The sequence below is a fragment of the Dipodomys merriami genome, unplaced genomic scaffold (genome assembly GCF_024711535.1).
Source record: "Dipodomys merriami isolate MVZ:Mamm:240054 unplaced genomic scaffold, mDipMer1.0.p SCAF_1612, whole genome shotgun sequence".
Classification (NCBI taxonomy): Eukaryota; Metazoa; Chordata; class Mammalia; order Rodentia; family Heteromyidae; genus Dipodomys; species Dipodomys merriami.
In genome coordinates, this window is record NW_027202952.1 from 1 (window position 1) to 125,386 (window position 125,386).

Below are 125,386 nucleotides of genomic sequence, written 5' to 3' on the forward strand. Positions count from 1 at the left end.
TGCATTGACTTGCAATAACATTTTATTAAAGAAAGAAAGACAGAAAGGAAGAGAGAAAGGAAGGGAGAAAGGAAGGAAAAGAAGGAAGGAAGGAAGGAAGAAAGCAAGCAAGCAAGCAAGCAAGCAAGCAAGCAAGCAAGCAAGCAAGCAAGCAAGCAAGAAAGAAAGAAAGAAAGAAAGAAAGAAAGAAAGAAAGAAAGAAAGAAAGAAAGAAAGAAAGAAAGAAAGAAAGAAAGAAAGAAAGTTTCAAATATAACAACCTTGTTACAGGCATCCTGACAGCTGTCTGTGGCTCTCCACTGCCCCCTAGTGGCCAGTGCTTTCAAGTGTCTAGAGCCTTGGTTTCTTCAGGGCTCTTTCACAAGCAGCCCAGCGGTTCCTTGTTAATGTCTTTAACAGTATTCAGGGGGACTAAAAAAAAAGTGATAGAGTCTACAACTTTGACCAGGGAGACACCACATATATTTCAAGGGCATGCTGCCACTAAGGACTATGAGATTGCTAATAAGTACTGCTGAGCTGTAAGCTTAGCTTTTGTCCATGGCCTTATGGAACCCAAAGTATTTCTGAATCCATCTCACCCACTATCAGAGAAACATGCTCTCCCCAAGATATGTGCCTATGAGGATATCTCTAAGAACTGTACACATGTGTTCCAAAATTCTTCCAAATAGACACTTCCTTTGATCCAGAAGTGATATTGCCTCTAATTATTTAACTCAGGAAATCCTTTGAGAAAGAGTATAGCTCAAGAACATCCATCGTGGTGTTTTTGTTTTTGTTTTTGTTTTAAATAGGATAACAGACATGGAGGAATTCTTTCCCTTTCCAATAAAAGGAAACTCTCATTGTGTTATGATATTTCAGTCTGAGTGATTCAAATCCACCAAATAATGAAGTACTTAATCACATGAGAAAATATCCCAGTTATGCAGTGATTAGAAAAAAAAGTGAGTTGCCTAACAACATTGTATATAATAGTACATGGGTTTCTGAACAAAGTTAGTGATTGGGGATTGGAAGGCTGTAGAAAGGGCAGGAGATGAGAGGCATGGAGGCTCATGTCTACTATGATCACTCAGGGTGGGTAGACGGATTCATCTGTCTTTGCCTGAGAGAGGATGGCCGCCATGTGTTTGAATGGTCTATGCTCTGCCTTGTCCCAGGTGAGCACATTCTCTGCACTCCTGAGCATGGTAGCTCCTTGGATCCATATGGAAGCTGAGAATTCCTCACTTACTGAGATCATTCAGCACAGGCTGGCTTCGCCAAGATCAAATTACACCATGTCTATGGGTGAATTGAACATGCAAATTAATTCTGTCTTGTGTTCAGGGGGAAATTAAAAAGAAGATCATCTGAGCTGAGAGGACACAAATGGAATCATCACTTTGGTTTACAGGGAAACAAGATGCCATCTCTGGAGAGCCCTAACTTCACCATTTGCTTTCAGTCTACTGATGCTTGATACTTCCCATCCCAGGATGAGGCTTTTGATCACAGGCCAAGCAGGTCATCTGATCACACCTCCTTTAAGAGTAAGTTCTCCCTAGAGGTTCCCAGGCCCTTCCCCACCAGTGTACAACCAGTGTGTGTATGTGTGTGTGTATGTGTGTGTGTCTGTGTGTGTCTGTGTGTATGTGAGAGAGAGAGAGAGAAAGACAGAGAGAGAGACAGAGACAGAGAGAGAGACAGAGAGAGAGACAGAGAAAGAAAGAAAGAATATGCAAGTGTCCCTCTCTATCCTCACCCCCTCAAGTCTGTAGTCAGTGCACTGGTCGGGGTATATGCCAGACCTGAGGCACAGAAGAGCCTTGTTCCTATCCTGGCTTATAGGTTGCTGAGGTCCATGCCCCAGCAGAAGCAGGTGGTCCGGGGGAGGAGCATGTGTCTGGGGGAGGCTTGCTGCTTCTGTTCAGTCTGTGCTTTTACCTGATTGGACGAGGCTTATCCTGCCTAGGGAGCAAAGTCTGCTTTGGAGAGTCTACAGAGTGTTAATCTCATCAAGAAACCTGGATGACAGAATGCTTGAACAAGTATTTGCATTCTCCAGGGCCTGGTCAAGTTAACCTAGCATTAGTCACCACACATGGATTATAGAATTTCCCCAGTGATATTGTGTAAGGTCCTTCTTTCCTTCCTTCCTTCCTTCCTTCCTTCCTTCCTTGCTTCCTTGCTTCCTTCCTTGCTTCCTTCCTTCCTCCCTCCCTCCCTCCCTTCCTTCCATTCCTCCTTCCATCATTCCTTCCTTCCTTGCCACTTCTGGGGTTTGAACTCAGAGTTTAGGTGTTATCCCTGTGCTTTTTTGCTTAGCACTTTACCACTTGAGCAACAGCACTGCTTCCAGCTTTTTGTTTGGTCTTGGGGCTTGAACTTTAGACCTGGGCACTGTCCCTGAGCTCTTTTGCTCATGGCTAGTGATCTACAACTTGAGCCACAACTCCACTTCCAGCTATTTTGGTGATTCATTAGACTTTCCTGTGCAGGCTGACTTTGAACACCAATACTCAGATCTCAGCCTCCTGAGTAGCTAGGGTTACAGACATGAGCCATCAGCCCCAGATTTCCACATTTCTTCCCTGAGAATATTTGTTTTGCTTTGGTTTTTGTTTTTCTTAAGGCTAATGTTCCATCACTTCAGCTACAGCTCAACACCCAGTTTTTTTTTTAATGATTCCACGGAAATAAGAGTCTCACAGCCTTTCTTGCCAAGGCTAGCTTCAAAGTCCAGCCTACTGGATGTAAAGAGTATCTCTCAGAACAAAATCAGTGAACCTGGTAGAGACGTTCTGAAAACGTGTCTTGGGTCATACAAGAGGCACCTGAGGAAAAAGAATCAGTTCAAAAAGTGTAGAGAGAAGAAAGATTCTCAGCCCCAAGATTCTGTGTGGTGGGATGAGGAGGCCAGCATAGCCAGAGCACGGGGAGATGAGGCTCTCAGGAGGAAGAGCACAGTGAAATCATGTCCTAAGGTTTGTCTTGAAGGTGTTGGAATGAGGTTCAAGTCATGTGATCAGACTTCATGGCCTGACCATCACTAGTGACTTGTCTTAGAAATAAGACTCACATGTATCAACACTGCTTTTCAATTGCCTTCAATTCTCCAGGAGATCCTGTATACCATATTTCCCCTCCCCTTTACTCAGTTTCTTTTCTGGGTAGATCTTTTTAAAATAAATTCCTATCTGTAGAGGAAGCCTGAGTGCTAGTCATATGAAAAGCAAATAGACGCTCACGATTGACCACTGAAATATTTTTTTTCAGTTATAAGTGAATTCCTTAGAAATTTTATTATAAATAAATTCCTCATTCAGGGCACATCTGGCTTTAGAAGAAATCCCAGGATAACAGCTCCATTAGGATGATGGTCTGCCTCTTAGCAGACCATCACTCAACTATTTAATAATCAGCCAAATAGATATTAGATAGTTGATTTAATTCTTTTTTCCAAAAGAGCCAATAAAGCTATTTCATTTTTTGCCATTTATTTTCCATTTAAATCTACAGGATGGAGGAGGTGGTAAAGATGAGAAAGTAAGTTTGCTGAAAGATTCTTATAATTTGGATTGACTCAGCTGAGTGGAATGTAGAGATTTTTATTATTGTTAATTTGCTTTATTATTCTTTTAGAGGTGATGTACAGAGGGGTTACAATTACCTGAATCAGGTAATGAGAACATTGCCTATCTTTTTTTCTTTCTTGTTTTTTTTGGGGGTCCGGTTGTGGGGCTTGAACTCTGGGCCTGGGCACTGTCCTTCAGCTCTTCAGCTCAAGGCTAGCGCTCTACCACTTGAGCCACAGCGCAACTTCTGGTTTCTTTCTTTTTGCTTATGTGTTGCTGAGGAATCAAACCCAGGTCTTCATGCATACAATGCAAGCACTCTACCACTGAGCCACCTTCCCAGCCCCAGAACATTGCCTTTCATACAGTGTCTTCTGTTCCCTTTTTCTCTCCCAGGCCCTCCCTCTCATCTCCATCTGTGAATTGTATAGTTCACTTTCATCCGTGTCCAGTGAGTTCTATGGCTGCACTTTTCACCCCTTTTCTCTTGAATTTTGTACCCTCCCCCAACACTTACGAAGTTGTACACTTGAATCCACCATACATAAGATAAAGAATATAGAATCATCCATAATTAAAAACAAAAAATCCTTTTTTTCCAAGTCTTAGAGTTTGTTTCATTATGTATATTATTTTATATAAATATGGAAAGGCACTTATGCATTGTGCCTTTGAGTTTCTCTCCTAAGAGTAGCGTCTTTTGTTCTCCCTGTATGTGCGTCTCTAGAATCCTGTATAATTTGTCATATTCCAGTACATTTTAGGTCTAACTTCAGCATATCAGAGAGAACATGCAACTGTGTGTTGACTTACCTTACTTAACATGATTTGCTCTAGATCCAAAAGACACCTGCACACCTATGTTCATTGCAGAGCTATTCACAGTGGCCAAAATATGGAAACAGCCCAGCTTCCCCACATTAAATGAGTAGATCAAAAAAAAAAACCCAATTGTACTTACACACAATGAAATTTTAAACAGGCCTTAGGAATTTCGAGATTTTTCTGTATGGCCCAGCCCTGGTAAAGAACCATCTGGATCTTGTGATAATAAACCTGTCCTCCATTTGTGGTAGCTTTTAGGCTAAAAAAGGACCAATGTTTACCATTTATAATCCATTGTAGGCAAATATTTTTGTTTGTTTTCTTGATCTCAAATTGAAAAGCCAAGTACTGATTATTTGGTGGTCCCATAAACAGATGGCCTTCCTTGTACTAGTGAATCTTTTGGTGTTTGTTTGCTGTGATTTACCATGGCTCACAGGCCAAGACATCTCTCTCTGGCTTTGCTCCTTTAATAGGGACTATGCGTTGCTCTGAGCAGGACTTCTATAACTCTATATGAATCTGTTTCGAAGAGAAAGATCAAACATTTGCTTGTATATATTTGACACTTTGTAATATTTTATTATATAACTATATATACATATGTATGCATATAATTTATACATAGTAGATTAAATATGTCTGTATACATATATATGTATATATGTGTGTGTATGTATGGTGTATGTGTGCTCATAATAGGACTTAAACTCAAGGGCTATGTGCTTTCTTTTTTCTTTTTTGTTCAAGGCTGGCACTATTCCAATTGAGCCACAGCTCCACTTTTAGCTTTTTGGTTCTTAGTTGGAGATAAGAGCCTCATGGTCTATTCTACTTGGTCTAGCTTGGAACTATGATCCTCATCTTTCAGGCTCTTAAATAGCTAGGTTTAAAGGCATGAACCACTAGCAGCAGTCCTATTATATTTGAATTGAAATATAAATGTAAAGAACAAACACTTGTAGTATTTTCAAATCAGTATTTTTTCTTTTCTTTTTTTAAAATTTTATTTTTTATTGTGAAAATATCGTACCCACGGTATAACCCCTGCTTTCACTGTATTTGATGTTGGTATAATTGGTGGAAGGGAAGGGCAAAAACAAATCGTTTAACTAGGGATACAGGTGGACCCATTGCAACAATGAGATGTACAAGTATCTTTTCATTTACACTAAAACACACTGCTTTTCAAATTGATTTGTTCTGTTATTCCAACTCACTTACCAAGGAAGGAAAGGAAATGGAAAAGGAAACATTGAATACCAATGAACCTCTGAATATACCAAGGCTCAGGCCTGCTAGCTATTATTTCTTTGCTAGGAAATATAACAGGATATAGTCTACAGGTAAAGCAGGAGAACAAGCTCTCCACTGAGGCTGCAGAAAGGCTGATGAGGATGGGGCAAACAACTTTATCTAGGAAGTTTTAAAAAGTGTTGGATGTGGTAGGCTGACTCTGGTGGATGTGTAGTCAATGTTAGAGGACATCCATTGTAAAAGGCCATATAGAGATGAGGAGGATAACTGAAGGTGAATATGTGGTTAGAGAGGCTTGCTTTCTTGAATATAGATGTTTATAGAGTAGGTTTTATACTGTTGAAAATGAGACAGTTAAGGAAGGGATGCTTATTTAATGTTTTAGTTCCAGGAATTGGAAATATTTAACATTATCTTTGAAAATTGATAGTGAGATAAGTGCATTTACAATTTCAATTCCAACATATAGTCTTTCCCAATAAGTGGTTGTTCATTCTGAATCAGTTTAGAAATGAACCACCATAATATATTTGAACACACAAAAATAATGACCTAACAACTTGCCATGCATGGAATTAAAAAATATGTAACAAGGCTCATGTCTGAAATCCCAGCTGCTCAGGAGGCTGAGATCTGAGGATAGCTGTTTGAAGCCAGCCCAGACAGAAAAAAAATTGTGAAACTCATATTACCAATTAGCCTCCAAAAAAAAAGTAGGAGATTGATGTGTGGATCAAGTGGTAGAGTACAAGCCCTGAGTAATATGGTTCAGGGACAGCACCTGGATCCTATTTCAACCCTCCGTATTCATGCAAAACAATAAATTATGTGACTAAAGCATGTGGTGTATATTAGAGTTCTCATTTCTTATGCCATTCGTAGTATATATAACACAAAATTCAGTTTTGTACAGGTATTAATTATAGTTACTATAGTAGTATCAATTATTATAAACATATTATACATATATTACTTATAGATTACATAACATTAATGATATTATAATATATTATTCCTACATTATTAATAGTAATTATAGTAATATCAGTAAAATAGATATATGTTTTAGAAAAGGGAGTAAGTTTTCTTTGGTATAATGAGGAAGTAACAGTCACAAAAATTTTTCCTTTTAGATTATATTTGTATAATTATTTCTTTTGCATTCAAGATGCTGAATGTTAAAAGCATGTTTTCTTCATATGCACTGGTGTCATTGGCATGGAGTTGTTCTCCTAAAGCATTTACTCCAGGCAGCATAAACAGTGGAAGCTTGAATGATGGTCATTCAGGAATTTCTTTAGAAAATTAACCAATCTTGATTTGATTACTAACAAATTTGTACCCAATACCTTTTTCATTTAAAAAATATTTTCCTTCTATAGCAATTTCATTGCCATTATAGCTATAATTAGAAAAATAATGTAGATTCTTCTGTTCCTTATCTCTTAAAAGGTAATGTGACATTCACAGAACATCCTCAGATAAGCATGATGGAAAACTGGATTTGAATTCTAGGTCTGCAACTGGTCAGTCTCAAGTATTTGGGAAATTTGGTTGGCTTTGCCTGCCTAGTTCTTTAGATAGATAAATAGATTAGATAGATAGATAGATAGATAGATAGATAGATAGATAGATAGATAGATAGATAGATAGGTAGGTAGATAGATAGATAGAGCTATAGATATAATGAAGTATTTAATAAAAAGCACAGAATCTTTTCTCAAGTATGTATATTTACATTTTGAAAAAGTAATATAAAAAGGGTAGACATTATTAAATGTATTTCTTTAAAAAAACGAGTGCATGTCAGGAATAACTTCCCTTCAGCTCATATAAGAAGATGAGTAATTGTATCTTTTGTATGTTTGCCATATGGTATTGCATGAATTTTCAAAAATTCATGTGCATTTTAAATAATGGTATTTATTTCATAGTCACAAACCAAATAATTGGAGTGGATGACCCAAATGTCTTATTTCAGTTTCCTGAATCAGATTCACAAGAGTCTAAATTTCCTAGTTATGAACATTTCTCCATGCAAACTTAACAACATAGAATGGAGTGTGAAGGTAGAGCCTTTATATATATTAGAGTAACATGCACCTACACTAGTCTGCACTCATGAAACACTGATATATTACAATTGTGTTCATATCAGAAATATACTTTAGCTTAAAGTAAAATGAGATGGACTGTATACTCTCAACCAAAGAGCAATGATCACCCACTGCAATTTTTCTCAGTGGGTAAACCCTCCCATGTATTTTACTGACTTAACTTCTATTTTGTGCTTTACAATTATTGGAGAGGTCACATTATGTCTACATACAATGCTGTAGCAGCCTTAGCTGACTTTCAGTTGTACCTCCATTCTTACGATCATGGTCAGCTCTGTAGCTGTAATCACATATTTAGTGGACATTTGATCTTGTCAAACCCTGATTTAAAATCCAGCTTTCACGTCTCATTGTCACAGTGTTAAAGATATCCCTCCTGTAGATTTATTTTATCTCCTTGTATTCCAGACACTGCCTTAGATGTTAGATTTTAAAGTAGAATTTTTGTACATTTTTATTGTAAAAATACTGTACAGAGGGGTCACAGTTAAATGACCAGGGTAATGAGTACATTTCCTATGGAGCATTGTTGCCTCGTCTTTTGTTTTTTCCCCTACGATCCCTTCCCTCCCACCTCCACAGCTACTCCCTCCCTCCCCCTCACCAGTTTTAAAGTTCATTTTCAATGGAGTGTCTTATACATCTCATTGTTACAAAAGGTCAACCTATATCCCTATTTAAGCAGTTACTTAATATCATCTTATATGGTCATATATCCATAGATTTTGACCTTTTCTGCTTCTCCTAGAAAGAAGTAGAAATTTGACTTTGCATTTGATCTGTTGAGGTATAGTGATGCCTGATGAACTGCATATATATATATATATATATATATATATACATATACATATATATAAATAATGTTAATAATGTGATATTTTGACATATATTTGTTTAATTTTACAATTGAGGAAGTAAATACATATCACTTACAAAACTTTTCATGCTGGAAGTGGCACAGTAGCTCATGTGGTAGAGCACTCGCCTTGAGCAGAAGAGCTGAGGGACAGCGCCCAGGCCCAGAGTTCAAGCCCCACAACCGACAAAAAAAAAAAAAAGAAAAAAAGACTTTTCATGCACTTTCGTATTGTTTTATTTTACAATTGAGGAAGCAAATGTACATCATTTACAAAATTGCTTTCATGTACTTTGTTATTGCTTTGTTGTGAACTTCCTAAATGCCAGGCATGGCAGCACATATTCAAACTCCCATCACTTCTGTGGCTGAGACAAGGCTGGAAAGTTCCAGGCCATCTGGGACTACAGAGAAAAAAGAGAAAAAGAACCTTCCAAAGGTTTTATTACATACTTTTTACACTTAGCCATTATGACCACCATAATGGAACTCCACTTCTTCACTAAGGACTCACAGGATGACTGCTGATGATTGGTATCTTGCCAGGTGCTCATATATGTTTGTGTATCTTCTTTGATAAAGTGTGTTTCCACCGTTTGTATTGAGGAGCTCAGAATATCAGTTCTGTCCACAACTCTGGAACAGCAGAGATGAAGGGATACCTGGCCAATGAACTGAGAAATTACAGAGAGGGAAAGGAAAGAGGGACACCAGGGGACCCAAAGGCTCACCACCAGTTTTTGGTGGTCCTGCTTAACAAACTTTTTATCCAACTTAATATAGGGGTGTGGCTAAAGTTATTTGCACAAACTAGGTCATCAATCTATCTTGTGGTTACAACCACTAACATGAGGTATACTTTGTATAAATAGTGACAATTAACTCTCTTACTGTTAGGGAGCAGAAGGGAGGAATACATATTTTAGCCATAAAATATCTTGTCTCATCTCCAAGATCTTACTATTTTAGTGTCCTAACAGCTGTATCTTAAACACACTTAAGGTAGTAACTTATAGCACTATCTTGCCTTGATGATTTGACTTTTCCAGGGTACATATCTCAGCCTTCTGAGTCTTGTTTAAGATGGCTTTCTAATCTTTTATCTCTTTCCAGATCTCACTGCTCAGCTCTAGAATCCCTCACAAGTAATCTTACAGTTGTATATTTTTGGAAAGGATTTTTTTTTCTAGGATAGGCTTCACTTTTTAAACTCTTAAGATTCCCTTTCTCTCCCTGTTCCTGTATCTTCCCCTTTGTGTGTAGGTTGTGACTGTGTGTGTGGGGTGTAGTAATGAGATTTGACTCCAGCCTTGAACTCTTGGTGTTTACACTCATGCCTGATGCTATACCATGTGAGCCAATGTTCCACTAGGCCTTTGACTGATCAATGGAACATCAATGTCTCATGGATTTGGCTACCCCAGCAACCTGTGAGCCATGGTCCTCCAATCTCAGCCTCCTGGGCATTTAGGAATAGGGATGAGCCACTGGTATCCAGATCTATTGCCAAGTGGTTTTTGGTTTTGTATTGTTGTTGTTGTGTTCATCCAAAATCTGTAAGGAAAACAAATCATTTATCATCAGGACTATTCACATAAAATATGCAGTGTTGAAAGATTAATTATGTTTGTCATCCTGTATGATTTTTATCAGTTTACAGATACAGTATGTAATTTGAATTTTTGAATTCTATTGTTGGAAACAGTTGAGTCACATATATAATTTGATTGTTCTTGATTTGGTTTTATAATGTGTTGTTTCAGAACAGAGTGTATTAAGGCTTAATTTTGCACTACTGAAACAAGACTTTTATGATTATTCAATGTCTTGTAAATTATAAGTTAATCATTTCTTGGCATCATGTGAGTGCCCGGTAGTTTCCTGTAGTCTTTCCAAGTGTTTTAGGACACAATGCCAGACACTTTTCTGAAAACATTTGAATTTACTGTTCTGACAAATATGTAAGATTGTACTTTATAAATCTCCTGGGATTTTCACTGTACTTCTCTGTACTCTCCAGTGATAAATTCATGTGACAGTTATGTTGATTTTCTCCCATGTTACATTCATCATTGCATCTTGGGAACTACTAGAATGCACTCCTGTTCTTCAGTCCATTCACGCCTTGGCCTGTATCCCTCTCACAGCAGAGAGCCATAGATTGGGAATATTGGGAATATTTCCTTTGCTGTCTTTATTTTCTAGCAATATATTAATTGAATTCACTCTCTAAAGTCTAATAATGCCTTGAAAATACTGTATTTCCATGGTTTTTTTCTTGTTATTTGGCTTCAGGGAAGAATTTAGGTCAAGCAGATTGCAAACAAGTCTCAATAAATGTTATTCATTAGATAATGTTAACTTGATGGTCTGACTGCCTGCTTCCTTTTCATTGTTTATTTTTCAATGTAGCCGTTTATTGTAGAAAATATTTCTGTGCCTATTTAATATTAATTCCTACTGTATGCAGTAATTAATTTTATTTCAACATCAACTCACAGTACCCTGTGAGTTTCTTCAGGGTATTTTTTTAGGGTACTTCACATTCTTGGATATCTTTTAACCATCAATGCGTCCAATGATAAAGGCATATTGCTTAAATCACCATTTTGATCACAAAAGGAAACCATACTGCAATCTCACTATATGGCAAGCAATTTTCTGGTTTTAAATTATTTTAGATTAAAATTGCTGTTGCAAGAATGAACATTCTGTGTATAATTTTATTATATTTTCCTAATTATTTAGTGTTAGTATATGTTCCAATATAGAAGTATAAAGTTAAAGAATTACTATTACTTTGTTTAGATTAAAATTTCTAAAATGTTCAGAGGAAAATTTCTATTTATTCACAATTTTAAGTCAATAGAGTGTCCATTATGACTAATGGAGAGAGTTTAAATTTTTGTGTTCCTTAAAGGAGTTGCTGGGTAATCAAATCCAGTGATTCATGTGTCAGTCTACTGTGTGCCTATGAGCCTGACGTGGCCTGTTGTTTTATTCTCACTCAATTAGAATAAAGAAAAATTTCAGTAGGAAGAAATTACTTGGTTAGTTTATCCAATATCTCTCATACATACAGAAATAGAATTAATTCTACACTGGCTGAAAATGGTATTCTTGCATTATTTTTATTAGTAGTTGCTGTTTTTTTATAGCCTCTCCCTTCCCCCTTGAACTCCTGCCTCTATCCTATCCCCTCTCACAAGCTCAACTTGACCCACTTCCATTCAGCCCCTCTTTTGAAACCCTGTCCTGCTACACCTGAAATCCCACCCTCAATTAACCTACACCGTAGTAGCCCTGCTATAAACTTTCAAAGCTCTGTTTGCAACCAGCCTCCTTCCTCAAATCCCTGGTCTGCTACTTGGAAATCCCTCTTCCACTCCATCTACTCTTTTCTCTGCCCCAAAGAAACATATCTCCTCCCTCAATACCCAACTTGTTCTACCCAGAACTTCACTTCCATCCGGCTCCTCCCTTGAATCCCCACCCTTATTCTCTGGATGCCCTGCCCCTACCTAACCTAGTCCCTCCAAACCCACCCTTCCCTTTAAGCCTACCCTCAACCAGCCTTCTCCCTCAAGCTCCTTAGAGGCTCCAGGGAACATTTCTCCCCTTTGCCCTTCCCCCACCCCATAACTAGCCTACTCCTACAGCCCAGACAACCCTTTCAAAGCCCTTCCCTGAACTACACTCCTCCCATGAAGCCCTGTCCTGCTACATCAAAATCCATCCGCCACCCTATATTTGCCCTTGAAGCCCTGCTTTGTTTCACTAGAAGCTACTGGCACAGCCCACCTCATCCTTGGAAAGCCCGAGTACTTCACCAGATACCTCCCTACCTTTCCATCTATTCTCTGTAAGTCCTGCCATTCTCCCCCAATAATCCAACCCTCAGCTGAGCTCCTCATCCAACCCCTAGTTGGGGTTCTCTCTGGAATCCACACTCCACTCCACAGGATACCCTGCATATAATTATCCTAAACCCTTGTAGCCTTACCACCTTCTGAAAGCCCCACCTCCAACTAGCCTCATGGCTCCAAGCCCTGCCCTTCTCCACCAGAAAATCCCACCATCCTTGCTCATTCTGGAAGGCCACATTGTTCCACTGGAAACCATTCCACCAGTTGGCCTCCTTCTGGAAGGCTTACCAGGCTTGACTGGAAGCACCTGTCCATCCCTATCCCCTTCTTTGAAGGTTTGTCTTGCCCTACTGGAAACCCTGCCCACAATAGGCTTACTCCTTAGATATCCTGCCTCCTAACACTGAAGTCCCCACTCAATCTTACTCCATCTCTCCAAGTCTTGGCTGGCCTCACCGAAAACCCCACCCTAACTAGTCCTTTGGATCCTCAACGCCCTGTCCTGACAAGGCTCATTCGTCCATTGCTGCCCCCTCCTGCTCTGCCAGAAATCCTTCCATCTTACCACATGCCAGAAAGTATGGGGTTTTCCACCAGAAATGCTGTCCTTTACTAGCCCACTTCTTCATAACACTGCTTCCCTCTCAGAGCCACACCCCTCAATAAGCTTCTCCCCGTCAGCCCAGCCTTCCTCCACCAGAAAGCCTGCATTCCATCAGCCTCTTCCCTCAAATTTCCCACCCTGCTCTACGGGAAATCCCATTTTACATATCCCATGCAGGCCCACAGCGCTCCACCAGTAACCCCTCCTCTAAGTAAACTCTGTGAGAGCTTGAGGGTCCGGGAAGTCCTGCCCCATGCTGATTCCATCTTCATGCACGCCAGGCCACTTGGGGGAGAGGGGTCAAAGGGTGGCTTGGGGGACAGGCCACCAGATGTAGCAACAGGGGTTTCTGGGCAGGGGATGGAAAGAAGGAGATGCCACAAGAGACACATGAGAAGAGACATGGCTCCTGGACCAGAGCTGTGCCCAGCTCTCCTCAGGCTTGAGGAGAATCTGGGATGGCCCGAGGAAGCTGGATCAAGGAGATATCTGGGAAATCCCAGGCTGTCAGAGAAGGCTGGAGGAAGTCCGGTCAGGCAGGGAGACCTGGGGAAGCCCTAGACAGCTGAGAGGACTGCACAGAGTTGAGAGGCCTGTGAGGAGCAGGGAGGCCTGCAGAGAGCTGAGAGGCCTGTGAAATGCGGAGAGGACTACAGAGAGCCCAGAGGTTTGTGAAGAGGTGGAGAGGCCTGTGGAGAGGTAGAGAGGCTTGCAAAGTGGCCAATGGAGAGTGGAGAGGCAAGGCTTGCAAGGAGGAGGAAAAAGGAAAACAACTTGCCCCCTGGAGGTTGCAGTTGCTCCTAATTCTAGTAACCTAGGGCAGGGTTGCAGACACATTAGTAAAACACCTTTGACATCTTTAACTGTGCTTATGTGTATTTTCTCGCTCACAGGTCATTACATCTCCTCGCTTGCAGCCCCATTCTTCTCTTAGCTGGGCCTGAAAACAATATCTTCCCTGGTAATCCTGCCGTTTTCCTCTGAACATGGCTATCTCTGAACTTCCTTCCTAAAGCCTTGTCCTGTTCCACTGGAAACCCCGCCCTACAAATCCAATACTTCCTACCTCCTCCCAAATGTCTCAAAGCCCTACCCAGACTGGCCTCCACTCTCAAAACCCTGCCCTGCTCTACCACAGAGGCTGTGGCAAAGCAAGCTCCTTCCTGGAAAACTCAAGAGGGGTTGACTGGAAATCCCACACCACCTCAACCACGAAGGTCTTACCTAGTAACTGTTTTATTTCAAATGTGATTTTAAGTTGGTATACAATTCATATTACTCAACACGATAAAACAGTTTTACAAAAAGGAAACATCCAACTGTGATAGCTATTAGATGCCTTAGTCTAGTTTGGGGTTATGGTACCAGACAGATACATATTGTGTGAAGGAATTATCTTATATTGTAAAGCTTTCTTTGCAGGTATTATTAATGTTTCATAAGTGATCATTTTATTTCTAGAAAATTTATGCACATTTGTGCCCATTAACTTTAAGAATATTAGTTATTTTGGTTGAGGAAAGAGTATTAGAGTGCAAAATCTGACTTTCACCTCATCTGTTTAATGAATAATTTCAGAGTTCCATTCCATACTATGTACTGGAGTTTTAATAACAGAAGTTCTCTAAATACCAGAATGAACTTTCAGATTCTTCCTTCCACTAAGGTTCCCTTTGGGAAAAAATGAATTGGGATTATACAGCTAAAATGTTAGAAATAAAAAAGTATTATTATATAATTATATAGTTATATAATTATAACAGGTGAAGAACCACCCAATGTGTCTTTCATTTTCTAACAAAAGGAACTTAAGGATATTTAACTATAGACCTTCTGAAGGCTAAAATACAAAAATATAAGATATGCCCTGTGTATTTCTGAAAACAAAACCAAAACAAGGAAAGACAATAATGAAGCAGAAGGGAATTAGGAACGTTGTGTGTGTGTTATATAACTGGAGACTGTAAGAAATACAATGAATCAGGTAAAAATACCTTTGGTCAGAATGTCTGTTTCATTGTAAATCTTACTTTTGTTAACCTCTGACTGAATATTTGTTTCAGCAGTGATATGCCCAGGAGCTGTGTGGTTAGGCAGTTTCATCATTGCAAGATCATCAGAATGCTGGTCTCCCACACACTTTACCATACCTCCTAGATATGCAATCCTGTTGGTCCAACACTTTAAGCCAGTCCTGTGTTTTATCAAAGTATGTATGTTATTGGTTTATTTAGGCTTTATTTTTGTTTATTTAGATGTCCTCTGGTCCAGGAGGAGGCATCAATAACAGTTTGTTAGTGGTGAACACATGTATGTATCCTTGGCTGAAATCTGCTCTTGTTTTATCTAGGCTGCTCCTAGAAATAAATAATGACAATTATATCTAACATGGTATAGTGTCACTATTAACGTCTATCACATGTTGACTATATGTTTTTTATATTTCTTTTTACCACTCTCTCTCTCTTTCTCCCTTCTTCCTTCTTTCTTCCCTCCTTCCTTATCTCCTTTACTTCCTTCCTTCTTTTTTCTTTCTTTCTTTCTTCCTTCCTTCTTTCCTTCCTTATCTCCTTCACTTCTTTCCTTCTTTTTTCTTTCTTTTCTTTCTTTCTTTCTTTCTTTCTTTCTTTCTTTCTTTCTTTCTTTCTTTCTTTCTTTCTTTCTTTCTTCCTTTCTCTTTTAATTTTAATTTAGATACGTTGTTTGTTAGACAGATATTCTACAAATAAGGACACATCAACAATCTTTTTTATTTACTGACTTTGCTCATACATTATCAGTTTTGTTGATGGCAAAACAGAGACTAGGCTAAGCTCATTCTTACCTTGGTCTGCCAATTAGCTGGGATCACAGAATGCATTTCAACCTGCCTGGCTTTAGGGAGATATGGAAATCTTATTACCTCCCTTCCCAGACTGATTCTGAATTGTGATCCTCTCAAATTCTACTTCTTCAGTTAACTATGTGACCTTCAATAGCCTGCCCTCTCTATAGGTGATCCAAATGAATGGTTAAAGGCAATAATAGTCTCTTTGTGCCAGTCTTGGGGGTTGAACTCTGGGTCTAGTCAATGTCTCTAGGATCTTTTGGCTTGACACTTGATCCACAGTGACACTTCAGGTGTTTTTCTGTGATTAATTTTGGAGATAAGAGTCACACAGTCTTTCCTGCCCTTGCAGGCTTTGAACAATGATCCTGGGGTCTCTGCACCCTAAGTAACTCGGATTACAGGGGCAAACCACAGTTGCATGCCTGCAATTTGAGTTTAATCACTGGCATAAATATTAAATGTAGGGTAAGATTGAAAATATAATTACAATAGTCAAATATTTTAGAAAGTAATTTTGTTTCTCATTAGTAGCTCATCTTTACCAGAACTAAGGGATTATTTTTCTGTTTGTCATCTTGTATGTCATTTGGAAAATTAAACTTCATGTCTTCAAAGTGGGATAAAGGATTATGAATGGCCTTATGTACCAGCTCACATCTATGATCACTATCAGAAATCAGAGATCAAGAGTATCACACTTTGGACATAATCTGGACAAAAGTTTACAAGTCCCAATCTGCACAAATAAGTGAAGCATGGTGACTCATGCCATTAATCTCAGCAACACAAGAGACATAGGTAGGAGTATCATGGTCCATGCATTGTCCACACAATAAAGAGATTTTAAGATAACCTAAAAGCACAAAAGGCAAGAGGTACCAAAAGATTAGAGTTATAAACAATAAATACATGTAAAATTAAATGCATATTTAAAATCATTAATTTTAATTGGAAATTTGATTTCATACCTATTTCTCCACCATTTTTGTTATTTATGGGCCTGAATTCTAGGCCTAGGTGCTGTCCCTCAGCCCTTCAGCTCAAAGCACCTGCTCTACCACTCGAGCCACAGCGCCATTTTCTTTTTTTTTTCTGCTAATGTGCTGCTAAGGAATCGAACCCAGGGCTTCATGAATGCAAGGCAAGTACTCCACCACTGAACCACCTTCCCAGACCCTATTTCTACACCTTTTATGTCTTCATTAGTTTGCCTTTCTGCTCTTGATTTCACTTCCACATATGATTACTCGATTCCTGGTGTTTATTTTATTGGACTATAAGTTAGTTTTCCTAATAAATTATATAATTTAATTTCTAATATGAATCTATCATATTTCACTCCTTACAATTATGTGCACCAAGTTTACCCAATTGTCTATTGTATATTTATAGATTAATTCTGTCTTCCTCAGGTGAGAGAAAACACACATTCTTACTTTCTTTTGGCTTAACTTAATCTAGTTTTCACCAGGTCTTACCATTTCTTAAAATGATGCAATATCATCCTTTCTAATAGATAAGTAAAATTCCATTTTGTATATATTCCACCTTATCCTGGTTTATTTTTCAACTGAGTGAAAATGTCTAAATGTCATTTCTTGTATTTGGTGTGATCCATCTCTCAATGTAGCATTTAAATTTGCATAACTTTTGTCTTTTTGTGTTTCCATGTGTTTAATGTTTTGCTTTTTATTCTTTATGCCATTTCTGGCATTTGCGTTAAGGGACTTGCACTCTCCTTTGACATTTTGCACTCAAAGCTGGCATTCTACTACTTGAGCCAAAGTTCCGTTTCTGGATTATTGCTGGTTAATTGGAGATGAGAGTCTTATGAACTTTCTGTCCAGCCTTGCTTCACACATCAGTTCTCAGATATGCATTCAGAATATCTAGGATTATACACAAATGTCAGCCTAACCAGGGAGATTCTCTGTGTTTTACGTTATTCCTGTTGTCTTACTGATATTAAGTAAATGGCAGCAACTTGTTATTATTTCCTTAATATTGTGCATGCAAACTATTCTATAACAAAAACTGCCTTTATTCATTCCTTGGCCTGATGCCTTACATTTTTATATATGTCATTATATAAACCATTAGTTCAATATGATACATAAATCTGCTTTTTTTTCTGTCAGTTGTGGGGCTCTCTCATGGACTTTCCTGCTTGGACTGGCTTTGAATTGCGGTCCTCAAATCACAGCCTCCAACGATTATAGGTGTAAGCCACCAGTGCCTGGCTTAGAAGGACTTCTTTTTTTTTTTTTTTTAACTCTCATTTTGCTTTCTTTTTTTTTTAATTTAATTTTATTTTATTTGAGAACATACTGTACAGAGGGGTTACAATTACATGGGCAGGATAATGCATACATTTCTTACCAAGCATTGCAGCCTCCTCCTTTGTTTACCCTTCACCTCCCTTCCCAGCCACCCCCCTCCCCCCCACACAATCATACCCCCCTCCCTCCCCCACACCGACATTGTAAAGCTGGTTTTGACATGACATTTTGTACTTCTCATTGTTGCAACAGGTCCACCTGAATCCTTAAACGACTTGTTTGTCCCCATCTCCTCCACATGTTATACTGACATCAAATAAAGTGAAAGCGGGGGTTACACTGTGGGGGAGGGACATACAAAGCAACAAAGAAATAATCTTATAAATGCGTTAGAAACACATGCATGAAAGAAACGAAAACATTAAAATACATATTTAAGGGTTCATTTTCCTAACATCACATTATCTGACCTTTTCCGCTTGACTCATACCCTATACTAGATATTGCAAATAAGGGAAACCATGGGACCTATGTTTCTTTGGGCCTGGCTTACTTCACTTAATATAATTTTTTCCAAACCTTTCCATTTCCTAACAAATGGGGAAATGTCATTCCTTCTGATGGAGGCATAGAATTCCATTGTGTATATATACCACATTTTCTTGATCCATTCATCTACTGAGGGGCATCTGGGTTGGTTCCATATCTTAGCTATGGTAAATAATGCTGCAATAAACATAGTTGTGCTGGTAGCATTTTTCGCAGCCCCCAAGAAGGTGGATAACATGGCAGGAACTCCCAAATACCTCTCAGTCCTATCTCTTAAGGTTAACGGACTGAACTCTCCAATTAAGTGACATAGACTGCCTAGTTGGATTAAAAAACAAGACCCTTCTATCTGCTGCCTGCAGGAGTCACATCTTGCCCGTAAAAACAAACACATTTTCAATGTTAAAGGCTGGAACAAATCTACCAAGCAAACGGCCCTCATAAACAGGCGGGAGTTGCAATCCTAATATCAGATAAAATAGACTTCAAATTAAAATTCGTGAGAAGAGATAAAGAAGGTCAAAATAGCTTTCAAAGGACATGACCCTGTGCTCATTTCCAATCTGTATTGTATAAGCTTTTTTGTCACAAGTCACAGTTTAATCTCCAGCTTTATGACTTGCTTACAAACAAATTATGAGAAAATTTTAAACAAATGCATAAGTAAAGTTGGCCAGGCGCTAGTGGCTCACTCCTGTAATCCTAGCTACTGAGGAGGTGGAGATCTGAGGACCGTGGTTCAAAGCCAGCCCAGGCAGGAAAGGCCATGAGACATTTATCTCCAATAAACCACCAGAAAATTGGAAGTGGCACGGTGGCTCAAGTGGTAGAGCACTAGCCTTTAGATGAAGAGTGGAGGGACAGTGCCCAGGCCCAGAGTTCCAGCCCCATGACAGACAAAAAAGAAAGAGGAGGAGGGCTGGGAAGGTAGCTCAGTGGTAGAGTGGTATCCTTGCATGTATGAGGCCCTGGTTTCAATTTCTCTGCACCACATAAGCAGAAAAAGCCAGAAGTGGCACTGTGCCTCAAGTGGTAGGGTGCTAGCCTTGAGTTGAAGAGCTGAGGGACAGCACCCAGGCCCAGAGTTCAGGCCCCATGAGCGCCAAAAAAAAAAAAGTAGATAGTTGTCTCACCCCCAAGTTTACTCATTACTTACCTTCAATGATAATAAGCTTATCTTGTTTCATTTATAATATACCTCACCTACTCTTCTCCCTCCTTCCCAGTATTATTTTAGAGAAAGTATATGACCATTTTATTCATTAATACTTCAAAATATAGATGTAAAACAATATTACCAAGTGTTGTTTCTCCAGTTTTTTTTATTGCTCAGTTTTTAGATACTGTCATGTTACTCAGACTAAGTAGTGGAGTAGAAGGGTGCTTTAAGTATTTACAAGTACTCTGTTAGCAAATGGAATATTGTCCCAATTCTTTGCATTCACCAGGTAGCTGATTGACTAATTTTTACTTCATCCTACACAAAAAAGTAGAGGGCATATGGCTTCTTGAATAACACTAGTGACTATCAATAGAACAACCCTGTGTCATTTGTTTTTATCATCCCTTCAGAAAGCTATGGTGAAGGTTTTTGTTTTCCTTCTTATTCTAATGAATTGAACTTCACTAATATTTTACCTGACTAAGCCATTCTTTGTCCAGCATCCTTATGTTCATGTGACCCACGCCCCTGTCTCCCTTACTGTCTCTGTCATGTTGGGTCTTCTTTTTTTTTTTTTTTGTCTTTGGTTGGTCGTGGGTCCTGAACTCTGGGCCTGCGCACTGTCCCTCAGCTCTTCAGCTCAAGGCTAGCGCTCTACCACTTGAGCCACACCCATTTCTGGCTTTTTCTGTGTATTGGTGATGAGGAATTGAACCCATGGCCTCATGCATACAAGGGAAGCACTCTACTACCACTTAGCCACCTTCCCAGCCTTCCTGTTGGGTCTTCTTGAACCCTCCGTCAAATGCCTTGCACAGCATTAACTATTTGGTACATTTATTTTAAAACAGTAAGTTTCTTCAAAATTAACTCCATAACCCTGTCTGGAGGCCTGAATCCTATGTTTGTAAGCATAGTCTGTAAATCTACATTATAAAGGGAAATCTTTAACATTGTTTAAGCAACAGAAATCTCACAAAAAAATTCTCTATCCCTGCCTTTGTCTCTTCATCTGATAGTGCATATCTTTTAGAAGTCAGCTTCTTCAACTATTGGGTCAAACCTTCCAGAAGGAAAACTTGCAGATATTACTTTTGGGCATAATCTAAACTAATCTGCCAGTTTTGTTTAAGTAGTAGGTTCTTCCCTCTCCTGATACTGGACAAGGGTTTAGTTCACTGCCACAAAGTGGTCTGCTGAATCTGCTCTTCTCATACTTGGGACAAGTATGTGATGTTATTTCATGGTACCATATGTCTGTGGAGTGTCATGAAGTAAATTTTCTAAATGTCCTTTTCCTGGCTTTCTAGAAGAATATCACTGAGAAAGATCATAAGCAGTCCCTGCAGCTCACATTCCATTCACTGTTCACATATTTTAGGTAAGTTTGATTCTCCTCGATTATTGAATAATTCTAACCTCTGTAGTTATTTTTCTTTAATTAGTCCTTCCTTCTGTGCTTTTGGAGTAGTGCTTCTTCTACCCAGAATTTAGAGAGTTTCTTGAGTTCCTACTAGGCATGAGAATGACTAAAATAGTGATAGACTGATACTCTTCTCAAGACCTTAATCCAAGGCCCTTATAAGACAAGGTAGTATTGAACCCAGTGAAAACTTCTTCAGACCTTCAGTCTCTAATTAAATATCAAAGACAAAAACTAAAACCAAAAAAGTTTGGGGTCCTCAGTCTTCAATTACAACAACTGAAAATGCAGAGTAGTAATGTGTAGAAAGAAACATTCCAGGAAGAGAGTATATGGAGACTTACAGTCCCATCAGAAAAGCAGATGGGACTGTAGAGTTCCTTAATGGAGGCACAGACTCTTGAAAGAGGGAGGGAACTGAGCATCTGCTTACAAGTTGGACTATCTGGTCTGGATGACAGATTTAGGGCTATTTGTATAAAATGCTTTCAGAATCAGTTAACGAAGATGATGATAGGTCCTGGAGGTGTTGCATGAAGAACATTTGAAGATACAGGGATTGTTAGCCTGGATTGTTGAGTTACCAGTCATGATATCAGATATATTGAACACTGATATCAAGGTAATTTATGTGCCTGTGCTTTTGGAAGGATATATGGACAGACAGTGGCATAGTCCTAGTTGTAACTACGATTTGTCTTCCTGACCCAGACCCCTCTATTTCATAGAACTGATGCTGACACCTCTCTGTGTTCTTTATTTGAACCTGACCAGGAAAAGCCTCTTCCTACAAACAGGTGTGAGTTTGTGTCCTTTCAGTGATAAAGATCCAGGTGGCCTTATACTTATACCTGAGAAAAGTGACCTTGCTGGCATGAACATTGGTGAAGTCCTAGCTGTCATGAATACCCTCCTTTGTGTGGCTGCTCGAGAGGTACATCCTGTTTTCTTCTCCATTCTTTACCTCATGCTTCTTTAAGAGTATTTGATAAGACATTTATTGTAGGGGTTTTTTGGAGGGTGGGTGGGATTGATGGTACTGAGTTTGAAATCACTGCCTCATTCCTGCTAAGCAAGTGCTCTACCACCTGAGCTGTGCCTCCTAGCCCTTTTTACTCCTGTCATTTTGAGGATAGTGTCTCAGTTTTTGCATGGTCTGGCCTGAGATCCTCCTGGTGCTGGTCTCCAAAGTAACTATAGTGGCAAGAGGTACACCCCAAGCTATCCTTTAAGGTAAGATGTAGTGAACTTTTTTCTGAGTGTTCCTTGAACTACAGCTGCGATTATAGCATGATCTACCATACCTGGCTACAGTCTTAACTTTTTTAGTATTGTTTTTGCCATCACATCAGTTTTCTCTCATATGTCTAGACTATTCTGCCCATCTCTGTGTCCTCCTTAAAATTCTCACTACAAGATCATTGATATGTGCTGTCTTTCCAGTTCACCATATCATTCTGATCTCCATTTTTATTTCTGCCATTTTCTATAATTTCTCTTTCTCTTGTAGCACATCTAAATCCTGCATATTCTTCAATCTCTAAAAACTTCTTCAAGCTCTTACCATTCTCAGTCAAAGCCACTGGGTGAAAACTTCAGGGTTCTCACAAGTTGATAGAAACAGGAGCTCAACATGCTGGAACAAAACTGAAACCTGGCTCTTCAACTGGGCCATTCAACTCTGAAATCTCACTGACTGTCCAAGAGAGTTTCCCATAATCCCTTACCACTGGGACATCAAGTACTTGACCTTTCTTCCCTTTCTCTCATCTGTGATACAGAGGACATTGCATATACAATTAAACTTTCTAGGCCAGAGATTATTGCAGTCACTGAATTATCTTCTTGTAAAAGCAAGCATTTATGGTTATAGGGAGGGAGATAGAGTTACATTAGGAGAAAAAAAAGTAAAAATGGTCTAAATTACACCAAGTCTGAGCTTTTTGCTCATGTCTGTTAGCTCAACAATGCCTACCCAATGCCTGTTGTGTTTGAGGCCCCACGTTAGATACAGAGGATACAATGATAGAGGAACCCAAACAAATGTGTGATTACATAGTTTTGTACATAATTCAGGCTGTCAAAGGATGAGCACAGGTCTAGGGAGAGGGAATGCAACTAGGGAAAAGCATTTTGGAAAAGAATTGCTGAGCTCAGGGAAGGACTTTGAATAGGCTTAAACAAGCAAAGAGGAAGTTAGAGACATTTCAAATGGAGGGAGGTACACCTACAATGGGCCTGTGATAAATGGGAAGGAACAGGTTACTAAAAAGGGGATGATAATGGGTAGATTCTGAACACGAGGTATTCATGGTTTTATTGGCCTTAAGGTGGTAAGACCTAGTTGCACTCTCAAGATAGAAATTGTGGCTAAATTGAGCTGCAGAGTTGAGGGATAGCGCCCAGGCCGAGAGTTCAAGCCCCACAACCAGACCCAAAAAAAAGAAAGAAAGAAATTGTGGCTAAAGATTTGTAACCAGTAACGAACAGGAAGTCATGATTGGGGACTGCCTCACATCAGTCATGGGCATCTTGAGCAAATCTACAAGGAAGGTAACCAGGACAGTAGGAAGGAGTATCAGGAAGAAATTCTGGCAGAGAAAGGGAAAGAACTTAAAGAGGGCCAGAGTTTGCAGAGCCTGAGTTTCAGTGGAGGGGCTTTGCTCTCCAAGTGGTAACTGGGGAGTGATCCAATAGAGACAGTAGAATGGGACTGAAGGAAAAGCAAAGCCACAGCATGAAGGGACTATTTCAAAATGTGGTTCACATACAAAAGAATAGATATGGAGGGACAATAAGTGAAAACAACTCTCTGTAGTATCATTCTTCAGTGTGTGTTCACAGGTTCCTTGTTTTCCTTTCTAGTTATCCCTGTACAATGTGTTGGTTATTGCTTGTTTTTTTTTTTCACCTTGATAGCATACAATCTTCTGTGAAATATTTGATTTGTTTAACAATGTTTTGGAGTTTCATTCATGTGTTGTCACTTGTATTCACTGGTGTACCACAATAGTCTCTTTATGGCATACCATAATTATCTGCTTAACTTGGAGAGGCATATGGGTTGATTCTAGTTTAGAGGAATTAATTAATTACAGACAGTGCTAATATTAGCATATTTCATAGTTTTTTGTTTTGTTTTGTTTTGTTGGTTGTGGGGCTTGAACTCTGGGCTTGGGTGCTGTCCCTCAGCTCTTCAACTCAAGGCTAGCACTCTAACATGTGAGCCACAGTGCCACTTCTGGTTTTCTGGTGGTTTATTGGAGATAAGAGTCTCACAGCCTTTCCTGCCTGGGCTGGCTTTGAACCACAATTCTCAGATCTCAGCCTCCTGAGTAGGTAGGGTTATAGGTGTAAGCCACCAGCATTTGGCACTTCATAGTTCTTCTTCTTCTTCTTTTTCTTTTTTGTTGGTCGTGGGGCTTGAACTCTGGGCTTGGGCACTTTCCCTGTGATCTTCAGCTCAAGGGGAGCACTACCACTGGAGCCACAGTGCCACTGCCGCGGACCGGGTTCTGTCGGGACGACGGAGGATACCTAGGGGAGGAACCTGGAATAGGATGGGGAGATGGCAAACAGACATCTCACACACATTAGGAGTGGATGCTGAGTGCTGAGTGCGATTTAATGCAGAGGATAACAAACTTTTATAGCAAAAAGTCTCCAAAAGAAAGGGCAAAAGGTTACATAATCTTGCTGCAGGGCTTCATTCTTGGGCAGTCACCAGCTGGTTGCCTGAAAGGGCAAAAGGTTACACAACCTTGCTGCAGGGCTTCATCCTTGGGTGGTCACCAACTGGTCGCCTGATAGGCACTTGTTTCCGGCTTTACCTCTATTTTTAAGAAATACAATGGGTTTCGATGATTGTCACCAATTAACCACTACTTTTTTCTATAGAGGCCTTAACTGTCCCATTAAGATCTTTCCTGTTTCTTCTTTAATAGTAAACACCAAGGAGACTTAGATTTGGCAAGTCTCTTAGTAAATGAGGAAGTTCTTTCTCCTAAGTAGTTATCTCAGCAATTGCCATACATTCTTTCTGTTCTAGCTGAGCCTACAGCTTCTTGTAAATTTCTTACAATTCCTTCTGCTGAAGTGACTTTGTGAAACCCCCAATACTTTTATATTTGCTTATGGCTCGTCTACTAGCTTCCATAAGAGGGGTTTCAGGGTAGCACTTAACTCTGGTGAGTTAGTCATATTTTTAAGACACTCATCAGATATTGGAGTCGTCAAACACTCTTAAGAGCTTTGAATAAGGGAACGTTGACAATGAGTAAGTACAATGAGCAGTAGAAACAGTAAAAGATTAATAGGCACTCGTATGAGGAAAAGATAGGCAGAAACACATATTTTCCAGGGGTTTTGCCAGCCTTTTCCCAGGAGTAGGCCTCTTAGAAGCCCTATTCTCCGAGGTAGACTTCGGTGAAGTCACAAAACTTGGAGATAGGTTTCTGTAAAGCCCCATTCTCTGAGGTAGACTTCGGTGAAGTCCCAAAACTCAGAGATAGGTCTCGAGGCCCCTATCATGGTCTGATAGATGATTTCCCATGCTAAGCAGACTCTACTGGGGTAGGCGTGGCATGCCACTTCTGGTTTTCTGGTGATTTATTGGAGATAAGAGTCTAACGACTTTTCTGCCCAGGCTGGCTTTGAATTGCGATCTTCAGATCTCAGCCTCCTCAGTATCTAGGATTATAGGCCTGAGCCACTGATGCCCGGCTACTTATAATTCTTCTTCTTCTTCTTCTTTATTTTTTTTGTATGTCGTTCATAGGGCCTGAACTCTGGGTCTGGGTGCTGTCCCTCAGCTCTTCAGCTGTAGACTAGCACTCTACCACTTGAGTCTCAGCACTACTTCCAGATTTTTCTGCTTATGTGGTGCTGAGGAATCGAACTGAGGGCCTCAAGCATGCAAGGCAAACACTCTACCACTGATCCACCTTCCCAGTTCCAACATAATTCTTATGTGACAGACCCTATGGAGGTTAGATGCCCCTTCAGAGAAAGTCCAAAGAACAAAGATGACAAAGAGTTACAAAAAGATCATGAATTATTTTCAAGTAGGTTTTTAAAATAAAATAAAAAAGTGAGAAAATCCCATCTTCCCTTCCAACATATAGGCACAATTTTTTTTTCAGGTACACAAAAAATCAGACACAAATTGAATGGGCATTTCTAAAGTTTGGGCTCATTAGTATACAGGTTCATCTTCAACAGACATCTCTAAGCATTTTCAATGGTAGGAAGATTACAAGCTACTTGGCTACTTCTTTCATTTAGAAATTATAAATTCTGTAGTCATTTAGTCAATTCTCCTAACTTAAAATATTATGTTTTCTAAAAACATCCTCCTTATAGAGAGATTCCACACAGTGGTCCAATTTCAATCCTTTGTAAATTACGCTTTTAAAAATTAAAGGTTGGGCTGGGAATGTGGCTTTGTGCTAGAGTGCTTGCCTAGCATCCAGGAAGCCTGCCATTTGATTCCTCATTACCACATATATAGAAAAATCCAGAAATGGTGGTGTGGCTCAAGTGGTAGAGTGCTAGCCATGAGCAAAAGAAGCTGTGGGACAGTGCCCAGGTCCTGAGTTCAAGCCCCAGGACTGGCAAAAGTAAAAAATTTTTTAAAAATTAAAGGTTTCACCAGGTGCTAGATTACAGCTAATCAGATAGCTGAGATCCAAGCCAGTCTGGGCAGGAAAGAATATAATAATTTTTTTTTTTGGATCCGGTCATGGGGCCTGAACTCTGGGCCTGGGTGCTGTCCCTCAGCTCTTCAACTGAAGACTAGCGCTCTACCACTTGAGCCACAGTGCCACTCCCGGCTTTTTCCTTTTTGCTTATGTGGTACTGAGGAATTGAACCCAGGGACTCATGCATGCAAGGCAAGCGCTCTACCACTGAGCCACCTTCACAGCCCAGAATATAATAATTTTTTTATCTCCAATTAACCACATCTTTTCCCCCCACTCCCCAGAAACGCCAGAATTGGAGATGTGGTTCAAGTAATAGAGCAGTAGTAGCCTCAAGCAAAAAAGCTGAGGGACAGCACTCAGGTCTTTAGCTCATGCTCCAGAACTGCCACCAAAAGAACAAATAAATGCTTCTGTTCTTTTTAGTGATATATATTTACCATTTAAAAACAATATGTAGCTCCTAGTTCTTCAAGTACCTTGACACTGGTCTTTAGCCTGAAATTAGACATGCTTTTCCAAAAATGAAGAGCTAACATTTAGTGAGATCACTGCCCCCAGTCACACAATATCAGTGATATCACAAGCAATGCTGTTTTTGTTGTTGTTATTGTTGTTTAAACCTAATAAAGAGGTCACATGACTATAGCATAACAATTTTTGATGTTTGAATTTATATTTTCATTTTCAAATGAATTGCTCGAAAATGTGATTTTCCTATTGTCCTTCAATGATGGATTATCTTTATTTTTTCCATATTTTATTATCAATTTATGGTACATGGTAGATTTATTTTGACATGTCCATATACTCATACAATGTGGGGGCTGGGAAGGTGGCTCAGTGGTAGAGTGCTTGCGTTGCATGCATGAGGCCCTGGATTTGATTCCTCAGCACCACATAAGCAGAAAAAGCCAGATGTGGCGTTGTGGCACAAGAAGTAGAGAGCTAGCCTTGAGCTGAAGAGCTGAGGAACAGCGCCCAGGCCCAGAGTGCAGGCCCTATGACTGACAAAAACAAAACAAAATAAAACTCATGCAATGTACCTTGATCAAACTCACACCTTCTTTTCAACTCTCCCTCAACTCTGCTAGCGAGAGATTTGATTGAAGACTCAGGAGAAGGGCCCAGAGACAGAAGATTCATTACAAGAAAGAGATGAACAATAGGGTGGGCGTCTTGGGGTGCAGAAGATGTCTTGTGGAGCAAAAAGAATATTTATAGGTTCCACAAAACTGCAGAGCAATAGGGAAGTTTTCCTAACACCATTTTTCTTGGTTCAATTCTGGATTGAAAGCTCTTTCATAACTTTGCCCCATACACATAGTATTTTTTTGTTTTTGCTTTGCCAGTGACCGCTGCTTCTATAGAGATATTTCCTGCCCAAGTTCGGGGAACACCTTATTTGGACATTTCCTGTTTGTCTGTTTCTTTGTAGTGTGAGCTGATGATGCTCAGTGAGGCACCAGGGGAAGTTGGCTCTGTGCTCTTTTTTCTGTTCTGATCTGTGCAAAGTAGCCTGTTCTCCTGGTGCTATCTGCAACTGAAGAGCAAAGATCTGGAGCCAAAGATCTTACTGTGGACCTTATAGAAAAATGTGAGTATCAATACACAATCCATGAAAACAGATAATTATAACTCATGCATCAAGGATGTATATGGCTTATTTCAGTTCAGATCTATAGTTATTTCTGCTTTTGTTTTTTTTATTTGGAAGGTTTTGTTTTGTTGAGACCATATCTCACTATGTAGCTGATGAATGTCCTGAACTTGTGACTCTCTTGCCTCAGCCTCTCAAGTGCTGAAATTACAAGCCTGTGTCACCACCTTGTTCAGCTTATTTTTGTCTTTTTTTGTGCCATTTCTGGGTCTTGAACCTAGGGCCTGATTGCTGAGCTTTATTACCTAAGGCTAGTGCTCTACTTGAGCCACAGCACCCCTTCCAGGTCTTTTGCTGGTTAATTGGAGATGAGAGTCAAGTTGGCATAGAACCCCAGTCCTCATATCTCAGTCTCCTGAGTATCTAGGATTACATGCATTAGTCACCAGTGCCTAGCCTTCTTTTCTTTTTTCTTTTTTTGCGGGGGGAAGGAGGTGCCAGTACTTGAACTTAGGGCCTAGGCACTTTCCCTTAGCTTTTTTGCTCAAGATGAGGACTCTGACACTTGACACAGTTCCACTTCTGGCTTTTTGCTTGTTAGCTAGAGATAGAGTCTCATTGACTTTCCTGCCTGGGCTGCCTTCAAACTTTGATCCTCAGATCTTAGCCTGCTGAGTAGCTAGGATTACAGTTATGAGCCATTAGCACTAGTGTTTTTATTTAGAATTTGGTCATTCTACTGCCTAGTCATTCTCTTTGCAATCATACAGCACTCTTAAATGATATTATTCCATGTCACGGGAGTCTTCCATCTCTGTTAATCATCACCCAGAAAAGAAAGTATTGAGCCTTTAAAATCTATGACTTTTATAAGTCACTGAAAATATTGATACTTGTTTCCTGTAAATCGACCGAAAATTGTATGAAATCCAACAGATGGTGAGAAATTGACTGTTCACTTCTGCCAAATTTGGTCTCAGCAATTATGACAAAATGCTTAGAGTTCTGGATCAGGCCACTTAGGCCTTGGCTTTAGATCAGAACCCTTGATTCATGGACACATTGTAAACTAAAGGAAAGGGAAGGGTAAGAGCTGACTCATTTGGTCATTTTTTCTTATTTTTCCCTTTTCCTTCCCCCCTCCCTTTTCTTTTCCCCTTTTCCTTTTCCCTTCCCCTCTCCCTTTCTCTTTCACTCCTTCACAGTACTGGTATTTGAATTCAGGGCTTTGTGTTTGCTAAGCATGTATAAGTCAGCCACACCCCTTTTTTTACTTAACTTATTTTTCAAATAGAGTATTACACTTATGTCTGTGCCAGCTTGGACGGCAATTTTCCTATTTGTACTTCCCAAATATCTGGAACTACAAATATATAATCATATGTTCAGATTTTTATTGGTTGAAATGTGGTTGCTCAAGATGAGTTCTCTGAAACTTCTTGTCTAGGCTGACCTTAAACTGGAGTCCTCCCAAGTAGCTAGGACTACAGGCAGCACCACTTCTTTTTAGATAAGTTTTCACTGTGTAGCCCATACTGGCCTTGAACTTGCTGTCTACCCAGACTGCGCTTGAATTCTCAGTTCTTCCTCAGCCTTCTGTGTGCTGGGATCAGATATAACTTAGAGTGATATCTCCACTTCATTGAAAAGCAACACAAAAAATCACCTTAAACTTAACTATCACTCATACCAACTACTGAAGTTTTCACTGCTTTTCCCTTTCAGAGGTAATTAGATTGACATTGTTCATTAGGATGATGCTTAATGTTCTTGTGATCTGCTGTTCCCTTCTCCCTGTTTTGGTAGTCAGCTTCTATAGCCCTCCCTAGCTTTGCCCTTGGTAATAATGTAGTAAATGATGTTTTTACCATATAAAATATTAACTACTTTATGTTTTGATAGATATGTAACAGTTTCTGGTAAGCATGAGAGTGATTTTGGAATCCCTTTTGTCACAGTATAGTGGAAAAAACATAGTAGAAAAACTGTGTAAGGCTGGGAAGGTGGCTCAGTGGTAGAGCACTTGCTTGCATGCATGAGGCCATGGGTTCGATTACTCAGCACCACATAAGCAAAAAGAAAAAAATAGCCAGAAGTGGCGCTGTGTCTCAAGTGGTAGAGTGCTAGCCTTGAGCTGAAGAGCTGAGGGACAGAGCCCAGGCCCAGAGTTCAGGCCCCACGACCAGACTCCCCCCCCCCCAAAAAAAAGAAAAACTGTGTAATTCAGTGTTTTCCATGGCAGCTCATGAACTGGTAAGGAGAAGTGGCTATTTTCAATAACCAGGAGGGGGCTGGTGGAAATACCAGCATGTGCAGTGAATACTGAGTACTTCCTTCATCTTCCTTTAGGTCATCTTTCTCCTAGACTTCTGTTCTTTGGACATTTCACAATGTACTGTCTTGAGAGAGTTCAGTACCTTAACAGAGCTGTTGAAGAAGCTCTACAATGACCCTGAAGGAGGACTGAGCAAGGTAACTTCAGTTGGCCCTGAACCTATTTTGCTTCCTCTCTTCAGAGAGATATGACTCTACCATATAAAACCTACTGGACTACAGATATATACAAATAAGTTGCCTCTAGAAGCTTTATTGGTATTTTTACCAACAGGGATAGTAAATATCATCTTGATTTGTCATTAGCACAAGAAAGGAGGCCAAAAAGCTGTATATCCAATCATTTTATCCAATCATTTATCCAATCATTTTAGGTTATATTAAGTTACATAAAATCTATGTAAATAAAGACTGTAACTTTTGTCTAGCCAGGTGCTTGTAGCTCATACCTGTAATACTAACTACTCAGGAGTTGAGATCTGAGGATCTCAATTTGAAGCCAGTGCAGGCAGGAAAGCCTGTGAGATTCTTATTTCCAAATAACCAGTTGGGGGGGAGGGGGGCTAATGAGGAGGGGTAGGCTTGAGCTGTGGCTCAAGTGGTGGAGTGCTAGTCTTGAATGAAAAAGCTCAGGGAGAGCACCAAGACCCTGAGTTCAAGCCCCATGACAGGCACACACACACAAAAAATGAAGTCTAAAAGAGAAAATGTACATGGAAAGACAAATAAGAAGGTTTAGTATTTAAAAGAATTATCTCCCATACTTAATTTTTATTATATAAGATTTGTTCACAGTCTTTTTGAGTTTCATAACTGCCTGATGGTAATAGAAAGGGCATGTACATTTAGCAGATCTTTTTTATTTTCTCATTTTGTTTTTTGGTGTAAGACTGGAACTCAAACTTAGTACCTGTTGCTTTGGCTCATTGGGTAGTGCACTACCAACCAACTAATCCATGCCTCCAACCCTGATGTTTTTGTTGGTTGTGGGGCTTAAACTGAGCCTGGGCACTGTTCCTGAGCTTTTCAGCTCAAAGCCAGTGCTCTACCACTTGAGCCACAGCATCCAATCTTAATCGTTTTTTTTTTTTTTGCCAGTATTGGGGCTTGAATTCTGAGCCAGGGCACTATCCCTTAGCCCCTTTTTCTCAAGACTAGCATTCTACCACTTGACCTATTTCTGGCTTTTAATTACAGATAAGACTTTCCTGACAAAGCTGACTTCAAACTGCAATCCTCAGATCTCATCCTCCTGGGTAACTAGGATTAGAATCATGAGCTAAAAAGAAAACTTTATTTTTTAGAGGAAAAAAAGAGTGGTCTTAGACATGCCAAGGTCCTAAGTAAAAATGTGAGCTCTTTAAACTTTTAATTCAGTGTTTTTCTCCAGTGGAATTCATACTAATACTTATTTTTAAAAATAGTTGTGTCACTGCTAAAAGATAAAAGCATGAGTCCCTAAAGTATAATCCTAATGCACTTCTGCTAAGTGATAGATGTCTATTGATCTCTGCGTAGACAGGAAAATCAGATTAGCCTGTATAAAATTTCATCAGGGCTGTCAAAGCCTGTGATCTACAGCACTGATAGTTTATTTTGACAGTTGGTTGTGTAGTAATATCTGGAATTTTCTCTTACTCATTTGTCTGCCTAGCTGGATGTTGAGACCTGGCAGCAGGAACAGCCTGTGGTATTACATATATGGTCCAAGAAATCTGCCTATAACTATGAAAATAACTGCCATGAAGTATCTGTCTTTGTTAGCCCAAGGGCAACCTATTTTGAAGTGGAATTTGATGAGAGGTGTGAAACCAAAAAGCGCTAAGACTCACATGTTTTTTCTTCCAAGCAATAGTGGATCAAAAACAAGAGAAAGAATATAATAGAGATTATGCCTTCACAGGTATGATTATCTAGAATTTACAGACTCTAGAGGTGGGAAGACACACTGACACAAAGTTGGTACTTATAAGTGGCCTAAGGTAAGTCATATTCCCCAAACAAGGTAAATAAGTACTTCTGTAGCAATTCTTGTCCTTTTTCCAACTTTAGAGCAATAATGGTATGGTGTGTAGAAAGAGAAGGACTAGCTAGGCTCTGGTGGCTCATGGTCATATTGTTCAAAATCCTAGCTACTCAGCAGGTTGATATTTGAGGAATAAGATTTAAAGCTAGCCTAGGTAGACAAATCTAAGAGAGCCCTATCTCAACCAGCAAAAAGCCAGAGTGGAGACATGGCTTGAATGGTAGAATGACAGCCATGAGCAAAATAGCTGAAAAATACTCAAAGCTCTAAGTACAAACCTTAATACTGGCACATTTCTAGAATGTAACCACACCCATATTTCTAAGGGTTGCTTTGATACTCTACTTGTAGAAAGGAACAGTTGCAGTAGAGATTATGCAGCCTACAAAAGCTAAAAATTTAACTATCTGGCTCTTCATAAGAAATTTGCTAATACCAGTGTTGTCCAGAATAAATTAAAGAGCTGTTAATCTCTGAGTTCAGAAGGGCCAGTGGATCCAAGAGAAAGACTTAAACCATGGTGAAAGCTAGGAGCCCGGCTGACAGATCTGTTTAATATCTGGGCTGCAGCCTGCTTCAGACTGTTTACTTCTCTCTCCTATCAAGGGTCTTGGTTGAGAACAAAGAACTGAGCCAGTGATCACTGGTTGAGCAGATAGTCACTTGAGTTTTAGAAAGCTGAGCAGCAGTTTTCTACTAATTCTGCTTTCTAAATGTAGTTGTGAGTTTTGTGTTTTGGTATCATCTGTGTACATTTCTCCCTTAATCATTTTGAACTTATAGAAATGGAGACCGCTTTTAAGATTTTTTTGAGTCAAAAAGAATATACTTAACTGCTGAGTTGTTGCCTCCTTCCATCTTGTTGACCACATGACTTTTTTTTCTCTCTAGAACGTGACGTTTAAGGATGGTGCTCTTTCATTCTGACAGCAGTAATAATGAATGGGGCTACAAATTCACTGTCACTGCCTATGGCCTGCCTGATGTTGCCGTGTCTTGTGGGTTAGACTTGCAACTCCTTGTTTCTCGACTAATGGTCCGCCTTGACTCCCAGTGCATGGCACTCAACTCTGTGCATCGTAAGTTCACAGTCTTGTCCCTTCCTTTTTCATTACAACTGTGTTGAAGAGCAAGGTAGGAACTCTTTCTCATAGGTGGTCTCCATATCACGAAAGAGCAAGGTATTAATAATGTTTCTTTTTAGTTTTCTTTAAACCAAATCAAAACAGTTTACCCACTGGGCACCATTGGGAAGTTTCTTGACTCAGGCTTTGGCCCTATCACAAAGTAGGCTGTGGATGCCCTCTGTGGAGGACAATTGGGGAATTGCTGTTTATAGCAGCAGCATAGTCATTTTTAGAGATTTAAGTATACTCCAAGTAGATGGTAGAAATATAGTCATTTAATTGTTGTTTAAGTGAAATTTATGTGAACATAAATAGGTATGTGAATATATGTATTATCGTAAAATACATTAATCAACTTCGTATCATTTGTTCCAAGGGATAGATTCATAGAATAAATCTTTTGGAGTATTTTATATCTATATAATTTTTTAAACATTTTTCTGATTGTAAAATCAAATATCATTCATCCTAAATGGTCATTTTCTGTTAGGATTTTAAAAAGAGTTAGCTAAGGAAGAACAGCAGCATGTACGTGGTATTCAGGTAAGGAGTAGGTTTATTCATCATTCCAGCTGACACCAGACCATCTTGGTCCTCAACGTGGTGGGGAAAGGCCTGGGAAAGAGAGCTTGAAGAGCTGAGAAAGAGAGAGAAAAGAGCTAGAAAAGAGCTAGAAAAGAGCTAGAATAGAGACCATCTGGGAAAGGTGGGAAAGAGAGAGCGAGGAAAGAGAAGAGACCTGGGAAAGAGAAGAGAAGGAAAGAGATGAGAAAGAGCTATAAAAGAGCAGAGAAAGGTCATCTGGGCCTGAGCTAGACCTTATCTAAGTTATGGGCGGAGAAATTTGTGGCCACATCAAATTCAGATGTCACCTCAGCAGATGCAGATGTGACCTCTTCCATTTGTGCCAGTTGCCTAGATAACGCAAGTACTGGGTACAAAATTTGCTGCGAGGAGGGTGGAGTCTGCTTGCCATCTAGGAGCAGACCTTACACTTTCCAAAGCCTGTGTGTCTAATTTCCCTTAGTTTCTTTTTTAAAAAATTTTATTGTGAAAATACTGTACAGAGGAGTTAAAATTACATTGGCAAGGCAATTAGTACATTTCTTATCAAGCATTGCTGCTACCTCCTTTGTTTCCCCTTCCCATCCTTCTACCTTCCCTACCCTGCCAAAGTTGGAAAGTTCGTTTTTCAACATAAGGATTTGTCCAACTCATTGTTGTAATAGGTCCACCTATATCAGTATTTAAACGGTTTGTTTTTGCCCTTCCACTCCACAAATTATAACAACATCAAATACAATGAAAGCAGGGATTATACCGTGGGGGACAGACATACAAAGCAACAAAGAAATCATCTTATAAATATGTTAAATACAATTGCAAGAAAGAAAAAAAAACATTTGACTACTTATCTTGGGGTTCATTTCATCTAGCATCAACTTATCTGACCTTTTCTTCTTGTCTCAGACATAAACTAGTAGTTCATAAACTGACAAATAAATGTAAGGAAGCCAACAAAAAAAATCAGTTCCTCTCATCTGATGATGCCTCTACAACAATGAGGAAAGAGTTCATCCTGCTAAGGAACTATGATAGGATATCAAAAAGAGAATTCATTCTTCTAGGTCTTCCCTATTTTTTCAATGTAACTTAAATGATGTAAAACACAATATACCGCTCATCAGTTTTGCACATTTTTATATGGACTTCACCTCAGTCTACAACATTCCTTCATTATTCTGTTCCTGATATTTTTACACTACCAAGACATAAGAACATTTTCATACAATTTTTATTATAAAAAAACTGTACAGAGGTGTCACATTTATGGGAGCAAATAATGAGTACATTTCTTAACAAGCATTGTTCCCTCTTCCCACCATCCCTTCCCTCCCACCTCCACAAATACGCTCCCCTCCCCCCTCCCCCTGACTAAATTGTAAAGTTCATTTTTCAACAGAGTGTCTTGTGCATCTCATTGTTACAATGAGTTAACCTGTATCCCTATTTAACCATTTTGTATTTCCCTTCCCCTCACCAAATTAGAGAAACATATACACAGGATGTAGGTGTACCAACTTCAAATACAATGAAAACAGGGGTTATAGCGTGGGGGAGGAACATATACAGAAAGAAAAAAAAATCACATTGCACATCATAAGTACGTTAGAAACAATAACAAGAAAGAAAAAACATACTTGTGTCCCTGTCTTAGGGTTCATTTCCCTTAATATCATCTTATCTGCTCATATGCACATAGCTTTTGACTTATTCTGCTTATCTCAGACATATATTAGTTATTGAAAATAAGGGAAACCACGGGACCTATGTTTCTTTGGACTTGGCTTACTTCACTTAATAAATTTTTTTCCAAGACTTTCCAATTCCTAACAAATTGGGTGATACTATTCTTTCTGATGGAGGCATAGCATTCCATTGTTTATATACACCCACATTTTCTTGATCCATTCATCTACTGAGGGGCATCAGGGTTGGCTCTATATCAGCTATTGTAAATAATGCTGCAGTAAACATAGCTGTGCTGGTAGTTTTAGTATGGTCTTGTTTGTGATCATTCGGGTAAATGCCCATAAGTGGGATTGCTGGGTCATAGGAAAGCTTCATATGGAGTCTTTTGAAGAGCCTCCATACTGCTTTCCAAAGTGGTTGAACAAGTTTACACACCCACCAAGAATGCACTAGAGTTCCCTGTGGCCAGATACTCTCCAGCATCTGTTGTTGCAAAAATATGGAACATTTCACTAATTTGCATGTCAACCTTGCTCAGGGGCCATGCTAATCTTCTCTGTATTGTTCCAATTTTAGCGTATTTGCTGCCTAATTGAGCACAGAACATTTTTTATATATAAAGTGTAATTGATTTTCTTAAACTAGACAATTCAAAAAAAAGTAAGTTCAAAAGAATTCTTGTGAAATTTTAGAAGCATGTATTTCTTTTTTTTTTTTTGTTAGCAATACAACAAACTGTTAGTACCATGCATTTCTTACATAAGCACACATTTAAGAATAAAGTCAAGACTGGCATGTCAAAAACAAAATAATTCCAGATATTTGTTGTTCAAGAGATGTGTAGGAGGAGGAATTCAATTGTTCTATACAAGGCACCTGTCATAATGAACACTGCAGCAAGTGTTAAGGTTGTTAAAAGTTTTAAATTTTAAATGTATTTAATTTTGGGAATTTGCATATATATGCCAAAATTAGGACTGTTTGGCAGGTGATAAACTTTTCTATAAAGTATTTAAGGTTTATGGTAGCAGACATATGGTACTAATTATGTACATTTCAGAGTTTATAGAAACATTACCAATAAGAAGTTGCAAAGTCTTTGCGTAAAGAAGCAGAGTGAAGAGTTAAGACTTTGTTAACTAGATAGTTTCTGTTTAATTTTTAGGGCTTCCTTACTTTACATGTTAGTGAGGAACAAATGATGATATAAGCCATATACAAATGATGAGATGAGCCATAAAAAGTAATCTTAGTGGGTAATTTTAAAGACTACTCATAGCCTATAAAACTCTTTTTAAGGGGCTGGGAAGGTGGCTCAGTGGTAAAGCGCTTGCCTTGCATGCTTGAGACCCTGGGTTCGATTCCTCAACACCCATAAACAAAAAACAAGCTGGAAGTGGTGATGTGGCTCAAGTGGTAGAGTGCTAGCCGTGAGCTGAAGAGCTGAGGGGCAGCGCCCAGGCTCAGACTCCAGGGCCACGACCAGACCCAAAATAAAAACCAAAACAAAATCCTCTTTTTAAACATCATAATCTTAGCCAGTTTTAAATGTACAGGAATATGAGAAAGTAGTAAAATCTAATATGTAGAACACTGGTAATTGTTTGTTTTTTTATTTGATTAATCATTAATATTTAATTGTCCATTTTCTTTATTTGTTGCATTGTTTTCCTTTTTGTAATATAATACAACTTTTTATAAGTCGTCCTCAGGAGGTACTTTGAGAAGCTTACTGGGATGGCCAAAGCATTTTTTATAGGTGCATGTGAGTTTACAAAGAAGAAAATTAAGAACAAATTATTTATTAAAAAAATTATCAAGTACAGTCTGAATTAGGAGGGATGATAAAGGTCCACACCCAAAATCTTAGCCTTCGTCTGAAGCGGCGGTATTACAGAGTTGAGACCACAAAAGTGAGAGACTGTTTTTGTGTTTTTTGTTTTTGTCAGTCTTGAGGCTTGAACTCTGGGCCAGAGCGCTGTCCCTGCACTCTTCAGCTCAAGGCTGGCACGCTATCCCTTGAGCCACAGCACCACTTCTGGTTTTCTAGTGGTTTATTAGAGATAAGATTCTCACGGACTTTCCTGCCTGGGCTGGCTTTCAACCGGGATCCTCAGAACTCAGCCTCCTGCATAGCTACGGTTACAGTCCTGAGCCACTGGCACCCAGCAGTGTTTTGTTGATTTTTATTTTGTTGGTCATGGGGCTTGAACTCTGGGTCCTGGGTGCTGTCCCTCAGCTCAAGGCTAGCGGTACCATTTGAGCCTTCGTCTTTTTCTACTTCTGTAGTGCTGAGGAATCAAACCCAGGGCCCCATGCATGCAAGGCAAGCACTCTCCCATTGAGCCACCTTCCCAGCTCCAGAAAGACTGTGCTTTAAAAAATCATCTAAACAATATTTGCTTTCTGCTTTGGGTTATATAATGAAATATATGAATATCTTTTTATATTTTTGTGAATTGTCATACTTCTAAATTTATGCTAACTTGAGCCACTTTATCCTTTTCAAAGTCATGAAATATCTCTGAGAGTGTTCTTCTGGGAAGATTATATTTGCACTTATAATTTCTTCTGAGTCATTTTTATTTTTTTATTGTGAAAAAACTGTACAGAGGGATTACAATTACATGGGCAAGATAATGAGTATATTTCTTATCAAGCATTGTAGCCTCCTCCTATATTTCCCCTTCCCATCCATTCCAAGCCTCTCCCCCACCCAATCCTCCCCCCACCCCCTACCAAAGTTGCAAAGTTCGTTTTCGACATGACAACTTGTACTTCTCATTGTTGCAACGGGTCCACCTGTATCCTTATTTAAACGACTTGTTTTTCCCCTTCCCTTCCACAAATTATAACAACATCAAATACAGTGAAAGCAGGGGTTATAATGTGGGAGAGAGACATACAAAGCAACAAGGAAATAATCATATAAATGCGTTAGAAACAAATGAATGAAAGAAAAAAAAACATTTAAATACGTATCTTAGGGTTCATTTTCCTAACATCACCTTTTCTGACCTTTTCTGCTTGACTCATACATATACTAACTATTGCAAATGAGGGAAACCATGGGACCTATGTTTCTTTGGGCTTGGCTTACTTCACTTAATATAATTTTTTCGAAGTCTTTCCAGGCCCATATCAAGCATTGAAATAGAAACAGCAATAAGAGACCTTCCATCTAAGAAAAGTCCAGGACCAGATGGTTTTGCAGCGGAATTCTACAAGGCCATCAAAGCAGAGCTCACACCAATACTCCTCCAACTCTTCAATGAAATTGAAAGAGAAAGTTCACTACTGAACACATTCTATGAAGCCATCATAATCCTCATCCTAAAACCAGGCAGGGAATCATCATTTTTATTTTTTATCAAAATCATTTTATATGTTATATTGATGGGTTATCATACATCAGATACCTTCAAATGTACATGAAGAGTCTAAAGATAGCAGTATGAATATTCTCATACAGCTCTTGTTTATCTGTTATGTACTTTCAGTATTATTGTACTTCTCTCTTTCACCCTTTTTCATTCATGGTCTTTCTCTTTCAGGCTCCATGTCTGCTACTTAGAATTTCAGCTGGTCTATTATCCTTCAGGATCCACTGGTTTTGTGGGAACATGATAGGGACCAACAGTTTCCCTTGCAGTTTTTAACAATTATAAGATTGGCGTGATATTATTCTTTGCCATTCTAAATGGCAAAACAACAGATCTAGGAATTCCTTTTCACTTTTCTTCTGTTATAAATTTTATCTCATAGGAATCATTGGGATAGGTAAGATATTTTGACTTGAGACCTAAAAGTTCTTTTTCTTTTACAAAAAACCTTTGTCTTTGATTATCAGTAAGTAACTACATGTAATGAAAACAAAACTATCCTATTGTAAGCAGACCGAAGTTGTTCACGGGGATGAAAAACAAGGTAATGGGGCAAGTGAGAACAAAGGATACCCATCATAGAGCACAGCTCCTCAGAGCAGTTTAACATGTACACTTTGTGAGAATGACAATGTGCTGGGAACTATTGATTAAATCACTGAACACTGATTTATATATATGTACATGTATTTGCATATGTATATTTATTTATATATGCATATATGTATGTATATGCCCTTATATATGTACACATGTATGTTACTATACACACAAATTCACACATACATATACACATGTATACATGCACACATGGAGAAAGACACATATTTACAGCCAACACAAGTTTCACTAGTTGTTGACTATGCCTTAGATGGAATGCTTGGAACAAAATATGTTGAAAATGTATTTGTCTCCATGAGTTCTTTTACCACTCCTCTTATCTCTTACAACTGGTAGGTTTTGACAGATTCGACTTGCAAAATGCAGTACAAGTCACTTAGGAATCTCAGTAAGTAAAGAATATATGGTGTCTCCCAGCTCCCTACAGAATGCTTGCTCTTATAGACACTCTTAACAACCAAAGTAGCAGGAAAATATCCTTGTAAAGAATAAAGTTATACATCTCATTGTTGCAATAGGTCCACCTATATCCCTAGTTAAATGATTTTTTTCCCTTCCCCTCCACAAATTATACCTACATCAATACAGTGAAAGCAGGGGTTATACCGTGGGGGAGGAACATACAAAGCAACATAGAAATCATCTTATAAAAATGTTAAAAACAATTTCATGAAAGGCAAAAAAACATTTGAATACTTATCTTGGGCTTCATTCCCCTAACATCAAGTTATCTGACCTTTTCTGCTTGACTCAGACATATACTAGTTATTGCAAATAAGGAAAACCATGAGACCTATGTTTCTTTGGGCCTGGCTTACTTCACTTAATATAATTTTTTCCAAGTCTTACCATTTCCTAACAAATGGGGCAATGTCATCTTTTCTGATGGAGGCATAGAATTCCATTGTGTATATATACATTTTCTTGATCCATTAATCTATTGAGTGGCGTCTGGGTTGGTTCCATATCTTAGCTGTAGTAAATAGGGGTGCAATAAACATAGTCGTGCTGGTAGCTTTAGTATGGTCTTGTTTGTGATCATGTGGGTAAATGCTCAAAGTCAGATTTCTGGGTCATAGGGGAGCTCTATGTGGAGTCTTTTGAGGAACCTCCATACTGCTTTCCAAAGTGGTTGAACAAGTTTACACTCCCACCAACAATGTAGAAAGCTTCACTTCTGTCCACATCCCCTCCAGCATCTGTTGTTATTAGAGTTCTTTATTATAACCATTCTAACTGGGGTGAGGTGGAATTTCAATGTTGTTTTCTCGAAAAACGAACTTTACAACTTTGGTGGGTGGGGGGATGACCGGGTGTAGGGGGAAGATGGGAAAAGATGGGAAGAGGAAAGAAAGAGTAGCCAACAATGCTTGATAAGAAATGTACTCGTTATGTTGCCCATGTAATTGTAACTCCTCTGTACAGTGTTCTCACAATAAAAAAAATAAAGTTATAAGGCGCTAAATAGCATCCTTCCTTGAGCTCTTTTCCAAAAGACAGCATCAATTCCTAAGCAGATGAGTGAGTCCTCAGAAGACTGGACCTCAGACCAACATTTAACCAACCCATGTGAAAAGTCCTATGAGAGAAATGCTGACTGAGGTCTGGCTGATTTCCTGGCCAAGAAAATAAGAAAAGAAGAAAGTATTTTTAATGTATTAAAGTTTGAGAATAATTTGTAAACTGTCAATAATTGTGTAGAAAACAACTATACCAACTGACAAAAAATGATGTGCTCTTGGACTTGGTGAGTGATTTTACATGTGTCTACACAAGTAGAATCAGCATAAATCAAGCCAGTATTTCTTCATTTAAGATATGAGGAAAAGATACAGGTTGACCCATTGTAACAATGAGATGTACAAGACACTATCAAAGAGGGGGTGGAGGGATGAGTTGGGGAGGTGTGAAGAGAAGGGATGGTAGGGGCAAAACAAAGGGGAGGGTGCTCAATAAGATATATACTCATGCTGGGCGCAGGTGGCTCAGGCCTCTAATCCTAGCTACTCAGGATGCTGAGATCTGAGGATCTCGATTTAAAGCCAGACCGGGAAGGAATTCCAAGAAATTCTGGCTTTTTTCTTTTTGCTTATGTGGTGCTGAGGAATCGAACCCAGGGCCTCATGCATGCAAGGCAAGCACTCTACCACTGAGCCACCTTCCCAGCCCCTGAGAAATTCTTATCTCCAATAAACCACCCAAAGACAGGAAGTGGCACTGTAGGTCAAGTGGTAGAGTGCTAGCCTTGAGCTGAAGAGCTGAGGACAGCGTTCAGGCCCAGAGTTCAAGCCTCATGAACGACAATAGAGAAAAAAAATGAAATGTACTCATTACCTTACTTATGTAACTGTATCCCCTCCATACAGTATTTTTACAATAAAAATATATATTAAAAAGATACAATGAAAACTTCTGTACTTATAGGAAGTTGTATTTGTCACTTAATATCAGTAAGGTATTGGTTTTAGGACCACAGGCATATTAAACTTTGGATACTCTAATTCTCTACGTGAACACAGTATATTATTTACATTAGAATCTGCCCACAAACTAGTGCAGAGTAATTGCTATGAAAATTTTTACTACATTCTATGTTTGTAATGAAAAATAAAAGTATATGCACTATCAACAGATACAATTTTTTCAGATAATTTTTGTCCACATTTTGTGGATGGAATTGGGAGAGCAATTTTGAAAAGCACAAATTTCATCACCAAGACCGGTCTGCAAAACAAGGAGCTAATACAGCATCACTGAATAGTATGGAACGCCAAGGAGAAGTACTTGAATTGAGACAGTATCAGAAAGTGTAAGCACACAAGGACTTTTTAGAAATGCAGCTGCTAGATTTCTCATGGAGAGCTTTCATAACACTTTGTGAAACACAAGTCAGAACCTTACTGAAGTGTAGATAGTTTTCCCTCAAATTTCTCTCATGCTCGGTCATTATCAATCAACATATAGCTAATCATGAATAATCCTCTAATAACAAAATATTGATGGAGTATTTATATTCAGAAAACCTGGGAAGGCTAACTTTTTTCAATTAGGACAGTTGTATTCTATGATCCAGCAGAGAGGAAACTAGGTAAGCATCCATTTACAGTCTTCTGAATAATTCTGCTTCTGACAACATCAGTTATTTATCCATACCTGTGCCGGAGTGAGAGGCTTTTAAAAGACTTTAATGATTTTAAATTTAAATTTAAATGTGGAATGAAATTAGTTCCAATAGTGCATTACATTAAGATATTTAGAAACAACTGAGAAACCTAGAGATCTATAAGATTTTTTTGGAAGTGAATGGATATTGGAATTTGGTTCTTTATATTTTAAGCAATTTGCAAAAAGAATTGGCAAATAAAATTTACATTTGCAGCAGACTTGACACTTATTAAATTTTGTATTGAAAAGAGCGCAGCCTCAACAATATATTAATGCTATCCTCTTATTTATCTTTAAAGGTTTATGCTTCTGGTCTCTTAATATTAAAACAAAACTTTTTTTTTAATCTTTAGCTAGTAGTCCAAAAGGGTTTTGCTTCATCATGTCAGTGTTGAATAGAATGTATTTATGTATGTACGTATGTTGAATAGAGTGTATGTACATTTCAATGTACAATACATCTGGATCATTGTCAAACTTTCCACTTTTCTTCCTTCCCTTACGCCAACCCAACCTGTTTTCTACTTATATTCTCACATATATACTGAAGTATGCCCTGACAGGGACTCGAGCTGGTACAGCTTCTTTCCTGGCTTTGTCTTTGTTTTAGGGATTTTAGAGAAAAAAAACCCTCTAAACAAGGTTAACTCGACCTTGGCTCCAACCAGCCCATTTCTTGCAATGGAAAGAATGCCTCTATGCTCCTCTCCCCTTAACAACCTTACCCACCTTGATTGTTCAGTTAAGGACTGACCCATAAAACAGATAGGTTGTAATCTGGCTCCAGCTGGTGACACCACATGCTTTATGATAAACCCTGCCTTTTGCACATGCTTACAGTAAACTCCACCTATTAGCCAACTGTGTGTGGTCTGGTATGGCCGTACAATCCTTTGTGTGTGTTACGATCCCATTGGTCACCTGCACGTGACAAGGCTTGACCTCATGGATTTTGTCTTTAAAAACCAAAGAATGGGGGCCGCTCCAGGTTGTAGTATCAGCTTCCGAGCCTGTGCTGAGGCCCTGGCTGGTCAGTGTAGGAACCTCAATAAAGTTGATTCCTTATAAACATCTTTGTTGCAGTGGAATCTGTCACTCCAGAAGATTAGGTTGGCTTGCCAGCCCTGAGTAGGGGGTCTTCCTACTACATTTAATGAGGGCTTGTCCAGGATAGAGCTCTTAGCCACTCCAACCTGAGGGGGATTGAAGTCCCTGGCTGGTAGGACAGTGTGTGAGCACTTGGCTGTTGGAGAGAAGTTCCGAGAAAAGCCTCAAGGTAAGCGGGGTCGACCTAGGTAGAGAAGGCGCCAGAGTGAGGCCAAAAGTAGGGTGAGGCTGGACGCAGCAGAGTCCCCTATGGCTGAGGAGGTCCAGGGACGCCTCAACCCCTCAATTCTACCTGTCCTAGCAGTCCTAGTTGGACGGGAGATTGCTTAAATATTTGTCAATTATGAAACTGCCACTGACCACCTGCAAGTGGCCCCAGTTAGATCTCAGCCTCAGGCCTTGCTCAGGGGGTCTGAGCATAGGGGAGAACCTGTCAGTCTTAGGGACCACTGCTAAGGACATTTTTTCCTTGCCTGAAGATGACTGGGAATTCTTCTCCACCTTGGAATGCCCCTAGGTCAACTTTTGCAAGAATCTAAAAGAAAAATCCTCCAGAGGTGAGTGGAGGGGGGTGGGGTTAGAGTCCTCTTTTTAGTGAATGGTGGTGAGATGTTGTCCCATTCACTGAGAATTGATTTTGTTTTTGTGGCCACTTGTCTGTCTTGTTTACTTCAGTGTGTTTTCTGTTCTATGTTTTCTGAGGTAGGGAAGTTCTGGGTGAGCATGGCAGGCTCATTCAGCAGACTCTGCATTCAGCTTGCTGAGTGAGAACAGGGCAGAATTCTGGTAGGGATGTACTGGGGACCCGTTAGTCCCCAACTCAGCCTTTGGTTGTTGTCTACTTTTGTTTTAAAATTGGGACCAGTTTTAAGTGTGGATCCTTCGTTTTTGTGTTTATTTGTGTTTTTGTTATTATTTGAAGAAGAATGGCCAATAGACACATGGAGAAATGCTCTAGCCATAAAAGAAATGCAAATCAAAATAACATTGAGATACCACCTCACCCCAGTTAGAATGGCTATAATCAAGAACTCTAATAACAACTGATGCTGGAGGAGATGTGGCCAAAAGGGAACCCTACTGTATTGTTGGTGGGAGTATAAACTTGTTCAATCACTTTGGAAAATTGTATGGAGTTTCCTCAAAAGACTGCACATAGATCTCCCCTATGACCCAGAAATCCCACTTTTGGGCATTTTCCCAAATGAACACAAACAACACCATACTAAATCTACCAGCACTACTGTTTATTACAGCATTATTTACCATGGCTAAGATATGGAACCAACCCAGATGCCCCTCAGTAGATAAATGGATCAAGAAAATGTGATACACACACACACAATACACATATATGTATATATATATATATATATATATATATATATATATATATATATATACATATGTAATGGAATTCTATACCTCCATCAGAAAGAATGGCATTGCCCCATTTTTTAGGAAATGGAAAGACAAAAAAATATAATAAGTGAAGTATGCCAGACCCAAAGAAACATAGGCCTTACGGTTTCCCTAGTTATTTGCAATAACTAGTATATGTCTGGGACACGTAGAAAAGGTCAAAAGCTATATACATATTACCAGTTAAGATGACATTAAGCAAAATGAACCCCAAGATAGGGACATAAGTAATGTTTTTCTTTCTTTCTATTTTTTTCTAATATCTTTATAAGGTACCTTGTGATGTTTTTTGTTGCTTTGTATGTCCATTCCCCACTGTAGAACCCCTGTTTTCACTGTGTTTAATGCTGGTATAATTTCAGAATGGGAAGGGAAAAAACAAAATGTTTAAATAGGAATATAGGTTGACCCATTGCAACAATTAGATGTAGAAGACACTATGTTGAAATATGAACTTTACAATTTCAGCAGGGGGGTTGTGGGGTGAGATGGAGGGGAGTTGGACGAGGAGTCGTGAGTGTAGTTGTTGAAGTAGGAGGGAAAGATGGTAGGGGGAAAAAAGGAGGAGGCAACAATTATTGATAAGAAATGTACTCATTACCTTGCTCATGTAACTGTAACCCCTTTGTACAGTATTTTCACAATAAAACTTATTAAAATAATAAAAAAAGAACGGCTTTTGCAGAACTCTGCCAGGTGTTTCAATAAATCATCATTCCTCAGTTGACTGGGGACTGATGATAAACTGACTCTGGGCTCTTCTCCTTGTGATTCTCTCTTCTATTCATCTTTTCTCTCTTTTCCTCTGCTGAAGTAGCACGTGACATTCTATGTTTCATCTTTTGATTTCTGTCCTTATAAAATGATAAACATTGGATTATGCTACACCCCAATGGGCAGTATAAATCCTGGCTGTAGCTCATAAATTTGTAGTGGAGACAGACACACCAGCCAATTACACTAATGCAATGTGAGGTTTTTGTTTATTCTTGCCAAATTTTGATGTTTCTGTTTATTAAATCTTTTTCAGGTATTTAGTTGATTCTGGTATAGGTCTATTGGATTAGAAAGATATGGACCTTGCAGTTCTGAATGGTACACAGGTAGTCACAGGCCTGTGAGGGTGTTGTTCAATGTGCCTTTACACAGGGAGCTGTGTGCTAACATTCATGGACTAGGAGAGAGTGCACTTCATGTGAGAAGCATCTTGTGGACAGAAGACTCACAGCACAAGAGTGAAAGTCACTCTGGAGAGTCCATGTGCAGGTAAATTATTAGAGAACCATGGAGAAACAAGAAACCACAGCTTAGGGCTGGGAATTTGCTTTCCCAGACCCTATTCTGTGATTAATAAATGAGTCAAAGCAATTCTCACACAAGTAAGTGAAATATTTGCATAAAATTTCCAGCCAGAAGAAAGCCACAAATAACATCAAACCAAATGTGCACAAAAAATGTCCAGACAAATTGCAAGTCAAAAACTTCTTCAGCAGGTTGCAGGGCTCACATCTATAATCCTAGCTACTCAAGGGACTGAGATCTGTGGATCTTAGTTCAAAATCAACACAAGCAGGATAGTTGGTAAGACTCTTATCTCCAATAAACTACTCAGAAAAAAAAGCAGAAGTGGCACTTTGGCTTAAGTGGTAGAGTGCTAATCTTGAACAAAAAGAGCTCGGGAACAGTACCCAGACCCAGAGCTCAAGCCCCATGCCTTACAAAAAACAGAAAAGAAAAAATCCCCACAACTATTCCATTGAATTTCTCATTGAGGTGAGACACTGGAACAATGAAATACTTCGAGATTTAAACAAAGGCATGCACCTTCCAGGAGAAATGGGGATTGAACACCTACTTACCAAATGTGAGACTTGCCAGATACCATTACGAAAAATTGTGTCAAGACTTGTAAATAAATGGGCAAATACAGAATGTAAGCAAGCAGGGGAGCACAGGGGAACATGAAGATCCTGAAGCTTGCACAAAGTGAGGAATTTATACTTGTTTGCTTCCTGTCACTCTGGTGTCAGCAAGTGACAGAGGTCAGTCCATGCTGACAGAGTTGTGACTCCAGGCTTAGATCCTTCTCCAGAAAACTTTTCTTTTTGTGGGGCTTGAACTCTGGGCCTGAACACTGTCCTTCAGCTCTTCAGCTCAAGGCACAAAAACATGTACAAGAGAAGAAAGTTAGGAAGTTAGGAAGTTGGAAAGAGGGAAGGAAAACTCTCAAAAGAAGATCAATCACCTAAACAAAGGAGGAGGCTGCAATGCTTGGTAAAAAATGTATGCATTATCCTGCCCATGTAATTGTAGCCCCTCTGTACAGTATGTTCTCAAATAAAATAAAATTAAATTAAAAAAAAAAAGAAGATCAATCATACAGTACCTTAGAATGCTCATACAAAATAATTGCGGCAGAAGTGGGGAAGATCGCGACGGGGCAGTAGGGAAACGCCACAGCTCTCTCCAACCAAAAAGAGAGTTCAAGTTCCAACGCTTAATCTCCCCAAGAGACCGACAACAACAAAAAGATGAACACTCAGAGAAAAACCAGAGGTGGAGAATAACAAAAAAAGAAAGAGATGAAAAGAAGAATTTCAGAACAGAGAAAAGCAAAGACCCCTCCCCAAACCTTTACTGGCCGCGCGGCAGTGTGCCAAGCCGCCGGCCAGCCTGCCCGGCGGGGGCTGCCGGAGCCCGAGACACACAGGGGGCCACTTTCAGATCACCAGGTACCGGTTTGCAGAACAGCGGATCGCCAGGAACAGAGAGTCTCCGGGAGTCTCCACGAGGATCCCACCCCCACCCCTCACTCTCCACCGGAGCAGAGAGGCTCCATCCCACCAAAGCCGCTCGGCACCAGCAGCGCCACAAAGGGACCTGTCGGCAGACCACCTGCCCGATCGCGATCGCAACGACCTGGCGGGGCCGCCCGGGCCCCAGAGGCACCGCGAAGAAGCTGCCTGAGCATGGACACTTTTGACCCGACAGCTTCGACAGAGGCAGAGACAGAAAAGAATCACACAGAGCCACCACCACCCAACCCAGCCCGCAACCACCCCAACTGAACTCGGATTGCAACAAGAACTCACACAGAAACAACCAGCTCCAGGGTGAGTATCCCACAGGGGAAGTGTATCCCTCAAGGGAGACCAGAGCTGGAGCGAATCCCCAGACCCTGACCTAGACTCCCTACCCCAACACCCAGACCACAGGACCCACTAAAACTGGGAACTATTTGAGAGCTCCACCAGCCCATGGAGCACACTCAGCTGGCCAGGCTAGAGCAAGAGTGCCCTGGAAGGGAGCTTAAATGCCCAAGCCAGGAACAGGGCCCCTGGGTCAAGACTACCAACAGTAGAAGAAATTTGAACTGTGTCCCCCAGGCTGTATAACCTAGGTGGTATACACATCAGCACAGGCCTAACAAGTGCGCTCCAGGCTGCATAACCTAGGTGGTCTACACATCAGCACAGGCCTAATGAGCGTGCTCCAGGCTGGGGCCGGAACCAGGCCCCGGGATCCGGTGCCTGAACAACACGACCAACTCCTACCAACTGAAGTAAAAAGCTGAGCATATGCCTCAACAGAGGGGAGAAAACCAGGAAACAACACTCCCCGGGAAGCACGCCTGTGACAACAAAAGACCTTGAGGCCCAGGACAAGAGAAGCCCAAACCCCACCAAAACTCCACCCATATATCCTAGACTGGGAATTGGGCAACACAGGCTGCCAGCACCTGATAGTAAGCAGGAGGTCAGACTGTTAAGGTGGTTCAGCAATAGAGTGATAGTCTTGGATGTATGAGGCCCTGGATCTGATTCCTCAGCATCACAAAAGCAAAAAGGGTCAGAAGTGGTGCTGTGGCTCAAATGGGAGGGTGCCAGCCTTGAGCTGAAGAGCTGAGGGACAGCACCCAAACCTAGAGTTCAAGCCCACAACCAGCCCAAAACAAACAAACAAAAATGCATCAGGAGCCCATAGCAGACTCCAGTATTTGGGAGAGTGCATCTAGAGCATCTGTTCTTCACAAGAGCACCCGTAGGAGCAAACACAAGCAGTCTAGGCTGCTCAACCCTTCCAAAGGCGGGAACTGCCAGCAATCTACAGCGGAGAGCTGAGAATCCTAAGTAAGTCAGAATAGCAGCTGGAAATAGGCTCCCAACAGAACCCAGATCAGGCACAGACTCTCTCTACCAATACAGAATCAGCAACCAAGCAAAGACAGACACACCAAAACAAAATTGAAGAGCAGTCTCCTGAACCTCCATGCGAAAATCACAGAGAAATATCACAAGGTTTACCACCACCCAGGACAGCAAGCTAACCTCAAAAGCCAGCAGCCACGCAGGGGAGAGCCCCAGTGGGAGCAAAGCATGAATGGAAGACAAAAGCTACATCCAAGGGTTGCTGGAGGCAATGACTCAAGAAATAAAGCGAGAAATTGATCAGAAATTGAAAGAGCACATGGATGAACTAACAAAAGAGATACAGGGTATCAAACAAGAGATGCATGCAAAAATAGAAGCTGCACAAACCTCAGTAAGAAGTGAGATAAACGCCAAATTAGAGGTAATGCATACCTCATTGATAGGTGAGATCAGTACTCTGAGAACCAACATTGAATCCATAAAGGGATCCATTTCCTCCATGCAAACCACAATAGAATGAACAGAGTGAATGAAATGGAAGGTAGAGTGTCAGATACAGAAGACAGAATACACCAAATAGACCAAAGAGTGACAGATATGGCAAAATCACTCAAATTAAACCAAAGGGAAATTCAAGAGCAAGCAGATAATGCTAAAAAATTTAACCTTCGCATAATCAGAGTGGACAAAGGTGAGGAATCCCAGAGCAAGGGAATGCAACACCTATTTAACAAGATAATCAATGAAAATTTTCCCCACCTCAAAAACGACCATCTTAACTACATCACAAAAACTTATCGAACACCCAACAAGCAAGACCCCAGGAGAAACACTTCTAGACACATTATAGTAAAAATGATAGATCTGAATAATAAGGAAACAATCCTGCATGCAGCAAAAATGAAGAAGGAGCTATACTACAACGGGAAAAAAAATTAGAATCACTGCAGATCTCTCCACACAATGAATGCAAGAAAAGCCTGGGAAAGCACCATACGAGCCCTGAGAGCCAATAACTGCCAACCCAGACTAATATACCCGGCAAAGCTAGCATTCACATTCGATGGAGAACTGAAAATTTTAATAGCAAAGAAAAACTAAATGAATACATAAACATTAAGCCAGCATTACAAAGAATTCTAAGAGGGGGGACACAACCTGAAGAAAGCAACCAGGAACTGGGGCCTGCCCCAAACAGGCGTTACTCAAAGTCTAACGGAGCAAGCACAGGAGGAAAGGAAAGAAGAAAAACTTAGGAAAACGGAATGGCAGGGACAACAATGCATCTCTCTATACTTTCTCTTAATATAAATGGGCTGAATTCGCCAATTAAAAGAAAACGAACTGAGGACTGGATCAGAAAACAAGACCCATCCATCTGTTGCCTTCAGGAGACCCACCTCTCAGCCAAACATACAAACTCAGAGTGAAAGTGTGGAAAAGGATCTACCAATCAAATGCCCCCAGTAAGAAAGCAGGTGTAGCTATCCTGATATCTGACAAAATAAACTTTTCATTAAAATCAGTACAGAAAGACAAGGACGGACACTACATATTAATAAAGGGAACAATCCAAGAGGAGGATATAACCATCATCACCTTATATGCCCCAAATATTGGTGCACCCAGATATGTCAAAAAAATGCTCTCAAACTTACAGAATAAAATAGATCCCAATACGATAATACTAGGAGACTTTAACACACCACTCTCACCAAAGGACAGGTCTACCAACCAGAGGATTGGCAAAGAAGCTACCGAATTAAGAGAGGCCATACTCCAAGTGGAATTAACTGACATCTACCGAGTATTTCACCCTAAAACAACACAGTAAACATTCTTTTCAGCAGCTCACGGAACTTTCTCCAAAATAGACCATATCATAGTTCATGCAAGGAACTTAAGCAAATACAAAGGGATCGACATAATCCCCTGTATCCTATCTGACCACAGTGGAATCAAACTAGCTCTCAATAACAAAGCATACCACAGAAATTTCTCTAATACATGGAAATTGAACAGCACACTCCTTAACAATGCCTGGATAACAGAAGAGATCAGAGAAGAAATAAAGTATTTCCTACAACTCAATGAAAATGAAAACACCTCACAAAGAAACTTGTGGGACACAGCAAAAGCAGTCCTGAGGGGCAAATTTATTGCCCTCAGTGCCCACATCAAGAGAATGGAGACAGACCAAGTAAATAATCTCATGTTGCAATTAAAACAGCTAGAAAAACAAGAAAAAATGGGACCTAAAGCTACTAGACGAAGCCAGATAACCAAATTAAAAGCAGAGATTAACCAATTAGAAAATCAGAAAACCATAACCAAAATAAACCAAACAAAAAGCTGGTTCTTTCAAAAAATAAACAAAGTTGATGGCCCATTGGCTAGATTAATTTAAAAAAGAAGAGAGGAAACCCATATAAATAGGATTAGGGATGCCACAGGAAACATCACAACACGTACCCAAGATATCCAAACAATTCTAACAGACTACTTTCAAAAGCTATACTCTCTAAAGGAAGAAAATCGGGCGGAAATGGATGCATTTTTAGAGAAATACAAGTTGCCCAAACTGAGCAAAGAAGAAGTTAACCAATTAAATAAGCCAATATCCTATAATGAGATACAGGAAGCTATCAAAAGTCTTCCAACAAAAACAAGCCCAGGACCAGATGGATTCACAGCAGAATTCTATAAGACTTTTAAAGAAGAACTAATACCCATACTCCTCAAGCTCTTCAGAGAAACAGAGAAGGAGGGAGCTATCCCAAACTCATTCTACGAAGCCAATATCACACTCATCCCCAAACCAGGCAAAGACCCAACCAAAAAGGAGAATTACAGGCCAATCTCCTTGATGAACACAGATGCAAAGATCCTTAACAAGATTCTAGCTAACAGAATCCAGAAACACATAAAAAAATTAATTCACTATGACCAGGTAGGCTTCATCCCAGAGACACAGGGATGGTTTAACATACGTAAGTCAAGAAATGTAATCCAACATATCAACAGAGCCAAGGTCAAGAATCACATGATTATCGCCACAGATGCAGAAAAGGCCTTTGACAAAATTCAACATTCATTCATGCTAAAAGCTCTGGAGAAAATAGGAATAGAAGGAACATTTCTAAAAACAATAAAAGCCATTTATGACAGACCAATAGCCAATATTATACTTAATGGGGAAAAGCTACAACCAATTCTCCTAAAATCAGGAACAAGGCAAGGATGTCCACTGTCTCCACTCCTCTTCAATATAGTCCTAGAACCCTTAGCCAGGGCAATAAGGCAAGAAAAAGACATTAAAGGGATCCGCATAGGGAAAGAGGAAGTTAAACTATCACTTTTTGCAGACAACATGATACTATACCTCCACGATCTCAAAAACTCTATCCCCAAACTCTTAGAAACCAGAAATCACTTCGGCAAAATAGCAGGATACAAAATAAACCCACAAAAATCAGTTACCTTCTTATACACTGATAATGTACAGGAAGAGAGGGAAATAAAGGGAGCAACCCCATTCACAATAACCTCCCAAAAAATAAAATATTTAGGAATTAACCTAACCAAAGATGTAAAAGAACTATTTAATGAGAACTATAAAAAGTTAAAGAAAGAAATTGCAGAAGACACTAGGAAATGGAAAGACCTCCCATGCTCCTGGATAGGCCGACTTAATATAGTAAAGATGGTAATACTTCCAAAACTAATATACAAATTCAATGCAATTCATATTAAAATCCCAATGACGTACATCACTGAAATACAGAAAACAGTCCAAAAATTCATATGGAACAACAAAAGACCTAGAATAGCCAAAACAATTCTAGGGGATAAAGACAATATGGGAGGGCTATCCATGCCGAACTTCAAACTCTACTACAGAGCTATAATAACAAAGACAGCATGGTACTGGCACAAAAACAGACCCAAAGACCAATGGAACAGAATCGAAGATCCAGAAATAAATCCACAGGCCTACAGCCAGCTGATATTCGACAAAGGAGCCAAAGACATACAATGGAAGAAACACAGCCTCTTCAACCGCTGGTGCTGGGAAAACTGGGCAGCCACATGCAGAAATCTAAAAGTGGACCCCAACCTATCACCATGCACCAACATCAACGCAAAATGTATTAAAGACGTTAACATTAAACCTGAATCTCTGAAAGTACTGCAGGACAGAGTAGGAGAGACACTTGAACTAATAGGCACAGGAAGGAACTTCCTGAACAGAGTCGCAGGGTCACAACAAGTTGGAGAGAGACTCGACAAATGGGACTACCTTAAAATAAAAAGCTTCTGCACAGATAAAGCTGTCGCAACCAAGCTAGAAAGACAACCAACTAATTGGGAAAAAATATTTACCAGCAATATATCAGACAAGGGGTTAACATCCTGTATATACAGGGAACTCAAGAAATGAATCCCTCCCAAACCCAACAAACCAATTACTAAATGGGCAAGGGAACTAAAGAGGGACTTCTCAATTGAAGAAATAAAAATGGCAAAGAAACACATGAGGAAATGTTCATCATCCTGGTGGTGAAGGAAATGCAAATAAAGACAACCCTGAGATACCACCTTACCCCAGTCAGAATGTCCCACATCCACAAATCAGCCAACGACAAATGCTGGAGGGGATGTGGAGAACGAGGAACGCTATTGCACTGCTGGTGGGAATGTACACTTATACAACCACTTTGGAAAGCAGTCTGGAGGGTCCTTAGAAAGCTAAAGATTGACCTCCCTTATGACCCAGTCATACCACTTCTAGGCATCTACCCTGAACAACAGGAACCAATATACAAGGACACGTGCACCTCCATGTTTATTGCAGCATTGTTCGCAATAGCTAGGATATGGAAACAACCTAGATGCCCCATCACAGATGAATGGATCCAAAAATTGTGGTATCTATACACAATGGAATAATATGCAGCCATTAGAAATGACAAAATAATGGCATTTGCAGGGAAATGGATGGAGCTAGAAGGAATCATGTTGAGTGAGGTAAGCCAAAAATGAAGAGACAAACAGTACATGGTCTCCCTGATAAGTGGATGCTAAATCCAAAATGTTAGGTGATATGACAAAACTAACAGGACTTAAGAAACAAAGAACTCCCACTCATCTGGTTGAACCACTACCAAATATCCCCATGCTGCTGATCACATATATGGTATATAACATGTGAGCACCGTTATATATTACAGACTGTGATAGACAATTTGCTCCAGGAAAGTTAGAATGAACTTGTGACTTTAAATGAGCATCATTATTCCACAATACTGTGAATTTCCGGAAATTATGTAATCACTTAATCACAATCAAAAAAAAAAAAAAAAGAACCTCGGGGAAGGGAGGGAGGGAGGGGATAGTAGGGGGAAAACAATGGAGGGGGTAACAATGTTCAAGAGGAAGTGTACTAATTACCTCACTCATGTAACTGTAACCCTCTGTATAGTATCTTTACAATAAAAAAAATAAAAAAAAAGAAAAAAAATAATTGCAAAAATAGCAGGATACATCACCAAGAGCCGTAAAAAAGTCCTCTCAGTTAATAATTTATTATTCTGTAATTGCACAGATTGTGTTTTCAAATAATCCGCTTTTCAAATATAATGCAGCCACAGAGGGCCATGACTTCATTTTTTAAAGACTAAAACGTCTCATTCCTGTATAATGTCCCATTCATAAATGAGTGGAATCAAAGTCTCTAGTGCCCCTGACGATGAGGCCCTCCCTTGCCAACAACTGGGAAAAATAAATACTACAAAATTCAGTAGGAAGCCACCTTGTTTGGCCAGCTTCACTCTTCCTAGCTCTAAATTTCCCAGGATTTTCCATTTCATGAATCTCGTATTTTCTCCCATAAGCCCAGCCAAGATGGTTACACCTTCTCAATTCTCTTTGCTCACATCCTTATAAAAACAAGTCATTTAAGGATACAGGTGGACCCGTTGCAACAATGAGAAGTACAAGTTTTCATGTTGAAAACGAACTTTATAATTTTGGTGGGAGGGAGGATTGGGTGGGGGGCAGAGGGAGACTGGGAAGGGATGTGAAGGGTAAACAAAGGAGGAGGCTGCAAGGCTTGATAAGAAATGTACTCATTATCTTGCCCATGTAATTGTAACTCCTCTGTACAGTGTGTTCACAATAAAAAAAAAAAAAAGATTTTTAGCATACGTTTCCCTGAAGTATCTACATCATAGGAAATCTATGTGTGTGTTTGTGTGTGTGTGTGTGTGTGAGAGAGAGAGAGAGAGAGAGAGAGAGAGAGAGAGAGAGAGAGAGAGAGAGAGAGAGAGAGAGAGCACCATTCCAGCATTAAAAATCAGTCATAGATCCTGGGTGCCAAAGGCTCATACCTGTACTCCTAGCTAATCAGGAGGCTGAGATGTGAGGGCCACAGTAAGAAGCCAGCCCAGGCAAGCAAGTCCATGAGGCTCTCCAATAAACTACTCAGAGAAGGCCAGAAGTGGCACTATGGATTAGGTGGTAGAATGCTAGCCTTGAACACAAAGAAACTCAGGGACAGTGCCCAGGCCCTGAGTTCAAACCCCACAACTTGCAAAATATGTCATACAAAAGTCAAACAAATTCAGTAGTCATACAAATTCACTGAACACTATGTTGAAAATGAACTATACAATTTGTTGGTGAGATGGGAGAGAAAAACAGAGAAAGTAAGGGAAGGGGAGATATTGTCCAAAAAATGTATCCATTATCTGACTTATACATCTGTAACTTTTCTGTACATCACCATTATAATGATAATTTTAAAAAGGCATAGACCTAAAGATATAGAACTTATGTCTCAGTTAAATAGAATCAATAACTTCTGGCATCAATGAGAACATATAAAATCCATATTACAGTTTCACAAACTGTTTTTTTAATGGGGGAGAGCCAGACTCCTTGTAGAAATGACTAGGTCTAGGGCTGGGACAACACACACACACACACACACACACACACACACACACACACGATCTTAGCAAAATAATAGAAAACTCCAGGAAGTCAGTGGGACACAGGACCCAATATGCAGACTTGCTACTGACCAATAGACAGAATTTTCTAGTGATAAATAAAAAAGACAGCAATGTCAGGTTATAACCCACAGCATATCCAATACATAGGTAAAAATACAGAGAAATAAGTAATGGAATAGGTAAGTAATGAGGGAGAAAAACATATCTACATATAGAAGAGTCCCTCCTAGCTCTGCACCTTGAGTAGTGGGATTACAGTTATGCCCCACCACGCCAACTCCCTGGGTTCATGATACAATGGATTCTGAAAATAAGTATTGCTGTGACTTTTTTACCCAACACACAAACTCAATCAAATTGTAACAAGAATATTTGATAAATTCTAATTGAGGGCAGTGCTATAAAACCCATGACAAATATGCCTCTGAACTGTCAAAGTTACCAAAAGCAAGGAAAGTCTAGGAGACTGTCAAATAAAGAAAGCACGATGCTGAACATAATGTAGTCACCTAGATGGGTGCTGGAGTGGAAAAGAATCAAAGAAAATGTGAAGAATGGAACTTAGTTAATTAATAAAATAGGTTTTCAGCATTCTGGTTCTTCAGCCAAAGACACAGAAGCATTTTCTAACTAAAAACATTTCAAGATACTGTGATATAAATGACCAAGATGGCATGTGTGTGTGTTTTGTACTAACATCGTTAGGTGAGACAGCCCAAGAGTGCACTGTTAACTTGGAGGGAGATTCAGACACTCACCCTCTTCCAGAAAGCTTCAAAAATTATTTCTCAAGTGATTTGCCTTTGCACTTCTGTGCTTTATTACCTTTTAGTGCAAAGTACCTTTCAAAGTTTGAACATTACATTTCTTAAGAGTTTCTGCACATTGAGATATTTATTTCACCCAAAGTGAGCAAGCTAATTACTCCCTGTTCCAGCAATGCTATGGCTAGTGCAGAAACATTAATGCAGGCAACAATGTGCAGGAGACAGCAGGAAAGATTAACTGACAATCTTCAGTTGGAACAACAAACATGTTTGCATATACATCTATAAATATGCATATATAATGACATGTATGTGAAAACACAGGAATATATAACCAAACCACAATCATGGTGATGCATTCACTCACATGGTATGTATGTGAGCATAATAATAATTTATACACACAAACGCATATAAATACTGACACACAACCATGTATGAACCATGAATGAGCCACACATATACAAATTCATACTCACACACAATGTATACATAGTCCTATGGGTCATGTGTGCATCACTTGTGTCATGTAGGTCTGAAACAGACAAGCCTTGAGGATACTTTGTCAATGTACTAAGCTTGAGTTACTGTATGATTTCACTCACATATGGTAACTAGCATTGAAAAATTCTTAGAAAGTGAAATGGTAACTGTCAAGGGCTGGGGAAAGGGCAGGAGGTATCATTATTTAGTGAATTTTGATTTTCTGTTTAGGGGTAGAGGAGAAGATGGGAAGGGAGGAGAGAGGGAGAAGAAGAAAAAGAAGGGAACAGTAAAGAAAGGGAGCGGAAGGAAGAGAAAGAAAAGGTCAGGGCAGCACAGGGCAGGGGAGGGAAGGGAAGCAGAAAGCCAACATCTGGGAAGTCCACTGGCGCGGATCCCTAGCCTTTCTTCATGGAACATACCAAGTTCCAGACTCCAGAGGAAAGTAAGCTTCCTCATGGCCACATTCTTTGGACATTCAATTAAAAACATGGTGAGCTATGCTACAAGCAAATGACTACTAGGAAGACATAGTTCCCTGGAGAATTGGACAAAGCTCTCCCAAGATCCAGGATCCCAGATTATAGCCAATGCTGAGCCTGCAGTAGGCCTGCTTTGTTAGCTCTTCCTTGCTGGCAGCAGCCTTGCTAAAAGGCTCCACTATTTCTCTGAAGCTCACTTCATACCAGAGAGAGGTGTGATCTATAGATTTGGTCGGCAGAAGGGTAATGCTTGATGCATCCTGTAGAGGTGGGACCTCGATGGACTGTTAACCATCAGTTCACCTGCACACACCTTGCCAATCACAGGTGGCATAAGTACAAAAATATCTACAAGCAAAGGTAATGTTGAAGGGGATAATGCTGTATAACCTGATGAGTATCCCTGCTAGTAATTAATCAGAAATTTATGTTGTAATTAAGGCCCAAACTGACTTGAATAAGCAATCATTACATTATTACATGAAAAATCATTACATTAGACACAATGAAAAACCGCTTCCAGATCATTTGCCTAATTGAGAAATGATTTGCTCTGTGTGTCTATTCCCTATGGATGGCCAATTATCATCCAGTGTGGTGGCTGGTTACACTGAACACAATCCAGGAGTGCCAGGTTTGTGTCTCTGGTGCCGCCTTCATTCCACCTGCCTCATTCAGTCCAGCAGAGGCCTGTAGTGTTCACTGGGTTCCAAGGCAGGCAACATGGAGGGAAATGGTTTCCATTTTGCATAGACCAGGCCTTTCCACTCAGTGAGCAGACAGATGGAAAAGGCCTGCCACTGATTAGGCAGAGAGGAATGGCTATCCCCTAGAGGAAAGAGCATGGTTCTCTTTAGAGATAACAAATAATAAAGAAGGCCAGAAAGAATATGCCTGGGATTAGGAGTAGACAAGAAGGAGCTTTAGGCAGAGTAGCGTGGGTCCCTACAGATCTGAGCCACTCAATTATAATAGGGGCAGAAGAGCAGAGAGAAGTTGGGGCAGGCCTCTTGCCCGCGGTGGAGCACACACTGGGAGAAGATCCCCCAAAACCCAAGGACAGAAGGACACTAGACAGTTTAGGAGGTATCCCTTGCCCTATGGGGTCCCACTGGAACCAACCTCAGCTACCCATGTTCGTCTTAACCTCACCTTTAGCTTGCTCCTTTTGCTCCTTCTGTCTGCTTGGAGGCTCTAGCAGAGCTCTTCAGGGATGTGTCTAACACAACGTGGGCAGCTATTGCTCCTCCCATGCCCCTCCCTGCCTGATCCCATCCATCTTTTCTCCAGCTCCTCCAGGTAACCTATCAGGATCAGGGAGGACAGCAACAAATCCATTTCATTGTTACATGCATGATGCACCACGTGAACTGAGGCAATAGATTTGTATTTTACCCTAGTTAAGTAAATCAAGTGATTTTCAGCTTTTCAATTCCAGACAACTTGAGTAGGTATGTGAGGTTAGGAGATTGTGGGAGAAGCCAGCCTGTAAAGACACAGAATCCACCAAAGCCAGCACCAGGAAATTTTGTACACAAACTTGCAAGAACCTGTGCTAATGTCCAATAAAAATGGCAAAGGAGGGCTTGACCTTTACACAGCATGGTTTCCTGGCAGACAGTTGGCACTGTGCTTCCAAAAGTTCTACATATATATGTATAAAGCGTATATAAAGTATATAAATAAATCTGTATAAAATGTGTATATATTATATATATGTAAAATATATAGTACATCTGAAACATTTTAATATATATTTTATAATATATAACTAGTATAATAAAATATATGTTATATAATATATAAATATATTTTCTACTATTTATTTTTCTAAATTTTTTATTGTAAAAATGCACAGAAGGGTTACAGTTACATGAGTAGGGTACAGAAGGGTTACAGTTACATGAGTAGGGTAATGAGCACTTTTCATAGTAAGCATTGTTACCTCCTCCTTTATTTTCCCCCTACTATTACTTCCCTCCCCGCCTTCCCAACTCATCCAGCCCCCCCACCCTGATCTTGTAATGTTCATTTTCAGTATAGTGTCCTATACATCTCATTGTCACAATGGGTCAGCCTACATCCCCATTTTAAGCGGTTCTGCAATATCCCTTCCCCTCCCCAAATTACAAAAATGTTTATACAAGGTGCAGAACACCAGCATAAAATCCAGTGGAAACAGGGTTTATACCATCGGGGAAGGACGTACAATAGAAACAAAAGAATCACATAGTGCATTGTAAGTACATTAATAACACTTGCAAGAAAGGAAAACAAACCTCTTGACCCTGTCTTAGGGTTCATTTTGCTTAACATTATCTCATGTGGTCTTATGTATATAGCCTTTGATTTTCTCTGCTTGTCCTAGATATGTACTAGTCACTGCAAATAAGGGAAACCTTGGGATGTATATTTCTTTGGGCCTAGCTTACTTCAGTTAATACAATTTTTTTCAAGTCTTTCCATTTCCTAATGAAAGAGGCAATGTTATTCTTTCTGGCTGAGACATAGAATAACATTTTATATAATTATATCTATATATATGTATGTATGTATCTATCTATATCTATCTATGTATGTATCTATCTATCAGATAGATAGATACATACATAGATAGATATAGATCTATCTATATAGATAGATAGATACATACATAGATAGATATAGATAGATAGATCTATATCTATATATAGATAGATATATAGATAGAGATATATCACATTTTTATTGTGAAAATGCCATACAGAGGTGTTACAATTACTTGGGCAAGATAATGAGCACATTTCTTATCAAGCATTGTTGCCTCCTCCTTTGTTTACCCTTCCCATCCCTTCCCATACCCCACCAAACCCCATACCAGATCCTGCCCCCACCCCCGACCAAAATTTTAAAATTCGTTTTTCGACATAATGACTTGTACATCTCATTGTTGCAATGGGTCTACCTGTATCCCTAGTTAAACGATTTATTTTTCCCCTTACCCTCTACAAATTAAACCAACATCAAATACAGTGAAAGCAGGGGTTATACCGTGAGGGAGGTACATACAAAGCAACAAAGAAATCATCTTATAAATATGTTAGAAACAATCACATTAAAAAAACTTTTGAATACTTATTTTGGGGTTCATTTCCCTAATATCAACTTGTCTGACCTTTTCTTATTGACACAGACATATACTAGATATTGCAAATAAGGGAAACAATGGGACCTATGTTTCTTTGGGCCTGGCTTACTTCACTTAATATAATTTTTCCCAAGTCTTTCTATTTCCTAACAAATGGGACAATATCATTCTTTTTTTCTTGATCAATTCATCTACTGAAGGGCATCTGTGTTGGTTCCATATCTATGGTGATTAATGCTGCAATAAACATGGCTGTGCTGGTAGCTTTGGTATGACCTTGTCTTTGATCGTTTGGGTTAATGCCCAAAAGTGGGATTACTGGGTCATAAGGGAGCTGTATGTGGAGTCTTTTGAGGAACCTCCATACTACTTTCCAGAGTGGTTGAACAAGTTTACTCTCCCACCATCAATGCAGTAGGGTTCCCTGTTATTACAAGATTTCTTGATTATAGTCATTCTAGCTGGGGTGGATGGAATCTTAGCGTTGTCTTGATTGGCATTTCTTTAATGGCTAGAAAGGTTGAGTATTTCTTGATGTCTATTGGCCATTCGTATTTCCTCTTCAGAGAAGTCTCTCTTTATGTCTGTAGCCCATTTGTTAATCAGACAGTTGTTTCTTTGAGGATTTGTTGTTGGGGGATTTAGTTTTTTGAGTTCTATGTATATTTCATATATGAGACCCTTGTCCTTTGTATAGCTAGTGAAAATATTCTCCCAGTCCTTGGGCTTTCTGTTGATCTTGCTAGCTATGTCCTTTGCCTTGCAGAAGCTCTGCAGTTTCATACTATCCCATTTGTCCAAACTTTTTTTGATTTGTTGTGCTTCTGGATCTTTATTAAGAAAATTCTGGCCTGTGCCAAGGAACCCTACAGTTTCTCCTATTCCTTCCAGTAATGTTTTCAGGGAGTCTGCTTTTATTTTGAGATATTTGATCCATTTTGGAGTTGATTCTGGTGCGGGTGATATATATGGATCTAGTTTTAGTTTTCTATAAGTGTTTAACCAATTTTGCAAGCACCATTTACTGAGAAGGTTATCTTTTTTCCAATATAGTTCTTTAGCTCAATTACTGAAAATTAGGTGGCTATAGGTCTGTGGGATCATTTCTGGGTCTTCAGTCCTATTCCATTGGTCCTCAGGTCGGTTCTTGTGCCAGTACAAGCTGTTTGGATTTCTATGGTAGAGTAGAATTTGAGTAGAGTAGAGTTTGAGTAGAGGAGAGTTTTCTATGGTAGTTGAGTTTGAATTTTGGTATTGATCTGCCTCCAGCACTGCTCTTTCTACTCAGGATTTTTTTTTTTTTTTGCTATTCGGGGTCTTTTATTCTTTTTTTATATTTTTATTTTTTTATTGTGAAAATAGTGTACAGAGGGATTACCATTACATGGGCAAGATAGTGAGTACATTTCTTATCAAGCGTTGTAGCCTCCTCCTTTCTTTACCATTCCTATCCCTTCCCAGCCTCCCCCGCTCCCCCACCCAAACCTCCCCCCCCCACCAAAGTTGTAAAGTTCGTTTTCGACATGAGAATGTGTACTTCTCATTGTTGCAACGGGTCCACCTGTATCCTTATTTAAATGACTTGTTTTTCCCCTTCCCCTCCACAAATTATACTGACATCGGGGTCTTTTATTGTTCCATATGAATTTTTGGATTGCCTGTTCTATTTCATTGGAGAATGAGGTTGGAATATTCATAGGTATCTCATTTAATTTATACTTAGCCTTTGACAGTATTGTCATTTTCACGATGTTAATCCTCCCAATCCAGGAGCATGGGAGGTTTTTCCCTTTGCTTAGTTCTGCTTTAATTTCCTTTCTCAGGTTTTAAAGATTTTGTCATAGAGTTCCTGTGAAGGTGACTCTTTTGTTAAGTTCACTCCTAGTATTTTATTTTTTGTGGAACTATTACAAAAGGGGGTGCTTTCCTAATTTCAGCCGTGCTCTTCTCTTACTGCTGTAGCTAGGCATTCTAATACTAGTTTAAAGAGGAGTGGGGAGAGTGGACACCCTTGTCTCATTCCTGAATTTAGAGGAAATGGCTTTAACTTTTCACCATTAAGTATAATGCTGGCTGCAGGTTTGTCAGATATAGCCTTTATTATATTGATGAATGTTCCATGGATTCCTAGTTTTCCAAAGCCTTCATCATAAAGGGGTGTTGGATCTTGTCAAATGTTTCTTTTTTTGCATCTATTGAGATAACTATGTTGTTCTCATCCTTGCTCTTGTTAATGTGATGAATTATATTGTTTTGCATATATTGAACCAGCTTTGCATCCCTGAAATGAATCCTGTTTGATCATGGTGTATGATTCTTTTCATGACTTGTTGAAGTCGATTGGCCAACATTTTGTTGAGAAGTTTTCTGTCAATAATCATCAAAAAATAGGTCTATAGTTCTCTTTTTTGATGAGTCTCTGCCTGGTTTGGGGATGAGGGTTATGCTGGTTTCATAAAAAGAGTGTGATAGTGAATTTTTGCTCTGCATTTCATTAAAGAGATGGAGAAGTATTGGTGTCAGTTTTGCTTTGAAGGCCTTGTAGAATTGAGCTGTAAAACCATCCAGTCCTGGACTTTTCTTGTGTGAGAGGTCTCTTATTGCTGCTCTATTTCGATGCTTCATATGGGTCTGTTGTTTTAAATCATCTTGGTTAAGTTTGGGCATGTCAATATTTGCTAGAAACTAGTCCGTATCTTTTAGATTCTCAAACTTATTAGTATAAAGGTTTGAGAAGTATCCTTTTATATATTATGAATCTTGGTTGTTTCTGTAGTTATATTTCCATTGTACTCTCTTGAGTTTGTTTATGTGGGTGTGTTCTCTTTTTTCCATTCCGTAGGATTTGTTAAGGGTCTGTCAATTTTATTTTTTGAAGAGCCATCTCTTTGTTTTGTTAATTCTTTCTATAGTTTTTTTTTTTTTGGACTCTAATTTATTTAGTTCGGATTTAATTTTATTTGCTTCCATCTACTGGATTGGGGTTTGGCTTGTTGTTCTTTTTTCAAAAAGCTTTAGTTGCCTCATTAAATTGTTGGTTTCAGATCTTTCCAATTTGATAATGTGCAAACTCAGAGCTATAAACTTGCCTGTGAGTACTGCCTTTTCTGTGTCCTAGAGGAGCTGGTAATTTGTGTGAACATTTTTGTTGAATATCATGAACATTTGATTTTCCTTTCTAATATCTTCCATGACCCACTGGTGGTTCAAAATTGTGTTGTTCAGCCTCTATGTGTTACAGTATTTACTTTGGTGGCTTTTGGTATTGAATTATAATTTTTTTCCCTTCTGGTCTGAGAGAATGCAGGGTATAATTTCAATGTTTCTGAATTTGGACAGATTTTCTTTGTGGCCTAGAATATGGTCTAATTTGGAGAATGTTCCATGTGCTACTGAGAAGAAGGTGTAATCTGATGGGGCTGGGTCAAATATTCGGTAGATGTTAGTTAAGACTAGTTGATCTATGCAAATTTTAAGATCCGAAGTTTCTCTGGTGACTTTTTGCTGGGTGGATCTATTTAGTGGGGATAGTAGTGTATTAAAGTCTCCCACAATTAATGTCTTTGGATTTGAGAGAAAGTAGCATTTCTTGTATAAATTCTGGTGCTCCATTATTTGGTGAGTAGATGTTTTAAATCATAATATCTACCTGAAGGAGAGTTCCCTTAATTAGAATGCAGTGACCTTCTTTGTCAGTTCTCATTGATTTTAATTTAAAGTCTATTTTATCTGACATTAATATAGTAACTCCCATCTCTTTATGGGGGCCATTTGCTTGATATATTTTATTCCAGCCTTTCACTTTCAGAATGTTTATTTTTGTGGGTAAGTTGTGTCTTTTGAAGAAAGCAGATAGAAGGATCTTGCTTTTTGATCCAACTGGACAATCTATGATGCTTAACTGGAGAGTTAAAACCATTAAAATTGTGAGTTAGGACTGAGAGGTGTTTATCTGTCCCTGCCTTCTTATAAATTTTTTGGGGGAGAAGCTGTGTCTTGGCTGTTCTTGTTGTGATTACGTACGTGTTTTGTACTATTTATAATGTGTGTATATCATACATAATGTATGTAATACATACTATATCTATAAACATATATAAGAAATATATATATATATATATATATATGAGGAATTTTGCTGAGTGGCTTCATTCAAATGGAAAAACCGTTAGTGCATTTCATGTGTGCAGCAGCTTGATGAGAGCTGATTTCATTTTACAAATCATTGAGAAGCCAAGGAACCTCCTCTATGCACACAGAATAATAAACAGTAGGGCCAGTTTTCAAGCCCAGAGGCTGGATCCTCAACTATTATACCATCTTGTCAACCAATGCCAATCTAAGCAAAGGAGTGGAAAGAAGGGTGCAGCTGTAAGGGATGCAGCTGGTGCTTAATGCAGGTATAAATCAAGGTGTAGACTAAATATGATGCCCTTTTCCACTGTGTTTCTCCTCCCACCAACTCCTACTTCTCAGGAATTAGGTAGTGATTCTTGCATTCAAACCTGCTCTGGAACTGGAGCAAGTGTCAGGCTTGACCACATGCCCAGGAAAAGAATAAAGACTGGACTTTTTTCCCACACCGCCATCCCCACCCCCTTGCCCTCTGGCTATTACCTTTCATACAGGTAATTTCTGTATGAAAGGTAATTCCTGTATGGATAATTCTCAGCAGCAACGCTAGAGGACAGTCAAGTTCCTTCTGGCAAACCACCAATGGGCATGTATAGCTTTGAAGCCTCTGCCTCGCAAAGAGGTTATGTTTTAGCTTCATGACAAAAATCAGCATGTTAACATTTTGAAGTGTTTGACATTGAGGAAGCACTTACTCCTGTTTAACCCGACGCTTCCCAAAATTATTTGAACACAACACACTCATTTTGTGATTCTTCCTGAATTGGACAGGATTATTCAGGACAGCCTAAGTGGAATGCCTGAGGAACCCATACTTCCTGCTTCCTGGTGGCCATCCAATGGAATTCCTGGAATTCTGAAGCAGAGAAGCCTCCATTGTGTAATGGACAAACCCTACAGACCTAGCCCACCTCAAGAAAGCAGGTGATCTCCTTTGGTTGACCCTATATCTAGTAACTGGCTCCAAGATGGGCCTCCCCTCCTTCCACCCCACTCTTCCTTTCTTTTTTTATATTTTAAAAGTGCCAAAATACACAGATTATCAATTCAGAACCCACCCATATCCTCCCATATCTAAAGAAGTTAAAATGCTCCATATTATATAAATGCTTCACAAGTAGTATTTTTATTGTTTAGGAAACCCTGAGAAAAAGAAATGCATGTACAGTTTCCTGACAGATCAAATCACTCTCTTAAATAATTGTGATCCAAAGTGAGTTGAATTCATGGATATAGAACTTGTACATGAAGTAGCTAAATGTTTTATCAGAATATTAAAGTCAGATTTATTTTCTATGTATTTGAAACTTATAATGGGACTGTAAGCTGAGTACATCTGACAAATTATACACACCAGGAAAATAAACAGTCTCACAAGAACTACATGACACTGCAAGAGCTGACACCTGAGATTTGCAGAATCAAAGTCTGCAACTTAAATGGCAAGAAATCTTAAAGTTAATTAATTTTCAAAGGTGAGTCTTAAGGTGAGTTTTAGAAGAGAGATTGGAAATGCTTAGCTATGTCCGAGTTCAATATTGAAAGAAGCAAATTCAAAGAGGCACCACCTCTTTCTCATGAGTCATTCAAAAGAAAAGACATATTCAGTTTACAAAATGCAAAAAAAATCTATTAAAATGATATAGAATTGTTTGTAATGTCCAGCACACTTGACGATATAAAGAAAATTATTTTAATTCTATAAAGACAGGAGTTCTTATATTAAGCCTAGTGATAAACTCCTGAACTATTAAAGGACTATGATAACTAAATCCAGAGACATTTAAAATGGGCATAATCATATTGCTATTGCTTTCATCAAGAGGAAAGTAAGTCATCTTGAAAACATACATGTGAATTTCTGAAAATTATTTTCCTTTCACATTTTTACACACTGCCAAACTTTCCATAATCTGTGTGTGTGTGTGTGTGTGTGTGTGTGTGTGTGTGTGTGTGTGTACAGAGACTCGAATGCAAAAACACAAGGCCTAAGGTTATCTATTGACTTTTTCCCTCAAGATTGGCACTCTACCCACTTGAGCCACATCTCCACTTCTGGCTTTTTGCTGGTTAACTGTAGAAAAGATTCTCAGATTTTCCTTTCCAGGCTGACTGAATCTAAATCCTCTGACCATAGCCTCCTTCATAGTTAAGATTAAAGACATGAGCCACTCGTGCCTTGCCATAATCTTTTTATACACAGACACTGAGACATTTGAAATTGTTGAGTAAGAAACTTTACCACAAGGCACTACTTTTCTTGTAACTTTTAAAACTGCAAATGTATCTTGCTGGATTGATTTTTGTTTGAACCTGACATTTTTTACACATTTCACATTGCTTTTGTCAGGGTGAAATAGGAAATAGGCTTGATTAGATACATAAAAAAGTCTTAAAAATCTTATGATCTTTCCTGCCCACCCTGGCTTTGAACCATGATCCTCAGTTCTCAGCCTTCTGAGTAGCTAGGATTACAGGCATGAGCCACTAGCACCCAGCTGAAAATTACTGCTTTAAAAAATGGCAAAACTATTCTTGACAAATATAATGAACAAATGTGGCCCCATTGGGAAGAAGCCCCTTTGCCTCCAACCATTGTCCCATTCGTTGTAAGTGGATCCAACTACAGTATTGAAACCCACCTATGTAGACTAGACTGAAGTGCACAATAATTGCTGTTACTCTAATCAACCATTTTGGGATGCCACAGTCACTGTGCTCTGCCCAGTGCCTTTCCGATCCCTTCACTCTATATCCTGGGTTTAGGCCCCAGGTCCATTCTTCTCAAAAAGTCATGGACTCTTGTTAAATTAGTCATTACAAGGGATTTCATGCTTTGCTGGCTTTATACTTCATGCCTGGAAAATACACCAATGGTGTATTTGTGGGTGGTCACATGAATCAAAATTGGTACTGTTTCTGTGAGAGGTAATAGCAAAATCAACAGTTACCAGAACTTTTCTGCACCCCTCTTCCGGTACCTGATGGAGAACCAAGGCTTCCTCTAACCATCTGGTACTCTTTGGTCTTCAAGATGCTTAAGCAGCCCTCCAGTGCTCCTCCTCTGCTTTCCCAATAGATGTAACAACCATTCTTAGGACTGGAAATGTCTAATGATGAGTATGCCACCAGCTACCCCAAGTGGTATATCCCAAAGCTAAAGGTTTTAAGTCTTGATGTAACTTATTTTCATGTATGGAAACAGAACAATGAAAACTGCTGAATTTTTTGGAAGACAAGCGAATTGATTCTCATGGAATGAGAGTTATATGAGAGAGAGAGAGAGAGAGAGAGAGAGAGAGAGAGAGAGAGAGAGAGAGAGAGAGAGAGAGAGAGAGAGAGAGAGCTCGGCTAGATGAGGAAGCAAAGGCAAGAAAGGGCAAGGCTCTGATTTCAAAAACTGGTATTTGTGGGGGTGCAAAGAGCTATTTTTGGAGCTGCAAGAATTGTATGCATTGGGTATCATTTCAAATCCAATTCATAATTTAAAAGTTATATTTTATCCAGTATTATGAGCTGTTTTACCTTGTGGGATCAACTTGCAACAAGAAAGTGTGATCTCTCATCTTCTATTTATTTGACTGTCTGCCTAGATGTCATCTACATATTTTGCAACCACTTAAACTAAGAACATGAACTCATGTTCTTTAGGATTTGTTTGCTTGCTCACAGCTGACACTCTTCCAACTGAATCAGGCCTCCATTCTGTACTATGATTAGTTAACTACAGATGGAGTTTTGTGGACTTGTTTTTAGGAGTTTCTTCAAACCATGATTCTCCAGTTCTCATCCTTCTGAGGTAAGATTATAGGAATGGGACAATGGTGGAAAGCAAAGGGGCTTCTTTCTGATGAGGCCACAGTTGTTTACTTGTCAATAATATTTGCTATGCTTAAAAACCCCAGTAATTTCCAGCTGGATGCCAGTGGCTCATGCCTGTAATCCTAGCTACTCAGAAGGCTGAGAACTGAGGATCACGGTTCAAAGCCAGTCTGTGCAGGAAAGTCCGTGAGACTCTTATCTCCATTAAACCACCAGAAAACAGGTGCTGTGGCTCAAGGGACAGAATGCTAATTTTGAGCTGAAGAACTGAGGGACAATGTCAACCTAGAGTTCAAGCCCTATGACAAACAAACATTAATTTTCAAATGCAAGATTATAGTGATGGAGAACTAGTCTTGAAAAGAAAATTCAGGACAGCACCTTGGACCTCAGTTCAAACCTCAGGACATACAAACAGGGACACACAGGCATAACTTAAAAGTCATAAACACTATGCAACCCATCTCAGGACACAAGGCTCTTTTACATAGCTGCTCACTGTTCCTCTCATATACAAGCATCCAAAGAAATTATTTTCTTTTATTCTACAGTCTTGGCGGTTTCTTTGAATAATCAATTCAAGGTTGGAAACCATACAACATAGAAGATAAACAGATGGATACACACCTGTAATACTTTCATTCAGGTGTTGGTAGGAAGCTTGGAGGTATGACTCAACTGTGGCTGGCACAGCAAGACCTATGGCAGAACAACACTGAAACATCAAAAATGAATGACTGAATGAATGAATACATTTATTGTCATAGTCTGAAACCTTATGGCCCTCACAATTGTCCTGATCATGATAAGCATCAAAGAAAGTGTTTTTGTTATGGCACACAATGAAACTAGTATACTGATAGCAAAGAGCCTAGCATGGCTGACCTGAGACTGAGCAATCTGAAATAAGCCAGTACTCTTACCCCTGCAGGAACATTCTGGTGACAAACCAAACCAGTCATTGTTCAAAGTAGCTTGGCCTATAGCTTCTGTAAGCACACTTACCTTGCTGGGCCATTTCCTTCACAGCCTGCAATTGCTGAGAAACTGTCACAAATCTCTAATTTTCTTAGGTTGTTCACTTCCCTGAACATGCCCTTTGCAGAATTACTTCTTCCTAGAAATTTATTCCATACCACTATCTCTCTCCCCATCTAAATTTGCTTACAAATACCATGTACAAGTCTACATTGGGTGATTAGACTCTAGAGGGGGATGCCTCTGTGTAAGAATATTTTACCTTCAATAGCTATATACACAACAACACATCCACATGTGTCTTTCCTCATGGCTATTTCTACTTCCTGTGCAAACCACATGTTTGGGACCAGCCTAGGCAGAAATGTTTGCAAGACCTCAGCTGAGAAATGAGCACATTTGGAGGAATTACTCTAGTGGAGGAACACTAGGAGCACAAGGCCCTGAGTTCTGTCTCCAATATCACACACACAAAAAGGCAGAGGTTTGTTTGTTTGTTTTTTTTAGAAAATCGAGGAAATACAGGCTTAAATGACAATATTAAAGAAATGCTATTAACTTAATAGAAAAGATGAAGAATAGTAAACTTATAAAGAAAACGTCCTTATTTCTTGGAGACTTATACTGAAGTGTTAGGAGTGAATTCTTTAATTAAATTTAATTAAATTCTTTAATAGCAACAGTAAAGTGGATAAGAAAGAAAACAATAAAATTTGCACAATTTTTAAATGTGCCTGCTGATAGGTAAATATTCCTTATATAATTTTTCTCTACTTCTGCTAGGCTAAATTTTTTTATAATATGTATGCAAACATCTCTAAACATCCAGGAAAGCCAGAGAACACACCAAGAATATTCTTGGTGCAGAGGCACAACACCAAGAATGAGTCTCCACATCTGCAGAACTCGTGTCAAGAAGCAACCGATTGCACAGTGCCAGGGGCAGACACCTCAGCTGGAGCTGCCACCCACATCTGCCATGGTAGCCATCATTAGGAACACTGCCCACTGTCACTGCTGATATCTTTGCCAGGCAAGAGTCTAAATGATCCCTTCCTGAACTCTGATTCAAAGGAAAACTGAAAAGCCTTTACCTGACATTTCAGTTGTGTAGAAAACGAAACAGGCACAGATTTGTTGATGTTAAAATTAAAGTGTATCTTTATCATCAAACACTTTCCAGAGAGCAAAATGCCAAACCATGATTTAAAAGAATGACCATAAAACATATTTAACTGGTACTGGTATAAGCAATGAAAACATAGATCTAGAAATATAAAACAAAGAATTTAAAAATCCATGTTTGAGAGTAGATTCCTTATATAAGTGCTGAGCTTCTTTGAGAGTGTTATACAACTTGATATATAGCATTATTGGTCAAGAATTAAATTTTACTATTTGAAACAGAACATAAGGACTAACACGTGGATACTATTTTATAGCTTATCAAATACTTCTTAAGGTATTAATATTAATCCTTTAATCCCTTTACACAAGTTTAAACAAGAGGTGTGAAGCTTCAACAGTTTTTTGTAAAAGATATAAGAAGATAGCTAAGTGACTAGATATGCTAATCATTAACATTAATAAAATGGCTTTTATCTTAAATAGGTACTGCTTTAAAATGTTGATCTTCTCTAAGAATAGGGGACTTGAAAAGCCAAAAAGAATGGCAAATGTAAGACATATATGTACAACAAACACAGACAATTTAGTGACATTGAGCCCTCTGTGGTCTAGTTCTTGCTACTAATAGCCAGGACACAGTCTGCTATAGAACCCACACTCCAAAATGTTACCCCAGTAGTTAAACACTGAGCTGAAGAACAAAATGGCTTCTGACATGGAGCCTCATCATTTTGACCTAGTAAACTCAGACTTCATTCAGAGAAGCTTCCTAGCAATAAGCCACTAAGGACAAGAGAGTCTTGAGCTGAACTAAATAGAAAAGAATGGGAAAAGAAAGAAAAGGGAACAAGAGTGAGATATACCTAAAATGATCATGTGTTCCTGTTCTCTGAGTCCAACCAACTTGTGCCATTGTCCCAGAATAATTATTAATAGGGTCCAATTTTCAGTATTTAAGTAATTCTGATTGGGACAATGAATACCGTGGAGAAAGCCTAGAAACAATGAGAGTCTGAAGATGTGTGCATGTGTGTGCGTGTGTGTGTGTGTGTGAGTGTGTGTGTGTGTGTGTGTGCACACGCGCGTGCGTGTGTGCGTGCTTGTGTGTGTGTGTGTGTGTGTGTGTGTGTGTGTGTGTGTGTGTATGTAAAGGCTAACCTTAGCCAAACAGGGCCCAGAAGCCACAGGGAAGAAATTTACTTCATCCCGTGTGTATAAGGGCTCATTGACAATTCATAAGCTCAATAATCACAGGAGTAGGAAATAGTATTTTATAGCTTGTCTTTAAGCAATAAGACAGAAAATGTGAGGAGAACAGGAAAGAATTCAGGTGTCAAAAGGTGTTCTGTCACAGGACTACCAAAGGCAACAGTATCAGATGTAGAGTGAAGGATTGACTCCCACCCTATTGTCCCAGGTCCATACAGATGCCAGACAAATTCCCAGGTATGTTTGTTTGATGTGCCTGAACCCAGCTGTGAACATCCCACGTGAGCTCATTTGAAAGGCACAATTCACTAGACTAGGCCCTTTCATTCATCTCTGCCTCCTTGCTCAGATGAAAAGCCCAGCTCCTACCCACAACCTCCAAACTGTAGGAAGGTCTGTGCCCCTTGGTGTTCCTCAATAAACAGTCCTCACCTATTGACAATTGAGTCAAGCCTATCCCCTTTCAGTCCTCCTCCCTTTTCCCAATATTGAAGGTCTTAATAAGAGCCCATAGAGGGTCCAATGAGAAGGAAGTTGTACAAACAAGTGACTGGGAGTCACCTCTTTGTAAACCAAGTCTGCTGCACTCCTGATTAACTGTACTACTGAGTACTTACATGTTAAGACTTGACATTGAGAGAAGAAAGACAAAAAGCCAACATAACAAAACACTCAGAAAGTGCTCAGAATTGTATGAACATGATCCTGCCCTTAGGAAACTTACAAAATTCACTCCAAAGATTCCCTCAGTGGGTTTATAAGGCACATCTCTAATAACAAGAGGTCTTTGAAGGTAGTTGTTCTTCATAATTACGGGACTGTATCCACTTTGAAGGCTATGGATTATTTTGCTTTTGAGACCTCAATTTATATGCAACATTGATCAGTGACTGACAACAATTTGAACAGAGAAGAATGAGATCATTAGGAAAAATGAATGTAATACTTTCAGCTTATCACCAGAAGTATGTTGTTAGATCACAGAAAGTTTGTTTATTCACCCATTTATTTATCGAAGACCACTCTAAAGTCCCAGTAAAATCAAAGGAAATGCATAACAGAATTACCTATTTTGTAATTTCTAAGAAAGGAGAGAATTCAAAATTTCAGAAATCCTAGAAACAGGAGACCTGAATGAAATAATTTAGAGTCTGTGGTAAGCTGAAATGCTGAAGATTCTGAGCTTCTAAAACCTGCCAGGAAATATGCATATCCAGATTGTCATAGATAAGCATTTATTCAAAAAGAATATGGATGGTCTCTCTAAGATATAGCTCTTATTCCTTCAGTAGACATTAATATCCTTTGTTGAAAAGCAGAAACTTTTAACTCCACCCAAGGAAAAGCTAAGCAAAAAAAAAAATCAGACCAATATTAAACACCTACACACAGGTGAAAATGAAATACTACCCATTTGTTCATTCCCCCTTAAAAATGTCTGCTGACACCTGGACACTGATGGTTCATGCATATAATCCTAGTTACTCAGGTGGCTGAAACGTGAGGATCATGGTTCAAAGCTAGCATTGACAAAAAAGTCCATGAGAATCTTATCTTCAATTAACCACCAATAATCCAGAAGTGGTGGTATGGCTCAAGTGGTAGAGTACTAGCCTAGAACAAAAAAGTTCAGGGACAGTACTCAGGTCCTGAGTTCTACCCCAAGACTGCCACACACAAAAAAGTTTGCTGACATCTTACATGAACCTAACCAGAGAACAAAATGAATAACATCTCTATTCATTAAGAAAGAGGCACGGTGGGGGAAAATGCCCCCAGAAACAGACAATAAACACATAAAATGAAGAAGTTTTCAAAGCCAAGGATGGGATGGTGCATGTCTGTCTCCCCAAATCCCAGCTACTCAGAAGGTGGAGATCAAGATGATCAAAGTTGGAGGCCATCTTGCACAAAAAATTGAAACATCATCTCAATAAACTGGGGATGATTGTGCATGTATCCCATCTCAAACTCCAGGAAGCTGTGGACAGGAGGATGTTGGTTCTGCCTAGTTAAGACAAAAAACATGAGGTCCTATATAAAATATAACTGAAGCTAAAAAGAGTAGAGATGTGTCTCAAGTGGCTGTGTGAGCATGTGCCCAGCAAACTAGTCTTGAGTTCAAACGTAAACAAGATAAACAAGCAAACAAATATGCAGATGGGAAACACATAAAATATTAAATGATTACCTGCTGTAGCATTTGGGAGAAAAACTATCTTCACACTCAGAAGACAAACGTGAAGTAAACACAGATTACAAGGCAAGAGTTTCTATAAGGTCAAAAACAAGAAAGAAAGGAAGGAAGGAAGAAGATAGGGAGAGAGAGAAAGAGAGAGAGGAAGGAAGGAAGGAAAGAAAGAGAGGTAGCGAGGGAAGGGGAAAGAGGGAGGGAGGCAGGAAGGAAGGTAGACAAGACTGGGAGCTGGTCACCTCAGCTGTGGAATAAAAAGGTTGACTCTACCATAGCATGGGGTGTGTTTCTGAATGGTTGCTTGAAGTCCTAGGGATTGAACTCAGAGCTCTATGATTGCTGGAAGGCCACTCTAACACTTGACTCATGCCTCCCTATAATCTTAATATGCTTCCCAATTAATGGGATGACAGGCATAATACAAAATTATGAGGTGATCACTGCACACAGCTGAATGTTCTGCCAGCTTCATCATGGGGTGGCCACAAAGTCTATAACACATGGGCCTTTAGGGAACATTTCAGACTCAAACTTCAAAGATATACCGCTTGGTATCACAATAGCTGAATATCACCAGCATTAAACAAATTAATCATTACTTCTTTTCTATCAGAGAAGTAAAAGGACACAGGGAAAATCCTGTTCCTTTTTATGACACTGGAAGTACTTTGGTATATGCCAGTTATTGGCAAAGTAGCTGAGCCTCACATTTCCTGCCCAAGTCCTGCAGGGGAGAGGTGAGGTGAGCCACAGACTCTCATGCCTTTAACTTGTCAAGATGAACAGGTGGTACCTGGGTCTTGGACTCCAACTAAGAATGGAGTCCTCGGCAGACTTCAAGAACACACTCATCTCCCCCTTCTGGAGTGGCTGGATGTGAGAACCTGGACACTGAGCAAATATTCTTTTGTAGCAGCAACAAGATGGAACTTTTTGACACTCATTATGAGAGGCAAAGAGAAAAAAAAAACTCTAGGTTTTCTTAAAATCAGGAGAAGACACAATTTTTTCTGGCCCCTTCTTGTGTAATTTTACTTCCCCACACTGACAAGAAGGTCCACAGAGCCAAGCATTTCCCATGCTATTTCCCAAATACTGCATGTTCTGATGAAACTGTTTCTATAAACATCACTGGAGCCATCTGCAAGCAGTGAAAAGCATCTTCAATGACCCACAAAGTGACAAGTGACAGAGCTGGAGACATAGCACAACTCAGTCCTGACTGTCCTAAAAACTTAGGGTAAGCCATAAAGGGGCCTATCCAATAGCATTCCACCAAGGACTCAGAGAAACCTGGTATTTCCTAAGTGACAGAGCCATTCCAACTCCTGTCCTGGGACTACTTAGAAACCCTACTCTAAGGGCCACAGAGCTGTAACTCCTGTGATAACCTCACCCCCACAAGTTATGTGCTCTTAGTAAGGCTAAGAATATTTCTTATTGGAAGGGTGATGACAACAGATCAGCTAAGACTATGGGAGAGTTGTCAAGTCAATGGGCAACCTGGTGAACCAGAGAGAGACAGTGGCTGTGATGAAAATAAAAAGAAAATACACTTTTAATGCCCTTCTTTTAAAAGTGTTAGTAGGTATGCTAAAGGTAAGATAGACACACATGCTTAGAGACATTTAAAACATTGTACATTAAGGTGTTGGTAGTGTTCCATTTTTTCTGCTGAGATATGGAATTAGTTTTTTTTGGGTTTTTTTTTTTTGCATTTTCTTTTTTTTTTAATTTAATTTATTTTTATTTGAGAACATACTGTACAGAGGGGCTACAATTACATGGGCAGGATAATGCATACATTTCTTACCAAGCATTGCAGCCTCCTCCTTTGTTTACCCTTCACATCACTTCCCAGCCTCCCCCCTCCCCCCACCCAATTATACCCCCCTCCCCCCCACACACCGACATTGTAAAGTTGGTTTTGACATGACATTTTGTACTTCTCATTGTTGCAACAGGTCCACCTGAATCCTTAAACGACTTGTTTGTCCCCATCTCCTCCACATGTTATACTGACATCAAATAAAGTGAAAGCGGGGGTTACACTGTGGGGGAGGGACATACAAAGCAACAAAGAAATAATCTTATAAATGCGTTAGAAACACATGCATGAAAGAAACGAAAACATTAAAATACATATTTAAGGGTTCATTTTCCTAACATCACATTATCTGACCTTTTCCGCTTGACTCATACCTATACTAGATATTGCAAATAAGGGAAACCATGGGACCTATGCTTCTTTGGGCCTGGCTTACTTCACTTAATATAATTTTTCCCAAACCTTTCCATTTCCTAACAAATGGGGAAATGTCATTCTTTCTGATGGAGGCATAGAATTCCATTGTGTATATATACCACATTTTCTTGATCCATTCATCTACTGAGGGGCATCTGGGTTGGTTCCATATCTTAGCTATGGTAAATAATGCTGCAATAAACATAGTTGTGCTGGTAGCTTTAGTGTGGTCCTGTTTGTATAAATTTGGGTAAATGCCCAAAAGTGGGATTGCTTGATCATAGGGGAGATCTATGTGAAGACTTTTGAGGAACCTCCATACTGCTTTCCAAAGTGGTTGAACAAGTTTACATTCCCACCAACAATGAAGTAAGGTTCCTTTCTGTCCACATCCCCTCCAGCATCTGTTGTTGTTAGAGTTCTTGATTTTTGCTGTTCTAACTGGAGTGAGGTGATATCTGAATGTTGTTTTGATTTGCATTTCTTTTATGGCTAGGGATGTTGAACATTTCTTCATGTGTCTATTGGCCATCCTTCTTTCTTCTTCAGAGAAGCTTCTCTTTAAGTCTTTCGCCCACTTATTTATTGGGCAGTTGTTTCTTTGAGGATTTGTTGTTGGGTGGTTTAATTTTTTGAGTTCCAAGTATATTTTAGATATGAGACCCTTGTCCATTGTATGGCTAGTAAAGATCTTCTCCCAATCAGTGGGCTTTCTATTGATCTTACTAGCTATGTCATTTGCCCTGCAGAAGCTCTGCAACCTTATGCAATCCCATTTGTCCAACCTTTCTTTGATTTGTTGTGCTTCCGAGTCTCTCTTCAGAAAATTTCGGCCTGAGCCAAGGAGACCTAGGGTTTCTCCTATTCCATCCTGTAATGTTTTCAGAGTGTCTGCTTTGAGTTCAAGGTCTTTGATCCATTTGGAGTTGATTCTGGTGCAGGGTGATATATAAGGATCTAGCTTTAGTTTTCTACATGTAGTTAACCAATTTTGCCAGCACCATTTACTGAAGAGGCTGTCTTTCTTCCATTCTATTTTTTTAGCTCCCTTATCGAAGATTAGATGGCTATAGGTCTGTAGGTTCATTTCTGGGTTTTCAATTCTATTCCATTGGTCCTGAGGTCTGTTCTTATGCCAATACCAAGCTGTTTTGATTACTATGGCTTTATAGTAGAGTTTGAAATTTGGTATTGATATTCCTCCAGCAGTGTTCTTTCCATTGAGGAGCGTTTTGCTATTCAGGGTCTTTTATTGTTCCATATGAATTTTGGGATTGCCTCTTCTATTTCCTTGAAGAATGGGGTGGAATTTTGATAGGTATCGCGTTGAATTTGTGGATAGCCTTGGGAAGTATTGCCATTTTCACGATGTTAATCTTGCCAATCCAGGAGCATGAGAGGTTTTGCCATTTTTTAAGTTCTGTGTTGATTTCCTTTTTCAAGATTTTAAAGTTTTCATCATAGAGGTCCTTCACTTCTTTGGTTAAGTTAATTCCTAGGTATTTTATTTTTTGTGGGGCTATTACAAATGGAGTTGCTTTCCTATTTTCAGCCACACTTTTCTCATTGTTGGCATATAGAAAAGCCATTGATTTTTGGGGGTTAATTTTATAACCTGCTACTTTGCCAAAGTTTTGAATCAGCTTGAGTAATTTGGGAGTGGAGTCTATGGGATTCTTTAAATACAAGATCATGTCATCTGCAAAGAGGGAGAGTTTTATTTCTTCTTTCCCTATTTGGATCCCCTTTATGTCTGCATCTTGTCTTATTGCTGTAGCTAGGCATTCTAATACTAGATTGAAAAGAAGTGGAGACAGTGGGCATCCTTGTCTTGTTCCTTAGTTAAGAGGAAATGGCTAGTTTTTCACCATTGAGTATAATGCTGGCTGTAGGTTTGTCATATACAGCCTTTATTGTATTGAGGAATGTTCCATGGATTCCTAATTTTTCCAGAACCTTCATCATAAAGGGTTGTTGGATCTTGTCAAATGCTTTTTCTGCATCTATTGAGATAACCATGTGGTTCTTATTCTTGCTCCTGTTGATGTGATGAATAATATTAATTGATTTGCGTATATTGAACCAGCTTTGCATCCCTGAAATGAATCCTGTTTGATCATGGTGTATGATTTTTTGGATGAATTGTTGAAGTCGATTGGCCAAAATTTTGTTGAGAAGTTTTGCATCAATGTTCATCAAAGAAATGGGTCTATAGTTCTCTTTCTTTGATGAGTCCCTGCCTGGTTTTGGGATGAGGGTTATGATGGCTTCATAGAATGTGTTCGGTAGTGAGCTTTCTCTTTCAATTTCATTGAAGAGTTGGAGGAGTATTGGTGTGAGCTCTGCTTTGAAGGCCTTGTAAAATTCCGCTGTAAAACCATCTGGTCCTGGACTTTCTTAGCTGGGAGGTCTCTTATTGCTGTTTCTATTTCAATGCTTGATATGGGCCTGTTAAGCTGGTTTAACTCATCTTGATTTAGTTTTGGCATGTCAATATTTGCTAGGAAAAGGTCCATTTCTGTCAAGTTCTCAAACTTATTAGCATAAAGTTTTGAGAAGTATTCCCTTATAATGTTCTGAATCTTGGTTGTTTCCATGGTGATGTTTCCATTCTCATCTCTGAGTTTATTAATTTGGGTGTGTTCTCTCCTTTTTCTGATAAGGTTTGCTAAAGGTCTGTCAATTTTGTTAAGTTTTTCCAAGAACCAACTCTTTGTTTTGTTGATTCTTTCTATAGTTTTTTTGGATTCTAATTCATTTAATTCTGATTTAATTTTGATTATTTCTTTCCGTCTACTGGATTGGGGTTTATCTTGCTGCTCTTTTTCAAGGAGGTTTAGATGTGTCATTAAATTGTTAGTTTCAGATCTCTCCAATTTGTTGATGTAGGAGCTCAGAGCTATAAACTTGCCTCTGAGTACTGCCTTTGCTGTGTCCCAGAGGAGCTGGTAATTTGTGTGTTCATTTTTGTTGAATAGCATGAACATTTGAATTTCCTTTCTAATCTCTTCCATGACCCACTCATGATTCAGCAGTGTGCTGTTCAGCCTCCATGTGATACCGGACTTTCTTTGGTGGCTTTTGGTGTTGAGTTCTAATTTTATTCCCTTGTGGTCAGAGAGAATGCAAGGTATAACTTCAATGTTTCTGAATTTAGACAAGTTTGCTTTGTGGCCTAAAATGTGGTCTATTTTAGAAAACGTTCCATGTGCTGCTGAGAAGAACGTGTATTCTGATGCTGCTGGGTGAAATGTTCGGTAAATGTCTGTTAAGTCTAGTTGATCTATGCAGCTGTTTAGATCTGCGGTTTCTCTGTTGAGTTTTTGCCGAGTTGATCTATCTAGTGGGGAGAGTGGTGTGTTAAAATCCCCAACAATTAATGTCTTTGGATCTATATGGGATTTGAGGGAAAGTAGTGTTTCTTTGATAAATTTGGGTGCTCCATTGTTTGGCGAATAGATATTTAGAATTGTAATATCCTCCTGAAGGAGAGATCCTTTAATTAGTATGTAGCGACCTTCTTTATCTCTTCTCACGAATTTTAATTTGAAGTCTATTTTATCTGATATTAGGATTGCAACTCCCGCCTGTTTATGAGGGCCGTTTGCTTGGTAGATTTTGTTCCAGCCTTTAACATTGAAAATGTGTTTGTTTTTACGGGCAAGATGTGACTCCTGCAGGCAGCAGATAGAAGGGTCTTGTTTTTTAATCCAACTAGACAGTCTATGTCGCTTAATTGGAGAGTTCAGTCCGTTAACATTAAGAGATAGGACTGAGAGGTATTTGGGAGTTCCTGCCATGTTATCCACCTTCTTGGGGGCTGTGAAAACTGGGTTCTTCCTAAGGTTCTTGGATTCTCATTTTTGGTGCAGTTTCTTGGCCTTTGTTGGGGTCTTGTTGGTTTTCTATGTGTAGGACATCTTTAAGAATCTTTTGTAGGGCTGGTTTGGTGGAGATGTATTGTTTCAATTTTTCTTTGCTATGGAAGGTTTTTATTTGGCCTTCAGTTATGAAGGAGAGTTTAGCTGGGTACAGTGTTCTTGGTTGATAGTTGTTTGTTTTTAGGGCATGGCATACCTCATTCCAGGCTCTTCTTGCTTTGATTGTCTCTGCTGAGAAATCTGAGGTAATTCTAATTGGTTTCCCTTTATAGGTGATTACCCTTTTCTCCTTGACAGCTTTAAGGATCTTTTCCTTGGTCTGGGTTGATCCTGTGTGGATTATAATGTGATGGTGGGATGTCCTATTCTGGTCTGGTCTATTTCGGGTTCTAAAAGCTTCTTGTATCTGAATAGTCCTATCTTTTTGTATGTTTGGGAAGTTCTTTGCTAGGATCCTGTTAAACAAATTTCCTAGACCATTAACTTCTGTTTCTAGGTGCTCCTCTACACCCATTATCCTTAGATTGGGCCTTCTGATGGTGTCTTCCAGGTGTTGGATAGACCTATCATATTTCTTGGACTTGTCTTGGATGGTTGTATGTTCTTTCTCTGTAATATCTAGGCTGTCTTCAATCCCTGAGATTCGATCTTCTGCATGGTCTAACCTGCTGTCAAGACTCTCTACTTTGTTTTTTATCTCTTTTCCTTCTAATTGGTCAGCTTTGATGGCTTCAAGTTCTTTGTTGAAGCTCTGTTTTAGGTCTTGTATGAATTTCTTTACTTCCTTAATTTGGTGTTCAGTGTTTGCTCTCAAATCACTTAGTTGATTGGTTATGGTTTCTTTGGACTCCCATTCCTTCTGTTGGGTTCCATTCAGCATTCCCTTTGTGGTCTCCCTGACTTCCTTCAGCTCTTTGTTAATGGATTCCATGAATGCCTTTAGTGATCTTTGTGTATTCTCTACCTGGTCTCTCAATTCCTGAATTACTCTTTGATTAGCTTCCTCCCATCTGTGGGATTCCTGCAGTTCTCTTTGAGTGTTCTCTGCCTGCTCACGCCATTCCTCCCTTTCTCTTTGAGTATTCTCAAGTTGTTCACGCAAATCCTGTATCAGTTTTTGAGTAGCTTCCTCACGCTTGTGATATTCCTGTATAAACTTCTGGGATGTCTCCTCTCTCTCCCTATCACGCTCATACAGAGTCCTTTGTACATTGTCAAACTTCTCATTTATCATGTTTGCTATTAGTGTTTGTAGAGCTATTTGGGAACTCTCCTCTGGATTATTCTTTATCTGTTCTAATCCCTGATTATCAAGATTGGGAATTGAGATACCCGAATTTGCCATTTTTCTTGTGTTTTCCGGCTTACTCGGCCCATTTGAGATGAAGATTGCACCAGTTTTGTGCTAGAACACTATCTTAAGGCAACCATCAACCAAAGTTTGCGTTTGTACAGTCAATAGTCTACAGATACAATCTAGTTCAACAGATTCATCTATTCAACATCAAACAACTATATGTTAAAGGACTTCGAACCACAGAAAAGAATTTGGAAAACCAGAAATTATTAGGATTAAGGAGAGATGTGGGTAAAAAATAGGAATAGATTGGTGTGGGGAGGCACAGGGAGAGTTAACTATGTCCTAATCACAATGCAGGAAATGGGTTGGGTAGGATGCAAGTAGAGAGAGAGAGAAAAAGAAGAGACGGAAAGGGGAATGAAGAGAGACCAGAAAAAAAATAGAAACGTAAAAATTAATGTTATTATAGAGGTTAAAAGACCGTCTATTTAGAGAGGAATGTGAATATGTTCAGAGAAGGGGAGGGACATAGAGGAGATGTGAAAAACTTTAAGGAAGGGAAAGGGAGAAGAAAAGATCAGAAGTTCAGTAGAGCTAGACAAAAAACAAAAAGATAATTAAGAAAGAAAGAAAAAGAGAAAGAAGACAAGAAAAGAAAGGAAAACGCTCATTCACATATTCCTAAAATAAAAATTATAAGATGAGAAAAAAGAAGTTACTGGAAAACAATTATTTTTTCAGAAGAGGCAAAAATTAAAGATTAATAAAAGTTTTAGAAGGGAAAAGAATTTATATATATATATATATATATATATATATATATATATAAGATAACAAAAAACAAAAAACAAGCAAAAAAAAGAAAAGAAGAAGAAGAAAAAAAAAAGAAAAAAAAGTCTTTTGATTTTTTTTTTGGGGGGGGAGGAGTGGGAAGAATCCTGTATCTCTCTTTTGTCTGTAACCAGTCTCTTGTTGGAGTCTCTGGTCAGCTTGAGGTCCTGTGGCTTGATTGGTTTCTTAATTCGGTTGGTTGGAAGAGGCAGAATAATGCTCTGCTTTACCCAAGATTTTGAGATCCCCCTCCCAGGTTAGTTTTCTGGGAGGGTGATCTGCTTTGAGAATCACAAAAGAGGGGGATGTGGTGATGAGGCTAGGTTCTGGGTAGAGTTGAGGCCTTTCAACAAACAGTAGCTTTTTCCTGGGGCTATTTTGTGATAAAGCTCACAGCGCCCAGCCTGGAGCCATTCTCAGGGTTTCTGTTTTTCAATTGATTGTTGAGACTGCTAGAGGGAGGGGCAGCCTCTGGCTCTGGTTACCCAGTGAGGCAAGGCACTCCAATGGCTGGCGCCTGAGCTGGGTGACTTTTCCCTCGATGGAGCTGAGTCTGGCAGGTCACTTCGCCGTTAAGTTCTTGTGACCTGCTAAATGACTCGTTTTATTCCAAGGCCTGAGCTGGAGCTAGCAGCTCCTCCGAGCTTTGTCGGTATCCAAGATGGAGATCACCGGTGCTGGGGGGGGAGGGGTGGCCTTCTTTCCTCTGCTCCCTGAGAAGGAGTGAGGACGTCGGGCTTGTACTCACGCCGAGTCTTGGATCCTGGTCGTCTCTGGTCTGCAAACAGCAGGATGAAGATGTCCGCTCCTTGTTGGTTCTTGTTGGTGTTGAGTAGAATCCGCTCGTCCGCTGCGTCTGGCTCCTTCGTCCCGGACTCTCTGTGTCTCAGGTATGACCCCGCTGAGGTGGTCGCCGCCGCGACCCTGCCGCCGCAGCGGCAGCTGATGTGTTTCCTTGGCTTCCCCTCTCTTGTCTAACTCTCTGTCCTGTGATGGCACACTTGGTGTGATTCTCTGGCTTATTCCTGTTCACTGGAACTCTAAAACTGCTTTCTATGCGAGAGCTTGTTCAGATTCCAGCTTCTCCTCCGCCATCTTCCCGGAACCCCTGGAATTAGTTTTTCATCATGCTTTATCTCTATTACACACATTTTCTACAATGCACAAATTGTATTTATTCTGAGGAATGTACTACTGATTTACTTATATGAATACAAAAAAGACTCATATCTATGCAAACACTCTCAAGAGTTTGTGCCCTATTTGTAAAGTCTTTGTAGCAGTTTTGATTAAACCCATCACACCCACAGCTAGCTCTGTTTTAGAGCCCCATGGGAACAGTGATCCTTCAGAACTAGAGAAGACAATGAGCCATTGTTCCTCCTTTCCGGCCAATACTGTGGCTCCAAAACTGCTATATATCCCTTTATGAGTAAGCAAAGAAAACAGGCTTCATAAATAATTTGATGTTTCAGCACTTTCTTCCACAACAAGCATGCAGGCTTCACACAAAAGACAGATTTACTAACTAACTCAAAGAGCTCGGCTAACTGAACAAGGAGCTTTTGATGCTGGAACTCAAATTGCACTAGTATAATAGGATCTGATTGGAGCTAACAGGAACCATTTAGTATTAGACAGGCAATTTGGCACCAAGGAACCAAATAGAATAGTGCACAGCTTGCCAGGGCCTCAGACTCTTCCCAGAGACCACCAAAGAATATCTCATCCCCCAATATTCAGAATCAATATCACCTTCCTGTGAAGACCTAAATATTTCTCATCTGTTTTTGGTATGAACTCAAGCTAACCAATCCTTCTTCCATGTGCCCTCTTAACTCACTTATGAATCACCTACAGTAATTGAGCACTATGTCTACTACTGTGAGTACACAGAGCAGTTCTGTACTGGGCGCCATTAGGTACTCACTGAGTACTCACTCTGAAGTCCTCAATGCTCCAGGGTAACAAGGAAGCTGGACTTGTAGGCTCCAGGCACCACATCCACAAGTATGCACAAATGAGCACTAAAGGGCTGATGAGTTTGTCAGGCACCCTAATGCAGCAGCTGTGTGCATGCTATGCTCAGGCTTTAGTTCCCTAGTAAATCAAATGCCCAGAGGGGTGACTGGTCTGGAGCTTCTTGGAGATAAGTTTACCCCCAAGTGAGATAGGGTTCTCAGCCGTCAATCAGGATGCCGGGTTAGTATACCAACACACAAGAGACAAGGAACATTCAAGCCGAGCCCATACTCTCTGCAGCCAAGGGTGCCATCCAGTAAAGCCAGAGGCAGGTAGCAGAGGCTCTGACACAAAGCCAGATTGGAAGCACTATCTACCACATAGACAGACCTCCTTAGGACAAGCTTAGAGAAGGATTCTGTTTCTCACACTCTCTTCTCTTCCTCCTGCCTTCCTTGCCCAGATGAGGGAATCACAGCATCACCTTCTCAGCAAGACTTCCAAGTGGATCTCATAGACACAAAGCAAGACCATCAGGAAAGAAAACCATCCCAATTTCTCAGAGGAGGAAATGCAGGCTGAGGCCTGGACATGTTTAAAGGAGACACATCTGGTACCTGATGTTGTCCCTGCCTTCAATGCCAATATTCATTGCCCTGCACTGCACTGTAGAAGCTATAGGAGTCTTCTACAATTACAAGGAACATCTGGGATTCTGGCACATGACCTGAGCCACTCCTGCTTGACCTACAGCTTCATGTCTCCCCTATTCTCCATCCATCCATTCAAAGCAAGACCTGGGAACTGGGAGAGGTTAGCTCTGTCTTCTATTCTGCCTAGGCTTTAAGAGCTACTGAAATATCAAATCCCCCATGAGGGCTGGGTGCTTCATAGATAAAGTCACAAGAGAGCCAGGCCTCCAGAAAGGACATATCTAGGTGGGCCAGGGGTATGCATATCAGGAGCAATGCAGATCTCTCCTGAGACCTTCCTAGAGCTAGTTACTCACAGAAGACCAGGGACCTACACTTTGGGGTCACCCAATGCCTTTTAATGGTCCCTAAACACTTCCTTACAACTCTATACATCCACCATCTCATTTGCACTCCAAAACTCCACACGCAACCTCATTAAGAGTCAGTAATTGGTGAGAAATATTGATACTTCAAATTATTATTATTATTATTATATTATTATTATTATTATTCAAGTTATTAATACTATAACCAATCATAGGGTCCTAAAATAACTCTATTTTCTCTATATAAACTATACTATTAGTGCCATTAAAAAACAATTGCAAATAGACTTGTACTATATGTGGGCAAAAAAAGCAATTAAGTGAAACTCTTGAAAACTAAATGTATAACCAACAGCATATTATCAACATTTACATAATTCACATTAAAATAATGACATCCTAAAATATATTACTTTTTTTGAGGGGGGTCCCGTCGTGGGGCCTGAACTCTGGGCCTAGGCACTGTCCCTCAGCTCTTCAGCTCAAGGCTGGCGCTCTACCACTTGAGCCACAGCGCCACTTCTGGCTTTTTTCTTTTTGCTTATATGGTGCTGAGGAATCAAACCCATGGCCTCAGGCATGCAAGGCAAGTGCTCTACCACTGAGCCACCTTCCCAGCCCCAAAATATATTCATTTTAAGGGATAGACTTATCAATAAAATATTATATACCAGGATGGGAAGATGGCTCAGTGGTAGAGCGCTTGCCTTGCAGGCCCTGGGTTAGATTCCTCAGGATCCCATAAGCAAAAATAAAAAAGCTGGAAGTGGTGCTGTGGCTCAAGTGGTAGAGCACAAGCTTTGAGCTGAAGAGCTGAGGGACAGTGCTCAGGCCCAGGTTCAGGCCCCTCGATGGGACCCCCCCAAATATATATATATATATATATATATATATATATATATATATATATATATATTACATTCCTTTTAATACTCTGCTACAGTATCTCAGGGAAATAAAATGTAGGTCTATTCATCAACTAAATACACAATCCTTTCCCAGTAGCTTTTATTAATAAAGGAACTACAATTCAGTCATAAATAGGCAAATTATTACATGATTTGAGGATTAGGATGAAAAATTTGATACATAGCAAAGGTATATGATGCAGTAAAACCAGCTGGTTTATATTTTGGTCATGTGTGAACTGCCCATAGAGTAAAAGGAAGAACTTTTAGTGATGGAAGTTAAAATAAACTCTATTTTGGAACTTATTTTTCAAGAGGAAAAAGGGAAAGTATTTCAACAGAATTAAAGAGTACCAGACCCAATGAAAGGCTCCTTAAATCATGGAGGCTCTATGTTTGCTGTGTAGAAACCTCACGCCTACCATAACAAAGACCTGATACCTGCAAACTTTCCCATAATCCCTCTTCCTAGAAATGATTCAAGAATTCATAGTACTTTTCCAACTCTCTCTTTTCCAGGTCTCTTTCCCAACTCTCTGTCTTTCCCAGCTCTCTCTTTCCCAGCTCTCTCTCTTTTCCAGCTCTCTTTCCCAGCGATCTTTCTCAGTTCTCTTTCCCAGCTCTTTCCCAGGTCTTTCCCGGCCTTTCCCAGCCGCGTGGAGGGCCAAGATGGCCTGGTGCCAGCCAGAACAATGACTAAACCTACCCCTTACCTGAATACCAAGTGCGTGGTGCTCTTCTTACTCAGCTACCTCTTTTTAAAAATCTAACATAAATGGTGTCGTGACTCGGATAAAGGGCTTAAAGTCAGGATAGGTGGGATTCCTCTCTGTTTTTTTCCTCTTTTTTTCTTTTTTTGCTAGTTTTTCCCTTTTTGCTCTGAGGAATACCCACAGTTCTGATGGCCTTTTGCGAATTGGTCTGTCTGCTGTGGACACATCACACCGATACCATTGCTGGCCTTCACATCCACGTCCACACCACTTCTCTACTCTGGTGAGTGAAACTACTCTCTACAATTCTCAGTTGCTCAGTCTCTGTCCAGACATGGCACCATGCCAGAGAGCTCCTACAGCCTTTAGCTGAAAAAGGCCACTCACCTCTGAAGCCTAGGATGCTTGGTTTTGGGACTTGGCCTTTTTTCTCTAGAGGGCTCTTGGGGAAGTGGGGAAGCCACACATGGTGGGTTAAGGGTTTGGCCCGATCTGACCCTTCAACTTCCACCAAGCTTACTACTCCATCCATCTATTCTAAGGTATCTTGCTAACAAGTTGCTCTTTTTCAGGCCCTGGTAAGTGAGGCCCAACCATCTGATGTGCTTTGTTACCAAAGATGTCTACACACTGTTGTTAATGCTTGATAGGAAATGTACTCGGTATCTTGCCCACGTAATTGTAACCCCTCTGTACAGTATTTTCACAATTAAAAAAAATTCAGGTTTTGAGTTTTGCCTTTTTTGTTTTATGTTGTGTATTCTACTACTAACTACGTGGTTTTAAAATACTGGGCCTATCTGTGCTAAAATTTTCATCACATCTAACAAGTTTAGTCATTGCAGAATATTTGTTGGTCAATTCTTGATAAGGACCAGGTAAGCTCTATTCTCTATTCTATTTGATCTCCTTGTTGATTTATTGGAAATAATAAAGGGCCTTTGTGGCAAAGATTGCAGTTCAAAGGCAGCCTGGGCTGAAAAATCCCTAAGACTCCATCTCCCAACTAACCTGAAAAGAGCCAGGTTGGAAGCATGGCTCAAGACTCTTATCTCTAACCAGCCAAACACTGGAAATGGTACTTTAACTCAATGTGATAGAGCACTAGCCTTGAGTAGAAGTGCTCAGGGATAGTGCCCAGGCCTTGAGTTCAAACCTCCTTGAATACCAACTGGGACAACCATCCCAGCAACGAGCACCTAGACTCAGCCAGTCTGGGGAACAAGGGACCATGGATAGGTGTAAGAGGAGATGTTGTCAAACAGCTACTTTGTGCCTGCCCTTTCAAAATTAACCACAGTTGGGAGGTCAATAGAAGTAAGAAGCCTGCCCATCCAATGTCTATACCTGTCTACCTATTAACTGAACAGGAATTTATATTCTTGTCTTTGTCACTTGACTTATCCTCTACCTAGTTGCCAGATATCATAAGTAGCTAGAGACATTTCAACCAACATTTTCAGTCCTTCCTCTTGCCATTTATTTGCTCTCTAGTATTTTTTTCCAGCCCTTCAATGCCTCATGAGACCTCTCCAGAGTTCATCTAAGGACTCACACCACCAAGGGACAGCAGCTGCTCACTGCCTTCTCTGGGAGGGGACCAAATTTCAGACTTTTATCCCTAATGTCAATGCCCCTGTTCAGCAGGAAGTAGCCAGAGAGAATCCGTGCCCCATTTCATGATTATTAAAAGACTGGAATGTAAGGTCTGCTCCTGGATGGAGAGCAAAGTCTCCACTGAGTACCTGCATTACCTAGGTGCCTGGAACGCCTGGAAGAGGTCACATCTGCATCCACTGAGGTCACATCTGAATTTGATGTGGCCACACCTTTCTCCACCCATACCCCAGATAAGGCCTAACCCAGGCCCAGATGCTCTCTTTCCCAACTCTCTCTCTTTCCCAGCTCTCTCTTTCCCAGTTCTCTTTCCCAGCTCTTTCCCAACTCTTTCCCAGGCCTTTCCCAGGCCTTTCCCAGCCTTGTGGAAGGCCAAGATGGCCTGGTGCCATCTTGAATAAACCTACCCCTTACATGAATACCAAAAAAAAAAGAATTCATAGTAGTTCTTAAAATCTAAAAACATATGGACAGGTTTCTCAGCAGAGGAAGCAGGAAAACCCAGACAGCCCTTCCAATATTCCCATGTGGTGTTTCAAAAATCACTAATGATGAAGGAAATGGTGGCCTTGAATTTCATGAAGGCCATTCAGTGGGCATGAGGGGTTTATTTAGATTCATTCTCTTAATTTGTGTACTTTTGGCATTATTGGCATCTGACTCAGTGTTTCATTCTTGATAATCAAGTGCTCTACCACTGTAGCCATGCCACATCCCTTTGTGTGATGCTTTATGCCAAGACCAGACATTCTGGGATCCTCTTACTTGCATGTCATGCCACACTTGGATGACAGATGCATGCCACCATCCTCAGCTTTTCAATTTTTCTCCCCATGCTATCCTGAAAGGTCAATGCTCCTGATTTTAGCCCTTCCCTGTAGCTGGGATGAAATTTTTATTAAAAACAAAATTAAGAGCCTAAATTTGGTTTTTAAAAAGTTCAATACATGTGTTACAATTTTCTCCCAAAACATAAAATCCTGTGCTTCTAACTTTAAAATACTTAGCCAGCTAAGGGGTATTATGCATTTTGAATGTCTAACAACCACCCCAAAGTAGGCTGGCTACACACATTCCCATCACATCTATGTTCATGATTTGCCCAATAGTGACTGCTCTGACCCTGCGCCCCTTCACTTTCTCACAGTCCATCTCTAAGCAACTCTCAATAAAATCTGCATGTCAAGTACCCCATTTCCCAAACCCTATCTGCATCATGACATATAGAATCCACCTCACCTGAGAACCTGAAATCGTTCTCACCAAATACCTGGCAAACTCATCTATGAAACCATGAGCCTGGTTTGGTCATTCACTTACATAACAACGTGACAGCTTCCTGGCTTTGTGGAGGGAAGCTACACTGAATCATTGTGAAATAGCAGTCAAAACTGTGAAATCAACAACAGATACATGCTTTGTATCTGGTGAAAGACTGTGCTCAGGGAAGACTCAAAACAGTCCCTCCAAACAGACAATTCAATGTGACAAGTGTAGTGACCATTGGATTCACAATCCTGTGTGCACATACTGAGTTGGAATCTCCTTCTCTACAGGCTTGATAGGCAAATAGTCACTACACCCCCTAATATGGTGACACCTTCTCTGAAACCATTTGAGGTCTGAGCGACATGGGAAGGATTGGACATGAATCAATGGAAGCCACTGCACAGCCCAAAGTTCCTCAGGGGTCTGGAAAGGGACCTCTCCTGATGGTGAAGGATATCAAGGCCTTTCTTTCAGGAGCCAAGGCAAGATAACCCTAACTTCCCTGCAGGTGCAGACACTTACTTTGAGATACTCTTGCTGAATGACACCACCACACAAGCGGAAGAGTGAGGTCTCCAGAGAACGCACTTAGGGAAGAACAGTTGCAAATCGCACCATAGGTTGGATCTGACAGGAGCCTGCTGTTCACTGGCACCAATGTGACAGGATAGCATCCCATTTTCCAGGCCATATGGTAGCACAGGAGGGGGCTCTGCCTTGGAATGCTCTGTCCCCCATACGTTATTGGTTCAACAGATGTGAAATCCACGAATAGAATTCCTCAGAACCTTCTTGAAGGCCCTTGGTACCTTTCTCATCCAATCGCTGCCTCCAACAGTGACTGGAAGTAGCCTCAGCTTCTGAAGGACCCCCCAGCTTCTGTCTGACTGGTGGCTTCCAGTCAAGCACACAGGCACTGGCCCTCTTCTTGAATTAGATGGGCCTCACTTGTCTCATCTGAGGGCAAGCCACAGAATTATGGCTTAAGTCTGAAGAAGGTCTAGTCACTGCCACCTTTGAGCTGCTGCAGTTATGAGCTGCCATGTGTTGAGGCCACCAGAGACCATGTATACACGACAGTCTCTGAGGACTCCACACACAGATGCCCAGTCATTCTAGCATTTCAGGTGCCCTGCCAAACACTTAAGGGAATGGCTACAGGAAAAGCAGACCAACTCAACAGAACCAGCTTAGACTAACTTGTGATATTTCAAGATCATGATGCTTCCTTTGCTCTAGACACAAGATAATTATGCCAAATGCAAAAACAGAGCAACTGCTATCCTGTCACAACTAAAAGTGTGGTGTTCCCACTATCTGTTTCACTGGTGCTGTCCTGGGACTGGTTGCTCTGCCACAAATTGGGTGTCTCATGCAGTCCCTGACATCTGCTCAGGAGGTGGGAAAATACAACCACCTACAAAAAAGGGAAACAAATCACACTACTTTGGCTGAATTTGAACCATGATCCCTCACATCTCAGCTTTCTGAGCAGCTAAGATTATAGCTATGAACCCCAGCTCACAAGAAAACACCGAGTGTTTATTCTTAATAGCGAAGTGTATGCCCTTAGAGCAAGGCATGCAGGCTGGTGGTGAGGGCCTGGCTTTGAATCCTGGCTTGTTTGATCTCATTGTTAGAATATGGTGGTAATGGGATTACCTTCCTTAGCTGGGTACTGAGGGGGAACTGTGGGAAACTTAACATATTAAGGACATTTGGGACAATGACCAATGTCAATGGTCAATAGACAATGGCCAATAGACAATGGCCAGGGCATGTGGCCATGATCAGTTTGAAGGGCAAACATTCTGCAAACAATTCTTATTGCAAACACATTGCCTTCAAAGCCATTGCATGATTTATTAAAAAGGGAGTAAGGGATGCAAGTCTGGTTCTGGAAACAGATGTAACCCAAATTGCTGCCAATTCCTCAGTGAGACCTGGGAACGCATGATCAATAGGCAGAAAGTGGACCACAATATGTGGGTATGGACAAAGTTTGTTGACATATCACATGCTGATTTACAGCATACAGACCTAAAAGTAGATCTTCAGACAAAGAGAAGAAAGTTAACTTTACAGAATTTCATACGAACACAGACAATTAGAGGTAATTTTAAGTCAGTAAGCAGGAAGAATTAAACCTTGTCAACAAATGTGAAGTAGCTCCAGTGATCAGAGGTTGCAAAGAGTAAGCAAGGCACAGGTGAGCTTCCTTAGACACACAAAGAGAGTCTCTGGGCATTGTCCTATAGAATTAACAGGGGAGAATAATCGCACTTCCTGCAAACCTTCACCTGAGTCTGGCAGCTGGGCATCAGGCCTTTGCCCTGACATGGAGAAAGGGGAGTCCCTCTTATTTCCCCCAGAGGGAATACATGCAGGCATATGCACACTCATGGCACGTAAGACTTCAGATGGGGTCATGAGAATCAATGCCTCCAACTAACTTGCCTACTTGGTTCCTACAGCTGTAGAGCTCCATCTTCCTCACACCAACATTTTGTCCTTGTGACTGCCCAGAGACAAGAAAGTTTCTAAACAACTGGAAAGGGTTGCCTTCCTGGAGGGCTCTGATTGGAGAAGAGGCTTGGTCATGAGGACTTCCCATTGGTGGGTTCCAGTGCTGATGTTCTGTGACCTTCCCAAAAATCTTACACCTTCCCTCCCCTACCTTTCAGAATGACAGCACAAAAGCCATTATAAACACCTGTCTCTACTTTACCCTAACCCACTTTCTTATTTCAAAGGGTAGGGGTTGGGGGCATAAGTTTGCATCAGGAAGCTAAGCTAACAAACAACAAAATAACTTGAGTTTAAAAAGATCTAAACCCCAGGAATACCTCCCTGAGAAGGAGGAGAAATGCTTTTATGGACTTCTTCAGAACTGTGGTATTCAAAATGGAATGCTACAGACAAACCAATGGGGTTAAGAAGTAAGATGTAGGCTGAGCATCTCTAATCTGAGGATCTTGTGTTGTGATGCTGTCTCAAGTGAGAAGATTCCACATTGGGCTTCCTGTGACTGTGGCCATCAAAATAGGAGCACGCTGCTATGGGCTCATGCCTGTAATGCTAGCTGAGATATAAGGATGTCTACAGTTCAGAGCCAGTGTAGGTAGAAAAGTCTCTGAGATTCTGATCCCCAATTAACCACAAAAATGTAGACATGGAGCTGTGTGTCAAGTAGTAGAGCACTAGCCTTGAGCAAAAAGCTCAAGGTAAGTGCTCAGTTCCTTAGATCAAGCCTCAGGTACAACACAAAACGAAATGAAAACAAAAAACATCAAGGCACACTAAAAGTATATAAAGTTATCTTCAGTCTAGGTATATAAGTAATGAATGCATTTTATGTTTAGAATTAATCCCAGCACGAAGTTACCTTATCACATATATGCAAATGTTCCAATATCTGAAATTCAAAATATCTCCTTTCTCAAGTATTTTGTAGGAAGGACAGTCAATCTGTTTTAAATTTTCTATTATTAAACCATTCTTTAAATTTTTCCACATTCTATATGTCATATAATTCTTAACATTACTTAAATAGAAATAAGCAAACATCTAACTGCAGACGACATGTGCCTATTGTGCTTTCCATGCTACCAAATTCCTTAATCCTTGTCCACAGTACTAAGAAATGGGTACTACTGAAGAAGAGATTAAAAACATTTCTCTATTTCAGGTGGTGTACAGTCTGAGTATTCAAAGGTAAGTCAGGATATGTCGTATTTCTTAAAGCTATACCCTTAAAAAGCAGACATCAGAATACAACACAGGAGGTACTTCCTAAGTACCCATTGGATGAGTAAGTGATGGGCACTCAAGACTGCTAGATTCTCTTTCCATAGAAGGGATTATTATGTTATATTAAAAGATAAGAAGTGAAGAACAGAACACATGGGAGAACTTTTGCAGCCATGCTCCTTTTTAACCTCATCTCCATATACAGTACTGAAGATCCCTTCAGATGTTAAAAGGGAAGGCAGAGGAAAAGAGAACAATCACCTGGAGATTACAGAGTTTCATCCAGTCAGGACTTAATCTGTTTTATGTCCCAAGTTCTATCTGGAGGCTGATGAATATCAGTCCCAGATGAATGTCAATCAAAATGTAGCTCTCAATTACAACTCCCCAAAGAACTTTCAAAATTATGCCAATTGTATTATTCTATACTCTGTAGAAACTAACCCAAATGTCACCTTTCCCAGGTCAGAAAGTATGTGCCCAATGGCCAAGTTCACCAAACTCCATGCTAGACAGGCCTTGTTAATATTGCTCTTAGAAACATGTACATCCTGAATTACCAGAAAGAAACAAGAAAAATGATTCAGAAACCAGCCTGTTGGCATAAACTGCATCACATCAACACCTAAGTAGTTTCTTTATGTGGCTCCATTCTCTGCCCTTCCCAGGGCTTTACCCAGGGACTCTGAGCTAAATTTTTAATATATACATACACATACATATGTATGTACTTATGCATATATGCATATATATGTATGTACATGCATTTAAACACATATATAAATACAAATACACACAAATTATCATAACAAATAACACTGACTGCCTCCCCATAAAAGAAGTAAGGTTTCCTGAAGCTGAATTCCAGGTCTAATAAACAGAACAAGAAAACTTCTAGATGTAAAGTGAAGGCTCTCAACCTGTAGAGATATTTTTCTATGAAACCAATCAAAATAAGAATCATACCCTTCCAGTCTTCAAAGACAGTTCTTTTTACAGGAATTATGCATAGAGATGCAAAACATAAAGTTGTCTTTTGTCTTAGCTCATGAAGGTAAACTCCCTCTAGAATAAACTACTGAGCCTAGATCATACATTGTATGTTGAAGAATTTAAATACTCAATGCATATTATTGAAATTAATTCATAGTCATGCCTAAGAAATTAATTTACCTCTGCCCTGTTTTCCTTATGTATAATGTACCATGAAATCAAAGAAATAATAGTACAAGTTAAAAAAAATACCTATTCCAATGTGGGCAATATGAAAAAAAAATTACTAAGGAAAATAGAGATACTCAAAAGTAACAATCAGTATGGAAATAAATCAATAGTCAAACTTGTGAGTAGCTGTCAATTGCTTAAAACATTACACCCAGACCTAAACCATTTTATCTTTTCAGAAGGTTCACCATCTCTATAGTAAAATAACCATTTACTCCAATATCCCCCAGCATTTTTTGGGGACATGAAGGTTAACAATACATTTTAGAGCTAATTGTCTCTCTGGAGCATTTTTCTCATCAGAGGACTTTTCCATTTTCTACTCAGCACAACCCGCTCTGTGCCCTGCTTGTCAAAGGCAGACTCCAATCCCACAGGCATGCCCATGCCTGGAAAGTCCATCACTAATCCCCAATGGCTGAGCTCACACTCAACACTCTCCATTTCATCTGCAGTTTCTATTGTAACCAAAGGAAAAAGCCAAAGAGCAAGACACAAACAGACCAGAACAGCAGCCACAGACAGTGCTGAAGTCTGAAATGGGACTTAATATTTATGAAAAAAAAACATTCCTTAGGTTGAATCAATAGCTCCAAGTTCCCAGCTGCACCTGGGCATGGGCAACCCCTCCTCCTACACAGCATGCCCTCTTCATTCATTGGTTCAGCATCTTGCATCATGGTTGAATCAGTCTTACCCAAGGAAAGGAAGAAAAGGAATGACATCTGCTCTGTTCTCTGCAATTTATCAGCTCTAGTTTTCTCATCCAAGAAACACATATGTCCAGTCCCTTCCTCACACACAGTCTTTGTTCTAGCACTGCAGAACTGCAATTCTGGGGGAAGAGAGAGTCATACAGTGTTATCTTAGCTCTTGCTTGTTTATGAAGTGTTCTAAACCCAAGGAAGAAACATTTAGATTGGAGACATGTAAAAAAAAGATTTCTGTTCTAACTAATTTGTTTCAAATTTTAAGGATACAGTGAATTTGGAAGCCTGCTAGCAGAGACATGGTTTTTTGCAGTTTGCTCTCTACCTTTTGAGTCCCCCTGTATCCTGGTTAGAAAGACCAGAGAATTCATATAATCCATTCTATCGCTTGTGTCAAAATAGCCCATTTTTTAATTAGTTTTTTTTATTGTGAAAATACTGTACAGAGGGGTTACAATAACATGGACAAGATAATAAGTACATTTCTTATCAAGCATTGTAACCTCCTCCTCTGTTTAACCTTCCCATTCCTTCTCATCTTCCCCGCCCCCTCCACCAAATCCCCCTGCCCCCCCAACAAAGTTGTAAAGTTCGTTTTCGACAAAACACTTGTACATCTCATTGTTGCAATGGGTCCACCTGTATCCCTATTTAAACGATTTGTTTTTCCCCTTCCCCTCCACAAATTATACTGACATCAAATACAGTGAAAGCAGGGGTTATACTTTGGGGAAGGGACATACATAGCAACAAAGAAATAATCTTATAAATGTTAGAAACAATCGCATGAAAGAAAAAAAAACATTTGAATATATATTTTAGGTTTCATTTCCCTAACATCACCTTATCTGACGTTTACTGCTTAACTCAGACATATACTAGATATTGCAAATAAGGGAAGCCATGGGACCTATTTTTCTCTGGGCCTGGATTACTTCACTTAATATAATTTTTTCCAAGCCTTTCCATTTCCTAACAAATGGGGGCAATGCCATTCTTTCTGATGGAGGCATAGAATTCCATTGTGTGTGTGTGTGTGTGTGTGTGTGTATATATACCACATTTTCTTGATCCATTCATCTACTGAGGGGCATCGGGCTTGGTTCCATATCTTAGCTATAGTAAATAATATTGCAATAAACATAGTCATGCTGGTAACTTTAGTGTGGTCTTGTTTGTATACATTTGGGTAAATGCCCAAAAGTGGGATTGCTGGGTCATAGGGGAGCTCTATGTGGAGTCTTTTGAGGAACCTCCATACTACTTGCCAAAGTGGTTGAACAAGTTTACATTCCCACCAACAATGCAGTAAGATTCCCTTCTGTCCACATCCCCTCCAGCATCTGTTGTTATTAGAGTTCGTGATTTTAGCCATTCTAACTGGAGTGAGGTGGTATCTAAGTGTTGCTTTGATTTGCATTTCTTTTATGGAGAGGAATGTTGAGCATTTCTTCATGTGTCTATTGGCCATCCTTCTTTCCTCTTCAGAGAAGTTTCTCTTTAAGTCTTTAGCCCACTTATTTCTTGTGCAGTTGTTTCTTTGATGATTTGTTGTTGGGGGATTTAATTTTTTGAGTTCCAAGTATATTTTAGATATGAGACCCTTGTCCATTGTATGGCTAGTTTATCTTCTCCCAATCCATGGGCTTAAAAATAGCCCATCTTGAAGGCCAAATCACCTTCAAGACTTTGCAGGGAAAAGGAATGATATCCCTTATCCATTCTCTTGTTGAGAGTTAACATAATGTGGCAAATTCCTCCCATCCTTAGCCTCATTTTCCTTAGTCCAGAATTTCTGTTTAGCAGACCACTGTTAGGCTCACTTCCAGCTTCATGAAAGATACTCTCCTTACAAGCCATCTAAGTCAATGTTAACACCTCCTTCTTTAGGACAATAGTCTAGATTATTGGGATTGGAATTCAAATTCAGGAACGCTATTTCCAAAATGGAACATCTGGTTTACTCACGCTCCTGAGACCTACACCAAGTATTAGCATTGAACCTTAGCTCAGTCCCCTGCAATAGCTGATCATATACCTCATCCTACCAATGGCTGGTCACTTTTGGTGGGAGGATCATTCAAGCCCAGGAGTTGAAGGACATCCTGGGTAACACACACAGGAAGATTCAGTCTCAAAGAAACAGGTGCAGAACTTCTCTAACAGAGGCTCTGCTTTTAATCCCAAGTACTAAAAAAACAATACTAACCTAATGCATAATAACTTTTTACTAATAATCAATCTCTTTTAATGCACAAATTATAAGTATTCTTTTTAAGCATCAAACTTTAATCTGCAAGTTTATAAAGATTCCAGATTACTGTAGAAGAAAGGCATGCTTAGGTTCCTCGCTCAGTGAAGTAAGCTTAGAAGTAGGAAGCAATTTCAAGTCATTTCTTACCTTAATACAAGGACATCAAAGACATGTTACTAACACTCATTAACTTTGCTATGCCTGTCATCCACCTTGAAAGCTTTTGTGTTGCTGCTGAAGATTTTCCACTATTCACTCATTTGCTTCAATGGGGACTTCTTTTCACATAACAGGATTATTTCCTCCATGCAGTCCTGGAAAGGTATGAAAACAGGAAGCTCCATTATTACTCGACCTCGCTGTTTTCTTTTTTTTTTGTGCTTGTATGAGAACTTGAACTCAGGGCCTGGGTACTATCCTCTAGTTTTTTTCTGTCAAGATTGGTGTTCAATCCCTTGAGCTAAGGCTATATTACCACAGTTTTGATGGCTAAATGGAGATAATTGTGTGCTTTCAAATTCAGTCTTCAGATAGCAGCCTTCTGAGTAGGATTAGAGAGGTGAGACTATAGTGCCCAGCCCCCAGAAGCATTTCTTCCTTAGAAGTGGTGCTGTGGTTGAAGAGGTAAAGCACCAGCCTCGAGAACACAAAGGGCCAGGGCCAGTGGCCAGGCTCTGAGTTCAAGCCCCACCACTGAGAAAAAAAAACACTTAAATGAAATGAAACTATTATTTTAGATATGAGACCCTTGTCCATTGTATGGCTAGTGAAGATCTTCTCCCAATCCCTGGGCTTTCTATTGATTTTGCTAGCTATGTCCTTTGCCATGGAGAAACTCTGCAATTTCATGAAAGCATATTTGAACAAACTTTCTTTGATTTATTGTGTTTCTGGATATCTATTAAGAAAATTTTGGCATACACTAAGGAAACCCAGGGTTTCTCCTATTCTGTCCTGTAATGTTTTCAGGGTGTCTGCTTTGACTCTGAGGTCTTTGGTCCATTTGGAGTTGATTCTGGTGCTGGGTGATATATAAGGATTTAGCTTTAGTTTTCCACAAGTAGTTAACCAGCTTTGCCAGCACTATTTACTGAAGAGGTTGTCTTTCTTCAATTCTATTTTTGAGTTCCCTTATCGAAGATTAGATGGGTTCATTTCTGGGTTTTCAATTCTATTCCATTGGTCCTGAGGTCTGTTTTTGCGCCAGTAACCACCTGTTTTGATTACTATGGCTTTGTAGTAGAGTTTGAAATTTGGTACTGATATTCCTCCAACATTGTTTTTTCTGATAAGGATCATTTTTGTTGCTGCTTAGTGGATAGTGAAGTTAAATAATTACTTGAAATTTAATTATCTTATATTTATAAGGTTATACAAAGTGAAACCTCATTTTAAACTGAGAAATGCATTCTTGCTAAAGTAGCCATTGCATAATCATTTCTCTTCTACTGGAGTTATTGTTTGGCTTTTTATTTTTATTTTTGTTGTCCATGAAGCTTGAACTTTGGGCCTGGCCCCTGTACCTGTGCTTCTTTGAGCTCAAGGCTAGCTCTCTATCACTTGAGCCATAAGGCCACTTCCAGTTATTTTTGAGTAGCTTATTGAAGAGTCTCAAGAACCACTATCCTCAATTCTCAAGTTCCTGAGTAGTTAGTATTACAGGCATGAGCCAAGCCACTAGCACCTGCCTTGGGCTAACTTTCTAAATGAAATTGTGTAAGAAAAAAATTGTCTGTTAGTAAGGATCAGTAAAAAATTCCCTCTGACTTTGGAAACATTTTTTCTTGGTTTGTGTATTTTTCTTGCTGGTGGCAATCAAATTCAGAATTTCATGCAAACTATGCATACTATCACTAGCCATACCTGGAGTTATTCTGTGTTCTATTTATTTTAATTTTGGGGGCTGATTCTGGGACTTGAACTCTGGGTCTGGGCACTGTCCCTAAGCATTTTTGCTTAAGGTTACTACTATGCCACTAAAGCTACAGCTGTGTTTCCAACTTTTTGGTTGTTAATTGGAGATAAGACACATAGATTTTTCTCCCTTGGGTCAGCTTTGAACAGAGATTCTTAAACTTCAGCCTCTTGACTGGCTAGGATTATAGACTTGAGCCACTAGCATACACTTATGTCTTTAAAATATATCCATTAGTAACAATAATAAATGACTTATTATTACTACAGGATCACACCTACAATGCTACCTACTTGAGAGGCTGAGATCTGTAGATCATCGTGTAAATACATCATGGTTATACAATTCAAAGTTCATTAATTTTTGTATGTGCTGGCCCTAAGGATTGAGGGCTTCAATTCAAAGCTTGAGCACTATTTTTGAGCTATAGTACCACTTCCAGGTTTTTCATAGTAGTTTTTCAAAGTAGTTCTTAGGACTACTGGACTTTTCTGCCCAGGCTGGCTTTGAACTGCCATGTGTATCCTCCTGAGTAGGATTTAACCAGAAAAGCCACACTGAAGGTGTATACATGCTCAAATGGTAAATGCTAACCTTGGCTGGAAAAAGTTAAGAGGATTCAAGCCCCAGTATTGGCACATATACACTTATATGCATGCATGTGCATACACACACACACACACACACACACACACACACAAAAAAAAAAAAAAAAAAAAACCAGACTCCTATACTCAGTTCCCCAGGATGAAAAAAAGGTAAAAATAACAAATTATAAGATGGATGATTATTTTAAGTAGCTTCAATAGTTACTAACATGGCTATATTGTGGCTTAGGTGGTAGAATGCTTTCCTCCCATACACCAGTTCAATTCCCCACGTTGTTCAAACCAAACCACACAAACAAAAACACACAAAGAAGCATATCATACAAAAGATATATAATACTATGTAACAAACATTAATCATTAAAAAATAACTGAAAAACAGCAAAATACAGCCATGTCAAAATCATGCATGGGGGGCTGAGAAGGTGGCTCAGTGGTAGAGTGCTTGTCTTGCATGCTTGAGGCCCTGGGTTCGATTCCCCAACATCACATAAGCAAAAAGAAAAAAGCCAGAAGTGGCGCTGTGGCTCAAGTGGCAGAGCACTAGCCTTGAGCTGAAGAGCTGAGGGACAGTGCCCAGGCCCAGAGTTTAGGCCCCATGACCGGACCTCCAAAAAAAAATCATTCATGGGAATACTCAATATCTAAAGAATGTATTGTTTTCTATCAAATCAATCTATAAATTGAATGGAATTTTATGAGAAGTCTTATCAGGACTTTTTATAGTTTCAGGCTGCATAGCTTAGAAAAAATGAGACCTGGAAAATGACATCTAGGAACTCTGATAGAAATAATACATTTAGAATAATACATGCACTATCTTCTTTGCTTCTAACTCAGGATGCATTCATCATCTTAAGGATGAGCATCTGTTCTATGGCAAAAATATATGCATTCTTTCCTGTAAGAAATTCACTAAAGGGGCTGTGAAGGTGGCTCAGTGTTAGAGTACTTGCCTTGCATGCATGAGGCCCTGGGTTCGATTCCTCAGCACCACATAAGAAAAAAGAAAAAAGCCAGAAGTGGCGCTGGGGCTCAAGTGGTAGAACACTAGCCTTGAGCTGAAGAGCTGAGGGACAGTGCCCAGGCCCAGAGTTCAGGCCCCATGACTGGACCCTCCCCCCAAAAAAAAGAAATACACTAAAGACTGAATCACCAAATAACCAAGAACTCAGATGGTATAACCCCAGAGTGATTAAGAGCAAAGATAAACACCTATATATATGGCTTTATGACAGGACTTGCTTTTATTATATAAATGCCACTGATGTCAAAGAGCTCTTTGCGCCTACTGTTAAGAGCACTCACACTCTGAGTGTGCCTCTGTCTTCCTGTTTATCTGCTTATCTGTTTGTTTGCTTGCTAACTCAATAAAGTATTGCCAAGTTTTCTTACCATGGTGACTACTCTGCAAATTTTTATTCTGTGACCAAGGACCCTAAGTCAAGAGTTTCTACTGATAGAGGGAAACTTCCCCAAACCTCACCTGGACCTAGTGACTGTTGTTCCTCAAAGTTATGAGGTGAGTTGCTGAGTGGTAGAGTGCTTGCCTTAAATGCAAGAGACTCGGTGTTTGGTCCCCGCTAACAGAGGAGGGGAAGGATTTGTAAAGATCAAAAGACACAAAGAATATGAAAGAACAATTTTGGGGACACACCATAACTCAAAATGAGGATTTGTTATACTAAAGCCTAGTAATCAAGACAATCTGGTATTACAGCTGAAGAAAAAGAATTACACAGGGTAGAGAATTGAGTACAAGCCCATGTAGAATCCTGAGATTTGACATTAGACTATTCAACAAATAGCTATTTGGATGAGCTATCTATTTATATGGAATAAGATACAAAATAGACCTTAACTTAAAGCCGTAGCAAACAATTCCTAAAAACAAAGAGGCAAAGGTAGAAAGCAACACTTAAAAGCTTTAAGAATGAAATAAGAGTACATTTTAAGAATGGAGATTTTCCCCAAGGAAATGAATACAAAGGTCGGAAAATATCAATAAGTTTACATTACAGCAACACCTTTGGTTGAGTAAGTAATATCAAGAAAAATATAAACATCCTCTCTTAAGGCTGAAGACATTTAAATAGTATGTATTCAACAAAGGAACATTTCAATCAAGAAGATGACAGATAGGATACATGATATTGAATAAAATATCTGAGCATGCAATTCACAAGAAAAGGCATATGTGATGTGGCAAGATTTATGAAAAATATTCTATCAGGAACAATAAAGAGATATCACACTTGTCAGACTAGGGAAAAGTTAAAAATATACTGGACAATACCAAATGATTGGATAAGGATTATATAAGAATATATGTGGATATTGATACCAACTTTATCATTATGCAAACTGCATATAGAGGAGTAAAAGTTATCAAACACCACTGACTAAAATTCATGAAGAAAATTTTCATACATAATATGAAGTACATCACAATTAATATGCACTGTCATAAGTATTTGTGATGATTTTTAGTACACTGGAAAATTTTTCAAGGAAGAAAAAAGGGGGTAAGAAGCCTTAATAAGGACCCTCATTTGTGAAATAACTTCAAGTACCCCACTACTTACTAGTTCGTAATGTTTTCTTTTTTGTTTTGCAATTCAGTTCCCACAGGGCAAGGGCAGGAGAGGAACAGCTTCCTTTGAATTGGGGTCATCTGCAAATGGTACCTGCATCTAGGACAACACAAATCATGAAGCTAGAGGTTTGCAAGATTAAGAAAAACAGGCTACTGGGCATGACCTGTTTGTGGAAGGGGAAGCACTGGATGGGGTGAGCAACAGTATCCCCTGCTCAGGGCTCATAATCCCAGTATATAGGCTATAGTTGGGAAGGGTGGTGGACATACTCCAAGCTCCAATGTGCCATCTCTTCTGCCCGCTAGAGCCCACCCTTAGTCCAACTGGCACCACATAGACACAATCATGTGTCCACATTCCATGAATGGGTTCCCATAGAATGGCAGGGTAGGAGCAATCTTTACATGAAAATGGATATATCTCAGATGGCACTGTCTCTGAGGCTGACAAATCATGAATAAAGAATTCCTTTACATGAACAAGAAGAGGTCCTCACTATGAAGTCACTGTACCAGGTAAACGACTAGTTAGGGAGGTAGCAACATACCCAGATCCAAGTTAATAACCCCAGGCTACAAAGGAATTACAGGGGTATGGACACAGGACCAGGCCCAATATGCCCACAATCAGGCCTATCTGGCATCATGTATGTGCCCTCTTATGAAAGTGTGTACTGGCGCATAGGCCTATCAGAAGGGACCAGCAAGACAGTAGTCCACATGGTGAAGAGCAAGCTACCAGGCACGACCTCTCTTTAGCAGGAGTAAGCACATTTAGGAAGGTAGGCAGCACCCCAAGTCCCAGGCATATAAGCCCGGCTCCACAGGCCTGTGAAAGGGATGTTTTACAGTCTCCAACCCCATCCTTTTTCTCTTGGGTCCAAAAACACCTAGGACCTATCTAATTTAAAAATAGGTTAAGTGCTTTCATGGGAACATGTGTATACACATGCACAAAATCCCTGACCCATTATTTCATTTTCACAGGACAGAGGAGGGAATGGAATCACTTTGAATTGAAGGCCTCCCAAGGCTACACTGAAATTAGCCAGCTAAGGAAAAAGGACAAGCTATGGCTTCCCTTCTTCTGGATCCAATATATTGCACAACAAGGCCACTATGGCACCACATTTGTGCCCTCCTGTGAATGTGTATACACACATGCACAACACATATCACAACTGGATTCCCACAGTTCCAACCGGGAGTGGAACCACTTACTGAGAAGGACATAGGCACATATAGCTGCACATGGGCTGACTCATACCAGGAAGCCAGAGGTCCCAAAGTGAAGAAAAACTGGCCGCCTTGTATGGCTTCCCTGTAACAGGATAAGCCCTGGTTAGAAAGTGCAGCACCATGCCAAACTCCAGCCCGGTAATCCCAAGCAGCACAGGCCATACTCTGCAAGGGAGACATGAAAGACCTACTCTCTATGCTTTTCTTCCCTTGGGCTGGCATCAGCACCCAAGTGGGAAAATCTTGCCACAGGTCCTTGTGTTCCACAAACTGGTGTATACACAAGCACAATGATATACTCACTCAACCCCACACAAATATTCAGTTACCACAAAGGGAGAGTGGTCCTATTTGCATAGAAACTAGGGCATCTGGAATGGCACTGTCACCTCGGTCTTCAGAGAAGGACCTGCAAGATGTTAGTCCAAGAGGGAAAGAACAGGGTTTTGGGTATGCTCTCCCTGTAGGAGAAGGAGCACTGGTTGTGGAAGGTGGACGCATGCCCACTTCAAATCCCACAACCCTGGGCTATACAGGACACAGCTAAATAGCAAAACAGGACAGCTCGTAGTCAAGGAATCTCCAAGTCTTCTTTCACTTTGGTACTATAATATATAGTATACAACCAGTCAAATCTGACACTATGTACATGCCTTAGTGAGAATGTGTGTACATACATGCACAACTGCTCACCAGTGATTTTGTTCCCACAGTGTGGCAGGAGATGTCTAACATAAAATGAAATGGGGGCATGTGGGATGGCATCTGTTGTGGCCTGGCACAGATCAGGAATTTAGATTTCCTTAAGGTAAACAAGAGGCTCTCAATCATTTATTCACTTTAGCAGGTGAAGCACTAGTTAGGGAATATGTTGGAAGCATCCCCTGCTCCAGACCAATAATCCTAGGATACACAGGCATATGCTGGGTAGGTATGTGGGGCCACTGGAGCACCGTGTATGTACATTACTTCAAATGTCTGCAAACCCTCTCACACTTGACTCTTTTGGCATAGAGGATGAGTAGAATGAACTTACTTCAAATCACATCTATCCAGGATGGCACCCCCAACTGGGCCCACAGGACCACGAAGAGGTCATGAAGCTGTAGTTGAAGGAGCCCTTGGGTATGACTGCCCTGTTAAGAGGTGAAACACTGGTTGAGAAGGGTATCAGCATCTGCAGCTCCAAGCCCATAACCTCAGCCTACACAAGTCATAGCCTGGGAGGCATGAAAAACCATGCCTCGACTGAACATTAGATGCTACATGAATGAGAAAATTTCCATCCATCATAAGCACAGCCATGTAATGTATATTATCTAACTATTTGAAGTAGGTGGAACATGGGTTTTTCTTGTAATTTTCAAAAATATAAAAATTAAGATCTTTTTTGTTTTTGGTTTGTTTCTTTTTATCTTTTGATTTGTTTTGTTTTTGTGCCTGTCTTGGCACTTCAAATCAAGATCAAAATGCTGTTCCAAAACCTCTCTGTGCTGAAGGTTAGCCCTGTACAACTTGAGCCACAGCACTATTTCCAGCCTTCTCTGAGTAGTTTGTTGGAGATAAGAGTCTCATGAACTTTTCTGCCATGGCTGGCTTCAAACCACAATCCTCATTTCACAGCCTCCTGAGTAATTAGAATTACAGGCCTCATGGATAGTTTTTTTAAACAGTTGTACAATGTATCAATTGGTTTTTACAATGCCTCTTAGACTTTGTCATAGTGTCCATCGACTCTTCTAGTCTATAAAAACCCCACCCATCCCCTTTCTTTCCTAGTTCCATTTTCACATATGTGCATTGAATCTTATGTTGTATTTTCCAAGCCATCTACTCCCTATTACTTTGCCTCTTTCCATTTCTCCTTTAACACCTACCCAAGGACAAGATATGCTTCATCTTTTTACTGTTCACATGTGATACTGTTATGTCAGAGAGGTTAGAACATAAAATTGAGTCATTATGTCGAAAATGAACTTTAAAACTTTGGTGCAGAGGGGTGGTCGCCTGGGAGGATTGGGGGGGCGGGGGAGGATGGGAAGGGATGGGAAGGGGACAAAAAGAAGGAGGCTACAATGCTTGATAAGAAATGTACTCATTATCTTGCCCATGTAATTGTAACCCCTCTGTACAATACTTTCACAAAAAAATTAATTCAACATAAAATTTTACTGCTTTCTGTACTATATAGTCTGAACTCATATATAATTAATGGACATGTGTTTTACTTTTTTCAAATTTCATGGTCATATTTTAGATCTAATATACATATGAAAGGACTTACACTCCATTTCTCTTTCTGAGTCTTTCAACATCCCTTGCACATGAGCATGCGTGTGCGTGTATGTGTATGTGTGTGTGTGTGTGTGTGTGTGTGCGCGCACACACACACACACACACATGCTAGTTCAGGTTGACAAACTCAGAGCCTTATTCACTTTTTGCTTTTTTCCTCAAGGCTAGTACTTTACCACTTAAACTACAAATTACTCCCTGCGTTTTGATGGGTACTTAGAGATAATTTTCCTTAGTAACTGGTATTATTATGTATGAACCACCCAGTTCAACATATTATCACACTCTAAAGTCATTTTCAACTTCCCAATTTTTAAAGGAAATTATTGATAGGGCTTAAAACTCCAAATAAACCAGTAATCTACTGTAACTTTTGCATTCCCTTTTTCAAGCCAATTAGATTATAAGTAGCCTATTATCTTTGAATGCATAGTCTTTGATATCACAAAAATTATGTTCCTAAATACACCTTTTTCCTATCATACCTTTTCCTTTTTGGCTGTCATTTATGTGGCATTTATTATTATTTGTACCTGGAAGAAACATTGCATACATGTACTTTTGTTTTCCAAAAGTCTAAAATATTTGTCTAAAATATTTGTAAGTCAAATACAACTGAGTTATTTCTAACTGCCTTTGGAATATAAAGAAAACTTCATTGTATGTATGTTTATATATGTATATATAGTATGTATGTATGTATATGTATATATGTATATATATATCTATATCACATTTTCTTGATCCATTCATCTATTGAAGGACATATGGTTTGGTTCAATATCTTAGCTATGTTAAATAATGCTGTTATAATCATAGTTGTACTGGTAGCCTGAGTATGGCCTTGTTTGTGATCCTTTCGTAAATGCCCCAAAGTGGGATTTCTGGTTCATAGGGGAGCTGAAATGTACTCATTACCTTGCTCATGAACTGTAACCCCTCTATACAGCATTTTTAGAATTAAAAAAGTACAAAAAAGACAGAAGCAAAGCCAAGAATGTGCTGAACCTGACTGTCACTCATGAATGCTCACAGATGGCTAGGAGAAGGGCCAGGCTAGTGCTACTATGACAGGCTTGGCTTTGGCTTCTTCTTCAAAATAAGAAGTGAACAATAGGAGACTATTTTGTAACTAATCAACACTCAATTAACTAGGGGTAGAAAACAAAACAATAACAAAAAAGAAATATAAAGAAAACTAAAATATAAAGAAATCTGTGTTTAAGAGCATAGGGAGTTTTAGGCTCATGATTTGGGTATGATGTCAACTTAGCTCATCTCAGAGAAAACAAATGTAAAAACCCAATGAATTTTTTTTAACATACCTCTTAATTTTTCTATCCCCAATTTTCTTGTCTTCTGTTCTTGATTCTTGAACAGATAACCATTTGAGGGGATGTCGTGCATAGATGGGTATGGAGGAAGCATCAGCAAACATGGAATAGCAAATCCGGCCATACCTATATAGACTGTCCATCCAAACTGTTCAGCCATTTATGCATAGATAAATCCAACTATTGCAGAAAAAAGAATAAGTCCTTGAAACATCTGTTCAGCTAGCTTCTTCCCCTTGTAAACCTGGTTGTAACCCGGCGTCCAGCCCATGAGGGCTATGGAAGTGGTTGAGTCAAGGCATTGCATACTCCTGAATGGTTCGCTTTCAGGGTAACCGGGGGCAAGGAGCCACGGTTGAGATCTGGTAAATTGTTCTAAGCCTTGCTTTTGAGGGTTAATTGCTGCCCATACTGGCTGCGTCTCCATGGTGACTGCATTTTCTCAGCCTCTTTTCATTCTTTTCTAACACCTGAAACGGCACCAATTTAGACATTTTAAGATATTACTTCACTCGTCCCACTTTCACCTATGCAATCTTGTAGAGGTCCAGTAGTGTCCCAATCTGGGCAGATTTTAATCCTGGTGGTCTTGTAAATGCTGCCATAGTCTTACAGTTTCTCATACAAGGCTGGTTAAGGATCTCGTACTTCCTAAAGAGGCAAATGAAGGGATTTTTAAATGCTGTCCAACTTCCATATTGAACCACATAAATATCAAATCCCAAGGTCAAGTTATAGTTTTTTTTCATTTCTTCAACAGAAAAAGCCAATCCCAAAACGAATTATAGTTCTTGAAAATCAAGCTGCATAATGAGCATAGAAATTTAGGGAGTTTTTCAAAACTTAAGATTTTGATTGTTTGAATGCTTACTTCTCTGCCAATGAATATGTTAAAACATTATCTCCAATCAGGATAAATTACAAATATTATACTTATGTTTGTAAATAGGAATAAGTAAGGACATGAAGGGAATTTGTCATGCATGAGATTCAGAAACTTACTTAAGCTCTGAGACAGCTTACTTTATGCCCACTTTCACATGCACCACAGCACAAACTTGTCCCTTAAATATGAAATAGACTCTCATAAGACACCAAGTATTCAGTTGTCTTTTTCTTGGGGTAACAATTTCCATATGTGTGTGAAAATACTTTTGTTTGGCTGGGCACCAGTGATTCACACTTGTAATCCTGGTTACTCAGGAGTCTGAGATCTGACTACCATAGTTAGAATCCAGCACTGGCAGGAAAGTCTCCATGGAATATTAATCTCCAATTAACCACTCAAAATTCGGAAGTGATGCTTTGTTTCAAGTGGTAAAATGCTAGCTTTCAGTACAAAGCTGCTCAGGTACAACTCCACGGCCCCAAATTCAAGCCAGGGAATTGAAAATAAAATTAAAATTTGTGTTCGAGTCACCCAGTTTAGGTTATGTGTTTATATGGGAAGTCAGGCTAACTAACAAATATTTCAATTTAAGAACATCTTTCAGAAGCAAAGTGTCATTTAGAGAAGATTCCATAGTAAGCTCTGCTCACACACCCAACATTGTGAACAACACGTCCTGCAATATCAATCAGAACAAGAGCTCAAATATCAGGTGAGGGAATTGTATTTTCATTCATGTAGCACAAAGGGATTCATTCAACTCTAGGAAATCATTCTGAACAGAGGAACATCAAACATGGGGGAAGAGGAATGAATTGTGAGCAAACTCTACATTGAAATTCCAATTCCAAGGCCAGTAGGACAAAAAGGAGTAATCACTATTATATTCACAATATTTTTAGATTAAAATTGTGGATAGGAAAGAAAACAGGAGTAAAAAGGATTAAAGTACATTTCTTTCTTTGTGTACACTTTTGATATATGTATGTGTGCACATTTTAAGGAAATTAATATAAGGAAGTAAAAACGAATTGTTCAAAGGAGTAAACAATGGTAGCAACATGGAAATTCAAATGAGAATATTAACTTTTTCAACATATGGTATAATATATATATATATATATATTTAAAATTTCTCAATTCATGCCTGTTAACTTAGTGATGTCTTCTAAATAGAAGAAAATAGTTACGTTGAAGGAAATCTAGTCGAGTACTAAACTGAAAGCAAGGATGAGGAGACATGTGAAAGAAGTTTTGTCAAAAGTTGACAACAGTATAAATAATAGTTAATATTAGTGTTTTGTGGATTTAGGAAATGATGAGGATGCTAACAAGTTAAAATGCTTGTTCTAATAAGTAATGACAGAATTTTAAATTCCTACATACACAAGAATAAGAATACATGATACCAACTAAAACATAAAATGTTAATCAAATTTTTGACAATGACATCTACACATATATGGCAAGCTATTGTATGATCAAGCTGTCAAAAGTGAATTTTGTATGGAAGATTCTCTAGCTTAGAAGAGAAATGGATCTAATACTTAGGTGTGTCTCTGTTTCTCTAACAGTTGAGTCCTAAATATAATACACAGATGCCAGCAGGGTTTGGCAGGAAGTCTTTACAGAACTGAAAAAAATGCATTCTATCTACCATGACAACGGTACTTTTCAAAGATATCTTTCACAAGAGAAAGATAAAGGACAAATGCACAAACATATTTCCAGACTGATGCAATTAAGAGACTATACATCCACCATACCTATTCTACAAAAATACTGAAGTCTTTTAGTCCAAAAGATACCTACATTAGTGAACAAGAAAATACACAAGAATGCACAAAATTTACTGGTAAGACAATAAACTGGTAATGGCAAAATTTAAAATTCTGGGTGGGTATCTGGATGAATGGCGATTAAGCCTGTCCATCCAGTGCCTGGGACCAGGAGTTTCCTTGATACTGCCCCCAGAAAAGACTACCTAGGCATGGGCCTACTCAGGAGCCATTATGCTATGTCACGTATCTCCATGTTCATGTCCTGTTTTATGTCTCCTGGCTCTTCTCCAGTCATCATGTCATCCCAACTCAGCAATCCATTGGAGCTGAATTGGTTTGCTAGTATTGTTTTCCTTTGGTCTGTTTCCTGAGTTCAGTGTATTTGGTGGATGCAGGTCTTTGTAATTGGTCATCTGCACATAACTAGCACTCCAATAAAGACTCCTTTGTCACCTCTGACTGAGCCTCCATAGCCAAGTTTATTTAAACTACAGAGTATACCCAGCACCAGAGTATCCCAGAAGGAAATGAAAATAGGAAAGGGATAACAAAATTTTCAGTCCCTAATCTCAATCCTAACACAAGGAGGTGTTGTGACTTCTTGGTCATGGAAGCAAGTTCTACCATTGCCCCTCAAGCATTTGTCTATCTCCTGGTGTAGGTAAACATATCCTACTACTAGCAAATAGTATTATGTGTGGGCTGGGCTCCACTGAATATCAGGAACTCAATACGTGGTGAAGATGGAAAACTCTCCTGGCAGATGAGCATGAGTGGTTGCCTAGCTGTAGCTCTATTCCAGTGCTTGACTGTTCAGCTCTAATGGGAATGAAAAAGGTCCCATCTCTCTACTTTAATGTTTAATCTTTCAGAACCTGTCCAAACTTATGTACCTGTAACCCCTCTGTGTATCACCTTTATAATATCAATAAAAACATTTTTTTCTTTTTTTATTGTGAAAATACTGTACAGAGGGGTTACAATAACATGGCAAGATAATGAGTACATTTCTTATCAAGAATTGTAGCCTCCTCCTTTGTTTCCCCTTCCCATCCCTTCCCATCCTCTCTCCACCCCCCCAATCCTCCCCTCCACCACACCCCCACACCAAAGTTGTAAAGTTCGTTTTCGACATAATGACTTGTACATCTCATTGTTGCAATGGGTCCACCTGTATCAATAAAAACATTTTTAAAGGCAAGTTGTCCTAGACAGAACAAGAGGACACAAGAGTAAGGGGAACTCTGACCCATCCTTAGCCTCACCATATATATTAATATGTGCCACTAGGTACAGAAAGCAAGACATAACGACTTATACATCTCATGGGTGGGGGTAGGCGGGTGGGAGGATTGGGGGGGCAGGTGGAGGATGGGAAGGGATGGAAAGGGGAAACAAAGGAGGAGGCTACAATGCTTGATAAGAAATATACTCATTACCTTGCCCATGTAATTGTAGCCCCTCTGTATGGTATTTTCACAATTTAAAAAAAGAAAGAAAGCAAGACAAGTTATGAGGCCTCTCCTTACTCATCTCGTAAGCTTCTCCTGACAGAACTGATGTTGGGTTTGTCTCAGATAATACAAAAAATTCGAATATCAGCTTTGCCAATCAAACAGGTACTGTGGGTGATTAGTACAATATATAGATTGCACAGTTTCTGCCTGTGGGCCAACACAAGGTGCTACAGCTGGCTCTGGCTTTAGATCTTAAACTAATGCTAGTGTTGCCACAAGAGTGGGCTCCAAAAAGAGTCAAAAACATTCTAAACGTCTCAAAGTGCCTAACAACCCCACAAAAATCTCACTTTGTGAGTTGGTCCTAAGGTATGAAGTTCAAACTGGAGTTGGGAAGAATTTCATTGTGTCTAGAGCCCATGAGGACTTCATACCTACTGAAACTGTTTAGGATTTCTAGTGTTAATGACCAACTGTCCATTCCCTGGAGAGCAGCAGAGCTTGGGTTTTCCAGTGCCTGGGGGAATGCTGTTACACTGTAGGTGGTTCATATCTATGCAATGTATTAGAACAACGAGCTCTTTTCCAAATAATCCTGTTTGATTAAAGTCTCACAATCTGCTATAAGCTATCCTTGCTCTGTCTATATATAGGTTAGGGAAACTCCTTTCAGATAGAATCAGGTGCCCCCTTCATAAATATTGATTCTTATTCTCATGCATCAAATAGTTGAAGTTGGATTAAGAGAACATTTTTTCATTCAAAAGTAGAGGCACAAAAAAAGATTCCGAAGATTCCACAGCTGTAAGCAGCACACTCTAAAGGGCCAGCCTAAGCCAGCATCTTCATGGCACATAAAACATGGTGCTGAAAATAACCAGTGAGGGTGCTTCTCTGATCTGAGCACTCCATTTTCAGGCTCTATTTCCAATGCTTTTCCTGCAGGTCAAGAGTTTCACATTATTAGAATTGGCACTCAAATTTTGAACAGATAGTTCAGTGCCAGGTGGATGTTGGCAAACATCCAGTAGATGGTCAGCAGAGTTAGGCTGCATGTTTTGAAGAATTCACCAACTCCAACAAGTCTAAGTGTAGGATACCTTGTAAAAGACTCATCAAGTCACAATGTCTATATTTTACTCCATGATACCCTTATGGCATCAGGGATATGTAAAACTACTCTAGGGAGATATCTGTTAATCCAATAACAGGTAAAATCTTTCCTCCATTACTTATTGTGATCAGAAATGCATAAGGATTCCTATTAGTGTATGTGGACAATTTGTAAATTGTAGCTTTATTTAATATATTGTTGATTTTTTTTTTTTGGTCCAGTTGTTGGGCCTGAGCTCTGGGCCTGGGCGCTGTCCCTCAGCTCTTCAGCTCAAGGCTAGCGCTCTACCACTTGAGCCACAGCGCCACTTCCGGCTTTTTTCTTCTTGTTTATGTGGTGCTGAGGAATCGAACCCAGGGCCTCATGCATGCAAGGCAAGTGCTCTACCACTGAGCCACCTTCCCAGCCCTATATCGTTGATTCTTAAAAACATCAAATGGATATTTGATTCACTTCACAAGATTACTTTCTGAGTACTTGAAATAACTGCTGGCTTCAGGGAGACTTCTAGTCCATGAGACAAGCAGGATCGCTCTGGCTCCAAAGGTCCCACATGTGTACACAAGGGCAGCACTTGTGGTGAGTAAATATTTCCACTCACAGAGCTTCTCTCTCTCTGACCGCAATTCCAGTCATCTTCTCCTGGACACTGTCTCCAGGTATTCCAGTATGCCTTAAGTTGTGAATGGTCCTTGTTTTTCTAGCCCATAAAAATTGAAGAGCTAAAATGTAAAATAAAATACTACACTACAGACAACATAAAAGAAGAAACATTTTATTTAGACAGTAAGCTACTGATTAAAACTTCAAATATCTCAGTAAATAAGAGCAAAATTTGACAAATGGGGTTACACTGAATTAAAAATGTGGCACAACACAATAAACAGTAACTAGGGTGAATAGATGGCTTACAGATTAGCTTAACATCAGCCAAGAACTTAATTATCAGAATATGAAGGAAGGTTAGAAATCTAAACTCTTAAGTAATGTCAATGAACACATTGGCAAGCAAATTTAAAGATATTCCTGACATCTGGAAGTATATGGGGCCAATTAAAATACAAAAATAGATGCTCAACATCCTTGGCATAAAGGAAATGCAAAGCCAAAGGACATTGAATTTTTCACACTTCAATGACAATGTCTATCACCAAGAACACAAATAAAAATGCTGGCAAAATAAAATGATCACTTATACACAATTCATAGGAATATCATTTCATACTATGGAAATGTATGTAGTTTCTCACAAATTATAAAAAGCTGGATGCTTGTGGCTCACGCCTGTAATCCTAGCTACTCAGGAGACTGAGATCTAAGGAATGCGGTTCAAAGCCAGCCTGAGCAGGAAAATCTGTGAGACTCTATTTTTTTGGGGGGGGGGTTCCTGTTGTGGGACCTGAACTCTGGGTCTGGGCGCTGTCCCTCAGCTCTTCAGCTCATGGCTAGAGCTCTACCACTTGAGCTACAGCTCCACTTCTGGCTTTTTTCTTTTTTCTTATGTGGTGCTGAGGACTCGAACCCAGGGCCTCATGCATGAAAGGCAAGTCCTCTACCATTGAGCCACCTTCCCAGCCCCTGTGAGATACTTATCTCCAAAAATCCACTAGAAAATCAGAAGTGGCACTCTGGCTCAATCTGTAGAGCACTCTTCTTGAGCTGAAGAGTACAGGGACAGCACCCAAACTCAGAGGTCAAGCCCCATGACTGACAAAAAAACCCCACAAAAATGATAAATAGATTGAAGATATGAACCAATACCACTACCTTATGAGATTGAGGTTCATTGCATATGTACATGTATGTGTATAAATAAACCCTCTATAGAATTAACATATGCTACTAAGAATGAAAAAGTAAGTGATATAATTATATAATATAAGGAGTATACAAGATTAAAGGGCCAGTGGAAATCTCATTAAAAATTTTTTCCTACATCAAATACAGTGAAAATGGGTTATACTTTGGGAGAGGGACATACAAAGCAACAAAGAAATCATCTTATGAATATGTTAGAAACAACCGCATGAAAGAAAAACCATTTGAATCCTTATCTAGAGGTTCATTTCTCCTAAAATCAACTTATCTGACCATTTCTGCTTGTCTCAGACATATACAAGTTATTGCAAATTATGTAATTGTAACCCATCTGTATGATATTTTCACAATAAATAAAAGTTTTTCCTTCTACAATCTATAGTACATTTGCTGATTTGTTTAAACAGCAATGCACATTTTCTGATACGTAGTACGTGATTATGGGCAAGTACATCATGTGCATGGAAGGTTGCGACATTTGCAGAGTGTGTACACATCTCTGAAGTAGCTCTGCTCTCAAGGGCCATTGGGGTCTCTGTGTGGTATTTGTGTCTAATATATTATGACAAGTAGAAAACATAGAGTCTGTACCGATATTGATTTAGGCTCATGGTAGAGAAGGAAGTCTTCTATTACCATATGTTCTCAAAAACATGTCCTGAAAAACAAAACTAGATTGTGAAAGCAGGTTGAGTAAAAATTACCTGTGTAAAGGTGAAAGTTCAGAATGCAAATGTGACATTCAATTTGGCATCAAACTTGATTTATTGAGACTAACTTACTGAGGATATTTTTATGATGTACTAATCTGTGAATTTATCAGAATATATTAGATATAAATTCTAGAGCCCTTAGTAACATTTTGTTGGTTTCAGCATCATCATTGCTTCCAGGGAGAAGTAAGCAGGTACATTTTTGGAAGCCTGTGCAAATGGAAATTTTATGGAACCCTGCCTAGATCAACCAGCAACGTTCTGTGGACATTGAATTTATGAACTGACCCATTGGGTCTGATGCCTTAATAACTTTGGTTGATATCCCACTACAATACATTTTTTTTTTCTGTCCATTTCACCATGCACCTGACATGGGATCCTCTGATGCAATTCAATTGCATCATTCTGAATGACTTTTCGGCAAATAGACACAGATATTGGAGTAAACATATCAAAGTTAACTTCAACACTAGGGACTCACTGTCTGTGGTCTTGGAAGAAACAGTAGCACCCGAGATGAATAAGGAGAACTTGCAAGTGTGCTTTCCAACCTATGTTTTTCTTCTGGATGCAAGGCCACAGACGCAGAGCTCCAGGGAAGAATTTAATACATTCTTCCTGGGGATTCACAAGAGTTTTCCATGAAAGATGGACTATACTACACATGTTTGTGAATAAAAGGACTCATGTGCACATGTGCAAAGATATCTATATATATACACACATATGTGTGTGTGTGTGTGTGTGTCTGTGTGTCTGTGTGTCTGTGTGTCTGTGTGTGTGTGTATACCTAAAACTGTGGGCCTCAGTTTGAACCAGGATTTTAGCTTAGCAGATACTTCATGGATGTACCTTTCGACTTTCACATTCCTTTTCCTCCAGCTTCCACTCTTTGTTAGTCCTTGGCTGGCATTATGTGCTTTTCTACAATGAAGCACTAAGCACACATGGATGGAGATGGGATGTTGCTGGTGTTTTGGCCCTCTACACTTTAGACAAAGATCGCAGTAACAGGCGATGTTTCCAAGGCGTGAAGAGAACAAGCCCTAAGTAACTCATTAATCTATTTCCATTTACTGTTTTGTTCTCAGGATAGGCAATGCCTGAGGGAAGTTTAGGTGCACAGATGAGTGTTCTCTTTCTTCTCTACCATGCCAACCCATCCTTATGCACCAGTGAAAAGCTCAGTTTCATACTTGTACCTTTCATCTATGGTTCAGTACATTTCTATCTACTAGTAGGAAATGAATTTGGTTTCCTCCCATATACAGCTTCTCTTTCTAGGCACTACACTTTACTCAACTATCTTCTTAATCCCAGAAGTCACTGCAGATTATGATGGGATGGCTGCTATTTCAAACATTTGAGTCAGTGTCACCAATTATGTACTAAAAGGCTTCAGATACTCCCTTCCCTCCTATTATACACACACAAACACACACACACATATGTATATGTATATATATATATATATATATATATATATATATGTCCTTATCTTATATGCCAGTAGTATGTTTGCTTATCTTTTTTTCTTTTGTGCTTGTACTAGAAATTCAGGGCATGTGCACTGTACTGAGCTTTCTTGCTCAAGACTAGTGCTTTACCACTTGAGCCACAGCTCTACATCTGATTCTTTTTGGTTGTTAAATAGAGAAATGAGTCTCACAGTCACCCCTGCCCAAGATAGCTTCAAAACATGATCACCACATCTCAGACCCCTATGTACCTAAGACTACAGGCATGATGCACCAGTCCCTAGCGTAGTTTATTTTTCTTATTCCGTAGTATTTATCCATGTTAAGCTAACTTTCCTTCTCTTAATTTCCCAAAACATGTTTGTGTACTTTTGTTTCTGTGCTAATATGAACACATTGAGAATTATAATCTCAGCAAATCTCATAACTACCTATAGATATGAAGAAAAGAATAGTCTGTATTAGTAAAATATCATTAATGGTGGGGCTGGGAAGGTGGCTCAGTGGTAGAGCGCTTGCCTTGCATGCATGAGGCCCTGGGTTCGATTCCTCAGCACCACATAAGCAAAAAGAAAAAAGCCTGAAGTGGCGCTGTGGCTCAAGTGGTAGAGCGTTAGCCTTGAGCTGAAGAGCTGAGGGACAGAGCCCAGGCCCAGAGTTCAGGCCCCATGACTAGACCCCCAAAAAACCATACCCTTCATATTATTGACTACAGATAATAATATTTATACATGAAATCTTTCCTGTATATAAGTGGACCATGGCAATTACACAGCAGTAAATGAGAAATTTCACTCAATTCTACACCCACAATCGTTCTCAATTTCTGAACAATATGATACTTGTGCCAAATAATTTTTCATATTGTAGTTCCACCTGCAAACCATGAACTTTTTTCATAGTCACATGGTCTATTTAATTCCATTTTTATGCCTTCTTCTACATCCTTTATTCTCTCCTACATCTCTAATTATTTCTGTTCATTTTCACCTTCCTGAAGGAGCAAGCATTACAGGTATGGGATATTAGTGTTTGGTTTGCTTTGTACTCTTGATTGGCCTTTTCTCTCAAGGTTGATTCTCACCATTTGAATCACTCCTGCACTTCTGGATTTTTTTGGTTAACTGGAGAAAAGTCTGTCAAGGAATTTTCTACACTAGTTGACTTTGGCTTAGTATCTGCAATTCTCAGGTTCTTGATTATATAAGATTACACGCATGAGGCCCCAGCACAGATAATTTTCCAGACTTTCTGGATGTATTCCCAATCTCTAATTTGTATATAGCATTACCATCATTTGAAGGGATTTAAAATATTTTAGTATGTTTTGAATTTGTACAAATTATATTATGATAGGCGTCCATTGTGGTATTTCCATATATGAGTACAACATACTTGGAATAAATTTATTCTTATTTTTGGTTTTTCTTTTTTTGGGGGGGTACAGTTGGGGGGCCTGAACTCTGGGCCTGGGCGCTGTCCCTCAGCTGTTCAGCTTGAGGCTAGCACTCTACTACTTGAGCCAAAGCATCACTCCCGGCTTTTTTTTTTCGTTTTTGCTTATGTGGTGCTGAGGAATCGAACCCAGGGCCTCATGCATGCAAGGCAAGCACTCTACCACTGAGCCACCTTCCAGCCCCTTATTTTTGTTTTTTCTACTAAAGAAATTCAGCAATGATTTTGAGAAGCTACCTTTGTGTTCTAGATCATCTTTATAAAGAACTAGTTGGTTTGTTTCTTACAGATCCAGGTACAAATGTGCTTGAATGGCAAATAGGAGTGCAAGTTAACCACCTATGAATATAATTAAAAGTCATAATTGAAATGAGAATCCTCTAGTTCCCATGGCATTTGAGAAACTTTACCAAGACAGAAATAAACAATGAAAATGTAATGCCGTTCTCTATCAGTGGGACCCTGTAAGGCAATAATCTGCAGGTTCTTTGTTTGCATGGTATTTTTAAAACTGTATTTTTTTTGTTCAAAATTTTATTTATTCCATCCTAGTAAAAAACATGCAGATCAAGTTTAAAGAGATGGAAATGCTAACTACCTTAATTTGATCATTATAATTACATTATATTAATTATTAATACATGTATTAGTCACATTGTACCTCCACAAGTGTGTACAACTAAAGTAATAACTATTAGCAGAAAAAATGAAACAAATTAAAATTAAATGTGATCACTAGGAAATAAGGTGAAAATATTACAGGTATGTGATCTACTACTGTGTTTGCATGGAGTGTGTGTGTGTGTGTGTGTGTGTGTGTGTGTGTGTGTGTGTGTGTGTGTGTGTGTGCGTGTTCATACCAGTCCGGAGATTAAACTCAGGTGCTGTCCCTGAGTTTTTTGCTCAAGGTAAGGCTTTACTACTTGAGGCACAGCTCTTTCAGCTTTTTGCTGGTTAAGTTGGAGAGGAGGGTTTCATGGACTTTGTTGCCTATGCTGGCTCTGAACTGTTATCCTCAGATCTCAGCCTCCTGAATGACTAACATTACAGACATGAGACATTGGTTTCCATCATTGAATGTTATTTTTAATTTTTTGTACATTTTTATTGTAAGAATACTGTACAGAGGGGTGACAAGGTAATGAGTACATTTCCTATTGAGCATTGTTGCCTCTTCCTTTGTTTTTCCCCTACCATCCCTCCCCTCCTACCGCCACAATTACCCCCTCCCACCAAAGTTGTAAAGTTCATTTTCCACATAGTGTTTTGTACATGTCATTGTTATAGTGGGTCAACCTGTATCCTTATTTAAGTATTTTGTTTTTTCCCTTCCCCTCCCTGAATTACAGAAGTAAAACTGTACCTTGCAGGCATTTAAACAATTAGCAAATTAGTTAATATATATGAAGCTACTTCATATATATTATTACAATACTGTGATCCTAGCATGCATCTCAGACCTCATCCCTGAGCTTTGGTATGCATGATATCATCATTTAAAAATACATTTCTTCTGCCCACACTGCTATGCTCTCCTTTAACTTAAATGTCTCTTGCCCTAAAGATTATCTTGAGGTTTGCCATTTACTCATCGCCCACATCCAATATTCAGTTACAATAACACTGCAAAATTTTGTGTGGCTTGATGTAGTTTTTATTTTTATTGTATTGATTGCTAAAATGATTTAATGAGTTTCAACCAAATATTTGGCTGTCCCACTGTTTCTTTCAGTGTGCTGAACCTTTTCAATTTGATGCAAACAAAGCTGCTATAAATTTCCATTCTTGGGTAGAATTTAGGGCCTTGTAAATAAGAAAAATATTCTACCACCTAGTTGAGTTCACACTTAAATCTTTCTTTTTCTTTTTTTCTTTTTTTGGTCCAGAAGTGGGGCCTGAACTCTGGGCCTGGGCGCTGTCCCTCAGCTCTTCAGCTCAAGGCTAATTCTCTACCACTTGAGCCACAGAGCCACTTCTGGTCTTTTTTGTCTGCTTATGTGGTGCTGAGGAATTGAACCTAGGGCCTCATGCATGCAAGGCAAGCACTCTACCACTGACCCACCTTCCGAGCCCCACACTTAAATCTTTCTATTATTTTATGACAGGTGTGAGATCTATTAAGGTTATCGTTATTTTATATTGACCTTCATTTTCACTACTACTTTCAATGTTCCAGTATCTATTTGAAAACTAATCAACTTTCATTTGAAAAAATTGTGTATTCAAGGATAGGCTTTAGTTTCAATGTTTGCCACATGGATAACCAATTTAACGGCTCCATGCCTTATTTTGGGTGCCATCTCTAGGCCATGTATTTTTTGTCAATTCTCCAAAAATCAGATATCTGTAGATGTTACAAGTATTTCTGTCTTATTTTTCATTGATTTATGTGGTTTTTTGTTATTTGGCCCCATAGCATAAGAGAAAGGCAGTGATTTTTCAGTACTGTTCTTATGTCTTAACATCATTCTGAATAAAGGATTTCCTTTTTCAGAAAATTTAGTCTGCCTGTTCTGTTTTTGTCTAGGAAGGGATAGAAATTTTGATGGAGATTGAACTGAACTTGTATATGGTTTTCAGTAATATGGCTATTTTCACCATACTGATTCAGCCCATGCAGAATCATGGAGATATGGATTAATGTATGTCATTCTGTTGATTGCTGCTTTAGGATTTTTACTTCAGCCTTATAACCCTTCTGTTTTGCACAAACTCCTTTTGATTCATTGCTGATTGCCACTATGCTTTTGCTCCTGACATCGTTTCCTTCATTCTTTCTACTATTCTTGAGTTTCTCTTGTTCATTGACATGCAGTGCAAGTTATTTAGTTCATTATTCCTTCTCTTGGTTTAAGCAAAATTTGATAGTTCCTTTAAGTCCTGTTTTCTATAACTATGTGTTTCTGATGTTCTTTTCATTTTCATTTGTTCCTAGGACCAGATTATTTCATGAAATGTGCCCTGAAAAACAATTCACTTTATCATGAAGCAATTTTTTCAATGAATAATTTTAATGCAATTATTATTTAAGTAATAATGGTTAAAATATAATTCATTTGATTTTCATATTATGTGCCCATATTCCTTGCTAATTTCTAGCATTACTACAGTGTAACCTACATGTGTGCTCAAGATAGTTGTAAAATGTTAAAACATGGCTGGTATTTGGCCCTACCCCATCATTTCTCCTGGAGAAAATTCATTACATTGATGAACAATGCTTTATTCAATAGAAGTTGGTTAAAATGTTCTTTGGCATATATAGGGCTCACGTAATCAAGGGTGAAATTAAATTCTAATGCCTGCCTGTTGATTCCGAATGGCAAATCTCTCCATAAAATCTTCACCTATTATTGTATTAAGGACTATCTCAAAGTCAGTTAGTATAGTTAATTGCTTAGAAGTGTGAAAATAAACACCTACAGTTACTATTTCACTTTGTTGATTTAATTCCTTTATCATGACATTAAAATCTTGTTACTTTTTGATCCTTTCATTAAAGTCTATTTGATGTGATGATGTTATACATGCTTGCGCATAGTTTTTTGTATTTCATTTGCATGTAATGTTTTATTCCACTTTTTTCAAGTTTTTGTTATTATTTTAAAGGTGATATACAGAGGGATTAGAGTTACATGTTGGATGAGTACTTTTCTTTTGGAATGGTGCAACCTCTGTCCTTTTCTCTCAGATTTTCCCTCCTAAGCCCCTTCCACACAAGTTGTATATTTCAGTTTCTGCCTAGTGTCTAGTATCACTGCTGCATTTGTTCACACTTTGTTCCACCATTTCTGTGTTCTCCCTTATCCTTACCAAAACAGATAAACTTATATAAAATCAGAAATCAAGAACAGTGACAAAGTTTTTCCATTTCCTTATGAAACTAGCAATATCATTTTTTCAGATGGGAGCATACAATGCCATTAGCTATGTAAACCACACATTCTTAATCCATCCACTGAGGGCCATCTGGGTTGATTCCATACCATGGCTATGGTAAACAATGTTGCAATGAACATCATTGGGCTGGTGTCTTCACTGTGGTCTTTTTTGTGTTCTATTGGATGAATGAATAAGAATGTAATTGCTGGGTCATAGGGAAGCTCTATGTTTACTCTTTTGAGGAATGTCCATAATTCTTTTATGAGTGGTTGAAAACTTTACATTTGCATCAAAAGTTTAGTAAGCATTCTTTTTTGGCCATATCCTTGGCAAAATCTGGTATTGTTAGTTTTCTTTATATTGGGCATTCTAACTGGGGTGAGGTGGAATCTCAATTTTGTTTTGATTTATATTTCTTTCATATAGAGAAATGTCAAATCTCTCTCTCTTGATGGATAAATTTACCATTCTACATCTTCTGCAGAGATAGCTCTCTTTCACTCTTTAACTCATTTATTAATTGGGTTATTGTTTCTTTGAGGACTTGATTTTGGAAAGGTTTAATGTTTTGACCATTGAGTATATTTTAGATACGAGGCCTTTGTCTGATGCATACTTAATAAAGATCTTCCCCCAATCTGTGGGCTTTCAATTTATCTTGCTAGCTATGCCATTTGCATTGCAGAAACTCTTCATTTTGAGGCAATCCCATGAATCCAGACTTTCTTTGATTTGTTGTGATTCTGCATATTGACTTCAGACATTTTGAATTGTGTCGAGGATCGTTGGTGTTTCCCCACCTCTTCAGGGTATCAGGTCTTACACTGAGGTCTTAGTTTCTTGTATAATTGATTTAGGTGAAGGGTGATATATAAGGTTCTATAATATCTGTTCTAATCTCTTTGAAGTTTTCAGCACATGTTTACACAATTCTCTTTTGACAACTTGTTGAAGATACTGTCTTCCTTCTATCCTATTTTTTTTCTCTCCTGATATATTATGTGGCTATAAGTATGTGGGTTCATTTCATGGTCTTCTATTCCATTGGTCCTCACCTCTACTCTTTTTTTGGCAGTTGTGGGGCTTGAACTCTTTGCCTGGGTGCTGTTCCTGTGCTCTTCAGCTCAAGGCGAGCACCCTGGAGCCACAGTGCCACTTCCAGTATTCTAGTGGTTTACTGGAGATAAGAGTCTCACAGACTTTCCTGACTGGGCTGGATTTGAACCATGATCCTCAGATCTCAGCCTCCTCTGTAGCTAGGATTACAGGCATGAGCTGCTGTTGCTCTGCTTTCTGCCCTATTCTTGTACTATTATCAAACTGTTTATTACTATGACTTTATCACAGAGTTTGAAGTTGGGTATTGATATTTTTATAGTACCAGTCTTCATGCTGAGGACTGTTCTTGTTGCTCTGGTCTTTGACTATTCCACAAGAATTTTCAGATTGCTTCTTCTATATCATTGAAGAATGTTTTTAAGATTTTTCTTAGTATTGCATTGAATTTGTAGATAGCTTGAGGCACTACTACCATTTTCATGATGATAATCCTTCCCAATCAGGAC

The 125,386-nt window shown here is 39.4% G+C and overlaps 1 long non-coding RNA gene and 1 other non-coding gene across 2 annotated transcripts; both read right to left on the reverse strand.

Moving 5' to 3' along the window:
• Nucleotides 1-8,827: 8,827 nt before the first annotated feature.
• LOC138828692 (uncharacterized) lies at nucleotides 8,828-109,583 on the reverse strand. The gene is made up of 5 exons (XR_011372307.1): nucleotides 109,223-109,583; nucleotides 106,639-106,738; nucleotides 104,353-104,460; nucleotides 99,392-99,558; nucleotides 8,828-10,172 (listed from the first exon to the last, which is right to left on the reverse strand). It is a non-coding gene; the product is annotated as an uncharacterized lncRNA (long non-coding RNA).
• LOC138828693 (U6 spliceosomal RNA) lies at nucleotides 36,864-36,970 on the reverse strand. Its single transcript, XR_011372308.1, has one exon. It is a non-coding gene; the product is annotated as a U6 spliceosomal RNA (small nuclear RNA).
• Nucleotides 109,584-125,386: the final 15,803 nt, after the last annotated feature.